This window comes from Xenopus laevis, chromosome 4S (assembly GCF_017654675.1).
Source record: "Xenopus laevis strain J_2021 chromosome 4S, Xenopus_laevis_v10.1, whole genome shotgun sequence".
Classification (NCBI taxonomy): domain Eukaryota; kingdom Metazoa; phylum Chordata; class Amphibia; order Anura; family Pipidae; genus Xenopus; species Xenopus laevis.
Genome location: NC_054378.1, coordinates 19,916,168 through 20,045,906, shown reverse-complemented (window position 1 = coordinate 20,045,906; position 129,739 = coordinate 19,916,168). Strand labels below are relative to the sequence as shown.

General features: G+C 43.1%; 3 protein-coding genes, 1 long non-coding RNA gene and 1 other non-coding gene across 7 annotated transcripts; 1 reads left to right on the top strand and 4 right to left on the bottom strand.

Moving 5' to 3' along the window:
• Positions 1-9,512: 9,512 nt before the first annotated feature.
• irag1.S (inositol 1,4,5-triphosphate receptor associated 1S homeolog) lies at positions 9,513-53,532 on the bottom strand. Of its 2 annotated transcripts, XM_041561004.1 has the most exons (21): positions 53,129-53,532; positions 46,920-47,018; positions 35,009-35,177; positions 31,886-31,992; positions 30,954-31,021; positions 29,178-29,351; positions 28,872-28,946; positions 26,029-26,081; positions 25,226-25,795; positions 21,108-21,186; positions 19,717-19,840; positions 19,355-19,385; positions 18,179-18,319; positions 17,344-17,475; positions 17,109-17,250; positions 16,710-16,759; positions 16,305-16,412; positions 15,709-15,773; positions 13,129-13,248; positions 10,522-10,647; positions 9,513-10,198 (listed from the first exon to the last, which is right to left on the bottom strand). In XM_041561004.1, exons 3-21 carry the CDS (start codon positions 35,069-35,071, stop codon positions 9,958-9,960), a joined length of 2,469 nt encoding a protein of 822 aa, XP_041416938.1. In that variant the 5' UTR covers positions 35,072-35,177; positions 46,920-47,018; positions 53,129-53,532; the 3' UTR covers positions 9,513-9,957. The 2 variants fall into 2 exon arrangements, with proteins under 2 accessions (XP_041416938.1, XP_041416937.1); XM_041561003.1 differs by lacking the exon at positions 46,920-47,018.
• Positions 53,533-68,664: 15,132 nt separating this feature from the next.
• On the bottom strand, positions 68,665-70,897 carry LOC121393192. The gene is made up of 3 exons (XR_005960824.1): positions 70,765-70,897; positions 69,356-69,494; positions 68,665-69,127 (listed from the first exon to the last, which is right to left on the bottom strand). It is a non-coding gene; the product is annotated as an uncharacterized LOC121393192 (long non-coding RNA).
• Positions 70,898-70,946: 49 nt separating this feature from the next.
• On the top strand, positions 70,947-80,880 carry ctr9.S (CTR9 homolog, Paf1/RNA polymerase II complex component S homeolog; the record flags this gene model as incomplete). Its single annotated transcript, NM_001092977.1, is given in 25 exon segments — positions 70,947-71,015; positions 72,204-72,302; positions 72,457-72,696; positions 72,798-72,915; positions 72,999-73,088; positions 73,318-73,466; positions 73,579-73,686; positions 73,778-73,885; positions 73,982-74,218; positions 74,317-74,406; positions 74,489-74,617; positions 74,699-74,882; positions 74,977-75,065; positions 75,148-75,333; positions 75,597-75,684; positions 75,981-76,129; positions 76,239-76,355; positions 76,720-76,865; positions 77,013-77,084; positions 77,214-77,349; positions 77,911-78,057; positions 78,807-78,976; positions 79,105-79,186; positions 79,428-79,543; positions 80,043-80,880. Coding segments are annotated over 25 exon segments (3,474 nt in total). The 3' UTR covers positions 80,422-80,880.
• Positions 80,881-103,186: 22,306 nt separating this feature from the next.
• On the bottom strand, positions 103,187-120,423 carry eif4g2.S (eukaryotic translation initiation factor 4 gamma, 2 S homeolog). 2 transcript variants are annotated; one of them, XM_018259272.2, is made up of 23 exons: positions 120,209-120,423; positions 117,085-117,205; positions 116,490-116,552; positions 113,389-113,628; positions 112,924-113,082; positions 112,582-112,684; positions 111,686-111,817; positions 111,460-111,526; positions 111,224-111,375; positions 110,658-110,768; positions 110,445-110,528; positions 110,238-110,336; positions 109,999-110,140; positions 109,696-109,856; positions 108,814-108,915; positions 108,411-108,521; positions 108,227-108,331; positions 106,691-106,906; positions 106,247-106,505; positions 105,952-106,156; positions 105,463-105,671; positions 104,959-105,080; positions 103,187-104,000 (listed from the first exon to the last, which is right to left on the bottom strand). In XM_018259272.2, exons 4-23 carry the CDS (start codon positions 113,466-113,468, stop codon positions 103,935-103,937), a joined length of 2,685 nt encoding a protein of 894 aa, XP_018114761.1. In that variant the 5' UTR covers positions 113,469-113,628; positions 116,490-116,552; positions 117,085-117,205; positions 120,209-120,423; the 3' UTR covers positions 103,187-103,934.
• On the bottom strand, positions 108,593-108,779 carry LOC121393466. The gene has a single exon (XR_005961086.1). It is a non-coding gene; the product is annotated as a small nucleolar RNA SNORD97 (small nucleolar RNA).
• Positions 120,424-129,739: the final 9,316 nt, after the last annotated feature.

Below are 129,739 nucleotides of genomic sequence, written 5' to 3'. Positions count from 1 at the left end.
AAAAAAAAAATATATATATATATATATATATATATATAGCTGCCATTTGATCAAATTGCGGCAGAATTTTTATAACAATTTTATTTGCAATCTAATTTTTCAAATAGTACAAACCTTGCCTCTTAAATCCCACCAACCAATCCTGGTCTGTAAAGTATTAACCAAGCTTATAAATCACGGAAGGTCACAAGACATAAAACAGAGTCTATTTATTCTCATACTCAAGTAAATGGCATTGTACAGTACAAGACAAGTACTGGCTGTGCAAATTTTTAACATATCTAAGAATTTACAAGAAAAGAAGTGACCACAAACTAAACATGTCAGTGCAGTGCACAAAAAATAAAATAAACTGATATAACAGTGTATCATTGAAAATACAATAAATATTTTGTATCACAGATTTTTTTTCTTCATAAAACTAATTTAAACTAGTTTAAAGTGACATTCATTTAGAAAAAAATACAGATGTAAAAAACATTTAATCATATTTGGAAATATACAAAACTTGCAAAGAGTTGACCGCTGTATCTGGACAAACCACAGAACTTTGTAAATGTATGAAATTAGTTTAAATAACGTTATTTTCATATTCATTCTGCCCGTTTTTGGATCTGAAATTATATCTGGATGCAGGATTATAGACAGTACAAGACTAGTACAGACTAGATGTAGTTTTGTTGATGTCAGTGCTGGTCACTGAAGTTGGACAGTTAATGGGCCATAGTTTATATAGATTGTTAGGCACCATAGTACAACAGTTGTTGTGGGGATAGTTGGTACAGTGACACAATATAGGGACAGTAGGACAAGTATATAGTAGGACAGGATCAGACACAGTTGAGGAAGATGGAGACAGTAGGACACTGTAACGGGCCCGAAGGCACAGTAATAGTGTAGACCAAAGAGGAGACCAGACCAGGTTCGAGGTACAAGAGGGTTTATCCAAAGAATCGTCAAAATACAGGCAAATAGGTCAGACCAGGCAGAAGACAAGCAGAATCGAAGAACAGGCAGAAGTCGGTACACAAGAATCAAAATAGACAATAACACCCAGGAACTCTGTAGCAGGAACCTATAGTTGGGCAAGGACTGGAAGGGAAAGTATGTTTAAATAGTCTCTGGGTTGGCGCCAAATTTTGACGCGCTTGCGTCAGACGCAGACGCCAGCGTCCTCACGCTGACGTCTCGACGCCGGCGTCCGTTCCGTCGCCGACGACCAATCCTGGAGTGGGAAGAAGGTGAGGTCATAGACCTGTGCCCAGCAGGAGCCATGTGGTGAGGCAGGTGGTCGCCATCTTGGACGCCATCTTGAAGACCTGAGGTAGATTCCATTACAGTACTCCCCTCCTTAGGGGGGGCCCCAGGAGCTGGGGAAGAAGAAGAAGAAGAAAAAGACACAGCAGGCTTAAGGAGAGAGACATGGAAGGCATTCGGGATCCGCATCTCTGGAGGGAGTTGAAGACGAACCGCCACCGGATTGATGATTTCACTGACAGGAAAGGGACCGATGAATCTGGGACCAAGCTTTGGGGTAGGAATCTTCAGGCGGATGTTACGAGTGGAAAGCCAAACTTTGTCACCAGGAGCATAGGGTGGAGCGGAAATCCTCTTCTTGTCGGCAAACCTCTTCTGGACCAGGGAGCTCTTCTGCAGATTAGAGGCAACAGCAGCCCAAATAGCCATCATGTGGGCAGCCTGATCGTTGGCGGCAGGAACATTGGTGAGGAGAAGATCCTGAGGGAACGCCAATGGATTCTGACCATAGACACAGAAGAAAGGGGACTGATGCGAGGAAGAATGCAAAGCGTTGTTATGGGCGAACTCAGCCCAGGGAAGGAGATCCGACCAGTCGTCTTGGCACAGGGAAACATGGCAGCGAAGAAACTGTTCCAAAGCCTGGTTCACTCTCTCAGCGGCTCCATTGGACTGTGGGTGATAGGCAGAAGAAAATTGCAAAGAAATGTTGAGAGCTTTGCACAAGGATCTCCAGAATCTAGACACGAATTGTGAGCCACGGTCAGAGACGATCTCGGCAGGAAACCCATGGAGACGAAAAATATGTTGGATGAAAAGCTTGGAAAGTTCAGGAGCAGAGGGAAGTTTGCAGAGGGGAATGAAATGAGCCATTTTGCTGAACCTGTCAACGACAACCCAGATAACAGTGTGACTGGAGGAGACAGGCAGATCCACAATAAAATCCATGGCAAGATGAGTCCAAGGACGAGATGGAATGGGTAATGGAAGAAGGAGTCCTTTGGGAGGAGAATGTCCAGACTTGGAAATGGCACAGATGGTACAAGAAGAAACAAAGTCTTTGACATCCTTTCTCATGGATGGCCACCACACCAGGCGAGAAAGGAGTTCGGTAGTCTTCTCCACTCCGGGATGGCCGGCCTGTTTGGAACTGTGTGCCTGGGATAGGATAGACTGGCGACAATCAGGTGGAACAAAGGCAACCCCTAGAGGAATATTGTCAGGAGCAGAAGCTTGAGCGGAAAGGATTTGCGAAGCCAAGGAGGGAAATAGGGCAGCGACGATTTTGGAGGAAGGCACAATGGGTTCAGGATCTTCGGAGCAGGGAACTTCAGGAACAAAACTTCTTGACAAAGCATCAGCCTTTCTATTTCTAGAGCCAGGACGAAAGGTGATGACGAAGTTAAAACGGGAGAAGAACAGTGACCATCTGGCTTGTCGAGGATTCAAACGTTTGAGGGACTGGATAAATTCAAGGTTCTTATGGTCTGTAAAGATGGTCATGGGAATGGAGGATCCCTCCAGTAAATGTCTCCACTCCTCCAGGGCGAGTTTCACTGCCAATAACTCACGATTCCCCACATCGTAGTTCTGCTCGGAGGAGGAAAATTTCTTAGAGAAGAATGCACAGGGATGTAATTTCCCATCCAAGGATGATCTCTGTGACAAGACAGCTCCAACTCCCACATCTGAGGCGTCGACTTCGAGGAAGAAGGGAAGAAGAAGTTCGGGGTGTCTGAGAATAGGTGCAGAAGAAAAGGCAGTTTTCAAGGATTCAAAGGCTTCCAAGGCTAGAGGAGGCCAGTGCTGTGGTTTACCCCCTTTGCGGATAAGGGCCAGGATAGGAGAGATCTTGGAAGAGAAACCTTTAATAAATTGTCTGTAATAGTTGGCAAAGCCAATAAATCTCTGGATAGCCTTGACACTTGTGGGGAGGGGCCAATCAAGAATTGCTGAAACCTTGGCTGGATCCATCTTGAAACCCTGCTGGGAGATGATGTACCCAAGAAAAGGGATGGAGGACACTTCAAACGAACACTTTTCCAATTTAGCGAAGAGATTATTCTTTCTTAGGCGAAGAAGAACTTCCTTCACTTGGGAGCGATGCTCGTGGAGATTTTTGGAAAAGACAAGAATGTCATCCAGATAGACGACAACACTTTGCCCCAACAGATCTCTGAATATATCATTTACGAACTCTTGGAAGACCGCGGGGGCATTACATAGTCCAAACGGCATGACTAGATATTCATAATGCCCGTCTCGGGTATTGAAGGCGGTCTTCCATTCGTCCCCTTCACGAACTCTAATGAGGTTATAGGCACCCCGAAGATCCAGCTTAGTGAAGATCTTGGCCCCTCTTAACTGATCGAAGAGTTCGGAGATTAGGGGGAGAGGGTAACGGTTTTTAATGGTGATTTTGTTTAACCCCCTATAGTCGATGCATGGTCGCAGACCTCCGTCCTTCTTTTCGACAAAGAAAAATCCAGCACCAGCAGGGGAGGAAGAAGGGCGGATGAAGCCTCTTTGGAGATTCTCCTGAATGTAGGTCTTCATGGCAGCCGTCTCAGAAGGGGAAAGAGGATAGGTGCGACCCCGGGGAGGCATGGAACCAGGAAGAAGTTCGACCGGACAGTCATAGGGTCGATGAGGAGGAAGGGTCTCTGCAGAGCCCTTATTGAAGACATCAGCAAAATCTTGATAGACGGATGGAAGGGACAACTTGGAAGAAACAGAAGAAACCTTCATAAGGGGTACAGCAGGCAAACAGTTCCGTTGGCAATAGGGGCTCCAGCGGGAGACTTGAGAGGAGGACCAGTCAATGACTGGATTATGGGTGCACAACCAGGGAAGCCCCAAAACGAGTGGAGTTGAAGGGCAATCGATGAGTAGAAAGGCCAATCTCTCCAGATGCATGGTGCCCACTCTAAGAGAAAGTTCAGCGGTGGTTTGAGAAATAATGGCCGAAGACAGAGGGCGGTCATCAATAGCCAACACCCGCAGAGGAGAGGCCAAGGGTTGTAGGGGAACCGCATGACGAGCAGCAAAAACTCTGTCCATGAAATTTCCGGCAGCACCAGAGTCCAGGAAAGCTTGCACTGGGATCTTCTGGGAACCGAATTGGATCTGTGCTGGAAGAAGGAAGCGTTGAGTAGAGGGTTGGGGAGAATGACAAACACCACCCAGATAGGTCTCCCCAAACCTACCTAGGTGCTAGCGTTTCCCGGCTTCACAGGACACTCATGGGCGAAGTGCGATTTGCCCCCACAATACAGGCATAGGCCGGCAGCCCTTCTCCGTAGCTTCTCCTGTTCGGAAAGACGAGCCCGTCCGATCTGCATGGGTTCCTCAGTAGATGGAGCAGAGGAAGCAGAAGCCGGATTGAAAAGTAGGGGTCTCTGGAAGCGAGGAGCCAGGGTGGATTGGAACCGGGGATACTTCTTCGAACGCTCTCTGTCGAGCTCGAGTTGAAATTCCCTCTGCCGGGTGTCAACCTTTATAGCCAGCGCCACCAGATCCTCCCACCGAGAAGGAATTTCCCGGGAGACCAAGTCGTTTTTGATCCGCATGGCTAGGCCGTTGTAGAAGGCGGCATGGTACCCATCATTGTTCCAGGTGGTCTCCGCAACTAGGGTGCGGAACTCAATAGCGTACTCTGGAACAGAGCGAGTGCCTTGCTGGATCTGGAACAGGCGAGCAGAGGATGCCATAGCTCGACCAGGGGCATCAAAGACGACCCGAAGTTCACGGATGAAGGCACTGGCGTTGTCAATCAAAGGGTCCCCCTTCTCCCACAGAGGTGATGCCCACTCCAAAGCCTTCCCCTGCAGGTGAGTAATCATGTACCCCACTTTAGCTCGTTCGGATACAAACTGACCTGGCAGCAGGGCGAACTGGATCTCGCACTGGTTGATGAAACCTCTGCATGCATCAGGATCGCCGCTGTAGAGGGGAGGCGCAGGAATGCGAGGTTCCGAAGGCTGAAGTGGGCTTGCAGCAACGGCAACAGGGACCGGGGCCACAGGTGACAATGCCGACAACTTGTCCAGAATAGCTTCAAGAGCCTGACCGAAGTGTGACTGCTGGGCTTCGTATGACTGCATGCGGGAAGCCAGACCGCGGATAGCGCCACCGACATCAGGTGGAGCTGGAGTCTCCTCCGAAGGGTCCATGGCCCAACTATACTGTAACGGGCCCGAAGGCACAGTAATAGTGTAGACCAAAGAGGAGACCAGACCAGGTTCGAGGTACAAGAGGGTTTATCCAAAGAATCGTCAAAATACAGGCAAATAGGTCAGACCAGGCAGAAGACAAGCAGAATCGAAGAACAGGCAGAAGTCGGTACACAAGAATCAAAATAGACAATAACACCCAGGAACTCTGTAGCAGGAACCTATAGTTGGGCAAGGACTGGAAGGGAAAGTACGTTTAAAGTCTCTGGGTTGGCGCCAAATTTTGACGCGCTTGCGTCAGACGCAGACGCCAGCGTCCTCACGCTGATGTCTCGACGCCGGCGCCCGATTCTGACGCCGGCGTCCGTTCCGTCGCCGACGACCAATCCTGGAGTGGGAAGAAGGTGAGGTCATAGACCTGTGCCCAGCAGGAGCCATGTGGTGAGGCAGGTGGTCGCCATCTTGGACGCCATCTTGAAGACCTGAGGTAGATTCCATTACAGACACGATGGATATAGTAGGGCAAAATGGGCACAGTAAGACAAGATGGGAGACAGATATGGAGACAGTAATACAAGATGGAGATAGTAGGGCAAGATGGGGATAGTAAGACAAGATAAGAGACAGTTGAGGAAGATGGAGACAGTAGGACAAGATGGAGACAGTAGGACAAGATGGACACAGTAATACACAGCAAGATGGGGATAGTAAGACAAGATAAGAGACAGATGAGGAAGATGGAGATAGTAGGGCAAGATGGGGACAGTAGGGCAAGATAGAAGACAGTTGAGGAAGATGAAGACAGTAGGACAAGATGGAGACAGCAGGACAAGATCGTAAAGGGTGGACAGTGTGTAGTAGGACAGGATGGAGATAGTCGAGCAAGAAAACAGCAGGTCAAGAAGCAAATGTAGGAAAAGTTGGAGTAGTGTAGAGTAAGATGATGAAAGTAGGGCAGTGTGGAAACAGTAGGGCAAGATGAAGACATTCAAAGATGGAGATAGAGATGAATACAGTCAAGGAAGAGGGAAACTGTCAGGCAAGATAAAGACAGTAGGAGAAGAGGGAGATATTCAGGTAAGGTGAAGATAGCTGATCAATATGGTAACAATAGGACAACATGAAAACAATATTTTGTATTGACTAGGCTTACAGACTTGACTCATGTAACTTCATAATCCTTTTAAATTACATTTCTGTTCTTAATATCATAAAGGGAATACTAAGGGGCTCTGAAATTTCCTGAAATCCGAAAAATTCGTGATTTTTTGTGTTATAATAGGCTTTAAAAAAAATCACAAATTTTTCTGAATTTATTAAACCCTGAGGGCTAAAAAGCCCAAATATAAAAACACAGCATCTCAAACCTGTCGAGGTTGCATAAAAGTCAATGGGAACAGTTTTGGTTGTGTCTGGGGTTTCGGGCAATTTCAGGGTTTTCTGAGCTTTCGGGTGAAAACTCCCGAAAAAATCGTGAAAATCTAAGCTTTTCCTGCAAAGGTAATTTTCAGGAAAATGTAATAATAAATAAGCGTTAAAAACCTGATCGAGTTAGATCGGAGTTTGTAGCAGCCAATATTGAGATTAATTCAGACCTTGATAAATAACCCCCTAAGTGTTATTATCAGTATCTTGAAGATGGAAGTGATCTAAGTAGCTTTGCCATTGCACCTTAATCTTAATTATTATATAAGATTGGTCTTGTTATTCATCTTTGTCTTTAATAAGAGTTAAAATTCTTTGTTGTCAGATGGGTCGATGACCTTGCTCTTGAAAAGCATGGCTTTATATTAGGGTGATTTCCTACCCATCCAATGGAAGGGGAATTACAAATAACCTAAGAATATCATGGTCTTCATTGTGCGTAAATAACCACCCCTTTATAAGCCATGCCTTTCTACTGGCACCATGTCTCTATGATATCTAGATTTGTCTGAAAACTTCTCAGCCATAAAAGGTTTAAAGCTGATGGGTTTGTAGAACTAAACTGAAAGTTATTTTAGTATCATCTCATGTAAAAAGTCAGTTCTTTCTAATCCTCTCTTGGTGGGAATGGAAATAAGGTCTTGGGATGTTTGCTTCCACAAAACAGGACGTAGAAGTTGATAAGGAAGGAATCTTAGTGAAATGATTTGGTAATGGGAAAAAAATGGAGCTGATTATATTTACAGTCTGGGTAGGCTGAGTTCAGAATAGTTTGTGCGAAATTTAGGTTTGAAACAACTGTGCCACTTGTGCAATACAATAAGGCAGAACACACCGGTGCAAAGTTTAGTAGCATAGATTTCCCTTATCAGTTGATCAAAGAATCTCTTCAGTGTACAATTAAAGGGTGGAATTCATTGATTTCAATGCACTGTACAGAGGGATAGCTTGCAAGGTACAACTTAAAACTACTTGATATCTACTAATGGGCTTCGATGAAAGATTTCTTGTAACCCTCATCCCAGACAAAGCCTTATCATAGACACCATCCTCACAGCATTACACCTCAAATGTCAAGCTTAATGTTGCACTTACACTAGGCCCTCTAAATGCTCTGTGCACTTGCTCACATACGCTAATCCCACCATGGGAGGATATTAATGACACATTAGTGTTGACAATGAGAGGGCACTTTGTATAAAACAAAATTAATTTTAGAAAATTTGAATAAAACATACCGACACTGGGGCAGAATCACTAAAGGGTGAAGTGACTAACGCTGGTGAAAATTCGCCAGCGTGACGTCATTTCGGCACTTCGCCAATTTACTAACGGTAGCTGGCGTAAATTCGCTGGCGTAATTTCGCCAAGGAGATAGTTTCTGGCGCAACTTCGAACTCTAATGCCAGCGAATTTACGGTCTGGCAAAAGAGCGTTACTACGCAAATTCACTAAGTTTTTGATTTTACTGACCCTTACCTTTATCGCCAGACTTGCCTTTGCCACTTCAGACCAGGCAAAGTGCAATAGAGTAGATAGGAGTTCCTCAAAAAAAAGTCCCAAAAAACACTGGCATTTTTTCCTATTTAAAGGGTGATAGACTGAAAAAGATCGTAAATTTATTTTTCGGGTATCCTCCTTCCCCCCTACATTTGCTAACATATGGCACCTAAACTATACTGTGGGCGCATGTGTAGGGCATTATAACAACTAGCCTTGTGTAGTGTAATGTATTTGCTGCAGCATATATGGCCATTGTACTTTAGCTGCACGCCGTATGCTAATTAGCCAACGCTAGCGTAACTTCGAACTGCTGAGCGTAATTTCGCCAGTGTTCGGTATCCTGTGCGCAACTTCGGATCTTCGTGAATTAGCGTTGTCCAGGCTAGTTTACACCTGGCGAAGTGTTGCGATGTGCACGAAGCCATCGCTGGCGAATTTTCGCCTGTTAGTGAATTTGCCCCACTGTGTCCCAGGGTGGCAATACACAGCAAACATCATGGCCTGTAAAGAAAACCTTGTGCCTTGTGATACTCAGAGTTCCCCGTATAACTCAGCATGTGGCCTTGTGACTTTATATGGTCCCAGAACCCCTCAGTGACTTCTAATACTCTTAGTAGGGAATATATTATGCTTTATGATACATGCATTATACAGAGTTCCCTGTATAACTTACCCTACAGTCTTGTGCCTTTATATGGTCACAGAACCCCTCAGTAACTTCTAATATTCTTATCATTTACAGTAGGGGGTAAATTATCCCTTATAATACAGGAGTGATACTCAGAGTTCCCTGCATAACTCAGCCTGCAGCCTTGTGCCTTTATATGGTCATAGAACCCATCAGTGACTTCTAATATCCTTATCATTTACAGTAGGGGGTACATAATCCCTTATAATACATGAGTGATACTCAGAGTTCCCTGTATAACTTACCCTACAGTCGTGTGCCTTTATATGGTCACAGAACCCCTCAGTAACTTCTAATATTCTTATCATTTACAGTAGGGGGTAAATTATCCCTTATAATACAGGAGTGATACTCAGAGTTCCCTGCATAACTCAGCCTGCAGCCTTGTGCCTTTATATGGTCACAAAACCCTCCAAGGATTCTAATATCCTTTATAATACACAACTGATTCTTGGAGTTCACAAGTATCTTGGGTACAGTAACTTCTTTAATACCACTGCTTTAGATTTTGGGTACATTATATGTGTGTGTCACAGAGTGAACATTCCCTAAATAAAAAGGAAAGTAGGAAAAAAATTTGAAAATTAATATCTGCATCAGAAAGTGGTCAGAAAATTCACATATGAGGCACCAGAAATTTTTCAGACTTGACCGGAATGTATTTTCCAATTGGATGCTGAATGAATGGAATTGTCATTTGGATGGAATGCTTATTCTACAAAAGAAAATACATTAGAGTGGAGACTGTTGACTTCTGTTCTTGGTCATTCCTTTGAGGTTTGCCCTCTGGGCAGTAATCCAGTCCATGTGAGGCACCAGGAATCCTCGGCTTGACTGGATGCACATGTACTATATAGTATTCCCTGCACAATTCAGTGTATATGCACTTTTCCATCCTACTACCTCCATCTTTCACTGCCGCTGCTGCTTATGGGGTAGTCCTGAAGTCCACCAGGAATATCTCTGAGAGGCCGAACATGATGCTTTCCCATGGTGGCCAGCTGGTAGCTCCGAGCAGGAAGTCAAAGAGTTGTAGATGCTTAACAAGACTGCGAGGAGGACTATCCCAGCAGCCACAATAGAGAGGACATTCCAATGAGTCAGTAACTTGGGATACAGCATTTGTATATAATCAAAGCACTCTTCAATCTTACTGTAAAATAAAACCGGAAAACATTTATATACTAGTAGATTCCTGGCTCACTGTGTGAAAATATTTGGAAAAAGGAAATGGTACAGATTTACATCAGTCTAATCGCCCATGGAAATTGGGAAGCCGTTGACTATGTTCTTATATTTTGGGGTACTACATAGGAGAAAATAACTGCTAGACCCACAAGGCCCATTTGAGACTTTGTTCTATGTTGAGATGTATCTCAATGTCCCAGGACTTTCAGTTATGTTGGTAAACACCCTCTATTCAAAGCAGCACCCCATAAGATTTCTATCTTTTACTTAGTTGCCACAGATTCTCACCTGCTTTTGAGCTTTATTTCCTCCTTTGCTTCATCTTCACACTCAGCTGTAACCTCACTTGCTTTCTCCTCTTCTTCCTCCTTAAATATAGCTATTCCTTGCATCTTTTTTAAACCTTCTTGATACCTTTAGAAACAATCAAACAACCAACACGTCAAGGCCTATATCTCCATTCCATGGATGCAAAACGATGTCCCAATGGTTCCAGTTATTACATACAGATGATGAGTCCAGTGAAACTCTCCATGGCCGTGTTTAGTTAAAGAGACATTGTGGCTTGAAATCATGGAATAATTATTATTGTTGCTAAAATGTATATATTTTGGAACTCTAAGCCTGATGGCACACTGGACCTGCTCTTCTGTGGATGACTCATCTGCAAATGCTTTCACGCTGGCAATAACATAAATCAATGGTAGGAAAACATATGCCTCACTTCATTTTTTGAAGTTTCCTCAAGAGAAAACCTTGGGCCGATTTCAGAAAGCCAAAGTGACTCATGGGCTTTTACAGAGGGCTCAGAATTATAGGAAGATGTCTAATACACTTATATATATGCTTAAAAAGAAAAAGAGAGCGCACAAGGGAAAACTCCCATAGTGTATCACCAATGGTAGTAGTTGCAAGGTTTCAAAATCCTTTTACCACTTAGCAGGGAATGTGAGTAGTGTGTATCAGGTAAGGGTTCACCACAGTGCTCCCCCTCCCGCCTCTATACTCACAAGTACAATGTTGAGAGTCGCTTTTCAAAATAGCGTTTCTGCAATGGCAACTCATTCAGTCAGTGTGTGAGAAAACAATATGCAATACAATTATTAAAGCTTTTAATATTGTATAAATAGTTAAAACAAATATCTACTCACAAAGTGGATAAAAGTACAAGCAATAGAGATATCAAAGGAGAAGACGCTGACTGCTCCTAACTTCCAACGCATTTCAAGAGGCTCCGCCTTCTTCATCAGGGAATAGGAATGTCAGCGTATGCAGCGTCTTTAAAACACATACCGTTGATATAAATTTACCCTGGCAACCAATAAATAAAAAAGGCCTATTAACGTGTACTTGTTTGCTTTGCTTAGAAATCTATATGGACTAAACGTGCATTAGGTATACGGATAGGGGAGCATGTGAGAAAAATCAGGAACCACATGTTAAAACACAGTGTACCCCTACATTTTGTTGAACATCATGCTGGTGATCCAAGGGCCTGGTCTTTGTGGGACTTGAGCATATTCCCCATAAGGGGGAGACCGTTTCCTACTACTGCGGAAGCAGAAAACATTTTGGATTTTTAAGTTAGGGAGTTTAGTACCTGGCAGTCTTAATAGGGAAATAGAATAATAAACACTGATAGGTGATAATTTGTAGTAGAATTCTCAGGTCTCAAAATAAAAACTCGCCAGTTTGTAGAAGGGGTCCAGGTGCACCACCCTGAACCTTCAGCTGAGGAAGCGGATAACCGTATACTGAAATAAAAATACTTATTAATTTACAAGTCTGCCTGTAAGATTAGTCTTTGGAAGTGTCTGCTAATTTTTTCAATATGGTCTTAATAGGGAACTTGATTTAGCTGCTTTTAATATTTTAAAAATATTTAAAAAAAATGTTAATTAGGTAAGCCTGCAAATACACCTTTTTTTGTCGGTTGCTAGGTATAGCCCCTAGCAACCAAGTGCACTTAATAGTTACGTTTATTTAATTTTATTTTGCTAGTATTCATTCTTTATTGTTAGATAGCAACAATACATACCGGTATGTCTTTCTTACTAACACTTTTAATTGAGTTATTACTGCACTAATAATACACTCATAATGTTTGCTAAGATAGCTCCCTAGCAAACAAGTACACTTTAATAGGCCTTTTTTATACTCGTTGATTTTCTAATGATGGAGAGCTTTTACGCTGAGTTCACATTCAATTTGATTTATTTTTTATATCTTTGTGTCACTTTGTGTTTATAGAGCATTTGCGGCGGTTGCTGGAATAAGTTCCTAGCAACCACTTGTATCTTTATGAACTTGTCAGCTTTCATTGTTATAGATATATATATATATATATTTACTGGTTGCTGGGGTAAATTTATCGCAACAGTATGTGTTTTAAAGACGCTGCATGCACTGACACTCCTATTCCCTGATGAAGAAGGCGGAGCCCTCCCACCCTCTTCCCGTCCCGCATCCTGCTTCTGTCCGCCCACATCCTGCCTCTGACCCACCCCTGCACCGACTCCGCCCACTCCAACCTGATTGTGTCCCGGGTAAGAGAGCTACTGGGGAGGAGGTTTTTTTTTTATTAGCTATAAAGGAAGCAGACCCCACAGTCCGAGCCCCCCTGTTCCCCAGGCCCCCATGCAAATGCGGGGTCTGCTTCCTCTATAGTTGCGCTGGAATTCAGGGAAACCTCATGGGGATTCCTCCGCTATAAGGAAAGAATCTCCCATAAAAAAAAATCCAATTAGTGCCAGACCCCAACACAATTTAGAATAGACTCAAACGCTGATATAATAATCAAGCTGCTTGTAACCTATTCTGAAATACCATTAATACCTATAATCCCCCCCACACACACAGTCTACTGGAGAAAGTTTGTAGATTAGACATTTGTACCCCTTGTTGTAAGCCTCCTCTTCAATCTTTGCCTTCATTTCTGGCCTGATTTCATCCTGTTCATTCCGACCTGGAACCCCCACTGGTGCCTCACATTCTGTCTCTGAGCTTATCTTTGCACTATTCATTTGGAAAGAAAGGTTTGTAAAGCATAATGTGTCTATAAATACAAATATACAGGGAAGGAATGTTCTGTGGGAAACAATATGGCAGCTCGTACCCAAATGTATAATTGCAAATGTCCTGTATTTACATTAGGCTCTTAAATAATCACATATTCATTGGGTAGTTTTGAAACAACAGCTAAAGGATATCTCTGTGCCATGTCTTACATGTTTGAAAGGCAACAAATCCATTCATTATATGAATCTGAAGAAACAAGGAAGGGTTTTCTGCTTCCAGACAAAGCAGAATGTTGAGAATTTACAGTGCAGGGGGTGGGTGTAGAGTTAAGAAATGGCCAACTGTTCAGAAAACAAAGAAAATGTAAAGTGCACAAGGGCCAAGGGACAAAGTAACTGACTTCATGGTCTGTTTGGGAAATTCTGAGCTTTGATTTATATCTCTAATGTAATGTTTTTTTCTGAGTTTAAGCTATCGATTTATTACTAAATCAGGGGAAATTAATTAGGTTTGGTTACCTAATGTGTGACTCCCCCCACTGTTACATGAATTAGTGGCAGAGGTGGCTCAGCCTATAGGTCTATTTTTGTTAGATTTGGAAAATATACATAAAAGCCCAGTTTGAAGGTCAATTAGATGAGATTTGTGATGAACATTTATTGTCCTATATATTATGGGATACACCAAGGCTTGGATATATATATATTGCTATGAATTAAAAAGATCATCACTGAAGGCCAGTTACTATATGATGAAATTTGGGGCAAGTTCTTATTTATACCCTGGGTACCCCTGGAAATATATCAGTGTGATGTTACCCAATTTTTATGGGCATGGGAGCCCAGCCTGAAGACCTGTAAATGCTTATTTGTGCCCTGGTACCCCTGGAATTATAGCAGGGTGACTGTTACCCCAATGTTTCTATATATCTGTAACCTTGTTATGAGCTAAGGGAGCCCAACCTGAAGGCCAGTTAGGGGGATATTTGGGGTGAGTGCTTATTTGTGCCCTTGGTAGAATTGAAGAGCTATCTTTTCTAAAAAAACACAAATTCCAGAGCAAATTGCGAAACGCGCGTCAGTCTGCTATTTCTCATCAGTTTATACAATTTTAGATAAAACCTTAGGGGGGTTCTTTTTAACAAACTAAAACTCTTGATAGTGATCTGGGCGCTTCCTTCAGCCCTGATTAAGGAGATTCCTATCTGTATTCTTGTTAACTGTTTTCACTATAAGTGCTCTGGAATTTGTGTTTTTTTTGAAAAGATAGCTCTTCAATTCAGTTAGTTAAAATAAAATTTTAGACCACAGTCCCAGAAGTACTGACTTCTTTTCTCTTATACAAAAAATTCAAACACTGACAGAAGTCAGATCCCTTCTTTTCTAATCAACTTTACATATCTGACGATAGATCATTCCTTTTAATTGAACAGCTAATTGATATTAAGACCAGGCAAGATCCATCACCAATGTGAATCACAAGAAGATGCATCCAGTGTTGAAACCCCAATTTTATTTTAATGCCACTCCTTGCATTTCAGCTGCTGTGGAGCAACGTATAAGCCCTTATTTCTGTGATGACAGAACCTAAATATGTGTTAGTTCAGTGGAATTCCATAGGAATCAGAAGTCCTTCTCCTTGCTGAGTGACATTCCTAACCTTAATACTGATGACCCCTTGAGCTGCTAAATGATTTACTGCTCAGAATTCAATACTCTATTCAAGCCTGACAGCAAACGGCCTGTGCCGTTTTGCCTTAGTTTTTCACATCCTCTTTACAAGTTCCCTGTTATTTTCCCATGTCAGCAAGTTAATTCCCTTAAAGTAAATAGAATTTCCTGAAAAGATGATAAAAGCTTTAAGAGCAGGACCCAGTATATGGAAGCAGTGGGCGTTTATTTCCAGTGTGATAGACATCCTTTGTCTCCATGGAAATATTCATCAGAACCTGCCATTGAATAATGGGTGGAGTCCTTTTTCTTTCCATAAAGGAGAAATACACCCTACTGAATGTGTTTCCTTAGATCCAATCATCTCAACTTCCTACCATAAATTCAAGGCTGGTCCCAATGCAACTTAATGTGGGTATCAAGTCAGTTTTAAATGAATTCCACTTTGCCAGATGTCTACATCTATCTAAACTAAGTCAGCTCTACATATAAAAGTACAATGATCAAGTTGGGTGAATTCACTTATGGGCATGCAGAGTGCCTCAAGAACACCTTGGATCTTAGTTGGCTTGTCCAGACAGAAAACCTGGTCTTCCCCTGCCACTAGCGCCTATAAAGGGCATTGGCATACCAGGATCCTATATATCCTCTTTTCTTTTAAAGTTCTGGCCATTGGTAGGTCAACTTTATTTGGTCATCTATGTGGCCAAATCAGATGTCTATCACTTCAAACTCATTGAGAGCCTGTTTTGTGTTGCATAAGCAAGAATAACACAAGAAATCTTACTTTTCTATCAGAGGAGACTGCATAGGGGGGATGGGTGAGCTGCTTCTCCCACTAGATGACTCTGTCTGAAAAAAAAATTGTAATTTTAGGTTAGAGACATGTTTGTGTTCATGGCAAACTCCTGGGAAATCACTGTTGAGAAGTCCACAGTTAATGTCAAAAAGGGCAAGTACAGTATATGGGGGGGTAACAGATTTAATGTTGGTAGGTAACACTGGGGCCCAAGCAGAAATGCCTCCCACTCCCATGCAAGCTAGGCTATCTCTGACCCCAGAAATACTTTTCCCCCAAACCATGTCAGACCAGATAGAAGGATAGAAGAGAAATAGAAAGAAACCCCAAAAAGTGGTCATGCTCTTGGTTGCCTTTTCCAAAAACTCTGGATAAGATGATTTGTGGGACCCTTTATGTACACTTTGTACTAAGGATGGAAGACTCCCTTCCTTCTGTGGTATGAGATATCAAAGTTATGACACAGTAATCCATACCCATGTTTTATAAACAGCCCCATCAGGTATCCACATCAAGGAAGTTTAATCAGAAAGGTTGAAGGTAGATAAAGGAATAAACATGGTGTCAGTGCTGTGTTTACTCACAAGGGATGGCATAGTGGGTAAAGGAGATGTGCTCGGTGACTGCCCAGGGATATTCAGTAAATTGAATTTGGGGACCACAGCCACACTGACCCTTCTACGTGGCATGTTCTAGGACACAATAAAAAGAATCTCAGATTAGTGAAACAGATACAACTGCAATACAAAAAATCCGGTTTGCCAAAGTCCTCAGCTTGAAGGTGGAGGATCATCAGTCTACCAAGAATATACACTTTCTCCGCATGCTGTATCATATTAAATTATGTTGAGAAAATACTCATCCATCAAGTTCAACCTTCTTTTCCAAATGAAAAAATTGTATACACTCATTTTATTTTCAAAGTGAATTAATTCTATAGTAGTAATAAATGATTCTGGCGTGATACACCACAGGGTAAGATAACATACCTTGCCGATTGTTAGTGACATGGATCTTGATGAACGTGGTACCCCATCATCTGTAATATATACATCATGAGTCACTATGACAAATATATATATATATATATATATGCATAGAATGGACCAGCACACCGTTTTCTTCAATCAAACGTGTTTATTCAATACACACTGTGCATCCAACGTTTCGGCCCGCATGCGGGCCGAAACGTTGGATGCACAGTGTGTATTGAATAAACACGTTTGATTGAAGAAAACGGTGTGCTGGTCCATTCTATGCATATATAAAGACTTTGACCGAGCACCCGGCCTGGAGAAAAAAGTGGACAGAGTGCAGGTGTTTGTACTATAATATATATATATATATATATATATATATATACACAAGTATACATCAAGCATCTTTACCGGAGCCGCTGGAATTCCTACTGGAGTTCTGATTGGCCAGTTTTTTGTATTCCATCAGCTCGGCATGATCTTTCTCATACGTCCTCTTCAGGTTCTCAACATACTGCATCATGACTTCTGTGGCCTTAGACATGCGTTTTTCCTGTGGGATTGTGGGAGATTAAGAATAGCATGCCTTGTTGTTGGCTATACATATGTGTAACCGCCAAAGATACTGACCTAGAAAAGCACTCACCTGCCGAACAGCTCCAACCATTTCTGCCCTACTTGAGAGCCTGTTGGTCAAGCAGTGTAGGACTGCAATGTCTTCCAGCAGCCTCTGGTATGCCTCCCTGTGCTCGCTGTTTTGCCAGATGGAAACTGAAGACTGAATGGAAAGTCAGACAGATGGTCATCTAAAAGGGACACATGCACCCAATCACCTCTAGACTATTCAAAGCTAGAGCAAGCCACAAGATTGTAAATGTCATATTTTTAGAAAAATATCTTTTTGGTGGGCACCATTCAAAGCTTATGATCATTGTTCATTCACAGTGGACTCTAGTGGTTCTACTGTTCTAGTGGTTCTACAGGCCACCAGATAGGGGATTCAGAATGGTAATCTGGGAGACCAAATCAGTCATTGTGAAGGGTAAAGACAAAGTCCTAACATCTTTTGTATGTTTCCTTCTCTATGAATGCAGATAATTTTGCACCACCATTTAAACTCATTTACAAGGGCCAAAACTTTGGCACCAATACTGTGTGTATTATTCCATCCCCCCACCCCCTCCGTTAGCTCAACTCACCATGATAGTTGCTTTAAAGTTCTCTATTTCCTTCTCTATTTTGTAAATGTCTAATTTTTAAAAAAAAATATCTTTTTGGTGGGCACCATTATAAGAATGGTAATCTGGGAGACCAAATCAGTGATTGTGAAGGGTAAAGCCAAAGTCCTAACATTTGTGGTATGTTTCCTTCTCTATGAATGCAGACAGTTTTGCACCACCATTCAAACTCATTTACAAGGGCCAAAACTTTGGCACCGATACTGTGTTTTATTCAGCCCCCCTTCCGTGAGCTCAACTCACCATGATAGTTGCTTTAAAGTTTTCTATTTCCTTCTCATTGTTTTCCTCTGTCAGGTTCCGCTCCCTCTCAGCTTGGTTCAACCTGGATTCTAGGGTGTAGCTGTCATTCCGAAATGCCAGTGAGAGCTGAACAAATACATTCTGGAAAAATGACACAAGGATATTAAAACAGATCGGCCAAGTGGCAGAACTTTCAAAGGGGCTTCTTCCCATTTTTAATACAGATGCAAAGGGAAGTTAGTAAGTTTCAATGGTAAGCATCAGAGCTGTACCATCACCCACCCTTGGAAAGTGTCAAATCCGTACTTGAATGGTTAATAAAGCTGCAAAAAGGATTGGGGAACCTAAGTTACAGGGCTGCTGCACAGCCTTAAAATATAGGATCACTTTGGCAACGAAGATCCTTTCTTTTAAAATTGTCTGTTGAGAGCAACTGTACATAAAGTGTTTTCTACACAGGTTTGCCAAAGAGATGATATTTGGACAATCTCCTTCTGCTCAGACCACACCTGGTTCTGCCAACACAACAACCTGTGCTCCTTAGTTGGTATACGTGCCACCTTCTGTTGACTTTATTGCCTGGCACAGTTAGTAGAGGTGGTTTAAAGATTGAAAATGTTGTACTGTATTGTTTTTGCCAAATAGAAATCTAATTGAATTCAGTGGAAGGTAGCCAGTGTATTTTCTAGACAGTAATGCCCAAGACATGTTAACCTAACTAGACTTTGGATGATTTTAGGTCAGTTCCCTTTTACCCAGACTCCACATGGTTCTAGCCACACCAAGCCCCATGCTCCTCCACTTGTTGTATAAATATGGATGATTACAGAACAACTGATAGAGAGAGAGAGAGCAACAGAGGGTAGCTTCTGTGGGATGACATTTGACTGCCATAGATATGCTGTGCAACTGACATGGAACAATAAATGGCGCAATGCTTTGTTGGCCTTTAATTACCCTTTGTTCAGACGGGCACCATGGACAGTACCTTTTCCATGTGTGCAACTGTGCTCCCTCAAAACCTGTAAAAGACACCTGCTCTTTATACACTTACCGTGTTTCCCTTATTTAACTTATGTTTCTTATATTTTTGGTAGTTACCTGCTTGCATTTACGTCAGTATGTTTGTGAATTTACTTGAGAGTGCGTATGATTTTGCATATTTGCGTGTCTCACCTCTACTTCCTTTTCAGTCAGTGGCGGGGCACTGCAACGAAGAACAGAGTCAGTACAGAGAGGTAGAAGTAACACAAGGTAAGGAAACGTTATTGCTTAGTCATATCCATTTGAGCATCGAGTCACTGGATCGGGCATCCCCATGAGGCTTAGTAAATTAATACTAGCAGCTGAGGTGTTATGGGAGAGGGTGGCCAGTGAAATTTAAGGAAAATCAAAATGCTGCTGCCAGGCCCAAGGGGGTCCATCACAATAACATTCCTAATTTCAATATTTTTTCATATTCAGGACTGATTTCTCCAATTCTCTATTACCCCATGGGTATTCTCTGTAACTCCCCCCTAGTGGCCTTCAGTCTGTACCTGTTGGACAAACACCGATTCACGCGTAGCTTCCGTAAGAGAATATCCGGGATACTGGGCATAACATCCGACTCCCCCTTGGCTTCTTCTACATCATCCGACAGGGAAGGAACTGGAGATGGACCTTATAATATATATATAACAAAAACATTATATTTAGCTAAGATGTAATACAATCCCTTTAACCCCCAAAAATCCACCTAAAATGAACCATTTCTGTGCTGCGGAGTGCAGGGAAATAAGAGAGAGAACTGCGGGGCTCAGTATGGGTCTGAACTTTTTGAGATAGCAACCACAGCAGGACGTGAGTAACTAACAGACAAGAATAATCCAAGCCGGGAGTCTATAGGGAACTTATCAACTGGCTCAGACCTATAACACATGAGTAGGGTCACACAAAATAAGGAAAGGGGGAACTGAACTGTATTGCTTAAATATTCACACAATAAACGTCTGGAATGTGTAGATGAAGATGTTAAGGGGATTGATTATTATTAACAAGTATTTATAGAACACCAACATATTGTGCATCGCTGTAAAGTAAATCGCATGAATTACATTCATAGAACATATGGAGTGAAATATATCACGCCCGATGCCAGTACAAAAAGCGTGGAAGGGCCTGTACAAAAGAGCTTACAATCTAAAGGGAAGGGAATAAGACACAAGGTGTGGGCAAGATCAGAATTAAGTGGGTGAGAGATACTGTATAGTATGTGGTTTTGCATTTGGTAGTTAAGCAGAGTGAGGGTAGACTTCTCTAAACAAATTTGTTTTAAGAGATCTTTTGAAAGCAGAAAAGTTGGCAGAAAGTCGGACCAACCGTGGCCGAGAATTCCAGAGGAGGGGTGCAGCCCTTGCAAAGTCTTGAATGTGTGTGAGGAGAAAATGAGAGAAGAGTTGAGTAGCAGGCCAGTAGAGGAGCGTAGTAAGGGGTTGGGTGAGTGTATAGAGATGAGTCCAGAGATGTAGGGTGAGTTATGAAATGCTTTGAATGTCAGGGTCATTAATTTGAATTTTATTCTGAAAGGTGGCGGAAGCCAGTGGCATGGCAGAGGAGGAGCAGTTGCTTAGGTTTATGAACCTTGCAGCAGTTTTCATTATTGACTGGAGCGGTGACAGTCTTTGGGGGGGGGAAGACTAATTAAAAGATTGATATTGGGCTGATCCGATTGGATCATAGAGCTGGCCTATGGAGACCTGTTGGACAAGGACCTCATAAATGTGCCAATGCAGTCCTCAAACCATAGATTTTTTAAACCTCATTCACAGAAATAACAGACAAAACATTCCACCCTTTCCTCTGAGTTTAAGCTGCATCCCCACGGACAGGCCCCTTCTGTTCCTGTACCTGAACCCTAACAACATATCTGACACCTTCCATACTGCACCTCTTTCCTGTTCGGCTGCCTCGCTCAGATCTGGGAGTTTCTGTCCTGTCAGATTCTGACTCCTCATCAACTTGTGTTCCTGCAAAGGAGAGGAAAAGTAAATGCCGACTCCTTTGTGTGTGTACAGTATGCCTGTGTATATGTGTGTAGAACTACTAGGAACTTCCATATTGCACTTGTAGGATTTAGAAGGAGAAATGTTGATAAGTTCTAAAGAGTTATAATTGTTCCTAATTCAAGGTCTCAGGAGCTCATCAAAGTGTCTCAAGGCTATTGAAATAAAATCAATAGCAGTTGTGTAAAAGAGTCCCCAACAGCCAGAAATATCCTTAAATAAATAATATACAAATTATATATACAAAAAAACACCATGCCATAGCACCCTGATTAAAACAACTTAAAAACAAGCAACACTGCATGTATGAGGAGGGATCCCTCTATTCAAATACTTAACCCCATCCACTGATTCCGTGAATTGTGTGTGGGAATCAAGACGTAACCTTGTTCAATGCTATATATACTTTATCTGCGTGTAAGGCAGAAAATTAGGTAAGCCTGAACGGTGTTGAAGTGTATATGAATACTTAAATGACTGCTGGAATGTACGTTTCGGTGAACTAGGTCACCCCTGACGATCCTGGTCACCATCGGCTTTTGGGGCCCCGGAACTTTCTGCGGCAGGACCAGCAGGGAACCAGAACACGTCAAGGATTAGTGAAGTACAGGCAAGTAAGAGGCATGGTCATAGTTAGAGCAAGGCAGAAGCTAAGACAGACGACAAGGATCAAAGACAGTAACCAGACAAGAGTCAAAACCGGAACAGCATAAACAAGAAGGATAAAGCAGGATGGAGGTCAAAGGGCAGGCAGAAGCCATAATCATACACAGGAACAACGCTTAAGCAGGATCTGAGTACACAGAAGCCAGCTTGGGCAAGGAGAGGAAAGGGAAGAAGCTATTTAAAGGGCTAGGAGCCAATGGGAGAAGAGCAGACTTGACAGACAGGAAAGGGAACCAATTGACTCATAGAACAGTTAATTAGTGTCCAATTGGATGCAGGCACAAGCCCCTATTTGGAACAATGTTTCAGACGCGCATGCGTCGGACACAAACGAGCTGGATGCGTATTCGCCGACTTGGCTTTACTGACACAGGATTAATGATGCTCTTGATAATAAAAGGACCAATAAAGCAAGGCCCTAATTTAGGTGATGGTTGTTTGAGTCTAATGTTCTTTGTGGACAACCACACAGAGACCCCTACTTTGAAGGAAGGAGCAGGACAACATTTATCTGCAGCAGTCTTTTGATGAAGAGAAGCTTTTAGTAAGGCTTAACGTAACTAGGACCAAATGTTCTTGTACCAAAGACTCCACGGCATGAACCTCCATTCGAATGAGAGTAGATGGAAGGGCTGGAGGATGTTGGCCATAAACACAAAAGAAAGGAGAACAGTCCAAGGAATCATGCTTAAGAAAATTTCTGACCATTTGTCCTGATTGGAAGAAATAAAACAATGTAAAAACTGTTCCGAAGACTGATTGGTTCTCTCTGTTAAGCCATTGCTTTGAGGATGCTATGCAGAAGAAAAATTTTGTTGGATTCCTAACAATTTGCAGAAAGCTCAGAAAAATTTTGACACAAACTGAACACCACGGTCTGACACATTGGAAGAAGGAAACCCATGTAACTGAAAACAATCGCAGAAGGCAACTTTTTAAATGGAACAAAATGAGCCATCTTTGAAAACCTGTCCACCACAACGAGAATGGTAGTCATATCTGAAGATTTAGGTAAGTTCCTAATGAAGACCATGGCAATATCCATCCAGGGCTGATTGGGGACAGGAAGGGGATAAAGAAGCGCATCAGGGAAGAGCTTGAGGAACCTTCTGCTGGGCATAAGTAATGCAGGAAGAGACAAACTGGCTCTAAAAATGGCTCTACCATCAACAGCCTGAGCAGCAAGAGTGAACAGTAAAGGAAGTAGCGGTAGGCCATTAGTCTTAGCAAAATTCTGATCTATTAAGTTTCCTGCTGCTCCCGAGTCCACAAAGGCTTGGCACAAGAAACATCTGGCTTAATAGATAAGGGTAATAGGTACCAGTCTGGGAAAGATGCACCTGTTGAGCCTCCTGAGTCTCCAAACGCTGTACGAGAGCCTCCAGAATAGATTCAAGGGATGTCGTCAGCATCAACAACAAGGAATCCCAGGGAGACTGCTGGAACATACCTTTCGGTGAACTAGGTCACCCCTGACGATCCTGGTCTTTTTTGGGCCCCGGAACTTTCTGCGGCAGGACCAGCAGGGAACCGGAACAAGTCAAGGATTAGGAAGAGGCACGGTTGTAGTTAGAGCCAGGCAGAAGTCAAGACAGGCGGCAAGGATCAAAGCCAGTAACTAGGCAAGAGTCAAAACCGAAACAGCATAAACAAGAAGCAGGATCGAGGTCAAAGGGCAGGCAAGAGTCATAAACCGAAATCATACACAGGAACAACGCTTAGGCAGGATCTGAGTACACAGAACACACTGGACACATATTTGGCGGATGCGCCGGAAGCACCTTGGGCCTAACCTGCTGGTCAGTTGGGACCGAGCAACCGGCTGGACGGGTTACAAGAATATAGTCTATATCCCAACACTATTGATACTTACAGGCTGCTTTTCTATCTTGCAGCTAACCTCCCAACTCCGTGGATCTTACAGACTGCTTTCTATAAAAGTCCTATGGATCTTTGCAGGCTGCTCTTCTATCCCAGTCTTATGGATCCTTTGTTTTCTGAAGTCATCCGAAGTTTTCTTGTGATGCAACTTCCTATGACTCCAGAAAACTAATCGCTCCGATTGCCATCCCGCCAGCGCTTTACATTCTAGCCAGCGGGGAGGCAGTTAGGGGAGATTAGTCACCCGAAGAAGAATCAATTTGTCGCTGGCCGACTGATCTTCCCCAGTAGCTTTGTGTGCCCCTGCCCTAAGAGCCTGCTCTCTTTATCTGAACTCTGTGGATACTTACAGACAACTCTTATCTTACATTGACCTCTATGGATCCCAACAGGTGTGTCTCTATATCCCAACTACAGGGAACATTACAGACTGCTCTTTATCCCAGCCATATGGATCATTACAGACTGCCCTTTTTATCCTAACTTTATTGATCCTAACAGATGAATGTCTTTATCCCAATGTTACGAATCCGTACATATTGTTTTTCTATCGCCACCCTATGGATCCTTACACAATGATGGGCTCTCCCCAATTAGTACATTTCAGCATTTAGAATAAATATATATAAATATATTTTTTTTAATTTCTTTTGAGATTTCTTGAAAGTTTGCTCATATTCCCTCACAGGATTACTGTCCCAGCACTTTGGTTTCTTGCTCTGTCGGGATTGTGCAATCTGTGCAATGAATCACCCGGGCTTGTTATTATCAGCTCAGGAAGGAAAGGTTTCAGGAGCCAGAGATTCTCCTGACATTATATTTGCTGTGGAATCTGACACATCAGTTTATCTGTGTGTTCCTGTTTAAACAACCATGTACCCCACAGCTCCTCATTTCATATTCCTTCTGACAAACATCTCTCCCTTAAAGGGCCATGCTAACTTGTGTGGCTAAAGTTTTGTTATTACTGTTTTCCTTCCACCCCTCTTGCAGTCTGCGTACCCCAGTCATTGAGCCTAGGAACAAGATGCCATTTATAATGCCAAACCAGAGACCCGCTGACCCAAAAATAAAGATAAATAAATTAAAATTTTGCAAGGCAGACAGAAGGGTTATTTACAAACCCATGGGGTGCAAAAGGGTGCCCTTTAGTGCTCCTTTACACAGCAGTTTTACCCCCAGGGGTTACTGCTCTTTGCCAGAGGCCTACGTACGTTCTTCCACCCACCTCTCTTGGATTTAATGCTGTCTTTGTGAATGATGAGAGAGTGTCCCTGGTTTCATTGACCACTGGGTGTCACTAATGAATTAAGAATTTTGTGCCGGGTATTTCAAGCATTCCTTTTAGTACAAGCTGGCTAGGAAAGACTTGATTTATTGCTATGGGCAACTGCACCGGTTCAATTTAGTCACATGGCAGATAAAACAATCAATACGGACCAATACTAGCACTCACTTCTCTGAGCATAGTCAGCTTTTGAAGTCGAACCGGCTGGACGTGAAAGTCTTTAAACCCCACAAACTTGGGCAGTTTGTTGTTGCATTTGTCATGTAGTTTCTCAAGGAAGTCTTTTTCATTCTCCGGAATCCCCGCATGTGTTTTGTCCCTCTCTGCTGGTGCTAAACTGTCCCAGGAAAGTGCCCTCAAGAGAGGAGGGCGACTGCTGCGGTCTCCGGGCTCTGGTCTAGAAAGAAATTTAGGGTCTGGCTGATCTGTCGATAATCCCTTAATGTTTATCCCTGGATTAGTGGCCCCGGGGCCTTGCATCACTTCCCCCAAGGAGACCATCTCTTTGGTTTTCTTTAGAATGGATTTCCCAGGCTCATTCTCATTGTTACTGAGGAACTGTTTGCAGCTGTCAGTTCCACCAGTTTTGTGCCCGTTGGACATGTGCTTCAGAGGGTCGAAGTTCTCCTTCTGTTCAGAGAGAGTTTCTTTCATAGGTGGGGAGTGCGGTGAGAGCCTTCCTTGGGACACCTTCCTCTGGTCATTCTGCTTCCGATCGGCTAATCCCTTTGTGGCACTCTGGAAAAAACCAAGAACACCATTATACATGGTATAGCAATAGCAATCATACAACTGTACCACCTCTTGTGCATGAAGGCATCTGAGTTAGGGCTCAGGCATTTGTGGATCGAATGCTTCAGAATCAATGAGAGCTTAAAAGGGATATAAACCCCAAAACTAAAATGGTAAATACCTCCCTAATATTCATTATATCCATTAATGACTGTAAAAAAAAAATTAATTACATTTACCTGAGCTATAGGTGTAGGCCCAGCAAATACAGGAGGGCATGCTTCAGGGGAACCTGTATTCAAACACATGAAAAAAAACATACATTTTAGCTCTGCTTGATTTGACATGTTCCATAAAAACCTTACCTTAGACTTTAAATCCCTGCGTACACCAACATCAGTGGGTTAAGCAATACTGGGAGCAGTGGTCCAGCAACATCCTGGTTGCATATACACAATACACCTTCTCCCCAGCTCTCTAGGGCCAGTGACCCAATTAAAATCAGTCCCTTCTCCAGCAGAGCTTACAATCTAATGTCCCTATCACATTTCCATCAGTCCCTTCTCCAACAGAGTTTACACTCTAATGTCCCTATCACATTCCCATCAGTTCGTTCCCCAGCAGAGCTTACAATCTAATGTCCCTATTACATTTCCATCAGTCCCTTCTCCAGCAGAGCTTACAATCTAATGTACCTATCACATTCCCATCAGTCCCTTCTCCAACAGAGCTTACAATCTAATGTCCCTATCACATTCCCATCCGTTCCTTCTCCAGTAAAGCTTACAATCTAATGTCGATATCACATTCCCATCAGTCAGTTCTCCAGCAGAGCTTACAATCTAATGTCCATATCACATTCCCATCAGTCCCTTTTTCAGCAACGCTTACAATCTAATGTGCCTATCATATTCCCATCAGTCCCTTCTCCAGCAGAGCTTACAATCTAATGTCCCTATCACATTCCCATCAGTCCTTTTCCCAGCAGAGCTTAAAATCTAATGTCCCTATTACATTTCCATTGGTCCCTTCTCCAGCAGAGCTTGCAATCTAAATTCCTATCACATTCCCATCAGTCCGTTCCCCAGCAGAGTTGACAATCTAATGTTATAATCACATTCATATTCACATACCAATGAAGTTGCCTGTATTTATTTGGAGTGTCAGAGAAAACCAAGCAGTTCTCAATCAGACATGGGGAACATACACACTCTTTGCACATGGTGCCCTGGATGTAATCAAACTTCGGCCAAGGATTATAAGCGCCAAAGGAAATACCTGGCCTGGTTACCTGTTCAACCCACACACCCACTCATCCCCCCTTCCTGCTGCTCAGTCCTCACAGGCTGGGGCAGTTCAATTACAGCCCTTTAAAAGAACAGTAACACCAGGAAATGAAAAAGATGGCAAAATACAGTAGAGCTGATAGTGGCAGCACAATACAGGGATGTACATATAAAGGATACAAATATCTGCTCAGATGATCATTATCATTATGTGTGTGTATCACTGGTCCTATATAACAACATTTAGAGACCAAATAGGCGGTCTCATTTGTATCTCATGCAGTTGAAATTCGTTAAAATTAAATGTCATCCTCCGTCCAGTGTTTGTATTCAGAGCAGGTAATTCCACATCTCTTAAGTTCTGGTTCTCCCCTCTCCATGTAACTCAGCACCTCGCCTGGCTGGGCTGGATACCTAATATAGTCACAGTTGTCTGCCTTTAATTTTTTTGGCTCCGGACAACTGTAATTCTGCACAATTATGCGGAAAAAGAAATCCGTGTATGGCAACGTTTCGCCCCGGCAGATTCCACATCAAGAACAATGTATTATTTTATCTGAACTAGAATTAGTTTAGAATTTCAGCAAATCATGGAGTGAAGGGCCCGTGTATACAGAACTGTTTCCTTGACAATGTGCAAAATACACAAACATATCTTCGTGCATCAGGAAGGTGCAAGATCACCATTCATATAGCCGTCGTAGATAAGGTCCACATACTTCAGTTCCTCGATAACAATCAGCTGGATTATATTTGCTTTAGAGGACACTTGGCGTTCCTCCATCTGCATATTTCAGCTGATAAGGCATTATACCACTCTGTGCCTATTGTCATTGACACGTGATTTTATGCTTAACACTCAAATGTGAATTTTCTGGCCAAAAATTATAGCTTCATCTGCAATATCACGATAGCCCTATAGTCTAACCAACCATTTTATCAAAATCCCCTGCCAGCACCATGGCTCTCTTCTCTTACCCTTGACCACTGCAGGAGTCTTAATGCTGACCATACTGTTCAATAGCATTGGAGTGTGTACCTGTCCAATCACAGCTGTCACTTTCAGCATTATGATAGTACCATCTACATTAGTTACCACCTTATGGATGCTCTTCTTCTGAGGAAGCTAAGCAAGCAGATAAGGGAGAAACCAAGGGAGATCGGCATACAGGGAAAATGTGGAAGGAAACACAAAATAACTAAAAGAGGGAAGGAATGAATAAAAAAGGATAAGGAATGAGAGACATAAGGAGATGGGAACGGGTGTTAGGAAGCAGAGAGACAAACAGAGAGGAGAAATATAGAAGGGGAGAGAAGAGGGAGCATGTGGTAGACTAAGGCCAAACAGTTGGGGGGAGAAAAAGAAAGGAAAGGAGAGGGGGTAATAGACAGAGGGAGAAAAGGAAAAGGGGATTAGGGAGTAGAGAGACAAATTGAGAGGAGAAATATAGAAGGTGAGAGTAAAGGGAGGATAGTGAGAGTTAGGCCAAACAGTTGGGGAAGAAAAGAGAGAGCGAGAGGGACAGTAGAAGAGGAGAGGGGTAAGGGAGAATAGAGACTAATGAGGAGAAGGTTAGAAACATAGAAGCTGAGAGAATAAATGGAAAGCCCAAACAGTTGTGGACAACAGAAAATAGGGAAAAGGATGCAAAAAAGTGAAAAATGAAGGACAGAAGAATGCAAATAAGAGAAAACTTATAACAGATGATGGGGAGAGAGAAGGGAGGAATACTGGTGGGTACCAAAATCTTCTGACACACAGTAAACTTAAAACTGCTATTAAATAAGAAGAATACCTGGAGGCAGCGGAAAAGTGAATAAATGATTCTGTGGCACGGGGGAAACCTTTGGGCTTGGGGATGGAGAAAGTGCTAAAATGAAAATGTAAAACAGGTTAGAATCACAACATTAAATTCATAGTCCTGTATTTAGCTGTGGGAACCCATGAATTAGATATACACAGGGTAAGACCAGACTGAAGCCAAGCAAGGAATTAGAACGACTATATAGCTAGACCAACAGCACTAGACGAGTTGGATGGCACTGACTCAAATGCTAGTAACTAGTACCTGCCAGAGAGTATTGTTAGTCAGAGTGGGTACCTGTTGGAGAGTCGGAGATGCTGCATCTGGACTTTCTTCCTCTCCGTGTCAGGAATCTCTCACTGACTTTCTTTGCTTCTTCCAACAATTCCAGGTTCTTCTTTTTGTCTTCTTCTGAGATCCTGACATTGGGCAAGTTATCATGCACCAGGTCGATCGCATGCCCTTTATTATCTAAAGGAGAGATAACAGTGTTAAGGACTTGTTCTACTGACCAAGGGGACAGCAGAGCTTACACACTTGAAGTCATTGGCAGCATGGACATTTAAAGGGATACTGTCATGGGAAAACATGTTTTTTTTTTCAAAATGCATCAGTTAATAGTGCTATTCTGTTTCTCAAAAGAGAAAACTGATTTTTTATATTTAATATCAGTTTCCCAGGTGCCCCCCCTGCTGTACTGCAAGTTGGAGTGATATCACCCCCTCACTTCCCCCAGCAGCCTCAACAACAGAACAATGGGAAGTTAACCAGAAAACAGCCCCCTGATTCAAGATAACAGTTCCCTGGTAGATATAAGAAAAGCACTCAATAGTAAAATCCAGGTCCCACTACGACTCCTTCAGTTACATTGAGTAGGAAAAACAACAGCCTGCCAGCAACCAGTTCCATCTTAAAGTGCTGGCTTTTTCTGAAAGCACATGGCTAGGCAAAATGGCCTGATATGGCTGCCTACACACCAATATTACAAATAAAAAAAAATACACTTGTTGGTTCATGAGTGAAATCTTACATGGTAGAGTGAATTATTTGCAGTATACAGTGTAATTAAGAAATAAAACTACCCCATAAAATTCATGACAGAATCCGTTTAAGGTTGGAGCTGTGAGCTGCGGTGCCCTTAACAAATACCAAATTATTTAAAGAATTATCATGTAACATTTACCAACACCAAGCGTTTTGCCCAAACAATTTGTTGTTGAGTTACGCTGGCCTGTGGAGCACAAGGAATATCTGCTCTTTAAACAACTGGCTCCCTGTTTTGGTGACTAAGATCCTGCTCCATAAACAACCTGAAGTGTTTTCTATCTAGATCCAAAGCCAAATAGTTTGGGATTGTGCAGCCTCTATTTATCATGAGCAGCTGTGTATAGTGACTCCGTTTGAATGGCTGCAGGATTTGATGTAGTAATTCTGAGAGTTCTAGGTATTTGGATAGGAGAGCAGCCAGTGGTTGCTACAGCTGGAGCAAACCTTGTTACCTTTATGATATTACCCTCTGAAAGCTCTATATTCAGCCGAAATGGAGTCCGCCAATATATTCAGCATAAAACCACTCGCCATCAGTTTTACATATAATATTCTTTCATCCAAAAATCTTACTGTTCATGCATATTAGCACCCTCCATACCTTAGACTTTGTAATGTCTATGGTAGGAATGAGAATGTTGCATGCCAGCAGAGTTTGAGCTACAAGAGGGTGAGCTACAAGTAAACAATCCTACAAGTTTTACACTTTCCTTATCCTTTTAAATATAAGAACGCTGTATGCTCCCTTGGAAATCCATGGCCAGGGTAATAGGACTCATCACATATGGTCATGGAGCTTCTTGGCAAGTTCAGTCAGATCAACATGACTTTAGTATAGGCGAGCAATGGGAATACCCAACCTTATCCTTAGTCGATGAATGGGGCTCTTGGAGCAGTTGTTGATGTTAGGCTGAGAGAGCAATGAAAGCAATGAATAAGGGAGAAGTTATAGGATGGGATAGTAGGTACCTCTCCATATAGGGGGGTATATACAGGATATTCCTTGTGTATTGTTACACTTCTTACCTACAGATATTAGGTTGTTGTTTGAAGAAGTGGAGGATCTTGACTGGCGACTTGTTCTCCCCTGGGGGCTGTAGAAAGAAAGGCTGGGTTAAAAGAGTAACTGAAATATATACAGTATACTCTTGTGATAATTAATATTAAGGTTAAAATATGTTGGGCATTCCATAGTAAGTAAAATCATGTGACCTATTCAGGTGTGTGTCTTCCTTAACCTTGGCACCAGCCCAGGGTACTTTCTTCAAGAGCATCGCCCCCCTGTGTTGGATCCAATTTCTCATGTATCCCATGTACCCATTGGGCAGCCACATGTGCACTATAGTCCGCTGCTAAAAAGTACTGTACTGTGTGTACAGTTGTTTAGTTAGGAAGGTACTCCACGCTGGAGTCATTTTTATGGAAGACGCAAACTGGTCCAGGCCACAAGGTAAGTGATTTCAGGGTGCCCAAACATATTCGGCCTAAGTGTTCAACTGCTTTACTTCTGTAATATAAAAATATCATGCTTTCTAGGTTTATAGTGATGTGTAAATGTCACTGCTATTGAAAGCAAAATATGCCTGACTGTTTACATTTTCTGCACAGCTGGTTGTGACTTCTGCAGGTGTAAAGCCATCAAGATGCTGCAACATAGAATGTCCTGCTGGCAACACCAGGGGTTACATACTGTAGATATTTCTACTGGGTACCTGCTACATGTATGTCAGTTTAAAACAATGCTGGCCAGATTCAATTTTTGTGAGATTGCTCCACTGCGTATTGTCAGTAAACAGCAAAGATCAAAGAGAACCCCAGAACCAATGAATCTACCGTAGCGGTACTACGGTACTTAAGGTTAAGTTTTATGAACAATAGCAGGCAAGAGGTTAATTCCAGCTCACCCTTTAAAGGCCACAATGATTAGAAAAACAGATATATAAATGGTTGCTATGTACCTGTGTCTGTCGAGGCAATTCTTCTCTTGCGTTTCATCAAGAGGGTTTGCAGACTGCGGCACGATAATGGCAGGGGTAATGCGTGCTCTGTCAGTTGTAGATGTGCCCTAATAACCATATTAACATAAATATCATGGTGGCTGCACAGTTAGAGGAGGCGTGTGCATGAGAACTGCAGAACATCTGTTAATCTACATTGACATCAGTGTGGCATTTAATCTCTTAATAGGAAGGAACAAACTGAAGCAAATGAAATACAGACATTAGATCTTATGGAAAATGTAGCAGCTCCTCTCAACTTGTAATTTGCAAGTGCTGGAACCAGTGTTGTATTTAGGGGGTCCAAGCAGGGGCACATACCTACAAATCTCCCTATTTTGATAAGGACAGACAGGGAGAGATGGTGCTTATAGTAGCAGTGGGATAACAGTCTCTGGGAAGGGAGTGTGACTGTGGGATAGCAGGTATAGTAGGGAGAGATGGTGCCTATAGTAACAGTGGGATAATAGTCTCTGGGAAGGGAGTGTGACTGTGGGATAGCAGGTATAGTAGGGAGAGATGGTGCCTATAGTAACAGTGGGATAATAGTCTCTGGGAAGGGAGTGTGACTGTGGGATAGCAGGTATAGTAGGGAGAGATGGTGCCTATAGTAACAGTGGGATAATAGTCTCTGGGAAGGGAGTGTGACTGTGGGATAGCAGGTATAGTAGGGAGAGATGGTTTCTATAGTAACAGTGGGATAATAGTCTCTGGGAAGGGACTGTGACTGTGGGATAGCAGATATAGTAGGGAGAGATGGTGCCTATAGTAGCAGTGGGATAACAGTCTCTGGGAAGGGAGTGTGACTGTGGGATAGCAGGTATAGTAGGGAGAGATGGTGCCTATAGTAACAGTGGGATAATAGTCTCTGGGAAGGGAGTGTGACTGTGGAATAGCAGGTATAGTAGGGAGAGATGGTTTCTATAGTAACAGTGGGATAATAGTCTCTGGGAAGGGACTGTGACTGTGGGATAGCAGATATAGTAGGGAGAGCTGGTGCCTATAGTAACAGTGGGATAATAGTCTCTGGGAAGGGAGTGTGACTGTGGGATAGCAGGTATAGTAGGGAGAGATGGTGCCTATAATAACAATTGGATAATAGTCTCTGGGAAGGGAGTGTGGCTGTGGGATAGCAGGTATAGTAGGGAGAGATGGTGCCTATAGTAACCACGGGCTAATAGTTTCTGGGTAGGGACTGTGACTGTGGGATAGCAGGTATAGTAGGGAGAGATGGTGCCTATAGTATTAGTGGGATAAAATTCTTTGGGAAGGGAGTATGACTGAGGGATACTAAAGACATCCTGTAAATGACAAATATAGGCAGGAGGTATATATACAGTATACAGAATATACATATATAAAAAATAATTTATTTGTAATAAAGCTCATAAATTACATTATGAGTAATTATCATTCTCGGATGATTTGGGCTGCCTTTACTGTGGGAGATTATATTACTGATGGCAGCGTCTTTTTTTATTTAACCCTGCATTATCCAGCCAGAAATGTGAAGCAATGCAGTTAAATTTCTCCCCCCCCCCCAAACTGGTGCTGCTGTTTATACCAGGCCAGGAAAAGAGCCATTATCACATGGTGACCCTGACAGATGGAGTACGTGATGGTACATATCTGGCTTTAGAGCTTTCTCTGAGCTACACCAGGAAAACAATGGGATGTTATGAGCTGTGAAGTGCAATCCCTGCGTCCGGCTCAGCCTGAGAGTAAAAGGTTTCCAAATGGAATTTCCAGTTCTGTTATGCGGAGAGAAGCAGAGGAATGGAAGCTTAGTCTCCTCCATGTCCCCTACAGATATATTAAATCCAGATTTGTGGATAAACACTGCAATATTTACACATTCCTATGTTAACGCCACACACTGTTTGTCCCAGAACTTTTTCCCTGAGAAATTTTTATAGAAAAAAATCAATTTGAAATATTAGAAAACATACAGTTCTACCTTTGAGCTTCAGATATGTATAGCATATAGAATAATAACAAAAGAATATTTTCATTTGACACGTGACCCCACTCTGTGTCTTTTCAGATCTTTCCAGCTAAACAAGGGTCAGGATCTGATTTCTTGGGTTCAGCTCCACAGTTTGCATATACTTGGGTTGTCAGGACTTGGTGCATTTATTCTGGTTGGCTTTGGTTATGTATTGCATCTCGATGCTTAAGAGCTATTTGGGCAAGTACTATGCTCCATTCATTCCAGGTGGGAATTGTTATGCCCCTCTACAAGGTGAATATCCCTATAGTAAATGACATAGAGACTTTATCTCAAGGCACGGCCTTTCTTTATGATAAACCCTCAGAGACCTTCCATTTTGGAGGCTGCCATCATCTGATTTCTGGCCCAAGGAGGGCATCCAACTGAGAATGATGCTACAGATGGGTTGTGGACACTTATTCAAATGACTTACTCAAATGAGCTATCATTTTGGCCAGTCTGGGCATTTCAATGATAAACTGGCTAGAGTTGGGGTTTTCTTGAAGAACTGATTCATCTAACAATCCAAATTGACCACTGTCAAGTTTCATGCGCTATATTCTATGCTCCTTGTCAAACTATTTCTTCTTCTTGTTCATATGCCCAATCTTAACCTATGCAGCTTGGACTGATTCAAGCAAGTTTAAGCCCTGAGGAGCATACTGTGCTTCAACTGTCCGACTTCTGACAACCTGCGTTGTCCATTCAGATGGTAAGCCTGCTCCTTATAAGCTTAGGGATGGGGTTGAGTTGCCTTTTTGCTAAGCCACTCCCCAGATCTCGGCCTGAACGTATATAGATGAGAACTTGAAGAAAGGTTTTATTAAGCCATCTACATCACCGGCTGGTGTTGGATCTTCTTTGTGAAAAAATAGAGCACTCTTGTTTTGATTATCGAGAATCAAAATAGGATTACTTTCAAGAATCACACTACTTCATTGATTCTCGAACTATTTCTAGACTTTGCTCAGCTAATTACACATACACAGGCACATAAACACACATACAGGCCACAAGCATCCCATAAAAATACCAAAGCCATTACCCAGTACTCAAAAGGACACAAAGGTTTCATTTAGGAATGTGATACTGACCGTCACCAGCCCAGGGTAGGGTGGCTTCTGGGCATCTGCTGGATTCTTCTTGTCTCCAGGCATGGTGAGTGATGGGCAACAGGATGGTCCCTGTGACTGACCATGAGCCCCGGCAGAAGCAGGTTGGCACTGCAGGAGTTAGGAGTCCAAAGGCTATCATCTGCTAGTCCTACCAATAAACACAAATCACATTCACTGGAAATGCACCCACACCAGAATCTGATGAGGAGCAGAGAGAGGATTAAGGTTCTCTGAGAAAAAAACTTTTTTTTTCTAGTATGTTTTAATACAGTATATGGAGCTTTCACTGTGGGAATTGTTATATAACTAGCAGGAGCCGATATGAGTCATGTACCAGAGGAAAAATCCTTACACCAGTAAGATTCTCCTGTGTTGTATATGTATATGTGTGTGTATGTCCCTCTATATACAGTATACATATGCCTGTGTGTAAATGTATTTGAGGGCATGTTTGTGTAACATATTAAACCTTCCTCATCAGTTCATTGTGTTGCTTTTTAGTGGCCAAGAATGATGGAACCTTGTACTGTAGTACCCCTCTAAAGCAATTCTGCTCTTTTGGAGTTATGCTGGCATGAAAGGAGTTTATACAGGCTGGAAAATGAAGGGGTATAAAGGTATAAGAGGCAGAAAAGGGGAATAGGTAATAGAGGGAAACAGAATAAGGGAAAGGGGGTTAGGGAGTAGAAAGACAAATGAAGAAGAGAAATATAGAAGGAGATAGAAGAGGGAGGATGGGGAAGAGTAAGGCCAAACAGTTGGGGAAGAATAGAAAAGGATAGGGGTTGAGAGACAGAAGGAGAGAGGAGAAAGGAAAGGGGGTTAGGGAGTAGCGTACGGTTGCCACCTGGCTGGTAAAAATGATGGCTGATCCCAATGTTATTAATTGGGAAAAAAGATAAATATAAAGGAAGGCTGGTATTTTTTTTTCCAGAAAAGGTGGCAACCATAGAATAGAGAGACAAATAAAGAGGATAGATATAGAAGGGGAGTGAAGAGGGAGGATGGGGGAGAGTAAGGCCAAACAGTTGGGGGGGGGAGGAAAGGGGATGCGATACAAAAAGAGAGAGGATAAGGGAAAGGGGATGAGGTAGAAGAGAGACAAATGGGGGAGAGGAGAAATATAGAAGGGGAGAGAAGAAGGAGGATGGGGGAGAGTACGCCCAAACAGATGGGGGAGAAAAAGAAGTAGAGGGGATAAAAGAGAAAGAGAGAAGGGAAAGGGGGTTAGGGAGTAGAGAGACAAATGGGGAGGAGAAATATAGAAGGGGAGAGAAGAGGGAGGATGGGGAGAGTAAGGCCAAACAGATGGGGGAGAAAGGGAAGGAGAGGGGATAATAGACAGAAGGAGAGAAGGGAAAGGGTGATTAGGGAGTAGAGAGACAAATGGGGAGGAAAAATAAAGAAGGGAAGAGAAGAGGGAGGATGGGGGAGAGTAAGGCCAAACAGTTAGGGGGAAAAAGAAAAGTAGAGGGGATGAGATACAGAAAGAGACAGGAGAAGGGAAAGGCGATGAGGGAGTAGAGAGACAAATGGGGGAGAGAAATATAGAAGGGGAGAGAAGAGGGAGGATGGGTTGAGTAAGGCCAAACAGTTGGGGAGAAGAAGAGGAAAGCAAATGATTAAGATAAACATAAAAAGGAGAAGGGGAAAGAAAGAAGATGAATACACTAAAGTAAAACCATTTTGCAAATATTTACATGTCACAATAGCACTGCTATGACACAAGGAACTTCAAAGCAGGTTCCTTACTGTTCCTCCTGCATAATGTGTGTGTGCTAATAATAATGACAGTATTCATTAATCCACATATACCGCAGCTGAACACTCAGTGTCCTTGAGGAAAAGGAAAAACAAAGCGCAGCTGTGACATGGGTTTCCCACACGACACACAGTGCGAACAAGTCTTATAATGTTTTGTCGGGGGGTTGTTATCATAAACTGGGCTTATCAAGATAATAGCCTAAACCCTCGACCGGGGTCTGCAGGCTGATACTGATGTGGATAAAATGCACTTGTTTGTGTCATTAAAGTTCTCTGTACTGTCCCCTAGCAAATGCGACTCTGTGGCCAGTGGCCCATAAATGGAAAAAGTATCTGGAAATGTTTTTCTTAAAGGAGAACTAAAGCCTAAGCCCAAGGCAACCACAGGCCTTTAGCAGGGAAGATCTGTGTCTTCAAAGATGCCCCAGTAGCTCCCCATCTTCTTTTCTGCTGATTCACTGCACATGCTCTGTGCTGCTTTCACTTACTGAGCTTAGGGACCGACTCACAATATACAGTACATAAAGAATAGAAATGTCACAATATAAGGCTGATTAGTAATTAACACAGATAATTACAACATGGCAGCACAGAAACCAGTGCAATTAGCATCAGACTGTAATAACCAGCCATGTATGCATGCATCGGCTTATATTACAGACCAACCTTATTTTCTGCTGGATAATTTGCAACCACCCCTAAGCTTAGCTTCTCAACAGCTGCTCAGAGCCCACTGAGCATGTGACTGTAACTGACACTTTCCAAAATGGTGACCCCCTGTGACAAGTTTGAAATCCTGGATCATTGCTGCTATTGAGATGCGAAAATTTTAGGCTGGTGCAATAAGTTCATTATATAAAATATGGCATTTTCAGCCATATTCAGTTTTAGGGTTTAGTTCTCCTTTAATTACTATTGTCTTTAAATTTGCTATACTGCTGCAAAAACACATTAAAGGGAACAAGTACAATTACATCTGTATATATCTACATTCATGCATAGACTTCTATATTATTTTCATTAGATATATACAGCTTAATGTGTGCCTGGAACATTCCTTCTCTGTATATTTGTATTTATACATATTTGAAGGAGGTGCCATATTGATTCCCTTAGACAGTACAATATAAGGGTATAGCTTATTGTGTGCCTAGAACATTCTTTCTCTGTGTATTTGTATTTATACATATGGGTAGGAGGTGCCATATTGATTCCTTTAGACAGTACAGTATGAGGGTATAGCTTATTGTGTGCCCAGAACATTCCTTCTCTGTATATTTGTATTTACACATATAGGAGGAGGTGTCATGTTGATTCCCTTAGGCAGTACAGTATGAGGGTATAGCTTATTATGTGCCCAGAACATTCCTTCTCTGTATATTTATATTTATTCATTTGGGAGGAAGGAGGTGCCATATTGATTCCCTTAGACCAGTGATCCCCAACCAGTAGCTCGCGAGCAGCATGTTGCTCTCCAAACCCTTGGATGTTGCTCTCTGTGTCCTCAAAGCAGATTCTTATTTTTGAATTCCAGGCTTGGAAGCAAGTTTTAATTGCATAAAAACTAAGTATAGTACCAGGTAAAGCCTCTTGTAGCCTGCCAGTCCACATAGGGGCAACCAAATAGCCAATCACAGCCCTTATTTGGCACCCCAAGGGACTATTTTATGCTTGTGTTGCTCTCCAACTCTTTTTACATTTGAATGTGGCTCACGGGTAAAAAAAGTTTGGGGACCCCTGCCTTAGACAGTACAGTATGAAGGTATAGCTTATTGTGTGCCTAGAACATTCTTTCTCTGTGTATTTGTATTTATACATATGGGTAGGAGGTGCCATATTGATTCCTTTAGACAGTACAGTATGAGGGTATAGCTTATTGTGTGCCCAGAACATTCCTTCTCTGTATATTTGTATTTACACATATAGGAGGAGGTGTCATGTTGATTCCCTTAGGCAGTACAGTATGAGGGTATAGCTTATTATGTGCCCAGAACATTCCTTCTCTGTATATTTATATTTATTCATTTGGGAGGAAGGAGGTGCCATATTGATTCCCTTAGACAGTACAGTATGAGGGTATAGCTTATTGTGTGCCCAGAACATTCCTTCTCTGTATATTTGTATTTATACATATGGAGGAGGGAGATGCCATATTGATTCCCTTAGACTGTACAGTATGAGGGTATATCTTATTGTGTGCCCAGAACATTCCTTCTCTGTATATTTGTATTTATACATATGGGAGGAGGTGCCATATTGCTTTCCTTAGTTGGAATATGAAAAATAATCTGAACCCTGACCCTCAAATTTGAATCTGCATTTAGGGTCACAGGTGTCACTAAAATAAAAATAAAAAAACGACATGTGACAAAATAAAAGTCCCGTGCTTAGTAGCTCGATTGTTCCCAGCTGCATACTAGCACTGATCCACTGATTCATTTTAAGGTCAACTTCCTCATTAAATGAGACAAACTTGTAAAAATAAACAAAGTCCCTGAATAACACCCAAAATCAACATTTAGCGAGAAGACATTTTTAGCATTCATTCTATCCAATCACTTGAAGGCCAGGGAGCAGGAGATTGTGATGGCATTGAGCTCACTGTGTCTCGTTTCTGGGATTGTGAAGTTGCTATAAAAAGAGAAATTGCAAAACTGAGGGAGCATTCCTAGTCTGTGCTGATCTCTACTGTTGATTTATCAATCTTTATGATTCTTGAAAAGCAGAATTGAGACAGATCCTTGCTCTGATGGTCACACACTGCCAATTCATCAAATGCTGGAAGTTTCATTGATTTGTTTTGTTTGGGAGATTTGTTGTTCTTGCAATAACTAGGCAGGAAATCCCACTTATTAATGGCCCATGAGAAAATTTTAGGCTCAGGGCCACAAACCATTCTCCTCTGCTTTTCCCTCCAATAGGCTTTTCTCTTCCCTTCTTCCTTAATCATCTTATCCTTCCGTGTCTAACACTTCAACTTCGTATTTCTCTATTCAACCCCCATTCACCCAACTATAAGGCCATATTTTCCCCATCCTCCCTCTTCTCTCCCCTTCCATTTGTCTGTCTACTCCCTAACCCCCTTTCCCTTCTCTCCTTCTGTCTCCCATCCCCTCTCCTTTCCTTTTCTCCCCAACTGTTTGACCTCACTCTCCCCCATCCTCCCTCTTCTCTCCCCTTCTATATTTCTTCTCCCCCTTTTGTCTCTCTACTCCCTAACCCCCTTTCCCTTCTCTCCTTCTGTCTCTCATCCCCTTTCCTTTTCTCCCCCAACTGTTTGGCCTTACTCTCCCCCATTTGTCTCTCTACTCATTAACCCCCTTTCCCTTCTCACCTTCTGTATTTATTCCCTTTTCCTTTCCTTTTTTCCTCCAACTGTTTGGCCTTACTCTCCCCCATCCTCCCCCCTTCTCTCACCTTCTATATTTCTTCTCTGCCCCCATTTGTCTCTCTACTCCCCCCTTCTATATCAAGTTATATGTTTATCACAAAGCTGTTAGACAAATGGGGGCTTAATCAGGGATGTTCCATCTGCAGCCCTTTCTTTATTTTTTCACTTCAAAGACCAACTTCATCATATGAATTTTCTGGTTGCACATGTGACTACTCAGAAGGAAAAAAAATGAATTATGGAAAAAAATAATGTCTTGCTCCAATCTTATTTTATTGTGACAAAAATGTGAGGTCTTTTTGCAGACACTCAGTGTTGGAATTTCTCAGTTTTACTTGGCCTTTGTCCAGCACTGTCCTACAGATAATTTTTTGATACACGCTGGGCGTGTACATTTCTGGAGATTAACAATGCAACTGCTAAATTCATATGCAAATCAACATTTTTTTTTTACCACAATACAACTCTCAAAGAATCAACTACAACTATGAGCCACTTCAGAATTCAGAATATTTGTAGCAAATAGAACATTATTGATTTTTTTTCTAATCTTGACAAAAAGAATGAAGAATCCCTCAGATAGGAAATACTGAGTTCTACCAAGTCTAGAGAAGGGAACAAATTGCAAAGAAACTCTCATCCAAATTTCATACAAAGATCTGCTGGAACATTTAAACATTCAAACAAAAATAGGCATTTTTTATAAAGTGTTGTCCTCTATTATCCAGTTGGTCAACTGGACCCCCTGGGTGGTGGGCCCTGCCAACAAGTAAATTGGGTTCCCAGTGGAGGGGAACCCTGAGTTTTGACTTAACTTGGGAGTGGTGGGGTGATCATGGTTCCCCTGCCTCCTATTGGGAACCTAATTTACTTGTTGGCAGGTCCCACAAGCCCAGCCTTCATGGGTCACCCCACCCTTAGGCCCATTGCCTGTTTGCAATTGGGTGGGGCCATGGGTGGGATGATATATCCCTGGGTGACAGCCCTTGGTGGGCACCAAGCACCCCAGTCTGACACTGTGAAAACAAGATCCACAAAAGCCCTGTCAACTCCCCACAAGGCCATCTCCTGTTGTGACCTACAAATCACTCTTTTTCATCTGGGGCCACAGGGCTTTGGACTATAGTACCCCCTGTTCCCCCCCAATGGCAGCCCTACTGGTACCAATATAAAACAGATCTTCCTCTAGGTTTAGAGGCTGGAGGTGTCTAATGTTACTTTTTAAGGGGTGAAGTAACTCTCAATTACAGCAACAGAGATGTTAAAGAGGTGGGCAGATGGCATTGCAATATAGGGGGCAACATACAACCCCCAGGTATATAAGTATGGCCTGATGACATATCCTCACCCAGATCAGCAGGGCCCAAATATTCCTTTTATTATTTGAATAGACATTTTGGGTGGTAACAAACCACTTTAATCATGTCATTGGCCGACTGCAAGCTATTAGGACAAGCCTTAAAGAAAGAAGGCAAAGTCACGAGTGTGGGGGGGAACATTTGCTATTTCTGAGATCCTGCTCTGCCTGCCACAAAGATGTTTTATGTTTCAGGGAAACCTCAGGACATTGCTGGGAAAAGCAGCCCATGTTCCTTGCCCTTCCATCCTTGTTCTTTGTGAAGCAGTGTGTACGGCAGCCGCATCCTGTCTTGGAGAAAGCAAGCCTCCCCAAACCAAAGGATCAGCCATGGGAGGGAACCCAGGACCTTTGTTTTTTTTTTTTTTTTTTTGCAACAACATGCACTTGTTAGAAAAATACTTACTATAAATTAATTATATATGGGCCATATTGAGAGCATAAGCCATTGGTCTGGGACCTATATTGGTGAGGAGTGGCCAAAGTGGTTCCTGGAGATACTGTTCCTTTAATTTGGGCCAGATAGATAGCTAGATAGATATGAGTGAGTTTACCCGATGTGTTGGTAACTGTGAGTATGTTTAGTTTTGTCTCTCAGTGAGCAGAGTGTTTATATTGCCTGGCTGCTCCCAGTATTATATATCTGTATATCTGTTATTTCCGACTTTCCGCAGCTTCACTTTCTTACAGCTCTGGAGCCATGAGTTTGAATTATAATGTGAGAGAGAAGTTCGCATGAGCTTAATCAGCTCCTGTCTCTATGCTCTTTTGGCTGACATAGCTGTCTCTAAGCTCTTTTGGCTGGGGCAGCCGTCTCTATGCTCTTTTGGCTGGGGCAGCTGTCTCTGTGGTTACGCCTCTAGGTAGACTGTTGTCACCCACTATCAGTAATATGCCATATCATAACTTACCTCACATTATTGAAAAGCATAGAATTGTCGCTAAAAGTCTTTAGAGGCAATGGAGCAGGGAAGCCTTCAGGGTTGGGGCTTGGGCAGAATGGGGCAGGATTTGGGCAGAACGGGACATTGTTTGGACAGAATGGGCAGGGTTTGGGCAGAACAGGAAAGTGTTTGGGCAGAATGGCATAGGGTTTGGGCAGAACGGGACAGAGTTTGGGCAGAATGACACAGGGTTTGGGCAGTATGGGGCAGGACTTGGTCAGAATGTGACAGGGTTTGGGCAGAAGGGGGCAGGACTTGAGCATAATGGGGAAGGGTTTGGGAAGAACGGCTAAGGTTTTAGGCAGAATGGACAGGGTTTGGGTAAAAAATGGGGCAGGGCTGTAGCCAGGTAGATGGAGATCTAGTTCCAGAAAAATCTGTTATCCCAGACTTGTAGAGTTAATAGGGTGGTTCATCTTCCAACACTTTTTTCAGACAGTTTACCAGAAATAAAGACTTTTTTTGATTTCTTTACATTTTTTTTCATTTTTTCTCAGTTTTACCAAAATCTAAGTTTAAAGGATAAGTAGACCTTTAAAATAATTGAATGTAAAATTAATGAGTGTGCTATTCTAAGTACTTTTGTAATTTACGTTCATTATTAATTTTCTTTTAATTCCAAGATATTAAGGGATACATGTACTGTTAATATGAATGAATTTTGTTCCAACAGTTTCTGACTATTCTGACGACCAAGTAGTCAAGGAAGCTTATAGCTTATTTCCCCTGGGATAATGCAGTAATGGCATATGGGGAAAAAAGCAGTAAGGCAGTAAAGGGCAATTCATCATATTATAATGCTTTTTAATTCACATATACATGGCCCTTGAGTACAGAGCATTAGTTATGTTTATGCAGAGCTATAATGGTATAACATCCATCTCACCCACCAGATACAAATCTGACTCCCCCAGACAGCTTCCGGGATCAGGAAGGGCTCTGCTTAAAGGAACAGTCACCCTAATCATCTGCATAAATTCTCTGACAAGTGATCTTTGATTTATTAGTATCTGCCAAGGAAATCTGAGGCTCAATATATAATTGCAACACGACTTTAAATAGAAATAGCAATAATCCCTCCCCAATGCCCAAGCAAGGGTAACTACTAACAGCATAGGGGGGGGGGTTACTGTACAATCACACAGCCTCTCGCTTCTCTTCAGTAGGGCCACAGGCACATCCGGGTTGTGTGTGTCGGACATGGCTGAATATATTTCTAAATTTAGGAAGAACATATTTTTCAAAGACCAAAACCTATTTTTGGGCACAGATCGCTAATTCTGGCAATGTTTTTAGGTTACTATAGTAACTGCATCAACTCAGCCGCTGCGCTTGTCAATCACTTTCTGCATGGATTATAAGGAATTTCTGCTTTTGAGAGGAAAACCTGAATCAGAATAAGTTATGTAATGGACAGAGGAATTATCTAATGGCACAAAATAGTTGGTCAATCGGCCAAAATGCACATTCTGATCTATATTTATATGTGTTTTTTCTGCTTTTCACTAATGATCCTATTTATGTAAAGCTGAACTAGGAAAATGTTTTTATGGCAGATTTATAACAGGGTTACGGATATATAGAAATATTGGCATAACAGTCACTCTGCTATAGTTCCAGGGGAACCCAGGGCACAAATAAGAACTCACCGATCTCCCCCTAACTGGCCTTCAGTCTGGGCCCCCTTATCTCATAACAAGGTTACAGATATATAGAAACATTGGGGTAACAGTCACCCTGCTATAGTTCCAGGCAGGGCCGGAACTATGGGTAGGCAGAAGAGGCACGTTGCCTAGGGTGCCCGGCCGACATGGCCCGGCACTGGTTCCAGGGGTACCCAGGGCACAAATAAGGACTCACCCCTAATCTCCCCCTAACCTGGCCTTCAGGCTGGGCCCCCTTAGCTCATAACAAGGTTACAGATATATAGAAACATTGGGGTAACAGTCACCCTGCAATAGTTTCAGGGGTACCCAGGGCACAAATAAGCACTCACCCCTAATATCCCCCTAACTTGGCCTTCAGGCTGGGTCCCCTTAGCTCATAACAAGGTTACAGATATAGAAACATTGGGATAACAGTGACCCTGCTAAAGTTCCATGGGTACCTTTAAAGTTAACTTGGCCTTTAATCCTGATAAAGCTTTCAGATCTAATACAGATCTCACCTGTGGGAAGGAAAAGGCACAAGCCTATTGCTCAATAATTTGTCATCCCAAAATGGGATGTTTGGATGTATTCCAAAAGGGGAAATACCTAAATATACAAGTGCAAATTTCCTTGGGCCTCAGATCATCCACGCTTGTGTTATGGTTATACGTCAACTTTGTATATAGACCATGGGAACGCGATTTGATTTTACACCAACAAAACAGCAGTGTAGCAGGAAATGTCACATCTTGGGAAACATGGATTTTAAAAGGAAAAGATTTTAAAAGGTTTTGGGGTTTTTTTTGTATGACAATTATTCAACATTTGTTAAACTCTTTTGGTGTTTGCAACCTAAAAGAGTTCATACATCCAAAACAGTCAATGTAGCCAAAAGAGCTCATATGCTGAAAATAATTAATATATCCAAATTAATTCATGCACCCAAATATACCCAAAAGAGTTCATGCACTGTATGTAAAAAAGAATTAAAAAATGTAAGAGTTCATACCAAACGTAATTTACAAAGAATTCATATATCCATAAAGGTTCATATACCCAAAAGAGTTCATGCATCCAAAATAAGTTGAATACCCAAAATAATATATCCAAAAATGTCATATATCCAAGACTTCATTTACCCAAAATAATTAATATATCCCAAAAATGTCATACACCCTTAAGAGTTCATATATCCAAGAATTAATATACTGAAGAATTAAAATATTCAAAAGTTCAAATAGCCATAAAAATTCATATGCCTAAAAGAATTCACATTCTTTTAGGCAGTGCTGTCCAACTTCTGTGGTATTGAGGGACGGAATTTTTCTGGCCTACATGGTGGAGGGCCGATAATGGAAGCCTGTGTTGACCACTCCCTGTTTTTAAACCACACCCACTTTAAACCACACCCATGTTACCACAAGATCATATCCACAACAAATGGTTGGTGCTCACTGCAGGGATATCACTTATCACTCATATGTGAAAAAAGTTGTCATATTAAAACATACCCTTGAATCCATATGCCTTCTCTTCCCCTTGGATAAAACAGCACCCCCAGCACATGATTAAACACCTTAGGGGCCCCTTAACAATAATTTATTTTGAAATACTAACAAACCCCCAGAACAAATACCAGGCTTATGTTCCACAGGCAGAGTATGTCACACAAGGGATGCATATGGAAGGCAGAGACAGGGAAACCTATCAGGACCACTCTAATATGTACTACATACAATGACACAGTGCTGGTGCCTCATTAGCATTTTGTAACAGGTGAACAATGTGGGCAGTTTCAGTCTGGTATCAGGTGTGAACAGTACAGGGCTTTAGGATGTAAACAAGAGGTGCCACAAGTGTGAACAATGCAGTGGGATCACGGGTGTGAACAATACAGGGGATTAGTCTGAATTTGAGGTTTAAACAATGCAGGGGCCAGTTACTCTCTGTAGTGATACCATTTAAAGCTTTCACATGGTAAGCAAACACAGCAGGTAGGCGGGGTTGCGGCCCGTGGGTCGTCAGTTGGACAGCCCTGCTTTTAGGTATGAAGAATTCAAACTGATATATCATATAAGAGTATATATAAGAGTTGAGTTCAAATACCCAAAAGAGTTCATGAAGCTAAAAGAATCCATATTCCTCAAAAAAGTTTGTATACCCAAAATAATTAATATAAAGAGTAAATATATTAAATAGTTCATATACACACATCATTCATATCACATCTTAGTGAAAGGATTTCAAAGAAGGAGCTGCCATATTGTTTATAGTACAGTATGAGGGTGTAGCTTATTGTGTGCCCAGATGTCACCATCGGCACCGTAAATTCAGAACCAATGCTAAGCACCCTGTTCTCAGCTCTTTCTTAAACCTTTAACAGCCACCTTTCACCTCAGGAGGAGCCCTCGGCTAATCGGATGCCGCCAGGTCTTATTAAGAGAGGTGCCAAGTAACAGGTTCTGAACGAGCAAAGGGGCACGAAGGGAATGCAAAGTCTTTTGGGCAGAAGGTCACGGTACAAGGCGTAGACAGAAATCGTAGTCAGATCAGGCCGGGTCCAGGCAGGCAGAGTACAAATGGAGTCGGGCAGGCAAGGGTCAAACCAGGAGATCAATCAGAAGGGATACAGAATAAGCAGAGTCGGTTACCATGCAAGGTGGAGGTGGAATTGGTTCCTGAGATGATCAGCCCTTATAACACAAACAGGAACCCAAGAATTCTCCTCAGGGCCGTAGCCCTTCCATTCCGTAACCCTTCCATTGTACAAGATATTGCAACTTACCCCGCACAAGGCGAGAGTCAAGGATTTCTTGGATTACAAATTCAGGTTGACCCTCCACCAACACTGGGGGAGGAAAGCATTGTGGCTGGACCTGTGAGGCTGGTTTCAAAAGAGAAACATGAAAAGAATTAGAGATTTTGAAATTATCAGGTAGTTTGAGACGAACAGAAGAAGGATTGATTATCTCAGTAATGGGATAAGGACCAATAAACCTGGGCCCCAACTTGAGTGAGGGAACCTTAAGTTTGATGTTTTTGGTGGATAACATACTGATTCTCCTACCTGATATTTGGGTGCCTCTCTACGAGATCAATCAGCTGCCCTCTTTTGAGCGGCCGTAGCTGCAGAAAGAGAGTCGTGCACCCCAGACTAAATCTTGGCAAATTGTTTGACCGAGGATATGGCGGATAATGAACCAGAAAAGGAGAATGCTTTGAGATGTAAATCATTAACAATAAAAAAGGGAGATTGACCAGTAGAAGTATGAGTTGCATTACTGTAAGCAAATTCTGCCCAGGGTAATAGTTCAGCCCATGAGGATTGGTTGTCAGACACATAACACCTTAAGAATTGTTCAAGGGACTGATTAACCCTTTCAGTTTGACCATTGGTTTGAGGGTGGTATGCGGTAGAGAAAGACAAATCAATCCCAACCAAAGAGCAGATTGCTTTCCAAAATTTAGAAATAAACTGTACCCCTCTATCAGAAACAATATTGACCGGAAAACCATGTAACTTGAAAATATTAGAAATAAATAACTCAGCCAAAGTCTTAGCAGATGGGAGGTGTGGGAAGGAAATTAAATGACTCATTTTGCTGAACCTACCACTACCACCCAAATCACTGTTTTCCCATGAGCTGAAGGGAGGTCAACGATAAAATCCATAGACAGATGGGACCAGGGTCTGTCAGCAATAGGTAATGGCCTTAGCAATCCCTGTAATTCAACTTTGGCTCCCGCACACCCTCTGCTAATTAGTAGAGTGATACCTGGTGCACAAAGGTAGAGGATCGGCCGCCTCACAAACAGTCTTAGCAGAAAGAATCCCAAGGCACACAGGGTCAATGCAAGCAAGCTGCCTTGCGTGTTTATTGTGAACATTTTCGCAATAAACACGCAAGGCAGCTTGCTTGCATTGACCCTGTGTGCCTTGGGATTCTTTCTGCTTAGCAATCCCTGTGACAGGTTCCTAGAAGACTTTGACCTCTGACAGACAGGGCAAGAATTGACAACATTTTTGACATCTTGTTTAAAAGAAGACCACCACACATACACTCACTAGGTTCAGACAGGTTAGATTCAAAACTCCTAGAGAGTGCATCTGCTTTAGTGTTTTTGGAACCAGCCCTGTATGTGAGAGAGAAATTAAACCGGGTAAAAAATAAAGCCCATCTAGCCTGCCTAGGATTCAACTGCTTAGCAGACTCGATGCAAAACAAGTTTTTGTGGTCAGTAAAGACCGTTATAGTATGTTTAGCCCCCTCCAACAAGTGTCGCCATTCCTCAAAGGCCCAATTCTCTATTTCCAATGTCATAATTGGCCTCGGCAGTAGAAAATTTCCTAGAGAAGAATGCACAAGGATGCACCTTGTTGGTTATCGGATGCCTTTGAGAAAGGACCGTCCCTGCCCCAACTTCTGAGGCATCTACCTCAACAATAAAAGGAAGCGTGGTATCAGGGTGACGGAGAATGGGAGCAGACACTAATTCTTTTTTGAGAAATTCAAAAGCTTGAATAGCCTCGGGAGGCCACATACTTGGATCTGCACCCTTTTTGGTTAGATCAGTGATTGGAGACACCACTAAAGACAAGTTTTTGATGAATTTACGATAGTAATTAGCCTAAGAACCTTTGGGTTGCACATAAAGAAAGAGGCTGAGCCCAATCCAGTACGGCCTTAACCTTCCCATGATCCATTTCTAGACCCTTACTGGAGATATTGAACCCCAAAAATTGAACAGAAGAAACCTTAATGTGCATTTCTCAAGCTTTGCAAATAAATTGTTCTTCCTTAACCCGAACAACACCTCCATATGTTTTTGATGGTCACTCAAGTTAGAGGAAAAAATTAGAATATCGTCAAGATATACCACTATGAATAACCCCAGCAGATCCCGGGAGATGTCTTTGACAAATTCCTGGAACACTCCGGGGGCATTGCAAAGACCGAAAGGCATAACTAAATATTCGTAGTGGCCATCCCTGGTGTTAAAGGCCGTTTTCCACTCACCCCCTTCCCTGATACGAATGAGGTTATATGCACCTCTAAGGTCAAGTTTGGAATAGATATTAGCATTATTGACCTGATCAAATAGTTCAGAAATCAGTGGAAGGGGATAGCGGTTTTTGATGGTAATTTTATTAAGGCCCCTATAAGCGATACATGGGCGAAGACCTTCATCCTTCTTGCCCACGAAAAAGAACCAAGCACCAGCAGGAGAACTAGAGGGCCTAATGAAACCTCTTTCAAGGTTTTCTTTCATGTACTCTTTCTTTGCTTGGGCTTCAGGCAAAGAAAGAGGATATGTTCTCCCTCTAGGGGGAGTAGACCAAGGAATGAGGAATTAGACAGTCATAATGCCTATGTGGGGGTAAAGTTTCTGTGGATTTTTTAGAAAATACGTCAGAGAAATCAGCATAAGCCTCGGGTAAACCCTCTAGGGATGTGACTGCCACCAATTGAGGAACACTGATGCAAGAGCCCTTACATTTTTAAACCCATTGAAGAATTTCCCCAGTCAATATGTGTGTTCTGTACCTCTAACCAAGGTAAACCTAAAATGAGAGGAGAAGAAGAACCTTCGATAACAAAGAAAGATAACTCTTCAGAGTGCAGGTTGTTAGTGCACATGGACAAGGCCACCGTTTTCCTGGTTACCAGACCTGACCCTAAAGGGCTTTTGTCAACGGCTAAGATTCTCATGGGAGGATTTAAAGGAATTAGAGGAATATTAGACCTTACTGCGAAGGCAGCATCCACAAAATTTGCCGCCGCCCCAGAATCCACAAAAGTGGAAACCTTAACTGAGCCCATAGACCAGGTTAAATTAACAGGCACCATGATCCTAGAGGAAAATTGGGGAGAGGAAACTTCTTGACCCAAATGGAGCTTCCCTTCTCCATTTAGGCTTTGAAGTTTCCCGACCTCTTAGGACACTGGTTAAGAAAATTACCCTTTTCCCCACAGTAAATACACAGATCCTGAGACTGCCTCTGGACCTTTTCCTCAGGAGTTAGATGAGTTATGCACAATTGCATGGTTTCCTCCTGAGGTAATTTACAAATCGCGGTATTGGCAGATGAGGCACGATCCGGGTCATCGTAAAGTATCGCCATGGTGTTAAAGAAGGTTTCAAGGGAAAAACGGGCAGGGTCAGAGGAGGATAATCTTAGGGCCCAAATTTGAAGGTCATCCTGTAATCGGGTCATTACAAACCTCACTTTTTCCTTCCCAGTAGTTAAGGAGTGGGGGGGAAAACTCAGGTATAGTTTGCATGCCTCCTGAGAGACAAAAAAATTGGTTCTATCCCCACTAAATTATTCAGGGAAAGAAATTTTGGGTTCTTGGGGTTTATGAATATTACCCATCACGGCATGAGAACCCACTTGGACAGCAACAGGAGGTGAAACTACTTGACTGGACGTCTGTTGCGGAGTATTCAGTCTGTGAGGTTATGAAAGCCTTGCATCAGATAGTCTTGCTTCCACTCTTGATCCTGCATGAGCTGTAGCAGAGTAGTGAGGAGTGCTTCAGTAGTAGAAGGAGCAACGGCAGCATTACCTTTGTCTTCTATTCGGGCCCGTTATTATGTCACAGTTGGCACCCTGAATTCAGAACCAATGCTAAGCACCCTGTTCTTGCTTCCGCCTTTAACAGCCGCCTTTCACCTTGGGAGGAGCCCTCGGCTAATCGGATGCCTCCAGGTCTTATTAAGAGAGGTGCCAAGAGAAAGGTTCTGAGCGAGCAAAGGGGCACAACGGGAATGCAGAAGGTCATGGTACAAGGCGTAGACAGAAATCGTAGTCAGATCAGGCCGGGGCAGGCAGAGTACAAACAGAGTCAGGCAGGCAAGGGTCAAACCAGGAGATCAATCAGAAGGGATACAGAATAAGCGGAGTCGGTTACCAGGCAAGGGTCAGGATACAGAGGTCTGAATTTTCCAAAAACAGGCAGGGGTCACAAAAAGAATCAGATCACAGAAGCTATACAGCACAGAGGCACCATGAAACTAACAACGAACAAATCCTATAACGGGCAACTAAGAAATCCAACCTCTTTAAATACGTTCAAATTTTGCATCATTGCGCACTAGAGCATGCGCCTGTAAATAGAAGAAATGTGCGCCGCGCGTGCCCTAAGTAACCGGCATTTGGGACGAAGAGGAGCGGCATGGCGGGCGTCCCAGCCGCACCGCTAGGCCACCAGGGAGGTGAGTTGTTACACCAGAACATTCCTTCTCTGTATATTTGTATTTATACTTATTTGAAGGAGGTGCCATATTGATTGAATTAAGGAAAAGAGACAGGAGCGCTCCAACCCCCCGCCGTATGTTCAATTCTATATATTGGAATCCTTTTCTGTCTAGCGGTTATTTTTACGTTCATAAAGACTTGCTCACCGCTGTTCTAAAGTGGTTCGGGTGCACTTGCCCCGAACCCTCCTCTTTAAACTCTCCAATACAATAAGTAGTGGGTCACTCACCGCTCCTGTTCGGTGGCCCGGGTGCTGCTCCCCGAACCCTCAGCATGGGGGAGACATCAAGACTATTTTTTACTATATTTTACCGCTGTCTGGAGTCCTGTTGAGTGCGTGCCAAATTGCCGATTTCCAAGTCTTGGTGCCATATTGATTCCCTTAGACAGTACAATATGAGGGTATAGCTTATTGTGTGCCCAGAACATTCGTTCTCTGTATATTTGTATTTATACATATGGGAGGAGGTGCCATATTGATTCCCTTAGACAGTACAATATGAGGGTATAGCTTATTGTGTGCCCAGAACATTCCTTCTCTGTATATTTGTATTTATACATATGGGAAGGAGGTGCCATATTGATTCCCTTAGACAGTACAATATGAGGGTATAGCTTATTGTGTGCCCAGAACATTCCTTCTCTGTATATTTGTATTAATACATATGGGAGAAGGGAGGTGCCATATTGATTTCCTTAGACAGTACAGTATGAGGATATAGCTTATTGTGTGCCCAGAGAATTCCTTCTCTGTATATTTGTATTTATACATATGGGAGGAGGAATGTGCTATATTGACAGTACATTAGACAGTACAGTATGAGGGTAAAGCTTATAAATATAAGGAAGGTTCTGTACACACTGCCTATATATTGTACTGTTTATGGAAAGGGGTAATTAAGGTGAAATTTATGGAAGTGACCCCCATGAAAGAAAGATAGCCAGATAAAATTGCAGTGGGTGGTGGTTTTGTGTGTCTGTCGCTGGATGAATCACACAAAATTGTGTCCCCATCAATCTAAAGCCACTAACAGATATTGGTACAGGTATGGGGCCTGTTATCCAGAATGCTCGGGACCTGGGGCTTTCCGGAAAATGGATCTTTCCGTAATTTAGATCTTCATACCTTAATAGACATACCTAGTAGAAAATCATGTAAACATTAAATAAACCCAATAGGCTGGTTTTGCCTCCAATAAGGATTAATTATATCTTAGTTGGGATCAAGTACAAGCTCCTGTTTTATTATTACTAAGAAAAAGGAAATCATTTTTAAGAATTTCGTTTATTTGGATAAAAGGGTGTCTATGGGAGAATGAATTTCCGTAATACAGATCTTTCTGGATAGCGGGTTTCTGGATAAGGGATCTTATACCTGTATTAAAATTGGCTCTCTTTTGGGTTCGGATATAATTACCCCTGCAATTAGCCTGGCTGCTCCAATGGCACAATAGTTGCACTGCTTTTTACATAGTCCCCCACCAATGGCTACAGCTGCTGCAGAAATTCTTCTTGCAACTCAAACTAATCTGCACCATTAGTTTGCCCCACAAGTCCATTGTCAATGGGTAAAAGTCTGGGGCAGTATATCCAGTAATGGATATATACTATATATACTTTAAAGTGTTATAGCCTGTTGCACAGATGCCTGCTAATTGATAGCACCAGCTAGAGTGTAAGCTATTTGGGTCAGTTCAGCATTAAGCATAGTGTATGAAACATTTGTCCCTTACCTGTATCTCATCGCTGAATGGGGCAAAAGACACCCACCCCCCTCCAAATGCTGCAGCCGATTCCGAGGGATCCGTTATGTGCATTGATTTATACCCAGTGATGGATCCAGGGAGAAAACTCAGCCAGAACTGATTCACTCCATCTTTAAACCGAGATTAAAAGTAACGTCTGTGCCTGGAAATTCAGTTTATTCTTAGTTATGCAAATTCCCAACCAAAAAGCTAAAAGTATTCTTTCCCCCGAAGAGGCCTCCCTCCCTTTTACTCTGGGGAGCTTTTACCATTTAAGGTCAATGTTACATCTGCTCCCAAAGCCAAAGCCTCTTGTATCCTCCGACTGTCTCACACTCAGCTCCTCGCAAAATAAATTTCCCATCATTCCCTTCTCTTCTTTACAGGGAGCTACGCTGCCTCAATGGCTGCCGTGTCCACAACATTGAGCCCAATTGCATTACATTACATGCATAGTAGCTCAGGTTGAAAAAAAGCCACCAGCCAAGTTTAAGCCATTGCTAGTGGGCACCGACCCTTCCTTAAAGCTGTCTCTTGTATCTGCCATTACCAGCACATCAGTTCTAATGTAGAGACAACACACAGAAGGAATCAGCAGGGCATCAATGAAAGCTTAAACATTGGGTAGATTCTGGGTGGTAGGAATATTTATAGCATTTGGTGCATTCCAGTGCCAATCAGATCTAGTCTTTCCCTGTACATAAATATCACTGTGTACAGGGTTTAACAAAGTGCTGGGTGGTCAGCAGGCCAGGACTGGCAATCTGTGGGTTCTGGCAAATGCCAGAGGTGCTGCTATAAGGTCCCATTAAGTGGGCAGGTGGGGCTGTTTGGGCCTCTATGTGGGCTGAGTGGGCCTCTGTGTACCTGAAATGCCAGGGCCTAATTTAATTCTCAGTCCAGACCTGGTGGTCAGGGGGGGGCAGATGACCCCACTTATATCAGGCTCACGCAGATCTTCTTGTTCTTGAGAAAAAAAGTCATCAGGGATTGACCCCTCTGCTCCAAATTTGTCTCCTTTTCTTTTTTCAGACCCATTTCCACAGAGTCTCAGGAATTATTGCCAACTGAGCCATTTCAGAATGAACCATTAATTTTAAACAGTGTGAAAGCCTTTTCCATGATCCTATTCAGTGACAAGGACATGGCCCAGTCCTTATCCAAGGCCATTTCTTTGCTGTTTGACAAGTGTGTCCAATGTGTTAGATACAGTACATTAGTGCGGCAAACACAGGCATCTCTATTTGCGGGGGAACCTGTGGCAAAGCCAATTAGTCTCAGTCTTGCCCTACCGTCTCCATCTTGCCCTACAGTCACCATTGTGTCCACCTTGTGCTTCTGGCTTCTTCCTGTTCTACTGTCTCCGTCTTGCCCTGTTGTTACCATCCTCTCCTACCGTCTCCATCTTGCGCTACTGCCTCTATCTTGCCCTACTGTCTCCATCTTCCCCTACCATCTCCATCCTGTCCTACTCTCTACATCTTGTCCTACTATCTCTATCTTGTTTAACTGTCTCCATTTTGCTCTACTGTCTCCATCTTGTCCTAGTCTCTCCATCTTGTCCTACTGTCTCTATATTGCCATATTGCTGGCATCTTGGACTATTGTCTATATCTTGTCCCACTGTCTCCATTTTGCCTTACTGTTTTCATCATGTCCTACTGTCTCCATCTTGCCCTACCATCTCAATTCTGTCCTACTGTCTCCATCTTGCCCAACTGTCTCTGTGTTGCCGTACTCCTCCATCTTTTCCCTTTTGTCTAATCTTGTCTCACTGTCGCCATCTTGCTCTGCTATCTCCCTCTTTCACTATTTCTTCATCTTGCCCTACAGTCTCCATCATATCCTTCTGTCTCAATCTTGCCTTACTGTCTCCATCATATCCTACTGTCTCCACCTTTCTCTATAGTCTCCATCTTGTTCTTTTGTCTCCCTCTTGCACTACGGTCTCTTTTGGGGCAAAGTTAGTAGGGCTCCCCCTCAGGGGGGCCAATTAATAGCCCAATATTACTGAGGCCCTCTGGGCAGTGGGACCTGCCTATATGTAGAATTGCAATTAAATAAAAGAAAAGCCCCGTCCATGATCATGACCCCAATTTTCCACCACTGATGATCCATTATGTCCACCCCCCTTAAACCTGGTGTACATTCTCCCTGTGTCTTTGTGGTTTATTGACCACTGTTAAAATTGCCCCTAGGGCCCTAGTGGTGCTGGTTCTGGGAGTTATAACCCATAATAACACTCTCTCATCTTCTGTTTATTTAATTGTAGTTTGTTACAAACAATCTCTCTTCTCTCACAGAAGGATCATAAACTCCGCAATATCACGAGAAACATCTTTAAACAATCTGTTCCCTTACAGCCCATCTTCCCGGGTTCTGCTGGAACAACGAAAGGTGCAATTAGCGGTTTTACAAGGAGTATTTAAATAAGCAATCGCAGCAATGATTCCTTTTATATCCTCGTATTGTTTTAAGATCTCACTTGCACTGTACAAGCACCATTACTGCCACAATGTACGGGAATCCGTCTGTTTCTCTCTCTCTCTCTCTCTCGCTATATTCTTATATATTTCTCTTCATTCTATAGTTGTTCTAAACTCTGATAAAGTGTCTTCACTCTGTTAAAGGGTCACTAAAAATGTTATTCCTTTTTTTATGTGCTTGACAGAAATATAAAAAGGTGAACACCTCTATGTAACTATGATGAAAAGCCAGCAGATTAAAAAAAAACTGTTTATGGGTTTAAGAATATGTAAAACTGTTTAATGCAATGAAAACCTTTCCTTGAAATTAAATGGTTGGTTACAGAGAGAAATCAGGCTTCCCAGAGATATATTTGGCGCTAATCACACCCTAATGAGAAGGAAGATGTCAAAGAAATCAGTTGGAATTCTCCTGTAAAGGCCAAGTTCATTTATCGCCTTCTAGTTATCAAACTCCCACACAATTAGTGTCCCCCACATGATTCAAAATTGTACATGGTTTCACTCCTAATTGTACAACCACTGACAGGCCCTTAAACACTTAAAAAAATATTTTGGGGCTTCAATGTGCAGTCTGTGATAGTGGCCCCCAAAATCTATGCTGTTGTACATGTGTCAGTTCTTACAAGAACCAATTCTCCCAGGGTAAAGAAAAAAATTTCAGGAAGTATCTCCGTTGCCACAGGGTGCAGGAGCCCCCCAGGAGGTATCTCAGTTGTCACAGGGTGCAGAAGCTCCTCGGGAGGTATCTCAGTTGCCTCAGGGTGCAGGAGCTCATCAAGAGGTATCACAATTTTTTACAGGGTGCAGGAGATCCTTAGGAGATATCTCGGTTGCCCTTAGGGTGCACGAGCTCCTCATGAGGTACCTCAGTTGCCTCAGGGTTCAGGAGCCCCTCAGGAAGTATCTCAGTTGCCCCAGGGTGCAGGAGCTACTCAGGCGGTATATCAGTTGCCCCATGGTGCAGGAGCTCCTCAGGATGTATCTCAGTTGCTCCAGGGTGCAGGAGCTCCTGAGTAGGTATCTCAGTTGCCTAGGGTGCAACAGCTCTTCAGAAGGTATCTCAGTTGCCCCAGGGTGAAACAGCTCGTCAGGAGATATCTCAGTTGCCTCAGGGTGCAACAGTTCCTCAGGAGGTATCTCAGTTTCCCCCAGATGCAGAAGCTCCTCAAGAGTATGATCCCCTGTGTCTGTGTGAGCTTTTCCTCCCACACTCCACATACACACAGGCAGGTATATTGGCTCCTGATAAATATGCCCCTACTGTGCGTAATTTCGATAGAGACCTATGGTTAGGGATAGGGATTGTAAACGCTTCTGGGGCAGGGGCTGGTGTGAATGATTTAAAATCTCTACAAAGCTTGGATCTATTTAAACACCAGTAAATAAATATATAATTGATTTGCCCCAGAGTGCATGAGAACTTCTTTAGAGGTATCTTAATTGCCCCATAGCACAGGAGCACTCATGTGGGGGTACCTCAGCCTAGGGTGCAGAAACACACCTTAGAAGACTGAAAGTTTGCTTAAGAGAACAAATATGGAGCAACCCCAGGTGCAGTGGGCACTGCAAATCTGCTTTTGCCATTCAATTTTCCTACACTTTGGAGCTTTTTGCAGCTTCCCTGGTTGCAGTAAATGAGCTCTAGTATCTCCTTCATGATTTCCTAGTTCTTCTATTTCTATCTGCTGATTAACGAGTATTTGTTTTATGGTTCTGGGCTATTTTCCCTTTCCCTCAACAAACGTTCTAAATCAGGCGAGATCGCACGAAACCACCCGTATCCCTGTAAACAACAGACACTCCAATGCATGGGATACAAATGTCCCAGCGAGGATTAACTCATTACGAGCATGGGACATCATATTTCAAACAGCCCACAATGTCAGGGGTCACTGTTACAAATTTAGTATGGCCTCTACTTGTGTGACATCCCCTCCAGATCCAGATGTAAGCTCCAGAAACACAACTGCTTGTGAGCACAGGATACACACAGGGTACACAGTAAGAGTCTCACCATGGATTGTAAGGGCAAGTTCAAGGGGAACTAAAAACAGTCAAGTTTACAGTATGGATCACATACAGATTAGGTCATTTATGCACTGCCCTTTCAACCTCCAACCCCATTGCCTTTAATTAGCAGCTACTCCTCCCCCGCTAACATGTATGTGGTCCATGTCTTTGTCTGTTACATTTCTTATTGATTGGTTTTTCTACATATTGCTTTATATTGTAATTTTTCCCATCCCCCATTTTTTGTTTGTCTTTTCCTACTCTTGCTTATGCAGCCGACATTTTTCCTTCATAAGCCTTAAAAAAATAGCAGAAAATTAAAGGGATATATCAGTGCTGAGGATAATTTTGGATGCTTTTGTTAAAATCCACTGGAAAGTTTATTGATCCATGCACTGATCTGCAGATGCTGTCATTCAAGTGCCTCAAACATTTAAAAGACCAAGGTTCTGATGGTATAGATGCCTTCAGAGTCAGACCAAGGTTCCTGTGGTCTAGATAGTTTCTAGTCTCATAGTTTAGATGCCCCAGATATTGATGATTTAGATGTCTTCTCCAGAGCCAGACTAAGGTTTTGATGTTCTAGATTTTGCAAAAATCACACCAAGTTTATGAAGGTTTAGATGTCCCCAGACCCAGACCAAAGTTACAATGGTTTACATGTCCTCAGAGCCAGACCAAGTTCAAATGGTTTACAAGTCAGTGCCAGAGCTAGACCAAGGTTTTGATGGTTTAGATGGCCGCAGAGTCAAACCAAGTTTTTGATGATCCAACAATCCTCAGAGCCAAATATGCTGATGGTTTATATGTTGCCTGAGCCAGAACAGGTTTCTGATGGTTTAGATGTCTGCAGAACCAGACCTGGTTTCTCATGGTTAAGATGTCCCTAGAGCCAAACCAAAGTTGCAATGGTCTAAATGTCATCTGAGCCAGACCAGATGATTTTGATAGTCCTCAGAGCCAGACCATTGTTCCAGAGAGGTAACTAGCCGGGCCTGCCCCCCTCCGTATGGCCGGAAACGGCCGCAGAACAGAGTGGCGCGCGAGCTGCCGGGGGGCCCTGAGGGGGTGCGGGCCCTGGCCCAATCTCACCCCCTGCTCCCCCAGTAGTTACGCCACTGCATTGTTCTAATGGTCTACAAGTTTCCACACTCAGACTAAGTTTCTGATAGTTGCCAGAGCAAAACCAAGGTTTTGATAGTTCAGATGGCCCCATAATCAAACCAAGTTTCTGATGGTCTAAATGTCATCAGAGCCAAATAAATGTTCTGGTGGTTTAAATGTCACCTGAGCCAGACCAAAATTCTAATTGTTTAGATGTCCCCAGAGTCAGACCAAGGTTCTGATGGTTTATATGTCACCAGAGACAGACCAAGTTTTGATAGTATAGAATTGGATGGTTTAGATGTCTCCAGAGTTGTAGTTTGTTTCAGAGTTAAATGACACATAAAATATTTTATCAGAGCAACAATTCTCCTGCAAGAAACAAATTGTGAAAAAAACTCTTGTAATTGTAGAGGGAAAACTACATAATTGTTTTTGGAACCAACATAACAATCAAGAAACACAATAAAATACAATTTCATGCATATACATGTGATTTATTGGATATGGTTCTGCCAGTAAATGGAGAAAAAATAGCCTTTTGTGCAATGTTGCATAATGATAGTATTTGTGAAGGCTAAGAATGTTAGGATGGGGTGTCAAGACACACTTTTAATGGTGGGGATTAATATGTTAGGGATGTAGTGAGGCTGTTAATTGGGGGGCTGTAGAGTGTATTGAGGCGTAGATCCCCAGAACAACCAATCAGAAATATGATTCTGGCCATAGAGATAAACTAACACTAGTTAAATTGGAGTTGTCCAATTTACCCAGACAAATCAGGTTCATCTGATCATCTGACTCCCCTGGGCCAACAATGAGATCATAGTGTGGGTCATAGATTGGGTCAGTAGGCCCCCTGCACAGGGCAATTAGCAGCCAATCAACATCTTTCCCCCTACCCCCCATATGGCTATCTTTACCCTAGTTGACCAATCAGATGTGATTTTTTTCTGAGATACAATTACCCATAAAGGGCACATGGGACATTTGGGGAATGGATGCTTGCAGACACCAGGAAGTTATTTTGGATTTGTGAAGAAAAGAGACAATTCCATTGGTTAGGCTGTGTTCCAGTTGTTGGCAAGTGAATATTCAGAAATGAGATGTTCCATTTAGAATGGTAGGAACCCTGCAGGCTCTGAACCAGCGCACTGCATATATACACACTGCCGAGTGTATGTTGATGTGAAGGAGACGTCTGCATTAAACACCTCTCCCTAGCACACGCTAGATTATCCCATCCATTCCAAGCTGGCATTTGTTATTACATTCCCAGCTGTCATACACAGGAAAAAGATGATCTGCCACCGATGCAATAGATAGTGTATTCACAGAGAGCAAGTAGCTGGAAAGGTTTTCTTATGTGGCCATTGTAGTAACTTTGATATGGGTAAAGAGGGAGGTCCATTACATAACAAAGGAATAGTAGAAACAAATTCTTGTTCCTGTTCCAGTGGTAAAGGAGACACAGGCTGTTTACTTCACAATTCTTTGGGACCCAAAAGTTCGGCCAGATTTCAGGCTCTTCAAATAGTGTAGATTAAAGGCTACAGTAAATTTCAAGCAGATTTTTGGAACAAGATGATTTGGGGGATTGATTCCTGGACAGGTTAATATCTGATTTCTTTTTGGGTACACCCAAACATAATGACCCAACTATAGACATTGTGGCCATGGCCACCAGGCAGAATTCCATGGTAGAGACTCAACCCTTTGGCCAAAACACTATGCTCCAGAACTGCAGGAGAGGTCTTTGTTGTAAGCCCCTTACCATTGCAATGGTGGTGGAGTTTTGGAGATCTAGAAAAGACAGAGAGCAAGTGATCATGGGCTGTCTTATAGCCCAGAAGGGCCTGGTTATCTGTGTTTCTGGGGAGCTGAAGAAGAAACTAATCATGTTGGGGTGCAGGTCTCTGCTTCATCAAGGCCTGGTGTATCAACCAGATCTCTGCCAGTTACCATTACTGACTAAATGGAACCAGGGACAATATTTTGGCTCCAGTAGCACTTTCAAAAGGGTGGGGGCTGAACATTTAGTGTGGTTCCAGGATTTGCATATTTGCCTGTGTATGACCAAAATGAGGGCCTGTTGGGCAATATCTCGCCGGATCAGGTAGGCTTCAAAATTCCTCTGTTGTTGTTGATGCTACCCTTTCCCAGAGAGTCTTCCTAGGGTTCCGTGGGGAGACAAATACAGTCTTGTCCGGTTTTCTGTATGAAAGTAGAGGATCTTTAGGGGCACGGGCAGCTTTCTACTGGTGCTATGTTTTTATTGCCCCATTCCTGGCAGCGATGATCAAACCAGTGCATCATATGGATGGACTTTTACAAGAGTCTGGTTCATGTTTCCCTGATTGTACTACCTGATTCCCAATAAAATACCCACGCTCATCTTTGCTCTTCCAGGAAAGGAAGCTTCAAAGTCTCTTCTGCCTTGTGTCTTGCATTTGTTTATACCCCGTCTGTGCTTACCCCTCACTGTGACTCCCAGTGGAGCAATGTTTGGATTCAGCTATAGAGCGGGAGGTTTCTGGTCTAAACCAACTTGGACTAAATCAGCCTCATAGAGATATACAGCCTTATCTATCAGTTCCATTCGAATATTGAGCCATGCTTTGAATCAGATACGTATAGGAAAGGACCTGGGTGGGTTAGAGATAAAGTGGCCCCTGGATAAAGTATATTAGAGAACTCAGGGTCAATCAATGTCCTTGGGAGAGTGGGAGGGAGACAGCTCAATACTTCACTTCAAAACGTCCCCAGAAATGCACCTCTGCTGCCTTCCCATAGATAATATATATTTGTCCTCTGTATATACGGATTTTTATATGAGTCACTCTTCCCTGTAACTGAGAGAGGGAAACCTCTTGAGCTCTGCCTGTTGGACATCACATGGTTTGTATGGGGACACGCAGGGTCAGGGCCGCCATCAGAAAGCACAGGGCCCCCATATGGCAAGAATATCTGGGGCCTGCCCCCCCTCTACACCACAGTAAAAAAAGCCACACAAACATGGGAGCTAAAAAACCAAGGCCTCTCATCCCCTTACGAGTTAATAAAAACTTCACTGGTGTCCACCCCCCACAAGTTAAAAAAAAACATTGGTGGCCAGGAATCCTCCCCACAAGGTAAAAAAAGGTAAAAAAACCCAAAAACATTGGTGGCCACACCCCCTTAAAGTTAAACAAAATATTGGTGGTCAGAGGCCCCATAGAATATTTTAAATAAACATGGTGGCCATGGCCTAAAAAATAATATATTGATGGCCAGGGGTTTAATAAAATAAAAAAACTTACCGTAGGTTCTTCTTCCTTGTCTTTGGTGGTGGCAGTTTCTTCTATTTCCTTCATCTCCTTTTGTGGCTTTGAGTCTTTTCGTGGCTTCAGATCTTCAGGATTTTAGGTCTTTGGGTTCAGATAGATCAGCTCTTCTGGGTGATGCCAAAACAGCCAGTAAGAATAAATACAGTAATGGAGGTAAATATAAACATAGAAGTGAAAGTCATAATGAAGACATTAGGGAGGGTGTTTTGAAGGGACAGAGTCCTCAGCCGCGTTTTAGTACAGTCTACACCAAAGATGCTTACTTTATACAACGGAGCATCCGTAAACATTGGGGTGTGTTATTACAAGATCCAATCTTAAAACAGTCTTTGGACCAATCCCCCTCCTTTGTTTTTAGTAAGGGTAAATACTTAGCATCCCGTTTATCGCCTAGTTTATACATACCTCCCAACATTTTGGAAGTAAAAAGAGGGACAAAATTTTTTTTTCCGCATGTAGCGCAGCAATTTGTTGACCACACCCCTTTCTGTGGCCACACCCCCTAATTACCATGTTTGTTTTACAAAATTTGGCAGGTTATGAAAGTTTGGAAATATTTCTCCTTATCTAAACTGTGTTTTTGTGTCTCAAAATTGTATCTTATTTGCACCTGTTAGCTGTTCTGGGCTCTCTGCTAAAAGCCAATTAAGTGAGAAACTTTGTTTCTTTTTCTGGCTGTTCAGTGCAGAGAAAAGAGGGACTTTCCAGTACAAATGAGGGACTGCGGGTTGAGCTGTCAAAAGAGGGACTGTCCCTCCGAAAAAGGGACAGTTGGGAGGTATGGTTTATATAGATCTAAAGGGACTAACCCTGAACCGGTTTGGTTAAGGTATAAAGGCACATAGAAGTGTGGCCGTAATAGGTGTTAAGCTTGTGCTGTTGTTAATGTTTCTACTACTTTCTCAAGCACATATACAGGGGAGACTTTTGGCATAAAACAATATTTCAATTGCTGTTCCAAGGGAATTATTGTAGGTGTACTGGATGTATCATCTTAAAACATTAGATATAAACGGTGGATTGAATCGTGAATGTGAACTGACATGTTTTTATTAATTCTATACACCTTATGAAGTAGCTGGTAGAATACGTGTACGTTTAAAATAAAATAAAATAAATATATGATTATGCAACGGTATATAAGCCCCTTTTGGGATTTTTGTTATGAATTGATTTCTTGTATTAACTGATGTACTAATGATAATTATATTTATATTGAGATATATATAACTAACTATCTATATTAATCATATATATATATTTTTTAGCCGGTTCGCCCCTCTGCTCTCTCTACTTACTATTTGTCCCTTTGATAATTATGTCCATGAATGCATTGTGAATTAGTTGATTTACTATTAGAAAAGATAGACTTTTTCGCTAATAAGATATGTCAATTGTATGGTAACTTGAGAGATGTGTGATACTGTAATAGGATATTATAAAAATATGGTTAATATGATTAAAAACCCCTTTCTTATGTTTCATAGCCAGTACTCATAAGCTTCTAAGTGTTCTGATGAACAGCAATGTAAGGGTTAATGTTTTTAAATGGGGGTGTGGTGTTACCTTTTTTAAATGCTCACCTGGACAGGCTAAGCATAGCTTTTGAGAAAGTGGCTCAGTCCACGAAACGCGTCAAGCGTGCTGTTGGGACATAGAACCTGCTTAACTTTTTAATGAAGACTCAATAAAATATGGATTTTAACTACTGCTGGTGCTCCGTGTTCTACAAATTCATTTGAAAGCCTGTACGTGCCGGGAGCGTTCGTTTGCACGTGAAAGCACAGCAGGACAATTACCTACAAGATCAGGATGCTCCCGTATTCTTTCTCTCTGCCTTTAGGTTTAGCTGTCAAGGGGGCACGGCTAATTTGGAAAGGGAAGCACAGTGGGACCACCTTTTAGACTTGGGATCAGTTTAAATGTACTCCCCTTGATGGCTGCCCTGTCCAGTGTGCTATCATTAGCCCATACCACCAAATAACCAATGTATGCATGCATATAATATACTAGAGATATTAGAAGTCAACTTCAGAAGTGACCTCTCTGACTTGCAGCCTTGTGCCTTTATATGGTCACAGAACCCCTCAGTGACTTCTAATATCCTTATCATTTACAGTAGGGGGTACATTATCCCTTATAATACAAGTGATACTCAGAGTTCCTTGTATAACTCAGCCTGCAGCCTTGTGTCTTTATATGGTCATAGAACCCCTCAGTGACTTCTAATATCCTTATCATTTACAGTAGGGGGTACATTATCCCTTATAATACATGAGTGATACTCAGAGTTCCCTGTATAACTCAGCCTACAGCCTTGTGTCTTTATATGGTCATAGAACCCCTCAGTGACTTCTAATATCCTTATCATTTACAGTAGGGGGTACATTATCCCTTATAATACATGAGTGATACTCAGAGTTCCCTGTATAACTCAGCCTACAGCCTTGTGCCTTTATATGATCACAGAACCCCTCAGAGACTTCTAATATCCTTATCATTTACAGTAGGGGGTACATTATCTCTTATAATACATGAGTGATACTTAGAGTTCCCTGTATAACTCAGCCTGCAGCCTTGTGCCTTTATATGGTCACAGAACCCCTCAGTGACTTCTAATATCCTTATCATTTACAGTAGGGGGTACTTTATCCTTTATAATACACGAGTGGTGCTCAGAGTTCCCTGTATAACTTAGCCTGCAGCCGTGTACCTTTATTTGGTCATTGAACCCCTTGATGACTTCTAATATCCTTATCATTTACAGTAGGGGGTACATTATCCCTTATAATACATGAGTGATACTCAGAGTTCCCTGTATAACTCAGCCTGCAGTCTTGTGCCTTTATATGATCACAGAACCCCTCAGTGACTTCTAAAATCCTTATCATTTACAGTAGGGGGTACTTTATCCTTTATAATACACGAGTGGTACTCAGAGTACCCTGTATAACTTAGCCTGCAGCCGTGTACCTTTATTTGGTCATTGAACCCCTCGGTGACTTCTAATATCCTTATTATTTACAGTAGGGGTACATTAAAATACATGAGTGATCCCTGTATAACTCAACCTGCAGCCTTGTGTCTTTATATATGGTCACAGAACCCCTCAGTGACTTCTAATATCATTATCATTTACAGTAGGGGGTACATTATGCCTTATAATACATAAGTGATATTCAGAGTTCCATTTTCAAATCCAGATTTTGAATTGCTGGAAAACTTTCTACAGCTTGACCACAAGCTATAACTTGACTTCTGCCTTATTCTGTCTCATCAACTACAGATACAAAACTGCTGTGTTTCAACTCCTTATTCTTTATCCTGTATAGTGATCTGTTGAGAAGTTCACTGGTAAAACGCCAGGCCGGCAACATATGCTGAGCTCTAAAAAATGGGAAAAACCATTACACTTAATAAAAATTCATGTCTCCCATATATCGAGTCTCTTGCTGCTTTCCCTTTCCTGTGCTGCCCCCTAGTGTTGTATTATGTTCAGTTCAAGCTGAATCCACTGTAATGAAGCAGAGTAACAAATCATTGTGCCAGATGCTGAACTTGGATATGTGAATAGCCCACATGCCAATGTAAAAGGAAATACTAGTTAAATGAACATACATAACCGTCCCTCTTGGCATTATGAAATTGGGGCGCTGCTGCATGACCCCTTTATGTGGGGGCCAAAGAGGGACAGACATATCACTTGCACTGAAAGCACACTTATAAAGATCCGAAAATTTTTATTTCTGGTTAAAAAAAGAACAGAAATGTGTCTCAGGAAGTTACCCGGGTGGTAATTGGCCATAGATAGTAAAGTGCTGCCTGAGACAAGAGACGAGCACATATTGGGCACATCGGTGCTCTACTGAGAAATTCAGCAGGAATTGGCACTGAATTTATCTTGCTGCCAACCCAGCCGTATGTTGCCTTGTTTAAAGGAGAAGGAAAGTCATCGTACACTTGGGGGTGCCAAATGTTATGCGGATGTATTTACACCCCAGGCCGGTGCTCCTATCAGCAGAAAACTGCTTTACTTTATTTGTCCCAATTACTATAAATAAAAAAAATTAAGTGGAATGTATAAAGTGCTTAGTGCTTAACATACGTGCAAAAATTAAATACTCAATTAATTGCTAACACACAAATTAATCCATCTTTAGCAACTTCAATCCCCTGCGGGGAATGCAATATGTGTGAAAAAATACTCAAAATATCCTCCTTTACTGATAGATTCGGCAAAAGACATGAAGTCAATAATTATATCAACTGTAAATCAAAGGGGGGTAATATACTGCTTGGAATGCCCTTGTAATAAAAGATATATAGGAATGACAACACAAATGGTCAAAATACGGATACAGCAACATTGCAGCTCCATGCGAAATGCTGGGAAAATTAAGAAAAATTATATAACCCTTTCGACTGTAGCATGGCATTTTAAACAATACCACAATATGAACCCAGCGAACTTAAAATTTTGGGCTATTGAGAAAATTGACCTGGGAATAAGAAATGGTAATCTTGAACAAGAACTGATAAAACAGGAGTCATTGGATCTTTAAAATGCATACTGTCTCTCCCCATGGGATAAATGAAAATATACTATACAATGCTTTTCTTTAATAAGCTAATTGAATTCTCTATATATACAAAATTTCCGATGCTCAAACCCTATATAACTTTCCTTCTTCATAACAATCTTTTTAAGTATTCATTATACTTTACATAAATCCCTTGATGTCTAAATCCAAACATAACTTCCCCTGTTTATAATAATTCCTCCACTTAATATAGGTCACAAAACAATTGCCCATATTAAATACGTTGAGATTAGGTCAAAATACATGTGGTTTTATATTTATTAAGCTCAAATAACAATACAGAATATTTTCCCTTAGAAGAGGAGGTCAGATCCGAAGCTGGTAACTCCCCTAATAGATAACGTAGGAGAGAGCTGTAGTGCTGGTGCTGTAGTAATAAGACTACAAACTAATTGTAGGTTTAATGCAGCAAAGAGATCCCTTCCAAGTATAGCAGTACCCTTATTCACAATGTAAAAGTCACATTTTGCAGTATTTGATTCAAATTGTACAGTCGCTGGCAAGCAACCAAGCACAGGGATTGGATCCTTTAAGTAACTGACCAGTTTCAGGGCAGGTGCAACAAGCGGATCTTTTGCAAAGTATTTCAAGAAAATATCCTTTGGTAGTATAGAAACAGCTGAACTGTATCAAGCATCAGGTTAATGGAGTGTCCCTTGTCAGCAGAAGCAGTACTGACACTGACATTTAAACTTGTCTGGAATAAATGTACCAGCTTTATCCACATTTAATACTGTGACATTAGTAGTAGTGACTTCATGAACATCTTTAGCAGAACTACTGCAGATCTTAGCAAAATGTCCTACTTTTGTGCATTTGGGGCACCGTTTAGCTTTTGCAGGACATGTAACATGATTTGCAGTGTGTTGTGTTGAACCACAGAGAAAGCAGTATTTTCTATTTGTATTTGCTGTATGGTTTTGCAGTGTAGGTGAATCCCTTTCCTTAGCACTGTATTTTGCCTGTGACTGTGCATTATTAGGCCACAGTGTTGAATTCACAATCTGTACATTCCCAGCATTTCCCTGACTGAGAGTTTTAGCCTCTGCCACTGCTTTTTCAATTTGGCTAGCAACTGTAATAGCCTTTGCGAGGGTTAAATCCTGCTGTAGGATCAGTCTCTCTCTAATGTGAGGTGAGTTTGTTTTTTCCACTATTTGGTCTCTTAGCATTTCATCTGTTAGATTCCCAAAGTCACAGGTAACAACCAGCTCTCTCAAAGCTGCTACAAATTGTTCTGTGGATTCGCCATTACTTTGTCCACGTTGGCGGAATTTATATCTTTCTGCAGCCACATTTACTCTTGGCACGAAAAAGTTCTTTATAGCAGTAAGAGCAGTTTCATAAGTCTCATCAGGTAATGGTAATGTATAGAATATACGCTGTCCCTTTGCTCCCAGGCAGTGAATAAGTAAAGCAGGCTTTCTAGCAGCAAAAATCTCCCCTTGGTCAGCAGCAATAATGTAATTTTCAAACATACGGATCCAAGCAGTAAAAGGTATGGTAGGCTCACCAGGGTTTGGGAGAAAAACTGCAGGCTGCTTCAGAGATTTGTTATGTTTTGGGTAGCCAAGGATGAGTAGAGTATAACAGTGCTTTATTAGCAGACTCATGCAGGCATTATACAACAGTAACTTTTAAGCTGTACAGAAAGTCCTGTGTATGCACAGTGACACCCGCAGGCCATTTGTATAAACACCACACACCGCCAAGTGTATGATGCCTTTCCTTCACCTTTAACCCCCAGTCATCTGAACAGGATACCTCCCAGCATTTTGGAAATAGAAAGCGGGACATAAAGATTTGCCGCACTCTGCGCTGCGATATTTTTTACCACGCCCATTTTTGTGGCCACACCCCCTACATACCATGTTCATTTTACAAAATTTGGCAGCTTATGAAAGTCTGAACACATTTCTGTGGTTTTAATGTGTTATTACAGTTTTGCTAATGAACATGAATGGCCCTTTAAGCTGCAAGTCACTGTTTCCCCAAGAGACCTGCTTATCGTAAATAGTTACAATTGTTTCTTTGCTTATCTTAAATTGTTACAATTGTTTTTTTGCTTATCAAATTGTAAGAAATGTATCTACGTGCACCTGCAAAGTATTCTGAGCTCTCTGCCAAAAGCCAATTAAGTTAGAAACTGTGTATCTTTTTCTGGCTGTTCAGTGCAGGAGATCAAAGAGAAAGTCAGGACATTTCAGTAACAATCCGGGACTGCGGGTTCAGCTGTCAAAATCGGGACTGTCCTGTGAGGAATGGCCCACTGCCTGGTGTCACTTTAGTTGTGACTTATTTGTGCCACGGAAAAGCATTTGAATCATTATCCAAAATTCACCGAAGACGTGGAACAGAGTGGGCACAAGTTGTGGGACAGGGACCGTCCTGAGCTGAAAGAGGGGCAGTCCAGGAGGAGCAAGGAAGCACCCAGGTGACTTTGGGTCATCGTAGCACCTACAGAGGTAATGGTTTGGATGAACACTCAAAGAAAACTGCGGCTCTATTCAAAAATGAAACAATTGCTGACTATAGAAAAACAATGCACTAAATTAAATATAAAGCAGCAAGTAAAGTTCATCCTATAAAAGGCTTGACCTGGGTGTAGATACCCTAGATCTGTCACTCACAGGCACAGTATACTTGGCAAATAAATCAGGCATATTGAAAGGAATTCGCACTCACCGATGACAAAAGGTGGCCCGGGTGCATCGACCTGAAACCAGTAGCTTGAGGTGAGGAGTGTGGGCTCATTCCACTTTCAATGGTTTGGATGAAGCAACGGACAAGTCCTGATACCCTCGGATGGGCAGTTTATTAAGTCCTATAAAGTAGAAAAGCTGTGAAAATGTTAATTACCCCAAAGGGCAGGGCAGCCATCAGGGGGGAACAGGGGGGAGAGTTGTAGGGGGCCCCGAGGGTAAGGGGGGGCCTCGGCCACGCCACACTTACTTGATTAGCCAAGCCCCCCATCTTTCTGAGAGCTGCTGACTTCGGGAAGGCATGGACGTTTAAGGGGCCCTGGCCACCAATTTTCTCATGTGGGGTCCTAGCCACCAATATTTTTTAATGGGGGGGCCCTGGCCACAAATGTTTTTTATGGGGGGCCCTGACCACCAATATCTTTTTATTTTTTATTAACATGTGGAAACCCTAGCCACCAATATTTTTTTTGTTTTTTTACTGTGTGGTTGGGAGGGCGGACCTGTAGGTGGGGCTTGCGGTGGGCACAGCCCAGGGGGCCCAGGAAATTTTGTCATGGGGGGCCCTGCGATATCTGATGGAGGTCCTGCCAAAGGGGAAGTTTAGGTGTAAGTAGAGGATCCAGGCTGGGGGGAGGTGCAGGTGTCAGAGTGGTTGCATGGAAGGTTGTTAATACCATCAGCAAACTCACAAACTGTGGCCAGAAACCAGTTCTAGGTCATTGGGTGGTAGGGTTGCCACCTTTTCTGGAAAAAAATACAAGCCTTCCTATATATTCTATATATTTTTTTCCCTATTAATAACATTGGGGATCAGCCATCATTTTTACCAGCCAGGCCTGTAAAATACCGGTCAGGTGGCAACCCTATTAGGGGGTGCAGGTGACCCCACCAGTGAATGAAATAGATGTGAGAGCAGGTAATAGGGCATTAGTTGGGGGGACCAGAGGACATCACTCATAGGGAGCAGTTCATTTGTGTTGTCCCTAGAGGATCAGAGGGAGGTCGGCCCAGGGGTGGAGAAAGAATCAGCAATTGGTTTTCATTTTTTTTTATTTTTTTTTATTATTTGTGGGTTTTGAGTTATTTGGCTTTTTATTCAGCAACTCTCCAGTTTGCAATTTCAGCAGTCTGGTTGCTAGGGTCCAAATTACCCTAGCAGCTAGGTTCACCCCATCTGAGGGTCAGTGACTCCCATTTGAAAGCTAGGAAGAGTCAGAAAAAAGGCAAATAATTAAAAAAAAACTATAAAAAAAACAAAACAATGAAGACCAATTGAATAATTGCTTACAATTAGCCATTCTATAACATACTAAAAGTGAACTTTACGGTGAACCCCTGCATAAATGTAGCATTTAGCGATGTAGCCATCACGTTCACGTTTAAATTGACCTGAATGCTCCACTGGTAGGATAGTCTTGCCTTGCCCACCAAAGAAATGGCGCCGCGGGCCACACTTGCCGACTGATGGTCTGCTAAAGGAAGCCTGCCAGGGCGGATGTGACGACGGGAGATTCGTTTCCGGGCTACGAGAAGATTGACCCTGCCGAGGCTCCGTTCTTCACTGCTGGACTCGCGCAGTTCTTGGTGGTGGAAGGATGTCGCGCGGCTCAATAGAGATCCCTCTCCGGGACACGGATGAGGTAAGTGTGAGCGGATCCGTCATGCGGCGCCTGCCCTCGTCTTCCCCATAAGTCTTTTTATCTATGGAGTGTAACAACAACAATAATAATACTGTTGCGAATGATCAGTTTTTTCCCTTCCCTGTATAGTTGTGATTATCCAGTGTCTCCCATCTGCCCCTGACTCCTCCTATCCACCAACTGCCCTCTACTTGCTGTGTATTCCCTGTTCTACCCCTCTCTCTCCTACTCTCACCCCTGCTCCTATCTTCCTCATGGCTGTGCTAGTTCTGCCCCTCTCTTACCTCAGCTCTCATTCCAGGGTTGCCCCTTGGCTAACTGGCACCTGATTCCAGGGTTGCCCCTTGGCTAACTAGCGCTTGATTCCAGGGCCGCCCCTTGGCTAACTGGCGCCTGATTCCAGGGTTACCCCTTGGCTAACTAGCTCTTGATTCCAGGGCCGCCCCTTGGCTTACTAGCGCCTGATTCCAGGGTTGCCCCTTGGCTAACTGGCAGCTGATTCCAGGGTTGCCCCTTGGCTAACTGGCGCCTGATTCCAGGGTTGCCCCATGGCTAACTAGCGCTTGATTCCAGGGCCACCCCTTGGCTTACTAGCGCCTGATTCCAGGGTTGCCACTTGGCTAACTGGCAGCTGATTCCAGGATTGCCCCTTGGCTAACTGGCGCCTGATTCCAGGGTTGCCCCTTGGCTAACTGGCTCCTGATTCCAGGGGATGCCCCTTGGCTAACTGGCGCCTGATTCCAGGGGATGCCCCTTGGCTAACTGGCGCCTGATTCCAGGACCGCCCCTTGGCTAACTGGCGCCTGATTCCAGGACCGCCCCTTGGCTAACTGGCGCCTGATTCCAGGGCCGCCCCTTGGCTAACTGGCGCCTGATTGCAGGGCCGCCCCTTGGCTAACTGGAGCCTGATTCCAGGGCCGCCCCTTGGCTAACTGGAGCCTGATTCCAGGGCCGCCCCTTGGCTAACTGGCGCCACACAATGGTTCTGCTCTGCCTTCAGGCTCTTCATCTTCAATCCTCAACAGGGCCATCGGGCATTTCTTGTGCTTCCCTATGACTGTCAGGCTCCCAATTGCCACGCTTCGCTGGGATATTAGGCTTCTGTTCCACCGGACTACTGTTATCCTCCAGATGCCCCTCCCATTTGCCAACCCACAACTAACCAATTAATGTACATTTGTTATTCAGGTCATTGAACTTGACTTTGATCAGTTACCGGAGGGGGATGAAGTGATCAGTATATTGAAGCAGGAGCACACGCAGCTGCACATATGGATTGCATTAGCGGTAAGTACCTATGACCAGCCCGCGTATGGCACCACATTATTTAGTACCGCAGTGGCAGCAGCAGTTGGTCGTATCTGGATAGTGAATGTGAAGCTGCAGTTGCACAGACAGTCATTGTATTAAATACCCCTGTGCACTATGTTGCCCCCTGCAGCTGGAGTATTTCAAGCAGGGCAAGACAGAAGATTTTGTGAAGCTGCTGGAAGCGGCTCGTATCGATGGCAACTTAGACTACCGGGACCACGAAAAAGACCAGATGACTTGCCTGGATACGTTGGCCGCTTATTATGTGCAGCAGGCGAGGAAGGAGAAGAACAAGGACAACAAGAAGGAGCTAATCACCCAGGCCACCCTGCTGTACACTATGGCTGATAAAATCATCATGTACGACCAGGTATATACCCACTCCTTTTGTACTACAAATCCCAGCATCCTTTGCCCGCCACAACATGTGTCCAGGATCATGGTGGTGTTAATGGTACTGTGTTTCTGTAGAACCACCTGTTGGGACGAGCCTGCTTCTGCCTACTGGAGGGTGACAAGATGGACCAGGCTGATGCCCAGTTTCACTTTGTGTTGAACCAGTCTCCTAATAATATCCCAGCTCTACTCGGTGAGATAGCGCAGGAGGCGTGTCCTACTGTAACTCTAAGCCCCTCCCCTCATTGTAATGTTAATATTATTGTGTTTCCATAGGCAAAGCCTGTATCTCGTTCAACAAGAAAGACTACAGGGGAGCCCTCGCCTACTATAAGAAAGCCCTTAGGACCAACCCAGGCTGCCCTGGTACGTAGGCATTTCACTTTGCACTGATGCATTATGGGGGGAATTTAATTCTTGAGAATTTGTTTTTATTCCGGGACGTGGAGGCTGTGCCCCGTGTCTCTGAATCCTCCGCCTTCTCCGTGTGATCTAATGGGCATCTGACTGATCCCTGCAAGTCATTCCTGAGTGGGGGGGGGGTACGCGGAATCAAATGCACTCACCTGTTAATGTTCCCTCCCGTTGCGTACAGCTGGAGTGCGGCTTGGCATGGGCCATTGTTTTGTAAAGCTCAACAAGCTGGATAAAGCCCGTCTGGCGTTTGGACGGGCGCTGGATCTGAACCCAACATGTGTCGGGGCCTTGGTCGGTTTGGCTGTACTGGAACTCAACAACAAAGAGGTAATTGGGAATGTCCCAAATTTATGGGGGAAAGTAGAAATGAACGGACCCCAAGCACTGACTGTGCCAGTTTAGAAATAACTGATAGGATTATCCTTCGGACTCCCTATAGGCCGATTCCATCAAAAACGGAGTCCAGTTGCTCTCCAAGGCTTACACCATCGACCCCAGCAACCCCATGGTCCTCAATCATTTGGCCAACCACTTTTTCTTCAAGAAGGTGAGAAACTGAAGGGGGAACCCTGCTGCCGTGTAGAAACCCGGCTGTTTCAGTCTGGCCTGTGTATGTGCTAATGGCGTGTCTCCTGCAGGATTACAGCAAAGTGCAGCACTTGGCTCTCCATGCGTTTCACAACACAGAGGTGGAAGCCATGCAGGCAGAGAGCTGCTACCAGCTGGCCAGGTCGTTCCATGTGCAGGTGAGTTGTCAGTCTGTGGGCACTTTAAATGGGATTAATCCACAATGGTAAGGCTGAGCTCCATGGTACTTGATCGACGTTTCTACCCTTATTCAGGAGGACTACGACCAGGCATTCCAGTATTATTACCAGGCCACACAGTTTGCTGCAGCCTCCTTCGTGCTGCCTTTTTTCGGCTTGGGGCAAATGTACATTTACAGAGGAGACAAGGAGAATGCATCCCAGTGCTTCGAGAAGGTTCTCAAGGCCTACCCTAACAACTACGAGACAATGAAGATCCTGGGGTCGCTCTATGCAGCCTCCGACGACCAAGAGAAGCGTGATATCGCCAAGGTGAGGGGGTTGTCTGGATCCTGCAGGGCCTTAAAGGTTATTAAGTATTATTACCAGACAATCCTGTATCCTATACTAATGCCCCTGCTTTGTCACAGAGTCACCTGAAGAAGGTCACAGAGCAGTACCCAGATGATGTGGAAGCCTGGATCGAATTGGCTCAGATCTTGGAACAGACAGACATTCAGGTACCCATGTTCCTTGTGCTGGAATCCTCTCATTGTTGCTCTGTTCATCTGGATCAATGACGTTTGCGTTTCCTCCATGCAGAACGCCCTGTCGGCTTATGGAACAGCCACACGGATCCTGCAAGAGAAAGTCCAAGCAGACGTTCCACCGGAGATTCTGAATAACGTGGGTGCCCTCCACTTCCGCCTGGGGAATCTGGGAGAGGCAAAGGTAACTGCGAGTGGGTAGCTACGAGACATGTGACCCATAGATAACACGTGCACTTACTATCTTTGTTTGCTTCCCTCGCAGAAATACTTTTTGGCTTCACTGGATCGAGCAAAGGCGGAAGCCGAACACGACGAACATTACTACAACTCCATCTCAGTCACCACCTCCTATAACCTGGCCCGGCTGTACGAGGGTCTCTGCGAGTTTCACGAGTCGGAGAAATTGTACAAGAATATTCTGCGAGAGCACCCCAACTACGTGGATTGTAAGTGTTCTGCCAGTGCTCACACGGCCTGACTTAACTGCCCAACCAATAGGCAATGAGCCTATCTCACCTGTGCTCCATTTGTTTTTTACAGGTTACTTGCGTCTGGGAGCCATGGCCAGAGACAAAGGGAATTTCTATGAGGCTTCTGATTGGTTTAAAGAAGCCCTGCAGATTAATCAAGTGAGACTCCTCTGCTTGGATTTCTAAATGTGGGATGGGTATATAAAGAGGATAATTTAATACATTTTTCTTTTAACTTTAGGATCATCCGGATGCCTGGTCCTTGATCGGGAACCTTCACTTGGCAAAACAGGAATGGGGGCCGGGACAGAAGAAGTTTGAGCGCATTCTAAAGCAGCCGTCGACTCAGAACGATACCTACTCCATGTTGGCTCTTGGCAACGTCTGGTTGCAGACATTACACCAGCCCACCAGAGACCGGGAGAAGGTACTAATAGTGGCACTTATGTTCTTTGTCTTGAGAGATATGAGTGTGGAGATGTTATTTCCTATAGGTATAAAGAAGAAGAAGAAGAATAGGTAGTGTTCCTCAGGCTTTCAATAGGAAGTATCTCACCAACTGGAGAGTTGGTTAGAGAGTAGGACCTCTCTGCTGTTACCACTCATGCGAGAGCGCGGTTCCTTTGTATTAGGCAAGGTGGGGAGGGTCATTTGGGAGCTGGAGTGTGACTGAGTGTTTGTGTCCCACAGGAAAAGCGTCACCAGGACAGAGCGCTGGCCATTTATAAACAAGTGCTGAGAAACGACTCCAAGAACCTGTTTGCAGCCAACGGCATCGGTAAGTGCCTAGGAGCCTCCTGAAAGTCACCCTTACTTAGAAGCAAGGCCATGGGACCCCAAGCGTGTTCATTGTTACCCACAGCTCAGACGTTCTAATCAGAGTTACTGTTACTGCAGGGGGTCAAAGGACACAAAACTGAGATTTTCCAGTCTCCATTGTTTAACAAATGCATGGGATCTGCCCATTAATGAAAGCATTATATTATCCTATCATACCCCAGAATCAATAGGCCGCTGCATGTTTTCCTTCCAAGCTTGGGTGAAGATACTTATGGTGACTTGCGTTTATTTAAGGGGCTGTCCTGGCACACAAGGGGTATGTCCGAGAAGCCCGTGATGTATTTGCCCAAGTCCGAGAAGCCACTGCCGACATCAGCGACGTTTGGTTGAACCTGGCACATATCTATGTGGAGCAGAAACAGTATATCAGCGCCGTGCAAATGGTAGGTGGGATAATACCCAGAATCCCCAGCTGTGAGGGGAGCACTAGAAGCAGGGGTAGGTGGGATATTACCCAGAATCCTTGCAGCTAATCCTATTCATTTCCTACAGTATGAGAATTGCCTGCGGAAGTTTTACAAGCACCAGAACACGGAGGTGCTGCTGTACTTGGCCCGGGCTCTGTTTAAATGTGGAAAGTTGCAGGAGTGCAAACAGATTCTGCTCAAGGTAATGTATCATATAAATGATTGACCTGATGGCAGCTTACAGGGGGGAGGGGCAATAGGTCTGTGACTCAAGTAGTGGTGGGGCTAGAGCATGCTGATGGTAGTTTATAGGGGCAGGGGGTGGAGTCTGTGGGATTAGAACACTCAGATGAAATGTAACAGTGGTGGGAGGGTCAGGGAGTCTGTAATGCAAGCAGTGGGTAGAATGATGATGGAAGTTTACAGGGGGAGAGGCCGGTTGTATGTAACTGAGCAACTTGAACAGATAATTCACCCTATGCTTCAGTGTCTGAATTTGCTATTTAATGAGCATTTAGAACTAGAGACTTTATGGGCTCACTTCTCTACCTTGTGTGTCCTTGTAGGCTCGGCACGTGGCCCCCAACGATACTGTTCTGATGTTTAACGTGGCCCTGGTGCTCCAGAGACTCGCGACTTTAGTTTTAAAGGACGAGAAGAGCAACCTGAAGGCGGTACTGAATGCCGTGAAAGAGTTGGAGCTGGCGCACAGGTGAGAGGAGGTGGCAGTTGGGATGTGACACTCTTTCTCTTTTGCCTTGGGATGCAGTGTATGATGCACTGGCTGAAATGTAATGTTCTCCTTATTACGTGCAACTCCCACTAGAGGATATTTTCAGTTCATACATTATTTTTATAGATATTTTAACTACCTGAGCAAAGTTGGAGATAAGATGAGGTTCGATTTGGCCCTTGCCACGTCAGAAGCCAGGTGAGCCCTCCTTTCCATCGTCCTAGTCTGTGTGTCTGTACGTTTGCCCCTGTATGGGCAATACATCTACATGTGCCCCTCATATTAAAGGTGCTCCTGTTAAGCTGCTGTCTCCCCCCCACCCCCCAGGCAGTGCTCTGATCTGCTGAGCCAGGCCCAATACCACGTGGCACGGGCCCGTAAGCAGGACGAGGAGGAGAAAGAGATGCGCACCAAGCAAGAACAGGAGAAGGAAGTCTTACGGCAGAAGCTTCTAAAGGAACAGGTGTGTGAATGGGGCCTTAAAGGAGAACTAAACCCTAAAAATCTAAATGGATAGAAATACCACATTTTATATAGTGAACAAACTGAACCAGACTGTTCAGCATCGCTATAGTAGCAATGATCCGGGCCGATTATGGTTTCTGTGCTGCCATGTAGTTATCTGTATTTATTACTAATCAGCCTTATATTGTGACATTTCTATTCTATGTGTACTGTATATTGTGAGTGGGTCCCTAAGCTCAGTAAGTGACAGCAGCACAGAGCATGTGCAGTGAATCAGCAGAAAAGAAGATCGGGAGCTACTGGGGCATCTTTGGGGACACAGATTTTCCCTGTGGCTGTGATTGCCTTGGGCTGGTACAGTAGCCCAAAACATGATGTACAAAATTACTACCTACTTCTTTAGTTAAGAGCATGGGCGGCAACATTGAGGGTGATGTGGGGGGGGGGTAGATAGGCAGCCTACTGGTATCTATGGCAATATCTTATCAGCATGGAAGGTTTGATATGGGCACGTGGCACTGGTGCACCTCATAGACTTTGTCCCTTGTCTGTCCCCCAGGAAGAGAAGCATCTGAGAGAAATTGAGGAGCAGAAGAAGCTGCTGGAGCAGAGAGCTCAGTACTTGGAGAAGACCAGGAACTTGTTGTCCTTCACCGGAGAGATGGAAACTCCCAAGGAGAAGAAGCAACGAGGAGGCGGAGGAAGGGTACGGAACCTTTACACTTTATTACCCTACCCTGGGGATTGAGTGCTGAGTTTATGGGGTTAATAGACCTGTATGTCTAAAATTAAGGATTTGTCCCTAGGGATGGACTGCATCCACTTTTTGGGATTTGGCTGAAACCCTGAATCCTTTGTGAATTATCCACCCGAGTAATATGCAAATCAGGGGCGGTAAAGGAAAACATGGACATGGACAAAAGTCACATGATTTCCCTCACAATCCCTAATTTACATATGCAGATTCGGCCAGGCACAAGGATTCAGCTGAATCCCGAATGGAATCCTGGATTAGGTGCATCCCTACTTGTCCCATACAAATGCTGCTGAACTACTCGGGTATTGGTAGGGTGCCCTTTACACTCCTTGTTTGGCCTCGTTCTGAACAGCCCCATAAGGGAGTGAAATAATAATACCCCCCATTGTTTAATTAGCCTACATTTTAGCCCCATCCCATGCTGTGGATCTGTATTAAAGCATCTATGTGCTGTTGGCCTTTCCGGGGCAAGCTGTGCAGACTCACTTAGACTTGATTCGTGGTCTTGGTTTCATTTCAGGTTGTTTTTATTGGTCACGTGCCTTGCTTGAGTTTCGGGGGCCCCAACTAAGGGGAAATACTGTCAAATGAACCCCAAAGACACCCAAACACTAAGAGGAAACAAAGAATAAGAAGTGATTGCAGTGAAATGGTTCTAGTTCTGTGACCCTTAGGAAACATCTCTTTCTCTGTTACAGAGATCCAAAAAGAACGGGGAGTTTGAAGAGTTTGTCAACGATGACTCAGACGAGGAACTGGCACCCAGGAAGAAGAAGAGAAAGAAGGGCGGCAGCAGCAGCGGGGAACAAGGGGAAGGAGGAGACGAGGGAGAAGGAGGAGAGAAGAAGAAAAAGAAGAGGAGGAAGAGGTATTTCTATTGTTTACACCACTGTTGCATAGAAAGAGTTAATTATTAGATGGGTCTCCCCGTGAATGTAGCGAATCAATATCTGTCAAGTTTCGGACACCTTCACAATCTCTTACTGCCCCCCTCAGGCCACAAAAAGCAGCCGGATCAGACGATGATGAAGAGCAAACTCCGCAGTCAAAAAAACGGCAGCCGAAAAAGAAAGAAAAGGTACTTGTTAAGTATTAAGGTACTTGTGGTGCATTAATCTGGCAATGTAGGCATTGCATTGTATTACCCAGCATGCTTAGTGGAAAGGGGGGCTGTAAAGGCTTTGGGTTGTCTATTAGGCTTACAGGCATTCTGTAGGTGCCATGTGCTAAGGTGCCAGACTGGAAAGGTTACTTGCCTCCTGCCCTGGGCAGATTTGGTTCAGAGGAGGCAGAACTGATTTATTTCTGTTCCTTTTCAGCCGGCCAAACTGGAGCGCACCCCGCCTTCCATGAAAGGCAAGATCAAATCGAAGGCCATTATATCCTCCAGCGAAGACGACTCGGATGAAGATAAACTCAAGATTGCGGATGAAGGGTAAGTCTTGTTTCATGCAACAGCACCCCAAGTGGTTAAATTCCCAGAACCCCCGTTGGCTAAATTCCCAGAACCCCTGTTGGCTAAATTCCCAGAACCCCCGTTGGCTAAATTGCCAGAAACCCCGTTGGCTAAATTGCCAGAAACCCCGTTGGCTAAATTGCCAGAAACCCCGTTGGCTAAATTGCCAGAAACCCCGTTGGCTAAATTGCCAGAAACCCCGTTGGCTAAATTGCCAGAAACCCCGTTGGCTAAATTGCCAGAAACCCGTTGGCTAAATTGCCAGAAACCCCGTTGGCTAAATTGCCAGAAACCCCGTTGGCTAAATTCCCAGAAACCCCGTTGGCTAAACTCCTAGCCTCCCAGTGGCTGAATTCCCTGCCCCCCCCCCCCAGTGGTGGAATTCCCTGCCCACTCTCCACCAGTGGCTAAATTCCACCCCCCCCCCCCCGTGGGACAGATCCATTCCCACATCTAATTGTTTTATCCTTGGCTCCAGCCACGCCAGAGACAGCGACTCCGACGACGGCCCAAGAAAATCCCAGAAGCGTGTGATTTCCGACAGCGACTCCGACAACGGGAACAAGTCAGGAAGTGACGCCGGGAGCCCCCAGAAGTCTCAGCGGTCGGATGAAGATTCTGATAACGCCTTTGCCAGAAAAAGGAGACGTCAGATTTCTGGTTCTGACAACGATTCGGCCCAATCCAGGAGAAGCTCTGGTGGGTCTGACAATGAATCTCGAGCTGCATCCAACAGTGCAGAGTCAGAGAGGGGGTCGGACAGGGGCTCAGACAATGAGGGCTCGGAGAGAGCGTCTGGCAACCAATCAGAACAAGAGGTGGAGAAGTCAGAGCGCGGCTCAGATGAGAGTGACTGAATGTGGCCCCTCGGGTCCCCAAGTACTTTTCTCTGTAAATACTTATTTTCCCTTTATGTACGAGTAGAACCAGAACAAACGTTACAATTGCGACATGATAAAATACGTTTCTTTTTCTGCTCTTTCTTATTTTCAAGACAAAGTTAAATGTAAATCATGTGATATGTCATGTGACATTAAGGGACTGTTGTGGCCTCATCATATTCTCATCAGTAATTATGGGGTAACTACTAAATTAGGTCCCCAAACTGATCACCTGGCCCCTGGGTGTTGGGCCCTGCCAGCAAGTAAAATGGAGCCCTAATGGTAAAATGCCATTCCCATGGATGGCCCCACCACAGCAGGTGCCCCTGACTGCTGAACCCCCTACGCCCCCACCCCCCCCCAATAGTGGTGCCGGCTGTAGAGACTTTGACATAATTTTTCACTTTTTGTTTAAATAAAATTGTCTTCCTTGTTCCCTGTTTTCATTGGTTTCTTTTGTTTGTGAAATGATAATTCTGCAGCTCTGATTGGCAAAAAGGGTTTCTACACACAGGTTACATGTACATACTGACTGATACAGGAGTCCTGCACAGCAGAGCTTACAATCTAAAAAGAGGAAGGGGTGTGAGAAAAAAGGTGGGAGGATGGGCAAGATCAGGGGACATTTCTATTCACATTGGAGACAAACATCACCGGTGATGTTCCCCATAGCAACCAATGAGGTCTTTGCGAGGCTAGAGGGTAGGGGTATAAAGTGCATAGAGCAGGAATGCCAGGCTAGAGAAGGGCAGGGAAATAGTGATGCCAGGCTAGAGGAGGGTAGGGGTATAGTGTATATGGAAGGAATGCCAGGCTAGAAAAGGGCAGGTGTATAGAGAAGTAATGCCAGGCTAGAGAAGGGCAGATGTATAGAGAAGTAATGCCAGGCTAGAGAAGGGCAGGTGTATAAAGTGTATAGAGAAGTAATGCCAGGCTAGAGAAGGGCAGGGGTATAAAGTGTATAGAGAAGGAATGCCAGGCTAGAGAAGGGCATAGAGATAGTGTATATGGAAGTAATCACAGGCTAGAGGAGGCCAGGAGTATAAAGTGCATAGAAAAGTAATGCCAGGCTAGAGGATGGCAGGGGTATCAAGTACATAGAGAAGGAATGCCAGACTAGAGAAGGGCATGGAGATAGTGTATATGGAAGAAAAGGAGATTTTGTGTACTCACCGTTAAATCTCTTTCTCTTTAGTCGCTTGGGGGACACAGGGACAGTGGGGGTATAGCTGGAACCACTAGGAGGCAGGACACAATAAAAAAAAATAGAAACTTGACCCCTCCTCCTCCTGCTATACCCCTCCTCTGTAGGCAGAGACACTCAGTTCGTACCAAAGGAGAAACAGGAGGTTATTAATAATCAACAGAAAATCTGATAACTAATTACAAGAAGAACAGAGTCAACCAAGTCTGAAGCCAAGAGAAGGCCTCTATCCAGGGAGGGAAGCCCTGTGTCCCCCAAGCGACTGAAGAGAAAGAGATTTAACGGTGAGTACACAAAATCTCCTTTTCTCTAGGTCTGCTTGGGGGACACAGGAACAGTGGGGATGTACCAAAGCTGTCCCCTGAATCTAGGGCGGGAAGTAGAGGCCTACGTGGAACCAGCCACTGCAGCTTGAAGTACCTTCCTGCTGTAGCGGGTGTCAGATGCCACAAGGTGCCAAACTGGTAAAATTTGGCAAAAGTATGGATTGAAGTCCACGTTGCAGCCTTGTTCCGCTGAGGCATGGTTTCGAAAAGCCCTCTGGTGGAATGTGCCCTGATTAAAATGGGTGAACCTGACCCTGTGATGAATAGGATCTCTGGATGGCCTGTTTTATCCATCGGGATATGGTGGTCTAAGTAGCTGGTGTGCCTCTAGGGAAGGACGAACAAGTAGTCCGATAGACGGATGTCCTCGACCCGATGCAGGTAAAACTTGAGGGCGCTAACGGGGTCAAGGATGTGTAGTGCTGCTTCCTTCGCATTGGAAAGGGATGGGCAGAAGGTAGGAATCGTAATTTCCTGGTTGAGGTGGAAAGTGGAAACCACCTTGGGAAGAAAAGAGGGAGAAGTATGAAGTACTGCCCTGTCGTTGTGGAAGGTCAACAGAGGAGACCTACAGGAAAGGGCAGAGATCTCAGCTACTCTCCATGCTGAGGCAATAGCCAGCAGAAAAAACTGTTTTCCATGTGAGCCACTGAAGTGGAATAGAATCCATGGGTTTAAAGGGAGCGTGTTGCAGGGCACGTAGGACTAGGGTTAAGTCCCAATTTGGCACTGGTGAAAGTACCAGGCGCTTTATGTGGGCAATTCCCTGAAGAAAAACCTAACATCTGGGAACAAGGCGAGAGGTCTTTGGAACAGGATGGAAGTGCTGAAAACTGAGATTTCAGTGATTCGAGGGACATGTCAAGGGACAGTCCCTCCTGTATAAGGCCAGAAGGAGTGGAGTGGAAAACTTCAGTGAATAGAAACCATTACATTGGCACCACCAATGGTAAGTGAACCAGACCCGATGGTACGTCTTGGCGGAGACCGGTTTGCGGGCTGCACGCATGGTAGAATGACAGTGTCAGAGAACCCCTTCCGTCTCAGGATCGCGGTTTCAGTAGCCACGCAATCAAATTAAGGTTGGAAGGACAGTGGTGAAGGATTGGACCCTGAGAGAGAAGGTCCAGGATGAGAGGCCAAGGTTCCTCTACTGAGAGATGTACTAGATCCGAGACCCAGGATCGACGGGGCCATGTTGGAGCTATGAGGATGAGAGTAATGAGTTCTCTCTGAAGCTTCTTGATCTTTCTTGGAATGAACGCAAGATGGAAGTCCCAGGGAGAGGTGAGGGCGTCTGCCGCCAGAGGGTCCCTGGACCTTGCAAAGAAGAGAGGAACTTTATGATTGTGATGTGATCGACCTCTGGAGTCCCCCATCTTTGAGTGATCTTGTGGAAGATGTTGTCCTTTACAGGCCACACGCAGGGATCTAGGGATTGTCTGCTGAGATAATCTGCTTCCCAGTTTAAGAGACCTGGAATGAAGATGGCTGACAGGCGAGTCGGATTGCCCGTATCTCAAGAAGGTTGATGTGAAGACATTGTTCCGATAGAGACCAGCGACCCTGCGCTGACCGACCCTCTGCACTGCTCATATACTGATGCACTGCTCCCCAACCGGAGAGGCTTGCATCTGTGGTGAGCAGTCACCATTGTGGATCCCCTAGGGGTCTGCCCCTGGTCAGGTGACTGGTTTGCATCAACCAGAGAAGAGAGACTCGAGTCCGGCGGGATAAACGAAATTCCAGGAAAAGGGATTTGTGCCTCCAGGCCGCAAGAATATTCCACTGAAGCTCCCTGAGGTGACGCTGGGTGAAGGGAACTGATTCTATCATGAAAACCATGACTCCCAACACCTTCATGTAGAATCTCGCGGTGTGGGACTTCGAAAGGAGAGACCTCACGAGGGTCCGTAGATGCTGGACCTTATAACTGGGACAGTTTGTGTCTGGGTGTTGAACTGCATCCAGAGGAAGACCATGGATTGGCTTGGGGTTAACGAGGACTTGTCCAGGTTGATGAACCAACCAAACTCCTGTAATCGAACCATGGTGAAGTGCAACGCCTGCTGGGCCACTGCAAATGAAGGTGCCTTGATCAGGAGATCGTCCAGATAAGGAGATATGGAGATCCCCCTGGTGCGGATTAGAGCAGTGGCCACCGACATGATCTTGGTAAAGACACGAGGGGCCGAATTCAGGCCAAGGGGAAGGTCCGTGAGTTGGAAGTAGCGATTTTGGAAGGCAAATCGCAAGAATCTCTGATGGGGACAGAAAATTGGGGCTGCGATGACAGACCTGAGTGATTCCAACTTGAACCTTCGCGGTCGAATGAAAGTATGGAGTTCCTTGAGGTCCAGGATTGGCCGAACAGATCCATCCTTCTTGGGAACTACAAACAAGTTTGAGTAATAGCCTCGGAATCTCTCCTCAGTCGGAAAAGGGATGATGACCTCTGAACGGATAAGCTTGCCGATCGCGTCGTGCAGCGCCTGAGTCTTTTGATGCCCCTGAGGATATCTGGACATGAAGAACCGGCGGGGTGGGAGAGAAGCGAATTCTAGGTGGTAGCCCTGACTCACACCTTGTGTACCAAGGAGTCTTGAGTCAGATTCTTCAAGGAGTCTGCAAACCTGCAAAGTCTCCCCCCCCCTATGGCTGAGTCACTGAAGGGAAGAAGGGGTGAGTAATGCAGATGTGGGCTTGCGGGACTGCCAGGATGGCCTGGACCTTCCACTGAAGCGTCCTCTGCAGGTGGTGAAGTGTCGTGAGAGACTTTTTTGAAGACAAGTCCGCAGTTTCATCCAGAGAGATCTGCGAACCGATACCAACAAGTCAAGTCGGCTGAAGTTCTGCTAATCACCTGTAGCGCATCGAGGGAGGCTTCACATAGGTAGTCAGCCTCCTTGATTTGCGAGGCCAAATGAGCGAGTTCTTCACAGGAGACCCTTGTGGCAATCGCTCGGCATAAGGCGTCCAACCAAGTTTGGACGGCTCTACTTACCCAAGCCGAGTCTAGAACCGGCCGAAGGGAGGTACCTGAAGCAGAGAAGAGGGAACTTAGAATGCCCTCAAGCTTCTTGTCCATGGAGTCCTTGAAGGAGGCTACATCAGGAACTGGTAAAGCAGTGTCCTTAGATAGTCGAGAGACAGGCGCGTCCACTGAAGGTGGGGAGGTCCACTTTTCCGTTAGATCCTGTGGAAAAGGATATAGTTTGAGAAAACGGCGGTTAGCCTGGAAACATCCCTCTGGCTTGTACCATTCCTGTTGGATAATTTGCTCGAGTTGAGCATGAGAGGGGAAAGGAAGGTGAGGACCTGCTGCAGCGCTTAAACAAGGAGGTACTGCAACTAGGTTCAGGCTCCTTTAAGTGAAGGGTCTCTAATACTGAAATTAGGGAATCAGTGGCCTCAGAGGAGAGTTTGGGGGGATTCCCCTTCCTCTGGGTCGGAACTGTGAGATAGTTCACCATCAGACAGAGCCGGATCCTCCTCGGAGTCAGGCGGCAGGGAAGAAGTAGTGATGGACTCCGCCTCACACTCATCCTCGAAAGGAGAGAGGGCTCTACATTTTGGAGGCTTAGGCCGAGGCTTATCTAGCCACGCTAGCAGTTTATCAAGGGAGAGAGCCAATTTAGGAATGCCGGCGGCAAGCTTAGATGCCCATTCTGGGGGTCCAGGGGGGTGAAGTCCCGGGGCTGGCCTGATGGGTCCCCATGGGAGGCTTGGCTTACCTGAGGACGGAGTTCTGAAGTTTCCGAAACTGCCTCAGGTGGCTTGCACGTGGAACACAGAGGGTCCTTGTGACCAGATGCGGCATTTGGCACAAGCTAAATACTTAACCGATGAAGTAGTTGCTGGCCTGGAAAAAAGGTTATCACCTGTACCTTCAGACATGGTGTACACAAGCTGTTCCTGTAAGAGAGGAATTAAGTTAACAATATATATAATGTAGGTTATATATATAACTGAAAATGCCTCCCCAGGGTACTGCTGGGAGCAAAGCCTTGGAGGAGAGTAAAGCCTGATAAGGCAGTAATTACAAAGCCTGCTGCCCTGTGGCAATAGCTAAAAACCCCACTGTGTCAGAAGTACTGCCCTGTTGTGTTCTTAGAAAAAACAGGGGGGGGGGCTCTCTGTATGTCAGAGGGAGGGAATCAATGCTGGATGGTCAGTGCACAGCACAAGAGACCTGAAGTAATGGATCAGACTACTCAGTGTAGCTGTCCAGCTTCCATGTGAAGGAATTGTAATGAAAAAGAGCAAAATAAATAGTAAAATACTCCTGAATGCAGGAGACGGTCCTAACCTCCTGAGGACACAACGAAACTGGGTGTCTCTGCCTACAGAGGAGGGGTATAGCAGGAGGAGGAGGGGTCAAGTTTCTATTTTTTTATTGTGTCCTGCCTCCTAGTGGTTCCAGCTATACCCCCCCACTGTCCCTGTGTCTCCCAAGCAGACCTAGAGAAATGCCAGGCTAGAGGAGGGCAGGGATATAAAGTGTATAGGGAAGTAATGCCAGGCTAGAGAAGGGCATGGAGATAGTGTATAGGGAAGGAATGCCAGGCTAGAGGAGGGCAGGTGTATAAAGTGCATAGAGAAGTGATGCCAGGCCACAGAAAGACAGAGAGAAACTGTAGGGCAGTGCTGTCCAACTTCTGTGGTACCGAGGGCCAGAATTTTTCTGGCCTATATAATGGAGGGCCGATAATGGAAGCCAGTGTTGACCACTCCCTGTTTTTAAACCACACCCGCTTTAAACCACACCCATGTTACCACAATAACCAAATGGTCGGCACTAACTGCAAGGATATCACTCATCACTTTGTGAAAAAAAAAAAGTTAAAGGGATACTGTCATGGAAAACGGTGTTGTTTTCAAAACGCATCAGTTATTATTGCTGCTCCAGCAGAATTCTGCGCCTAAATCAATTTCTCAAAAGAGCAAACCTATTTTTTTATATTTCATTTTGAAATCTGACATGGGGCTAGACATAGTGTTAGTTTCCCAGCTGCCCCAGTCATGTGACTTGTGCTCTGCTAAACTTCAGTCACTCTTTACTGCTGTACTGTAAGTTGAAGTGAAATCACCCCCCACCAGCAGCCTAACAACAGAACAATGGGAAGGTAACCAGATAGCAGCTCCCTGATACAAGATAACAGCTCCCTGGTAGATCTAAGAACAGCACTCAATAGTAAAATCCAGGTCCCACTGATACACATTGTTACATTGAGTAGGAGAAACAACAGGCTGCCAGAAAGCAGTTCCATCCTAAAGTGCTGGCTCTTTCTGAAAGCACATGACCAAGCAAAATTACCTGAGATGCACCTACACACCAATATTACAACTAAAGAGTATGCCATTTGGCAGCAGAGTATGGCAACATGGGGAGCATAGGGAAGGCAGAACAGAGCAAGAAAATGTAATCATAAGCATGCTGTATAGTTAAAAACTATAGTTTTTATTCCATCATATTAAAGGAGAAGGGAAAGGCTAAAATTAAGTCAGCTTTATCAGAACAGTCTATATAAATACACCAGTAAACCCTCAAAGTAATGTTGCTCTGGGTCCTCTGTCAAAAGAAACACTGCATTTCTTTCCTTCTATTGTGTACACATGGGCTTCTGTATCAGACTTCTTGTTTTCAGCTTGAACCTCCAGGGCTATTGCTTGAGCATGCTCAGTTTGCTCCTCTCTCCCCATCCCCTCCCTGCTGTAATCTGAGCCTAGAGCTATGAGTGAACAGGGAGAGAGCCAATATGGCAGCTGCTATGCTAAAGAAACATAGAGAGCTTCTAGAGCTGTTTACTCCAGTATGGTAAAGCATTCTGCAGAATAAATATAGTCCTATACCTTGCAGTATTGTGGCTTATTTATTGGCAATTACCTGCTTCAGTAGCTTACCTTCTCCTTTAAAATTTTAAAACAACTCCTCATGGAGCCTAACGCGTTTCATGCTTACCCAGCACTTTGTCATAGGCAATCCCAAATGAGACTCTCCTCTCCAAAAATTTATACTCAGTTACACCCAATCCCAATTCAGTACATATATCACATAGATAACCAATTAGGACCTAGTCCATTGGCTAATTCAATTAGAAACCCTTAGTCTCTCCAATACTACATTTTCCATGTTCCGGGGGTTGAACAGGTAAGTACAATTTATACAGTTAAAAGTCATAGTAGAATTTTTTTATTGTAATATCATTATACATAACAATTCACATCAAATATAAAGTTTAATCCCAATGGCAACCGCGTCTGTAAGTAAAAATGGAATATACCTCTCTCCTGTGTAGTTTAGTTAGAATATCTCCTCCCCTTATACTTAACTAACTTGTTCAATTCCTTGTCCAAAAAAATATTTAAGATAACTATTATTGCATTCCGTATAGTGTGAAGTGATATTAGTTTTATTACTGTACTTGTTATTGCTGATCTGATTGACATGTTCTCGGATTCTCTCCTTAAGGGACCCTACACCCCACAAACTGCTTGTTACATTTATTACATGTAATTGGATACACTACTCCTAGATAGTGATGGGCGAATTTGCGCCGTTTCGCCGGAAAATTCGCAAATTTCCCTCGCAAATTTTGCGGGAGTTTTGCGAATTTATTCGCTGGTGGCGAATCGCGCAAAATTTGCCGCAAATTTGCCCCTGGCGAATAAATTCGCCCATCACTACTCCTAGACTATTACAGTTAATATATTGTTTGATACCATATATTTTATTTGTGACAGTTGACCTGAATTCCTGTGAGGTTTTAAGAGCGGCTACTTCCACATTTATAGCACCCTTTAATATTTAGAAAATGAGTCTGTCTGACTTTTTTATTTCTAAATAAGCTCGGTGATAGTAAGTCTCCTAAGGTGTGTGCTCGTCTGGCTACACTTCTCACTCCTTGATTCAATGTCATCTGTATATAGAATTGTTAAAAAAAAATTTAACTACATTAACAATTTGTTTATATTGTCTACTATATTTTGTAATAAACAGTACCTTATTGTTATATTGTGCACTATGTTCCTTCCTTTTTGGGGTCAGCAATAGGTCTCTATCTGTGTTTTCTGCTTTAACATAAGCTTTCTAAGGGGCCGATTCACTAACTTCGAGTGAAGGATTTGAAGTAAAAAAACTTCGAATTTCAAAGTTTTTTTTGGGCTACTTCGACCATCAAATGGGCTACTTCGACCTTCGACTACGACTTCGAATCAAAGGATTCGAAGTAAAAATCGTTCGACTATTCGACCATTCGATAGTCGAAGTACTGTCTCTTTAAAAAAAACTTCGACCCCCCAGTTCGGCATCTAAAAGCTACTGAAGTCAATGTTAGCCTATGGGGAAGGTCCCCATAGGCTTGGCTAACTTTTTTTGATTGAAGGATATTCCTTCGATCGTTGGATTTAAATCCTTCGAATCGTTCGATTCGAAGGATTTTATCGTTCGATCGAAGGAATAATCCTTCGATCGTCGATCGTACTATCTGCCCTAAATCCTTCGACTTCGATATTCGAAGTCGAAGGATTTTAGTTCCTAGTCGAATATCGAGGGTTAATTAACCTCTCTCTCTAAATCTCTCTAAATCGGTCACTGATATCCTCCACTAGAATACTAAACTCTCCAAATGTTAAGCAGTTCCTCCTCAGTTATACCTCCTATTAGGCTCCTCGGATGGCATGAGTGAGCATGCAGTAGAGTGTTACCACTGCACGGTTTACAGTGAATTGTAGAATTAACCTTGTTCTCCTAGGAATTTAATCCCTGTTTATGAAAAATTTCTAAAAATTTCAAGTTCAATTCATTAGTATTGATTGTTTGCACAAACTTCTTAAATTCTTGTCTACTGCCTGTCCAGATCTATAGTAAATCATCTATATAGCGTACATACAGTTTCAAACACTTCCTCCAACCAGCAGTGATGTGGGTTTCCTCCCACCAAACCATGTAGAGGTTGCCGAAGGAAGGAGCGAACTTCGCCCCCATTGTTGTCCCACATTGCTGCAGGTAAAATTGTGTGTCAAATAGGAAATAGTTGGATCCCAAAAGATACCAAATTGCCAAAAGAAGAAAATCTTTCAATTCCTCTGAATAGTCGCTATAGTTATTCAAACTATAACTGATTGCTTCTAAGCCCTTCTCATGGGGAATTGAGGAATAAGTAGAGGTCACATCTAGTGTGGCCACCTGATATTTCTAATTTTCAAAAGTACATCTGTAGTGTCCCATACATAACTATCTAATCTCAATACTAGTGGTTGTAGATGGACCAATTCTGGGGCAGAGGTATAAAGTGCATAGAAAAGTAATGCCAGGCTAGAGAAGGTCAGGGATATACAGTAAATGCATAGAGAAGGAATGACAGGCTAGAAAAGGGCAGGGAGATAGAGTATATAGGGAATGAATGCCATGCTAAAGGAGGGCAGGAGTGTATAGTATAAAGAAGTAATGCCAGGCTAAAGGAGGGCAGGGGTATAAAGTGCATAGAGAAGTAATGCCAGGCTACAGGAGAGCAGGGAAAAAGTGTGACAGGCTAGTGGAGGGCAGTGGGATAGTGAATGTATAGAGATGGAATGCCAGGCTAGAGGAGGGCTTGGGTATATAGTGTAGAGCAGGGATGTCATACTGGTGGCCCACGGGCCACATGAAAGTCTGCTTACCATGTGCTGAAGGAGCATGTGCTGAAGGAGCACCAGCACTGTGTCACTGTATGTAGTACATCTAGTAAATCTATGCTTATACTGTATATACACCCCCTTACCCTCAGACTGGTGTCTTTCAAGTCCAAACTTTAATTTTCTTTGGGAGGGTCCGGCATGAGTGCTGCCCATAGTAACCAGGAAACATAAATTACGGTAAGTATGAAATACATTTTCTGTTTTCCCTGGTTACTATAGCTGCACTCATACCTCTGGATCACTACCTTAGCAACCAGATAGGGTGGGAAATTCACATAAAAAAAACAAGCAAAGCATTATTATTTAGTATTTATTTTGCAGCCTTTACTGCTTCCAATACCTTTTTGCCAAACAAAGCATTATCTGGATAATGATAACATGATAATGTTTCAAAAATGTACTAGCCGAAGACCATGATGTGGACTTGCAAACTTCCTCCAGCTTGACTTCAGCCTGAAATGCCCAAGAAGCACTCAGTGCCCTAGTGGAGTGTGCCTTCACCCCTTTTGGAATTTGACAACCCACCTCTTGATAGGTCATGTGGATACATCTGACTATCCAACCTACTTAATGTTGATACAGAAGCCGCTTGTCCTTTCCCGTTACCCTCTGGGACTACAAACAGTTAGTTTTCCTCTATTCTTTTGATCTTTTCAAATATGTTGAAATACATCTGACTAGAGTGTTCCATACTTCCTATTGTATCGAAGTAGGCTCCGAAAAGAAAACTGGTAAGACTGAGTCATGATATATGTGGAAGCTGGAAACCACCTTGGGAAGATATTCTGGAACCGACCTTAAAACCACCTGATGGGGTTGAATGATTGTGATTCTGCTGATTGCAAATCATTTACCCTCCTTGAAGAGGTTATTGCCATAAGAAAAAGAGTTTTCAGCGTAACATTAATTTCAGATATCTCCTCTATGGTTTCAAAACCATAGAGGAGTAAAACTGTAAGAGCCTGTAAAACTAAAGGCAAATCCCATGTGGTCTAAAATGCATCACTCCTGCCATAAAAGTTTGTTATATTCTTCTCCTTGGACCATTGTACTGTAGTTAAAGCTGAGATCGTGGAGACTTGTAATTTTAGTTTCCTTAACGTCCAATTTCAGCACACTAAAGAGAATTGGTGTCTCTTAACCCAATTGGTAGGACAGTAGGAACAATAAAGTTTTCTCTCCTATAAGGACCCACCCCCCCTCCTCCCCTCATGTTTTTTTCTGTCCTACCTTAGGTAGGATGGTAGGATCGTCATTTTTTTCTTTTTCTTTTTTCCGGCTCCAAGTGAGCTGTGGACGGGTAGGGAGCCAGCGAGTCTGGTGGTCCTTACAGGGGAGTATGGAACGCTGCAGTTTTTTGCCCCTTGTGAGCATTTGCGGAGTTTTTACCGGTAAGTCCGGTACTTCCGCATTCCAGGCACAGAGGACGTAGTCACGCGGTCAGACGTTGTGTGTGACGTCATCACGCGTCTACACGCTGGGACCCCAAAGGAGATGCGCTTGCAATTGTGTTTTGCTGCCTACTGTCATCTGTGCGTGTATGCTGGGTTCTAAAAGCTGTATTTGCCTGGGATAAAGCCTAAGGTATGCTCACGTCCTCTCCTCTCTGTCTTTCTACTAGACATGGATTATTCTTTATGCCACAGTATATACCACAATGTATATGTGTTTATGTTACAGATGTCTAGTCAAGAATCTTCTGGGAAAAGAAAATCTAAGACAAGGCATTTGGTGTGCCGTGTATGTGATGTACCGTTACCAGATAATTATGAGAGAGGACGTTGTGAGGAATGTTTAGCTAAAGCAGATAATGCACCTCAGCAAGAAGAAAGTTCTTTGTCATGGCTCAAAGATTTTCTCCAACAATCTTTTTCAGAGATTAAACAGTCTATTGCACAAAGAGATGAGGAGAAGTCTCCAGGATCCCTGGATGGGGCAGAGTATACAGTAATCGATGAAGTATTTTTTTCTTCGGAGGAGGAAGAAACAGAGATGGCAGTATGCCAGACGGAATCAGTGTCCAAACTAATTAAGGCGGTTAGAACAGCTATTGAGGATCAGGAAGGAAGATCCTTGTGTCCAGAAAAGGAGAAAGGATGGACTCAGAGTAAACAAAGGGTTTTTCCAGTTCATCCGGTAATTAAGGATCTCATTCAATTCGAATGGAAGAATCCGGATAAAGCTCCTGTAATAAGTAAACGATTTAAGACACTGTTCCCAGTCAGTGATGAAGTTAAAGTATGGGAATTACCACCCAAAGTGGATGTTGCCGTTGGAGGCCTATCTAAAAGGGCCACAATTCCTGTGGAGGATGGGTCCGGTCTTAAGGACGTAATGGACCGCAAGGCGGAGTGTTCTCTTAGAAGAATCTATTCCACTTCATCAAATCAGTGCAAGCCTCTTATTGCAGCATCTGAGGTGTCCAGAGCTCTCAGGAACTGGGTAGTCCAGTTGGAAGAGGATATGCAAAGTAAAATCTCTAGAGAGGACATGTTAAAAGAGATGAAGATAATCAAAGTTGCTTCAGAATTTCTATGTGATGCATCAATCGAAGCATTGAAACTTGCATCCAGAAATATGGCGCTAGCAACGACAGCTAGGCGTGCAGTATGGCTAAAACCCTGGAGGGCAGATTCGACCTCTAAGATAAATCTGTGCAACATGGATTTTGAACCAGGGCATTTGTTTGGATCTAAGTTGGATACACTCATGGAAAAACTCTCGGACGAGAAGGGAAAGTCTCTACCACAAGATAGAGATAGACGCAGTAGAAATTTCTTTTTTCGCAGGCAAAGAAGGTCTCCGCCCAGAACTCGTCAGTCAAGGTTCCAAGAGAGCGAAAAGGAGAAAGATAGACCTCAATCATTTAGAGGTCAAGGAAGGGCCAGCGTATGATAGTCGATCTACGACAATTAAACAGATTCATAAGAAAGAAGCATTTTAGGATGGAGTCTATAAGATCAGTCATACAAATCTTGGAAGAGGGGGATTTCTTGGCCACTCTGGATTTAAGAGATGCATATTTGCACCTTCCAATTTTTCCAAAGCACAGAAAGTTTTTAAGAGTGGCAGTGTTTGTCAACAATCAAGTCCGGCATTTTCAGTTTCGTGCCCTCCCCTTTGGAATAACCTCTGCTTCAAGAGTCTTCACAAAGGTAGTGGTAGCTGTAGTAGCGAGTCTCAGAGAAGAGGGGATCCATATTGTCCCGTATTTGGACGATTGGCTGATAAAAGCCAGAACGGCTTCTTTACTAACAGTACACATTCGGAGAACACTCAAAGTCCTAGAGGCTCTAGGCTGGATAGTAAATTTCGAAAAGTCCTCCCTTTTTCCCGCAAGACAAAAACAATTTCTGGGATTTGTTGTAGACACAGAACAGATGTCGATAAGACTGACAGACCAGAGGATTGTAGCCCTTCAGCTACAGATCAGGAAATGGCAATATCGCTCTCCAGTTTCTCTCCGTCAGATGATGAGGGTCTTGGGCCTTATGACAGCATCCATAGAAGCGGTTCCGTGGGCCCGTCTTCACATGAGATTGCTTCAACACGAGATACTATCCAGATAGGATCGGAACATAGCTACACTGGATTCAATGATCTTCATTCCGGAACCAGTATGGCATTCGATGGAGTGGTGGCTTCAGAAGGACAGACTGGAGAGAGGGAGATCAATAAGAGAACACAGTTGGCTCATTGTCACGACGGACGCCTCCAAATTCGGTTGGGGGGCTCATCTGGAATGTCGTACTGTCCAGGGGACCTGGGATCATGTAGAGAGCTCTCTCTCATCAAATTTCAGAGAGTTAAGGGCGGTATTCCTAGCTCTGAAGGCATTCCAGTCACAGATCAGAGGTTTTGCTGTCATAGTCCAGACGGACAACAGTTCAGTAGTAGCCTACCTGAACAGACAGGGTGGCACAAGGTCCAGGATTCTCCTCACAGAGTCTTTAAAGATTCTCGATTGGGCAGAGAGCAATCTTCTGGATATCAAGGCGATCCATATCAGGGGGAAGGACAATTTTCTGGCAGACAGGCTGAGCAGGGGAAAGGTTTGCCCAGGAGAATGGTCATTGAACCAGAAGGTTTTTCAGAAGATTATCCACAGATGGGGTGTACCAGAGGTGGATTTAATGGCAACACGGCACAATGCAAAGACCTACAGTTTTTGCTCCCTGTACAGAGAGGAAAACCCCTGGGTCCTGGATGCATTCTCCATACGGTGGAACTTCAGACTGGCGTATGTTTTTCCTCCCATCCCCCTGATCGGCAGAGTCCTAAAGAAAATCAGAAGAGAACAAGCTTTGGTAATAGCAGTAATACCTTTCTGGCCGAAGAGGAGTTGGTTCTCAGGCCTGATGGAAATGTGTCACGGGGAGTATTGGATCCTTCCGATGAAGAAAGATCTTGGAAGTTGATGGGCCCTTATTAGACAAATTAGGGCTGTCAAAGGAGGTAGTTAACACTTTACTTCAATCAAGAAAACCTTCAACATCAAAGGTATATGCCAGGATTGTAAAAGCTTTTAAGAGATGGTGTGTTTCCCAGAAGCTTTGTTGGTCGGAAACTAACACTAGTCACATTTTAGAATTCCTACAGAAAGGTCTTGAGAACAATCTTAGACCAAATACTCTCAAAGTGCAAGTTTCCGCTTTGTCGGCTTGTCTAGGAATTAGGCTTTCTGGGAATCCTCTCATTAAAAGGTTTATAAAAGCTGCAGGAAAGCTCAGACCAACTGTTTTACAACCCATCCCACAGTGGGACTTAAATGTGGTCCTGGAAGGATTATGTGGTTTTCCATTTGAACCATTGGAGAAAGTAGACTTAAAACATCTGTCTTTCAAGACACTGTTTCTCACAGCAATTACATCAGCCAAGAGAGTCAGTGAGCTTCAGGCGTTATCAGTGAAGGAACCTTATATAAGATTTTTTCAAGATTACGTCTTACTGAGAACAACACCTCATTTCAGACCAAAGGTAGCGTCTTGGTCCAATATAAATCAGGAAATTTGTTTACCTACATTTTTGCCTACACCTTCGACGCCTGAAGAAGTTCGTTTACATTCATTAGATGTGGGAAGAATTCTCAAAGAATATATCAGGAGAACAAAGGAATTTAGAGTATCGGAAAGCTTGTTTATATCCTTTTGTGGAAATAACAAAGGAAAGACAGCTTCAAAATTATCTTTGGCTAGATGGATCAAAGATACCATTCAAACTTGTTACATTGCAGATGATCGTTCACCTCCAATATTTGTAAAGGCGCATTCAACCCGAGCGATGGCTACATCTTGGGCAGAAAAATTCCTGGTTCCTATGGATCAGATATGCAGAGCGGCTTCTTGGTCAAGTCTCCACACTTTCTCTAAGCATTACAGACTAGACATAGAGGCTTCCCAGGAGGCAGCTTTTGGTAGAACCATTCTGCAATCAAACATGAAGAGTTCCTGAATCCCACCCTTTCTTGCTAGATCTCTTTAGTGTGCTGAAATTGGACGTTAAGGAAAGTTGAAATTTCACTTACCGTAATTTCTCTTTCCTTTTCAGTCCAATTGTCAGCACAATTGATCTATCCCTTCCCTATTAAACTATTATGCATTCAGTGTTGATGTGGTTATTGCTTGAAAAGAACATGAGGGGAGGAGGGGGGGGGGGGTCCTTATAGGAGAGAAAACTTTATTGTTCCTACTGTCCTACCAATTGGGTTAAGAGACACCAATTCTCTTTAGTGTGCTGACAATTGGACTGAAAAGGAAAGAGAAATTACGGTAAGTGAAATTTCAACTGTTCTTAAACTCAGACCCTTATCAAATCCCAACTGCAGGAAATCTAGGATCTGGGCCATCGTAGTCTGTTCAGCATTATATCCTCTTGACAATAGCCATTGCCAAAATACCTGCCAGACTCTGTCGTAAATTCTGTTTGTTGAAAATTTTCAGGCCGACATCATAGTCTTTATTACTGAATCTGAAAACCCATCTTTGCTCAATCTGCTCCTCTCAATCTCCAGGCTTTGAGGCACAATTTCCTTGGGTACGGGTGCCTGACTGGCCCCTGCATCAACAGGTCTGTTCTCTGTGGAAGCTGAAAGTGCTTCTTCACTGACATTGACCTTAGTAACGGGTATCAAACTCTCCTCGGCCAGTCTGGAATGATAGCTATCACATTTGCCCTGTCTGCTCTGATTTTCCTCAATATTTGAGGAATTAGAGGTATAGGAGGAAATATGTATAGGAGACCTTCGCTCCATTAATGTTGGAAAACGCTTGGGGACACCGATATGTGGAAAAGAACTTCATCACCTTCCGATTGGTTGGACTTGCCATTAAATCCACCTTCGGCCTGCTCCATCTCTTCACGGAACAGCTGCTAATTATTGCTTGGCCTGAACTATGGAGCAGCTTGTCAATTATAGTGTAAGGAGATAATAAGCCACTTTATTAGTGGGAAATATTATTTTCTGCTCAAGTTTCTTCACAGTTTGGCACAGACTGCAGTGAACTTGGACTCTAGTGTTTTACACCATCATTTTCTCTAGATATTCCTCCTTTCATTTTGTGTGGGCAGTAGTAGGTTGAGCAATGAACTTTTACATTACTGCAAAGGTTATTTAGGGATGTAAACTGAACTGAACTGTGCTGCAAATAGAAAAAGAGAAGTTACAAAAGAAAAGAATAAAAGCAGTAAAAGAAAAAAGAGGAAAAAGACAGTAAAAAGAAAGAAAAAGGAGGGGAAAACGAATAAAATATTTTTAAAAAAGATGAAAACATCAAAAAAGAGGAAATGGATCTGTAAAAAAATTATAAGGAAAACATAAAAAGAAAGAAAGAAATAAGGAAGCAAAATAGAAATAAAAAGACGAGAAAGGAGAAATTGTCTATTTATTCTGAACAACAAAGTAAAAGATAATCTTCAGAATGAATTCTCAAAGTTTTAGCTTACCTTCTTTTGTTAAACAAAATTGTAAGACCTATGAGAAGGGAAATAGAACGAAGACTTCAAACTTCAACTTCTAAGGAACTGTTTGATAAGGAAGGCTCAAATGGTGACTATCTTCTTATTGCATCAGAAGTTGCTAGGTTAATTGACCCTATGATAGAGTCCACTATAGAACTCCAAAAGAAGATTAATCTGATTTCTGAAACACTGGAAGGACACACCAAAAAGATGGTGGAGTTGGAAGATATGGTTTCCTCTGTATTTGATGACTCTATTAGCTCAATTTCTAGAATTGATGTTCTTGAAAAAATGAAAAGAGATATGCAACTCAAGTTAGATGATTTAGAGAGCAAGTTGAGAAGAAATAATCTTTGCTTTGTTGGATTTCCAAAATCTTAAAATCAGATTCTTTACAAAACTTGATCTCTAAGATTATCCCTAAATGCTCGAGGCTCTCTGTGGGAGCGGGTAGTTTCAAGATAGTAAGATTACATAGGATTGGCCCACTTTCTGATTCTCACCGATCCAAATCCCGGAACTGTCATAGTCAAGTTCATTGATAACCCTGAAAAGAATATGGTGTTACAAGCCTATAAAAAGTAAAATGGACTTGAGATTGATGAAAATAAAATTCTGATCTTTCAAGATTATTCTCAATTTCTCTCACAAAAAATTGTCAATTTCCCAGCTGCCCCAAGTCATGTGACTTGTGCTCACATGACATGGGGCAGCTGGGAAATTGACTAAATGTCTAGCCCCATGTCAGATTTCAAAATTGAATATAAAAAAATCGGTTTGCTCTTTTGAGAAATGGATTTCAGTGAAGAATTCTGCTGGAGTAGCACTATTAACTGGTGTGTTTTGGAAAAAAACATGTTTTCTGATGACAGGATCCCTTTAATAAATTGTCAGTTTTTTTTAATTTTATTTAGAGCTAAGATGGAGCACTTAGAAGCTAGAAAGTTTAAGTCCCTTTTGCTTTTACTATTTTTCATAGTGGGAGATGTTACTTAATTTAATCAGCCTTAATATAATTTCCTGGAATGTTAATGGTCTTAATCATTTTACAAAGAGAAATAAGATTTTGAAATCTAGGTAAACTAAAAGCAGATGTAGCGCTTTTACAGGAATCCCATTTAAATTAAACTGATAACAGGAAGCTCTTTAAAGGTTGGATGGCAGCAGTTAAAAAGAAAAATGCAGTTGCAATTCAATTTAGGAAAAATGTAAACGTTAATAATTAATATTAATATTATTAAAGAAAATAGCTGTCATCAGGGTAATACAACCCTTGGAAACTTGTAGTGAGAGGAGAAATTACAGCTTATAAAAAGAGACTTCTGAATTTTTAAAATTAAACAAGTCTTTGACTCATTTTTAAGACTAAAAAACAATCCAGTAGTTGAGATTGATATTGCTGATAAAGAAACACTTTCTAAAGTAAAAGCTTGGAAAGAAATAAGAGAATTTTTTCTAATTCTAATATGAATGCCAAGTTTAATAATTAACCTCAACAACAAAGCTAATAGATTTGTGTCAAACATTATGAAATGTTGGTCCAAGAAAACTCAATTAATAAAACTCAGAGTCGAGAATGGAATTATCACTAATGATCCCTTAAAAGTGGTGGAGATATTTAAGAATTATTTTCAATCTCTTTATTCTCCCTCAGTTTCTAACAGATTTCTGACTTTTTTAAAAAAAAAATACTTCCTTCCCATAGATTTCATATACACAGTTAGAATCTGTAAATCATCTAATTACTATAGAAGAGGTTGTAAAAACAATTAAATGTCTCAAACTTGGTAAAGCAAGTGGTCCTGATGGCTTACCATCTTCTTTTTATGTCCTTTAATACATAAATGGCTCAATTTTTTTTGGAATCTGTTCAATGATATTATGTTTCATGGTAAGAGTAGTACATTCCCACTGGGTTGATATCTAATTTGAGATTAATTCCCAAAGAAAATAGAGATCATACTAATCCGGCTTCTTAAAGACCTATTTCTCTTTTAAACCAAGATATAAAAATGTTATCAAACATATTGCAAATAAAACATTGCAAGCTGCAGCTGAAAAAGTATAGATAAGGCTGATACTTGAACCTTCAGTGAGCCGAGCGCCAGCCCTTTGTCTAAACTCTCTTGAAGGAATAACAATAGGCTACTATTCGTCCCAAGACTGTGGGTCTTTGGCTTTAGATTCACACCAGGATATGAATGTCCTCCATACCCTGTGGTAGATGCGTGCCGAGACAGGCTTTCTGGCCCTTAGTATGGTCTGTATGGCCTTTTTTGGAACTCCTGATCTGGCTAGGATTAGGCTTCAAGTGCCACACCATTAAAGCCAGCCGTGGTGAACTCAGGTGGAGGATCGGTCCCTGAGATAACAGATCCCTTCTGTCTGGAAGGTGGAATAGTGTGTCCACTGATGACAGTAGGGTGCCACTAAAAGTGTTTCTACCCTTTCTTGTCTTATCTTCTTCATTACCCTTGGAAGAAGTGCCAGTGGTGGAAAGACATATGAAACTGCCACAGAACCACCAGTGCGTCCACTGCTAGGGCCAGCGGGTTGTTGCTTCTTGAGATGAACCTCGGAAGCTTGTTGTTGTACCTGGATGCCATTAAGTCTACTTCTGGAGTGCCCCACCTTGCCAGAATCAGTTGAAAAACCTCTGGGTGTAGGCTCCACTCTCCCTGATCTAAGGGCTCTCCGCTGATAAAATCTGCCATCCAATTGTCCACTCCTGGGATATGAACTGCGGAGAGCCGGTACTGTGTTTTCTGCCCACAGAAGAATTCGCTGTGCCTCTGCGAGGGCCGCCTCCTTCTGAGGACACTAAAAGAAAACTGAGGATTGAGGAGGTAGGCGGGGGATGAAGCCCAGAGCAGGAGGAGCCACTTTTAGTGTCCTTTCTCCAAGCAACAGGATCTTCATCCCCATGGTGCCTGCGTCCCCCCAATCTAGGCAAGAGAAAGTCAATATTTCCTGGAAATGATTTAAATATTTCTCATTTAATGTTTCAAGTGCTTTAATGTTTTATTTCTTCTGTGTATTTTTCTTTGCGCTAATTTAACTTTTTATTATATTGTCTATATTGCTCTATGTTTGTTTCAACATTTGTTACTGCATTTTTATCAAGTCAAGCCAAGTCAAGTGGATTTTATTGTCATTTCAGCCATATACAGTAAATACAGTACATAGTAGAAACAAAATGACATTCCTCCAGAACCCCCCGGTGCTATACAACAACTCTAGCACACGGTCTTGCTGGGCAAAGTGGACATTTCAGTTCCTTATGAATATTTTCAGTTCAGTCCTTGGGAGTTGAGATACGTGATGGCTTGTGGAAATAGACTGTTTTGCATTCTGGAAGTCAGCGCTAGAATACTGCGGTATCTTTTTACAGGAGGGTAAAGAGATCATGTGCATGGTGGGTGCTATCCCTGAAAATGCTGGTAGAGTTCTGGAGACAGCGGGTACAGGCCCGGACTGGTAATCTGTCTCTTCGGGCAAATGCCAGAGGGGCTGTTCTACCCACAGCCTGATGAGGTGCGGGGCTTGCTGCACTTGTCTGCATAACCTGTAGGCAACAGAACCGTGGGCCATGTCAAGCATAGATGGATCAGCGGGTGTGGTAAATATCCATAATGGCAGGAAGCGAGACCCCAATGATCTTTTCCACTGTCCTCACCACCTGCTGGAGGATCTTGCGATCTGATACAGAGCAGTTTCCATACCAGGTAGTGATGCAGCTGCATAAAATGCTTTCAATAGACCCTCTGTAGAAGACAGTGAGAATAGGTGGTGGAAGGTAGGCTTTTTTCAGCTTTCTAGAAAGTAGTTATGTAGTAGTAGAAGTTATGCTTCTACATTCAATATTTTGGAATTTTGTTTATGTACTGCTCTATCATTAACTTGTGAAAATAATAAGCACATTGTAAAATGAAATGAGAAGTAATGCCAGGCTAGAGAAGGGCAGGTAGTGTATAGGGAAGGAATGCCAGGCTAGAGGAGGGCAGGGGTATAAAGTGCATAGAAAAGTAATGCCAGGCTAGAGAAGGGCAGGGAGATAGTGTATAAGGAAGGAATGCCCTGATGGCACTGAAAAAATAAAAACAGCTGTGACCAGGCAGTATTGGCAGCTGAAATTGCTCACTAATGCCTTCCCCAAATTTGAGTAAAGTAATGAAAAGACAAAACAGAATCTCATGGAGGAAGAAACGTGAGCTTCTGGATTTAATTTTTTACTTGTAATAAAAACATTTGAAAGGAAATAGGAGACATCAGACAAGAGAGTGGAAACACGAGCTTTTGTCCCGACAATGATGATGATGATGGAAGCTCACTGAACTTCACTGCCAAAAAAAATAGCCAGAAAAAACCTGTGTCTGCACATCAGGAGAGAGGTTTCATGGTTGATAGGGCAGTACATCTTCTAAAGAACTTCTTATGAGTTGAAGGTTTCGTATACAAAACAAGTCATCAGTTATTTCCGGACCCTTGGGGGCCAAGGTCAATAAAGTTCAATGAGAAGAGGAAGGGGTGTGAATAATATTTACGATTCACATACAAATCTCATGTTTTTAGAACTTTCACAAAAAAAAAAAATGGCCTTGATTAGTTTAAAGGGCTACCAACCATAGGAGGAGGTAAGAAGGAACAAAAAGCCACCAGTGTTGAAGATGAATCCTAGCTCTGGTGACCTGGGCTTTGGCTAAATTCTGGGAAGCTTGATTGGCATGGACCGAGTGTAACCAGGATGGAAAGGCTCTGGGAGACAAGGCAATCTAGAAACTGAGCAGATGCATAAGGTTCTCCTACATCTCTAGGTTTAGAAGAATGCATTACAGACCTCATGTAATTTTAGAAATAAAAACACCCAATCGGTGCGATGGAGAACTTTTCATTTTCTGTGGAAATAGTGTGGAGTATCTTTTGGAGAAAAACATTCCTTGGCTGTATAAATTTCCTCATCTTCCCAGGAACCCAGCTGTGAAAGGCAGGAACCTGGGGATGGACAGGCCATATCTGGAAGGAAAGGTGACCACCACCAACACGGAAAACTTAAACCCACCATACAAAGACCAATTAAAATTGTCTAGGACCCTAGTAAACAATAGGGTGGGCCAACGAGTTCTGTATTCTGGCTGCATCAATGGAGGCAGACTATCAGAAACCTCCTTTCTACTGTTTCAATTGCTTGTGTACAAAGTTTGAACGGGGAGATAATAGTCACCTGCAATAAAAATGCAGGACTGCAGCACAACAAATCTCCTTCAAAGGCTTCTCCATCTGAAATAAGTAAAATTGCCAGCAGTAAAACTTATACATTGTGAAGTCGCCCCTGAATTTCCTCCCGAGGCAAGTTCGGAAGAACGAAGCGATGCATTGGCTTTACCATCAGTGATTTCAGTTATTGCTGGTGTAGAGGAATTTTGCGCCAATCCATCACCTGACCCACACCAAAACCATTCATGACCAGAGAACATAGGATTGCTTGAGATCAGCACGCTCCCATAGACACACAGATGCTTGGGACACTCTTGTGGTTGGGGCAAAACCCGTTGCCAGGCAAGGAACCACACACATCAAGTATCACAATGTTTATTGATCGATACAAGTATATAAAATAAGGGCATGAACATGACTCGATAAATTAAGTAGACCTAATTCCAATACTATAATAAGGACCAATTTGATTTCTCACCATTTGTTAACATTTCACACCCACAATACCATGGCGTTTCAGGGCATAGGTCATCTTTTTTTTGCAAGTAAACCACATTTGTTTGAAAAAGACGTGTGCACTCGCCCAGGATCCGAGATATTAAAATCTAGCACGAAAGCCCATGACTAGAGGTAGAAATACAGGCAAATATACTATTACGGCAACAACCATCACTTACAGTTAAAGAGTCTGTAACAACCAAACGGAGAATATTGCAACGACTCTAGTATCTCTACAGTATTCAGTGTTGCTAGATTTTGCTTTATTTTGTCTAACGGCCTAAGGAAAGTGGCGGCCGGGTCAGTCCTTGCAATAGGCCACTCCCATTCCAGGACATATGATGTCACTATTGCATGCTGCCAATATACTGGTCTAAACATGGAAAAAAAAAAAAAAATGCTAAAATATCAGATGGCCGACTAGGATTAAGACGTTAACACTAAAACCTTATGCAGGAGAAATCCTACAGACGTGCCTCTGCATTGAATATTGCGAAAATGTTACAGCGGAATGAATTTTCGCAGTGGTTAGGTCAAAAAAGAAATATATATAACGCAGTTACATCACAGCAACAGTGTTTGCACAATTTTAAGGCTTCCGTTGGGGTTCTTTAGTCTGCTTCTTCCTCAGATTCTTCCTCCTCTGCAGTTTCCAGCCAGGTCAGCCACTGGTTCACCTGCAAGAAGCCAAGAGTTGCATCAAAATGGAGTCATTCTAGGGGGACCCCTGGCCTTTACTCAAATATAAAGTGTTGACAGGCTTGGATGGAGGCTCTATCAGTAAATGCCTCAAGTCTAGAATTTAGAAATAAGGATTTGGCCAGATCCTCCACTAATGATTGCCAAACCAAAGCGGAACCCCATTTTTTGTAGGATTCGGATTCAGGTTGGCCTGAACCCCTGCTGAAAAAGGCCCAGATTCATCCAAATCCTGTATTCAGTGCATCCCTATTTAATAAAGCATACGCTTTGAGGTCACTGGCAGCAACAAAGGGGAAAGGTTGAGACAGAGGTTGATCAGGAGCCAATGGGTTTAGGAATCACTGCTTTTAAGCATACGTAAACCTTAAAAATAAGTGAACGTAAAATTGATGAGTGCTATTCTAAGCACATTTGTAATTTACACTCATTTCCGGGATATTAAGATTAGTGTACAGCTCCACCTGCTGGTCCGTTTCCCACCAGTCTGACCACCAAGTAGTCAAGAAAGTTGTCAGGAGAAAGAAAGAGGCTGCTCTGATGTACTTCTGCTTAGGAAAGATAAGGTTTCTAATTGTATTCCTAAACAGAACATCAGAGCAGACTTTTTTTCTCTTGACAACTTCCTTGACTACTTGGTGGTCAGACTGGTGGGAAACTGACCAGCAGGTGGTGCTGTTGGAACAAAATTCATTCATATCAACAGTAGACAAATCCCTTAATATCCTGGAATTAATGTAATTTACATTAATTTTCTAAGTGTGCTCCGAATAGTACTCATTTACATTTACTTATTTTAAAGGTTTACTTATCCTTTAAGGCTTCAGACTACAACACAGTGCCAACAGCAGCCCTAAACAGCGGCACAAGTGGGTCTTTGAGAAGCCAATAAAAATATCCATTTGTAAGAACATAAGAAATGAAGGGATCTCGTACCTGGAATAAAGCTTTTCCTTTCCCTGGAAACTCTTGTGTAATATCTTCCTTCCATGCCAAAAAGGCTTCTTCCTCGATGATTTCCATGTCATAGAAATGGACAAAGAACCGCAGTAACATGCCTACAATACAAACATGAGCAGTTTATTGAAAGAACCAAGCTCTTCGAAAACATGTCACTGCCATAGGAAACTGGGGAACGAAAATGTGGCATCAGGTGTTTGTGTACCTCTTGTCTGCCATGTTAATTTACATGTGATTAGTCAAGTTGGGGGGGCAACCAGGATGCACCTCGAATCCAATGACACCAGGGCCACTGTAGCTATAAATATTAAAGGGTTCATCAAGCCCTTCCAAGAGATTTATGTAGATTAAACTGTGCAGGGCAAGAGCTAACCGGACAAGGAGTAGGCTTGCTTATTGCCCCAAGAACACTGGACTTACTCTCTGCTTTTAAATTCTGCAAAAAACTGCAGAGAGAAGAGAGATATAGGTGGAGCTTACCTTTTGGAAAGATTTTGCTACAGCAGTGCACCTGGAGTGCATACAGGGCGCTGACTTGCAGATCAACATGGTCGTGTAGAAACTTCTGCATTACTGGCTTGAAAGCAAGCAACAGCTGCTTCTCCTGCTCCAGCTGCTCCTTGGATGGAGCTGCCAACAGGTCAGGTTCTTCCTCTGGGCAAACCTCGTTTGAAATATACTGTAAAAAGCTAAAAAAAAAAAATAATAAAAAGTCCCAAATGAGCACAATAGCAGCTGCACAAATGAAGGAGCAATTAACAGCACAACATGAAATAGTGCCCCTGTAATGACTGAAACAAGAAATTGGGAGTAAAAACCACCTCTAGTTATTAGTTGGCTGTTGAAACCCAATATGTATGTGAGCATGGGGGGCTCATATAATCCAAAGGGTTGGAATATGGCATTTATAGTGGCAGATCATCATAGACCTCTGCAGCATCTAGGAGTAGTTTCCTCTTTGAAACTTACCTGGTCATTAAAATATTCACAAATCCTTTATCTACATGAAGTTTCAGAGAGATGTTATCCTTGATCCACTTATATATGGTCTGAGGAGAGGGATCAATTTCAATCTGTTTCAGCAGCTCTTTCTCCAGCTTCATAAGTGGAAACAAGAAACTCAGTCCCTTTCCTTCCAAGATCTCCAACATCCGGTCCTTGTTCTGATCTATTTCTGGGGAGAAAGAAAAAGACGTGAGCACCCTGCCTCCAGCAAAGCTTAGAGATTACAGTTTTATAGGTTTCAACAAAGTTGGCTCGTTACCTGGTAGCATCTTCTGCATGTTGATCTTGCTCTGCTGGAAGAGCTCAGTTAGCCACTCCCGATCTTTAAGCTTGGCCAATTGCTGAAGGCAGAGCAGGAAGAGAGGAAAGAGGGTACCGTTCTCAAGAGGCTGAGCCAGCTCAGAAAGGCTCACCAGGTCAGCAGTTATGGCACGAGCCGCAAACTGTGCCAGGTAGGATTTCACAAGAGGTATGTCCACCTCAAGCTTAGGGCACTGGTCCAGTATATTCAAGAAAGCCTGGAAGGCAGAATATTACAACAACCGATTAGATTTTGAACAGGGTTAGCTGCAGACCAACTCAGTAAGTCTAGTGAACATGCAAAGGAAAGATTGCCGCAGATATGATCATGCTCTAAACTGGATGTGGAGGACGGTCCCTTGTAGTGAAAGGACCCCCAATAGGTAAATAAACGGACGATCACCTGCATGAAGTGTTCACTGGTGGCCACTCCCTCCTGGCGCAGAACACCAACCAGCTCACTGGCCCTCTCTTTATCCTCATCAGATCTGTCGAGTGATTGGAGGATTATTTTGCTGATCATTTCGGGAATGAAGTGCTTGGGAGCCCTCATTTCTTTCACACTGTTTATGGCATCGGCTGCATTTCCGTTATTCAAGTATTCTGTAACAAATGCTTCCTGGAAAAAAAAAAAAAAAATGTTTGGATTGATTGGAATTTAGTCCATCGTGCACGGCAGACATTTTAGTGATTGTGATCCCCACATATGGAGTGTGTGTGTGTGTGTGTGGGGGGGGGGTGCTAATGAATAGTAATGATGCAGCAACAGGCATGTAGTACTGCATTAAAGGACCAGTGACATTTTAAAAAATTAGTCTGTATACATCAGAGAAAAAAAAAAACGAAAGCATTTCAACTTTAAAATGGCAACGTCTATTACAAAATAACGCGGCGAAACTCTGCTTGTGCTCCTCTTCGGAAAGCGATCGGGTGATCTATCATGCAGCGCTCGATTTCTCCTCCCCGTCTTCCTTACAGGAGATAGCCAGGGCGGAGAAAAGGAGATTTTGTGATACTCACCGTTAAATCTCTTTCTCTCCAGTCGCTTGGGGGACACAGGGACTATAGCTTACACCACTAGGAGGCAGGACACAACAATAAAAAAACATTAACTAATCCCTCCTCCTCCTGCTATACCCCAGCTCCCAGGCGGAGCCAAGCCAGTTTGTACCAAAGCACAGAACAGGAGGTTACGAACCAAAAAACGTGAAGCCTTAAATCTACAGTAGAAAAGAGGGCATTAAGACCATGTCTGAAGTACACGTGAAGGCCTCACCAGGGAGGGAAGCCCTGTGTCCCCCAATCGACTGGAGAGAAAGAGATTTAACGGTGAATATCACAAAATCTCCTTTTCTCCTTGGTCTGCTTGGGGGACACAGGGACTATGGGAACATACCAAAGCTGTCCCAAAAATACGGGCGGGAGGTAGAGGCCTATGTGGAACCAGCCACCGCGGCTTGAAGTACCTTCCTGCCAAAGCGGGTGTCAGATGCCGCAAAGGAATCAAAATCTAATTCCTGAAGGGAGAATATGTCCTAACCTCCTGAGGACACAACGAAAACTGGCTTGGCTCCGCCTGGGAGCTGAGGTATAGCAGGAGGAGGAGGGATTAGTTAATTTTTATTGTTGTGTCCTGCCTCCTAGTGGTGTAAGCTATAGTCCCTGTGTCCCCCAAGCAGACCAAGGAGAAATAAGAGCGCCGCACGATGGATCGTCAACGTATCGCCTTTTCTGAAGAGGAGTGTATGCAGAAATTCAGTAAGTTATACATTCTGTTTTTTTTATTTTATTTATACCAACAAATTTTTTAAATTTTTTTTACTGGTCCTTTAAGGGGAGACTCACTGTGGCCAAGAAGTTTTGACCTGAGAGTTTACATTCCCCTTCATTATATTCTACAGGTCTAGCAGATAAGCTACATGCAATGACTTGTACTCACAGTGAGTTTAATAAGTTCTTCCTTAGAAGGAGGCGGCTTTTTAACACTCTTTGCAGGCTTTTCTTGAATTGGCGGTGGGTTGGTTTTTAGCCCCAGCTGAGGAGTCTGGGAAGCAAGACAGAGACAGTTAACATTTACCAGAGATACAGTTGAACCATAGAACAGGAGTAAATTAATTTCTCACCTGCCCCATGGGTGGTGTTTGAGTGCGAGGCGGAATCATCATTGTCTGAGGCTGGAGCTTTGGCACTTGGCTTTTGTTCATTAGGAAAGACTGAGCAGGTCGCAAGCTGATCTGAAGTAGTGAAGGATTATGTTAGAATGGGGATTTTAAGTCCACATGAAGGTTTTTAATAAGACCAAAGCAAGCCCTCAGATCTCATAATCGTGCTCAGCGGACACTGGTTACTCAGAAAAGGGGCAAGGGGGGCGGAAGAGTAAAGCAATAGAAGGGAACAATTGGGGCAGAATGGGGTGTGGAGGTAGAGAGGGAGGGGGTGAGCAGCCAGCATTTGTCCTCGTAATAACGCGTCTTTTAGTAATCACAGGGCACACAGAAGCACATGTTTAGGTGATTTAGGATATACCTCATCTGCATTTAGTCCTTTCTTGCTAAACCTAGGCGGCATATCCTTAGACTGTCCTTGCTGTGAGAGGAGCCCTTGGCTCTGGTAAAGTTGGCCTTGCCCCTAGGAAAAAAAAAAAGGCTGTGTTAATGTTTGCAAGAAGGCAATGGAAAGCCAAGAAGGCACTTCTCATATGATCCTGCAGGTGTGTAGGAAACCCCAAGAACGACATTTAATCCTTTGTTATCTCCGGTGATGTTCAAAAGTTAACCTGCTAAAGGAGCCAAAATGTCACCAGTTCATGAAAAGAACATGTTGGCACAGAATACAATTGCTGCTTCCGGACAAGTAACTGGATGCAGAGATGAATAAACTGAGGTTTCACTGCCCTGCTAGTTAAAAGGGAACTATCGTGAAAATGAAAATTTAATACAAGCTTCCTTATACTGAAGAAACTTTCTAAATACAATTAAATTCTGCATTGTTTCTGAAATGATAAAGTTAATCTTCATTACTCTCAGCATCTGTTTCTCTTCATTCTGTCTTCATGCAGCGGTTGGGTATCACATGAATGATCCAATATTTGTTATGGGGGGGGGGGCTTCCTTTCCTAGCAGATGTATTAAAGCTCTAACTAGACACCCAACTCCTGAATGAAGACATAATGAGGAGAAAGATGCAGAGAGAGGGATAGTGAAGAAACTTAAATTTCAGAAGCACAACATTTTTAATTTATTGTATTTAAAAAGCCTCACTATTTTTATTTCAGTATGCTGAAGCTTATATCAAATTTTCATTTTTTGCAATAGTTCCCCTTTACATAGGGAGGCTTTTTACCCATCGTCACATTGGGGATAAATGAGAATATAGTCAGATGGAAATAAGTCAAAAGTTGGGAGTTACCTGGCTCTTCATGAAGGGTTTGCTTCCAATTTCAAACTGGGATTGTGTAGGAGGTAGAATGTGGCCTCCATGACCATTGAATAGCTGGCTTGAACGATGGCGTCCCATTGTTGGCGAAAACCTGTCTTGTATAACACCTGGACCAGTACCAATTCCGCTACCTATGGGTACAACATAAAACCAGGATAAACAATTAGACCTGAACCCCAATATCCGAACAAGCCAGTGGCAATATCTCACCGTCTACCCAACAACTAAAAACGTTCGTCAAGTCTTGAATGCCCTTTAATAGGCCACCCATACCTGGCATTTGCCTGAACATATCAGCAAGTCCTCCCAGCGGGTCCCTGTCAAGCTTCATTCTTGGTGGCATAAACGGTCCATCCAAAAAGAAGTCGTTTTTCATTCCTTGAGACATAGGAGCAGGAATAAATACTCCTAGATCCTAAAGAAAAAAAAAAAAAAAAAAAAGCGTTTGTCAGATAAGGGACCCGGTATTAGGCCTATTACAAAGAGGATACAACCAAGGCCCAATGACTTACTTTTACTGCATCGTGGCGGATTTGAGTGATGGTCTTTGGTCCATTGTCATTGAAAGCTTTGCGAGGAGCCCAATGGTTTCCTCGCAACTCCATAGTATCCTTGTTTCAAAGAAAAAAAAAAACAAAAAAAAAAAACACAATTGAAATTGCCTTCAAGCATGGAACATCACTGAATTCCAGATACAAAAGAGTCAAGAGCAGACTTACTTGCAGCAGGAAACGAATCCTTGCTGGCAACTCCTTACTTGTCTTCAAAGCACACATACGGGCAAAGTACTGATCCATCAAGGACTAGAAGAGCAAACACTAGAATTAGTTTCACACAACAGCAGCCCTGCAAGTACTGCTAAATCTACACATAACTAGAGTTACACATTCAGAAGCTTACTCCTCCACAAAGCTTTTGCCAGTGTAACATACCTTGGCTTTTTCATGGTCTAATCTGGGACCCACAGTCCTCATTATCTGACAGAGACACTCCAAATCTTCCCCCATATCCTTAAGTTGTACTCTTTTCTTCTTTTCCAAAAGCTGCAAGAGAAGTTGCATTACATCATGGCAAAGAGATAACTTAGAGCAGCAAGACTGACCCAGAACAGAGGCCCTCATATCTCATAATCAGACTGTCATTGGACACTGAAGACCCACATAAAAAGTGGGGGTTGGGAGAGAGAAGTGGAGTATTGAGGGAAGAAATTAAGAAGTGAAAAGAGAGAAAGCAAGTCTTCAGTATTTGTCCTTGTTTTGTCAGTTTCTAATCACAGGGCAACAGCTGCATTTAAAGTGCAGGTCATAAAGAGATGCAATACATGCATAAGGAAGACCATGTCCTCAATCAAAACAAAGGCAGTCCATTATAAACGAGCACTGTATTAATGCTCAGATGAACATTTTGCCAGGCAGCAAATATACAAATAGGCCCCAGAACCGGACCCAAAAAAAAAAAAAAAAAAAAAAAAAAAAAAATTGTCTTGCTGGGTACTTACTGCTTTGATGCACCTATGAAGGATAGATTCATGTATGAGGTCAAGTTTGCCAAGCTCCCCAATAAATTTGATGTTTCCCAGCATCTTAATCTTAGCGATGGCTCTCTGCTCCTCTTCCTCAGGAAGGAGTGGGCTGTCCCGCTTGTCATATACTACAAAGACGAGGCACAGGTGAGCACATGAAGGCTGCCAACATTTACACAAACGTAAGAGTCGGACAGAGAAGGGGAGATTACCTTCAACATTTCTGGATCTGTTCTCAAATTCATCTTGAAGCTTTGATATTAGGAGGCGTCTAAACGTCTGAAAGACAAACCCCCAGTAAAGATCAGTCCATGTATGGATAACACAAGTGGCACTGAAGCCTGGCAGAAGGAACATGCAGATTTGCACTGCAAGGAAAAACTATCCACTTGAAACAGGGCCCCAAAAAGTGCAGCCAAAACAGAGGAAAGGACTTACTGTGCTTTGCTTCTGCCCTGGTTGACCATCAGCTGATGGACCGTCAAAGTTTGGTGCCTCTTCTGCTAATCGCAGACATAGCTGAGCATAGAGTGAGCTGTACTTGGGCTCTTCAAGGGCTTTGTCTACAATCTGAAACAAAAAAAAAAAAAAAAAAAAAAAAAAAAAAAAAAAAGAAAGTTACACCTAGCTGATGTGGTTTTTTTTCTTGGCAATGCAGAAGTGCATCCAGTGTACCACAAAGACCAATGAGGTTTGAGGTATGGGGTGCCTAGTGAAGTCACCAAGAGAAAGGTGTATTAATGGATAAGTAAACATTTACAATAAGTGAATGTAAAATTGATGAGGGGGCTACTTTAAGCACTTGTCATTTACATTAATTTTTTTTTTAATTCCAAGATATTAAGGGATACATGTACGGTTAATATGAATTAATTGTTCCAACGCCACCTGCTGGTCAGTTTCCCACCAGTCTGAACACCAAGTAGTCAAGGAAGTTGTCAGGAGAATGAAAGAGGCTGCTCTGATGTTCTTCCACTTACGAAAGATGTGAGAAAGGTTTCTAATTTTATTTCTCCTATTCAATGTAACTGGATATGTTGCAGTGGGACCTGGATTTTGTACTACCGAGTGTTGACCAGGCAGCTGTTATCTTGTGCCAGGGAGCTGCTATCTGATTAACGCCCCATTGTTCTGTTGGGCAGCTGGGAAATTGACAAGTCTAGCCCCATGTCACATTTCAAAATAAATTTAAAAAAAAAAACAAAAAAAAAAAAAAACAATCTTGAGAAATTGAATTCAGTGAAGAAGTCTGCTGGAGCAGCACGATTAACAGATGCATTTTGAAGAAAAAGATTTGATGTTCAGGGCAATATGCATGGAAAATGGGTACTTACCAGCAGTATGACTCCTTTAAGGATGAGTTTGGAATCTACACCCACATTGAGGAGCTCAAGGCATAGCTTGTCAAACTTCTCAGGAGCAAGCTTGTTTAAGATGCTAAAGGGGAGAGAAGAATTTTTTTAAAAAAAAAGTTGTATCTGCCAACTGAATCCCAAGAATATCTGCTTTGCTGCACAAGCAATTCCAATAGCAGCTCAGCTTCATTACCCAGGCACATTACACATCAAATGCTATAGCAGGCAAAAGCCAAAATAAGGTTGAAGGCTGCCCCCTTGGTGCACCCAACAGCTAAAGAGCCTGCCATGATTCCTTTCTATTCCTCCGCCATCACTTACCCTCTCACTTTCCTAAAGATTGCATCGTGCCGTTCTTTCTCACTTGAGGAGCTGAGCGCAGTATTTGCGGAGTTGTTTGTGGAGTTGACATCTCGTTTAGTGCTTCGTGAAGGAACCCATCTTTGAACGCCAGGCCCTGGGGTTTTCCCCAGGTACTCGCTGTAAGGGAGAAGAGAAGTCTGTCAAGCAGAGGTTTCTACATCCACAGACATATACAAATGATTCCTATAGTGCTACAGACTCATGCCTCAATCTTAACACAATTTTAATAGAAGAGAAAACAATTTTTCATGAGTTTCCCTTTTAAAAAGGAACTTGGAAAACATTCCAAGAGTAAAAAAATGGCAGCTCTCATGCCAATCTTAATGGAACAATAAAATGAATTTAAAAATGAACTAGGCAGAACATTCCAGCTCAAATTGTGACTTTTCGCGAGACTCCCTCCTCACCATTAAGTATACACACCAGTTTTTCCTCGAGGCTGGGTTACCGTGCGATACAGGCGCACAACCCGCCGAGTCCGCTCCCCCTAGCGAACGCTGCATGCAACTGCAGGACGCCAAGATGTATTCCAGAAATACACCTGAGCGTTAGCAGCTGGGCAGTGGGAGCGTTTGGGCCTCTCAGTCGATCTTCTCTTGGGGGGGGAGGGAAATTGCACCCAATCAAAATCCTGGCAAAACCCAGTAGATCACAGCTTTCAACCTGCCAACAAGCAAATGTGGGACAAAAGGCCGGAATGAGGGATACAAACAGGTGGAAACTAGAGAAAATGCGGACAACAGGGCACCCATTTCTCCCTCCAACCCACTCCCATATTATATACCATGGAGCTGCTCTCAATTAACTCACATCAACCTGGCAGGGTGCAATATAGTTAGCCAAAAGGACATACTGGGCTGTAGAAGTCCTTTGCCAAAAGGTTGAAGATTACTACAGGAGTATATAGATATGGGTAACAAACAACCCTCCAGTTACTGGACAACTCCACTCACCTACAGCCAAAGGGCGTGTTCTGCAAATGCTGCCCACCTTATACAGCAATAGCAGCCAGGACCTCAGCAACAGGTTAATATATTACACCTGGCACATCATTGTTCCAAAAAGCCTTCGCACCTAGTGCTGGGGGATTAGATAACTTACATCTATTTCTATAAATGTTCTACTTTACTATTGGTGAGACCAACTACTCAATGCAGGGTGAGGCTGTGTTTTGCCAGCCCCACTCCAGTACTGAAACTGGCGAGTATACTGGTAATGGAACCCAACCCACAGTATATCAGTTCCTTAAAGGATAAGTCAACCTTTAAAATAAGTGAATGTAAAATTGAAGATTGTAATTTAGTGTTTAGAATCACACACTTATCTTTTCTCTTGGGATTAAAAGAAAATTAGTGAGAGGTTTCTGATTTTATTCCTAAGCATAAGAACATAAAAGAAAAGAGCCCTTTCTTTCTCCCGACAACTACCTTGATTACCTAGTGGTCAGACTGGTGAGAAACTGACCAGTAGGTGGCGCTGTTGGGTGTATATCTATAACAGCACATGTATCCCTTAATATCTTGGAATTAAAAGAAAAAATAAATTACAAAAGTGATTAGAATAGTCGCATCAATTTTACATTCATGTATTTTAAAGGTTTACTTACCCTTTAAATAAACTACATATAATAAATGTCTGCATGAGGATTAATGGGGCAGCTACAAAGAACCCCAGCATTGAAGAAGAACTATCGCAAAAATGAAAATATTATAAAAGATTCATCATACTGGAATAAGACTTGCTAAACATAATATAAGTTCTGCATCGCTTTGGAAATAATCAAGTTTATATTCACTATTCCTCTCTCAGCATCCGTTTCTCTTCATTCTGTCTTCATGCAGCAGTGGTGTCGGATGAATGATTCAATATATCTTATGGGGGGGGACTCACCTTGAGTTCACTCAAATAACGGATTCCAGTACAAACAAATAACAAGCCTTTTGCACACAACCTGCACGTAGAGAGACATGATGCCTGGTGACTAATAAGAGTGAGCTCTGATACATCTAGGCAACAGGAGCCCCCCTATAAGATACGTTGGATCATTCATCGGACACTCAACTGCTGCATGAAGACAGAATGAGGAGAAACAGATGCCAAGAGAGGAATAGTGAATTTAATCTTGATTATTTCAGAAACTATGCAGAAGATTTAATTTATTGTGTTTAGAAAGTTTTACTTTAATATGCTGAAGCGTATACTAAATTTTTATTTTTGCGATAGTTGTCCTTAAAAAAAAAAAAAAAGATGAAATTTAGTCAAATGCCGCATGACAAAGTACGGAAAGAGCCATGATCTACGAGCATGCCATCTGTGTACATTATGAGCCATAGTGCCTGGTGCAGACTTATACGGATACATTATGCACCCTCCCCTCAGAACCCAATAAACCCAACTACAGCTGAAGTCAGGGGGGAGGGGGGTACAGACAAGACCCATGGGCAACAGAGCTTCAAGGGGTTGTTTACATTCAAAACACTTTATGTGGTGAATAATCTGCTTTACTTGAAAGACTTTTCGATTACTTTTTTTGCGATTGTTTCCCCCCCCCATACAGATGTTATAAGTTTCATTTTTAACCTTCATAAAGGGGTTCACCTTTCCAACACTTTTCAGTTCAGTTGGTTTCAGATAGCTCACTAGAAATAAAGACTTTCCATTTTCGATTTGTGACCGTTTTCCTAAAATTGAGGTGTAAAGTTTCATTTTTCACCTTCTAAAGCAGCTCTGGGAAGGAGGGGGAGTTGCCTACCTTGCAACTGTTGTATTCTCTAAATGTAACAATTTAGTTACATTTGTTGTTGCTGCTGAGCAAATCCTGGAGTTTCATTAAAGGCAGGCGTCACAATTGATACAATAGTTGCCAATACTCCAGAGATGCTGCGGAGAAATGTATCCACTAAATATAGCAAATTGTAACAGTTTAGAGTCTGCGCCTGAATTTCTGAGCCCGAGACTGAAACACTGGGGACAGGGACAGTAAACTTAAATTCTGGAAAAAACTGTAAAAATAAAAAATGGAAATCAATTGAAAGGTGTGTTTCTGGAGAACAATTGGGAAAAAAAAAAACTCAATTGAAAAGTGTTTGGAAGGTGAACAACCCCTTTAAGACTGCATGAAGCAGCTGGAGGGGGTCAAAGGCTCTTTTAAACTGTTCTAAATTGTTACATTTTATATTTGGCCCTGCTCAGTAGATTTCCAGGAGTTTCCTTAGAGGCAGAGGTTACATTGGATACAATAACTGCTACATCTCAAACCAGGTCTTTGGAATATTAGTGGAGTGTAACAGTTCTCCTGGATCACTGAGCTGCCAGACAAACACCAGAGATGGGAACATAACACACTGATTCTGGAAAAACAGCCACAAATAGAAGACTTTCTTAACTCCCCTGTCGGAACAAAAGCATCAGGAATTCTAAGCAACTTTCCCCAATATAAGGTCCCGCTTGCAACGAGACAGAAGCCATTTCTATGGCTTGAAAATATGAGATATGGAGTCAGGGTTTCTTAAATGGGCACTTACCTGTTGCCGACAGTCTTGGGATAGTGCTGAGAGGCACCCCTACCTCCTCCACCCGACGAAGCACTGCAAGAGAAAATTTAAAGGTGAACAACCCCTTTAATGTTGCTTAACGGTTAGTATGATGTAGAGAGGGATATTCTGAGTCATTTAGCTTTTTATTCAGCAGCTCTGCAGTTTCAGCCATCTGGTTGCTAGGGTCCAAATAACCCAACAACAATGCATTGATTTGAATGAAACTGGAATATGAATAGGAGAGGCCTGAACAGAAAGACGAGTAATAAAAAGTAGCAACAACAATACATTTGTAGCCTTACAGAGCATTTGTTGTTAGATGGGGTCAGTGACCTACATTTGAAAGCTGTAAAGAGTCAGAAAAAGGCAAATAATTCAAAAATAAATAAAAAAAAAAGGGCAATTGAAAAGTTGTTGAGAATTAGCCATTCTATAACATAATAAAGGTTAACTTGGTGAAGCATCCCTTTAAGTGGGAAAAATCAATACAAACAAGCCTTGCTTGTTAGAATGAAATTCAAGCTGGAATATAATCAGTGACACCCCCAGTTATAAACGCTGTTCTATTGGAGCAGACACTTACCTGAAACGAGAAGCACCCCCCTCTGCAATCGCACTCTCCACTTTGGCGGCTTGATAAAGAATGTCCGGAAAAAAAGAAAAGAAGGTCTATCCTTTGGGCAGGGCGGGGAGGGGGACAAACACTGAAAGACAAAAGGAAGAGAGACCAATTGAAAAGCTGCTCAAGGCAATGAATAACCTACAGCCATTATAAAAGCAGCACCAACAAGCAGGTTAACTGGTCCCCGATTAAACGACCCCACATCTGTAATTGTGCCCTTAGATTGTAAGCGCCACTGTAGCAGGGGGAGAGTCTTTAATAAGAGACTTCATACCAACAGTAAACTGCATTCTTCCCTTGGTAATGAATGGCAAGTTAGGACTAGATACACATTGGCAGAAGCCCCATCAAACAGGGAATCACACGTAGTCATGCAAACAACACAAAGATAGGAGAGAAGAGAGAGATTCCCCAAGATTGACACACTCCAGGGCTTCATAATAAAGTTTACAAAAGAAAATTTATTGTCAACGTTTCGGTCTCCCGTTCTGGGCCTCTCTCAAGATAAATATAAATATATAATGCATACAGAGGCAGCAGATTATAGGCTGAGGCTGTGCTGAAATAATCAATAACACCAAGTGCTTGAAGCACAACAAAAGAGAGGTGGTGTGGGCCCAGCCTAGGGGCTGCTCTTTGTTCCCATCCTCCTTGTTGGGATTTAAGCCATTTTTTTTTTAGAGAACAAAGACCACAATAAAGCCATAAACCAAGCCAGAATGGATACAGAAACTAAGAAACAAGTGGCTGAACATCAGACATTTCTAAGCAGTGATTAACACTGAGTCATCCGAGGATCCAGCCTGTGCAGGTAGTAACAAAGAAGCAGTTGGGCCTACATAGAACTGGGGAATAGAAACTGCTGGATTCTCTTAATCATCCAAGGAACTGTGTTCTTATACCTTTTTAGGGCAAATAACCCCACCACAAGCCTGAAATGAATTTACAGGATCATATAAAAGGAGAAGGCTACGAGTCTGGGTGCAAATGGGCTTGGACACAGGTCAGTACTCAGGACTCCGTAATGAGGGGCTCCAGCAAATACGTGTCAGCCCTGATAAGATATATGGGACTATATGAATCTACACATACTGATACAATTGGGGACCTGGTCATTATCAGTAAAACAAAGATCAGGGATCAGTTGCTATTTAATGGTTAAAAATATAGAATAACTGCCATACCCCCTCTTAAAGGAAGAGAATTTGGTTTCCTCGACTTAAGGCAGTGGTCCCCAACCAGTAGCTCGTGAGCAACATGTTGCTCTCCAACCCCTTGGATGTTGCTCTCAGTGGCCTCAAAGCAGGTGCTTATTTTTGAATTCAAGACTTGAAAGCAAGTTTTGGTTGTGTAAAAAACAGGTGCACTGTCAAAGAAAGCCTCAATGTAGGTTGACAATCCACATAAGGGCTACTAAATGGCCAATCAAAGCCCTTATTTGGCACCCCAAGAACATTTTTCATGCTTGTGTTGCTCCCCAACTCCTTTTACTTCTGAATGTTGCTCACGGGTTCAAAAGGTTGGGGATCCCTGACTTAAGGGCTGGGCAATGTGATGCATCATGGGTAGAGACAAGGTGGGAGAGAGTCTGGATAATAGTTATTGGGATATGAGGCTTGAGCTGCAAAAGTGGAAAGCACTGCTTTATGGGATGGGAGAGAGAGAGAGGGAGGAGAGAGAGAATAGAGAGAATAGAGAGAGAGAAGAGAGATTTTATTATGGACTGGCCAAGAGGAGCCCCCCCAACCTCTATATTATGGGCTGGAGAATGGACTGTAGAAGAATGTATATTATGGGGGTCCAATGAGATGGAAAACATTATGGGCCAAACAGCAGGCATGGATATTATGGGATATTCTATAAACTGTGGCCCAAACAATAACAGCATTAGGAGCAGGGCCATCAACCCCTCCTGAACTAGTCAGTATTTGTATGAAACATGTAGTCCTGCTGGTATATAAACAGGCCCATTTGGGTTAGAAGGGAATTATGGGAAAAGAAGTCAATGAATGGAGCAGATGAAAAGGGCAGTGGCCACTGGGAGCAGATATGAGGCACAATAAGGAGGAGGAGGAATGTTACAATACACGGTAGGTTTCATGTACAGACCTACATAGGATGACAGGGAGTAATATAAAGGAGGATGGCACTTGGGGGGGGGGGGAACAAAAGGATATTATGGGACAGGGATGAATAAGTAGATTTTATTTGATTGCGGGGCCCCCCCAACATACAACCAAATTGAATAAGGGGGATGGGGGATTTTTTTTTTAAATTTAGGACAGAAATTATGGGAGATGGGGTGCCCCCTAGAATGAGGAGATGCTTAATAGGAGATCAAGGCACAGGGGAGATATTGTGGGATAAGTGACAAGGGGTAGGATAACAAAGGGTATTATGGTATAGATCAGATCTGATGGAGAGCCCCACATAGAAAGACAAGGTGCACTATGGGGAGGGGAAACAAATGGTATCACATAAAAAGAAGAATAGGTACATTATGGGGGGGGGATCAGGGGAGATCTTGTGGTGGGAGACAAGGGGTAGGGATAACAAAGGATATTATGGGACATGAGCAGATTTGATAGATTGGCAGGGAAGTCTCAAAACAGAATGAGAAGGTGCATTGGGGAATCAGGGTACAGAGAAGATATCTTGGGGTGGAAGACAAGAGCTAAATATAACAAGAGATTATGAGAAAGGAGCAGATTTAATGGTTTGATTGGCTGGGGGTCCAACATCGAAAGAGGTGCATTATGGGGGAGGGGGTGAAGGTACACGGGAGATATTTTGGGACAAAGGAACAAGTCATTTGTGTACAAGGGGCTCAATGTTCCAGTCCCAGCCAGGGGATAAAACAGCCCTGCCCAATATACACGTCATGAATGTGACCCCAATCCGCCCTCACACCCCCCGCCCTCCACTTACCCCAATCCCCCCGCTCCCAGCACTCCGAGCTGAAGCCCCAATATAGTGTCCCTTTATCCCAATTGTGCCCCTAAGCCCCCTTTCCCCAAACCGCCGCCATTTTCTCAGCCCACAGGCGACGGCCATTTTAGCAAGAGCTGCGGCAGATCCTTCTCACCTTCCCTAAAGGCCCGTCAGTTTTCTCGGTGCTTAGATGGCCGGATCAAAGAGAAAAAAAAAAGATAAAAACCCGCGGAGGGGGCAAAACGGAGAGCGGCCGGACCCTGGTGCGAGGAACTCCGCTGAAGAAGCCGCATAAAAAAAAAAACCCACACTCCTTCCTCTTCCGAGCTCGCTCTCAACAACTGGACTGAACGTAACCAGCCACTGCCTTATACCCACGGACACCGTACCTTGCTAGCACCAGTGTGGGCGTCGTAAAGGAGTAAATAGGATAGTATGCACCAATCAGCGCGCGGTTTTGTGTGATTGATGAGTACAACTTTTGCCTGGAAGCCAATACAAGCGGACAGGGGGCGGGGCTATGGGAGTGAGTTGAGTTGGAGAGTAGCAGAGCCGCAGTGCACCAACGCTATTCGCAGAAGTAGTTAGGCGCAAATATGAGCTTAAGTGTCTGTGTGCGAGGCTGCTGAGCCGGAATTTGCGTAACGGTAATGCAGGGACCGGTAAAAGCTAAATGGAACTTCAGCAACGTTCTATGTACCGGCTTGGGCTTTCTTTATGTTCACAGAGCCCTATAAACGTCTGGGAGGATAGTGGTGTAGAGAGGTTAAGCGCACAGTTTTGGTTGAACTGCTATAAAACAAAGGGAAGCTCGACTGGACGCCATTCCTTTTCTTCTTTGTTTTACTGTGGGCCTTGTATCCTGCCTCAGCCTATAATACTGCCCCACTGAGGGTTTTGATATCCAATAGATACTGCCCCACTGAGGGGTTTAGTATCTACAGATATTGCCCCACTGAGGGGTTACACTGTGATATCCCATAGATACTGCCCCACTGAGGGGTTACACTTTAATATCCCACAGATATTGCCACAATGAGTGGTTTAATATCCCAAAGATACTGCCCCACTGAGGGGTAACACTGTAACGTTTCACAGATACTGCCCCATGAGGGGTCTCTCAAATCCCACAGATACTGCCCCACTTAGGGGTTTAATATCCCACAGATACGGCTCCTCTGAGGGGTTTAATATCCCACAGATACGGACCCTCTGGGTTACACTGTAATATCCCACAGATACGGCCCCTGTGGGATACACTGTAATATCCCACAGATACAGCCCCTCTGAGGGGTTTAATATTCCACAGATACTGCCCCAATGAGGGGTTTAATATCCCACAGATACTGCCCCTCTGAGGGGTTTAATATCCCACAGATACTGCCCCTCTGAGGGGTTTAATATCCCACAGATACTGCCCCAATGAGGGGTTTAATATCCCACAGATACTGCCCCACTGAGGGGTTTAATATCCCACAGATACTGCCCCACTGAGGGGTTTAATATCCCACAGATACTGCCCCTCTGAGGGGTTTAATATCCCACAGATACTGCCCCATTGAGGGGTTTAATATCCCACAGATACTGCCCCTCTGAGGGGTTTAATATCCCACAGATACTGCCCCTCTGAGGGGTTACGCTGTAATATCCACAGATACTGCCCCACTGAGGGGTTTAATATCCCAGAGATACTGCCCCTCTGAGGGGTTACAGGGCAATTGTTGCAGAATGTGAATTAAGAAATCTCAGTCCCTGAGCTCAGATCAGAAGCTGCCAGTCCTGTACAATGCCATGTCCATATAGTGCTCCGCTGTAAGTTGCCGCATTATTATTATTATTATTGTGTTAGTGTCACACAAGGAATGATTGTGTCTCCTATTGTGTCGGTTACAGATCATCATGTGAAGGGGGGTCAACTAAACCCCAAGTTTATTATTCTGCTCGGTGTTTAAAAAAATGTCACACGGGCTATAGCACAAACAGTAGTATGGTATGTTTTGCCCAAGGTGTTAATCACTTACTGCAGTTTCTCCTTCCATCTGTCTGTCCTTATGGTCTCCATAACCAGGCTCCTCCCACTTAAATGATCCTTTTGCAAGTGACCCATTATATCACAATCTGTGACATCTAAACAGACCGAGAGATCCACAGCACCCAACTTTACGTTCATTTGAAAGGGTTCATTTTGATGGACTTTTGTCTTTTTTCAACACAAATTAACAAAAGTTTTACCTGCAATTTATTGGTGGGAGCAAGGGCAAATATGCCACTTTCTGCTCTTTTTCAAAACTTCTGAGTGTGCACTAATACAGGTATGGGATCCATTATCTGGAAAGCCGTTATCCAGAAAGCTCTGAATTTAGGGAATGGCTATCTCCCATAGTAGCTTGTACTTGATCCCAACTAAGATATAATTAATCCTTATTGGAAGCAAAACCAACCCATCGGGTTTATTTAATGTTTAAATGATTTTCTAGTAGAATTTAGGTGTGAAGATCCAAATTACAGAAAGATCAGTTATCTGGAAAACCCCAGGTCCCCAGCATTCTGGATAACGGGTCCTATATCTTTACTTAATAGTCATACTACATAGTACCTTGCCAATAAGCACTAATCCCAAATCTCCCCCTAATTGGCCTTCATATTTGGCCCCTTAGCTCATAACAAGGTTACAGATATATAGAAACATTTGGGTAACAGTCACCCTGCTATAGTTCCAGGGGTACCCAGGGCACAAATAACCTCCCACCCAAATCTCCCCATAACTGGCCTTCAGGCTGGGCCCCTTAGCTCATAACAAGGTTACAGATATATAGAAACATTGAGGTAACAATCACCCTACTATAGTTCCAGGGGTACCCAGGGCACAAATAAGCACTCACCCCAAATCTCCCCCTAACTGGCCTTCAGGCTGGCCCCTTAGGTCATAACAAGGTGACAGATATATAGAGACACACACAGCAGATACCTCACCTATCAGTACGGTCACTGCTCTCTGTATATATATAATATATATATATATATATATATATATATATATATATATATATATATATATATATATATATATATATATATATATATATATATATATATATATATATATATACACATATTGTCCTTCCTTTACTATTTAGGCAGAATTGGTTTAAAAAGAAAGATCCATTTATTCCAATGATTATGTTTCTCACAGACTGTACAGAGAGCAGCCTTGCACCTTGTCTGTGTCCTTACATGACCCCCAGCTCAGTTTGAGCCCATAGGAGTCAGTGGTGTAACGGCAGTGAGTTATCCGCTGGTATATCGTGCTTCAAAAGCCCTGCTCTGTACTCATTCCTCCGGCCACGCGGGGTTAAAGGTTTGTTTTTTTTAGTATGATTAGGGAGTGATAATCTGAGACAATAGGTTTTCATTTTTTATTATTTGTGGTTTATGATTTGTTTAGCTTTTTATTCAGCAGCTCGCCAGTTTGCAATTTCAGCCCTCTGGTTGCTAGGGTCCAAATTCCCTTAGCAACCATGCACTGATTTGAATAAGCGACTGGAATATGAATAGGAGAGGCCTGAATAGAAAGATGAGGAAATAAAATCAGAAGTAACAATTAGGGGGTTATTTAATGCTAAAAACTCGAAAAAGTACAGTTTTTTTTAACTAGAAAATCTGAATTTTTAGTGGATTTTCCCCCAAGGTGGCAAAAAGTCTGAATCTGAAAATCTAGAATCTCAGATCTGCCAAGGTTGTATATAAGTCAATGGGAGAGGTCCCTATCCTATTTGGAAGTTTCTGTGGCGTGCACTGGAATTTGCCTGAAAATCAGACTATTCTGGAAAAAATCTGAAAAATTCAGTTTTCTTATGAAAAAGCCTGAAAAAATCGAGTAATTTGGGAAAAAATCTGAAAACATTTCCTCGATTTTAACGAGTTTTTCTCCGATCCGATTAAATCAAGCTTTTTTATTAATAAACAAGGTGAAAGCGTGGATTCTAGTTTGCTCTGACTTTTTTATTTTAAAAAAATCAGATAAATTCGGATTTCTCTAGTTGGCCCTCCTGTCAGTGCAGGGGGTTTTGTTATCCTTCACCTCTGGAGGCAGGACAGAAACTGTTGATTCTTAGCCCCTCCTCTTGCCAATATGAGCTGGCTCCTCCTTCTCTCCTCAGTTCTTTGTTCTGCTTCAGGAGGTGAAGGACAGTTTTTTTTCTTCTATTTTATTCCTTTCTAGAGTTTTTGTTTTTATTAATTTTCATTAATCCAATCATACCTTAAAGGGGTTATTCACCTTCCAAACAGTTTTTTCAGTTCACTTGTTTTCAGATTGTTCCCCAGTAATAAAGACTTTTTTTCAATTACTTTCCATTATTTATTTTTTACTGTTTTTCCAAGATCTAAGTTTAAAGTTGAATGTCCTTGTCTCTGGTGTTTGAGTCTGGCAGCTCAGTTATTCAGGCTCAGACTCTGAACTGTTACAATTTTGCAACATTTAGTTGATACATTTCTCAGCAGGATGGGGAATATAAGTGCAACTACTGTATCAATTCTAACAGCCGCCTTTAATGAAACCCAGGGATTCTGCTCAGCAGGGACAGATAAGAAATGTATCAACTAAATGTATCAATGTAGAACAGTTTAGAGGTTTAGCGACCCCCTCCTCCCAGAGTTGCTTTAGAAGGTGAAAAATGATACTTTACACTTCAATATTACAAAAACGGTGACACATAGAAAATTGAAAGTAATTGGAAAAAGTCAATATTTCTGGTGATCTATCTGAAAACAACTAGTTGTTTGAAGGTGAGCAGTCCCTTTAAGGGCCGAGCTACAAGGGTCGTAATAGACCCATGAGGACAGCAATAAAGGTAATTTCCCACTCAGGCCATCGTTCTAAAGAGGGCCAAAGGGATCGAGTGGTTGCTTAGCAACGCATGGTGCATGGCTGAAAGCGCGCCAAGGAATCTTTTCACACTCCTTTTTCAAGCGCAATGAAGTCTTCAATCCCCGCCGCATAACCGTGCCTGGTTAAACGGGATGTAAAGGCAAATAAATAAAATCCCCTATTTACTTTCTTTAATGAAAAAGAAATATATCTCCAAGATACTTTAATTAAAAAATGTGTACAATTTTTATAAGAAACCAGACTGTATGCATTGAAATTCCCCCTTCATTTACTTGCTCTGACAGCTGCAGATCAGAAACTTCAGACGGTCCCTAGGGAAACGATCATACTTTTAAATGGGGGAGCCCCCCCCATCTTACTTCCCTGACCTCGAGCAGCTTTGTTTGTTTCCCTATAAAGCAGCCTGCGACTGTGTAGAGATTTGTATCCATAGGCCCAGTCTGCATATTCTGACTATTAATCAGTCTTGCTGTATCGGCTTCTGCCAGATATTATTTGACTTGTGCGTTTTGATAATTTATGATGATCACAAAGCTTAACCTCCCAACTGGAGCCTAGACCTTACTGAGCATGTTCACAGTCTTGGTCTTGCAAAGATATAACAAAGTTACAAGATGGTGACCCCCTGCGGCCAACTTTGAAAACATTAATTATTTGTTTAATTAGGCTTCTGGTGCAGTAAGTTCATGTTTATGTTTAGTAGACAAAATACAGCATTTCTAGCATTATTCTATTTTGGACTTAGAGTTCCTCTTAAAGGAAAGGCAGACGGCAGCATGTAATAGCCATGGCAGCACTGCTAAGAGGATTTCTCTGGCACACAGATCCTAGGAGAAACCACAGGAGATATTTAACACCAGCCAGAGATTAAAGAGACGTTACACTCCAACATACCAGACTAAGGGCTATTCCACACGGGGAGATAGCGACGCGTTTGCGGTCGCGGCGACAAAGCGCCGCGACCGGCGCAGGCGTCAGTTTTGTATGGGCGCCTATGTAAAAACGCCTGTGCTAACCACACGAGGCGATGCGCTTTTCAACAGTCGCCTGAAAAAGCCTGGCGAGGCATTTTCAGGCGACTGTTGAAAAGCGCATCGCCTCGTGTGGTTAGCACAGGCGTTTTTACATAGGCGCCCATACAAAACTGTCGCCTGCGCCGGTCGCGGCGACTGTCGCGGCGCTTTGTCGCCGCGACCGCAAACGCGTCGCTATCTCCCCGTGTGGACTAGCCCTAAGGGTGAGTGCTCAAACATTACTCAACTAAACATGGAGAAGGCTGATTCATTAACTGATCTGAGGGCAGATATACAGGCTGCCAAAAAGGCAAAGAAACCAGATAAATAACCAAAGTGTAAAAACTGCAAACACTCGTTGAGTAAAGGTGGCCATACACGGGCCGATAAAAGCTGCCGACAGACCGCGTCGGCAGCTTATTGGCCCGTGTATGGGGCCCCCCGACAGGCTTCACCGATTGAGATCTGGCCGAAAGTCGGCCAGATCTCGATCGGATGGAACAGAAAATCCCGTCGGATCGCGGCCGCATCTATTCATTGATGCGGTCCCGCGACCCGACCGCCCGTTAAGGCATTGTTAGGATCCGATCGTTGGGCCCTAGGGCCCATGATCGGATCAGCCCGATATTGCCCACCTCAAGGTGGGCATATCGGAGGGAGATCCGCTCGTTTGGCGACATTGCCAAACTAACGGATCTCTCAGTGTATGGGCACCTTTAGTCTGAGAGAAATTCTTGTTCAGACTGTAAGGTCAGCTCAAAAAAAGCAGATGCACAAGGGCCACCCATATTGTCCCCAAAACCTACTTTATCACAATCAATAGAAGGGCCAACTTCAACTCCCAATACAGATGATAGGAGGTCATCCCCATGGCCAATCCTACCAGCACCACCTACACCAGCCACCCCTCAGCCAGGCACAGCTCAATCTTTGCCAATTCCACCCTGGAATCAACCACCCCTACCACAGTTTGGGAATTCTTTCAACGGATAATGAAATCTGTCCAACCATTTCCCACTGGGGCTGTGGGTAAAACGCAGACAGCGAAACATACAAAGAATCGTAAAGCTGCATAACCAGCTGATTCTGAAGAAGGCTTGGCTTCAGACTCGGAGGAGGAGGGTGGTCTTTTTCTGGGTTGGGACACATCTGATCAGTTACAACCCACTACTGATACAGATTCAGAGGACGAACAGAACCTAACTACTAATCCAGAGGTGTCAAAAAGGCTACTTAGGGAGATGATGCGAACACTCGAAATAAAGGATGAGACAGTCGCACTAAAAGCCGACAAACTACTGGGTGTTCAGAAGAAATCCAAATTAACATTCCCAATATTCAATTCGGTTACACAGGCCATTGAAACAGAATGGAACCAACCAGAGAGCCGTATTGCCCTCACTCAAAGATTTTTTAAGACATATGCTATACCAGATGACCACCAAAAGAAGTGGGACACAGCCCCTAGAGTGGACTCGGCGGTGACCCGCCTAGCCAGACACACAGCATTACCAGATGAGGAAGCAGCTTAGACCGCTGCATGGAATTCACATTAAAGAGATCCTACGTCCAAGCAGCCACAATACTGTGAACAGCAGTGGCTTCAGCTGGCATGGCCTGTACAACCAGGCATTGGGCACAAGAGCTAGCTACACATCCACCTTCATCTAGACAAGAGTTACAAACAGAGATAGACAAACTGGTCACCACGTTCACATTCCTGGCGGAGGTGGCCATGGAAGTTAATACTTGCAGCCAAACGCAGCGGCAGACCGCTTGGGATTAGATGGCGCCTGTGAACATGGACAGGATCTGCGCAGAGGGGTGAGTAACAAGTGAGGGGCATTTGCCCAGGCGGATAGGCAAGCCAGGAGGGAAGAGGGAGGGGGCAACACAGGGGAGGGATTTTGCGCCCAGGGAATTTCCTTCTCCTTTAAGACACAATATGAAACTTCCACTCTACTGTTCCAGAAAAAAGGATCCGTGATCACCATTCGTGGATGCCTTAGTCACTCCCTGGAACTTCCAAATGATGTATGCGTTTCCACCCCTGGCCATTCTTCCCAGGGTAATCATGAGGATAAAGCAGAGCAACGCCACCACAATTCTCATAGCCCCAGACTGGCCAAACAGAGTGTGGTAAGTGGACTTAATCCGACTATCTGTATCCAAACCCTGGCAATTGCTGCACCATCCCGACTTGCACACTCAGGGACCGCTCAATCACCCCAACTTGCCACTGCTTCATTTGACGGTGTGGCTCTTGAGACCGGGTGGTGGACCTAACAAGGGTACTCACAGAATGTCATAGACATCTTACTACAAGCACGCAAGCAGTCTACAACGAAGGCATACTACAAGGTATGGAGAATGTTCCTAGCATGGTGCCATCAACAAGGTCTCCACTGGGACAATAGTTCCTCATACATGGTAGTCGAGTTCCTCACAGAGAGCTTCTGCAAAGGTCTAGCTCTACGCAATAGACCTTGCAATAGAAAAGGAGGAGGGGTATGTCTGTATGTTAGGCAGGATTTAAAAGCTCATATAAAGGAGGAGGTTATGTTAGAAAATGAGGGGGCAGAAGTCGTATGGGTGGAGTTCTTCACCAATTGTAAAGAATCCAGCAAATTAATTGTAGGAGTATGCTATAGACCCCCTAATGTAAGTGACGAGGAAGAGACAAAGCTCCTAATGCAAATAGAAAAGGCTGCTAGTTTAGGTAAAGTAATGATAATGGGGGATTTTAATTACCCAGATATTGACTGGAGCAACGGTACTGCTAGATCAGTTAATGGGAACAAGTTTATAAACTTATTGCATGACAATTTTTTAACACAGGTTGTTGAGGAGCCTACCAGAAAAAATGCTATTCTTGATTTAGTGATCTCAAATGACCCAGAACTTATAGCAAATGTGCAAGTCATTGAACCCCTGGGTAATAGTGACCATAATGTTATATCATTTAATGTCTGGTGCAAAAAACAAAAATATACTGGGGCAACAAAAACCATGAATTTTGGAAAAGCTAATTTTAGTGCCTTGAGGGCTGCCCTACAGAGCATTGATTGGGGCATTAGGTTTTCAGCTAAAAACACAGAACAGAAATGGTTGTCCTTTAAAATGATATTAAATCATTACTGTTCTCAATTTATTCCCTTAAGGACTAAACGTAGAAGCTCTAAGAATCATCCTGTGTGGCTTAATACAGAAGTAAAGAAGTTAATGGGAAAAAAGAGAAAGGCATTTAAAAACTACAAACCTGTAGGGACAGAAGCTGCATTTAATGAATATAAACACTGTAATAAATGTTGTAAATCAGCAATCCGGAAGGCTAAGAAAAGAAATGAAGAGTTAATTGCGGTGGAGGTGAAAACTAACCCTAAAAAGTTTTTTCAATATATTAATAGTAAAAAGATGCAGGTTGAGAGTGTTGCTCCATTAAATAATGGTACCGGTATGGTTGTAACAGATACAGATAAGGCAAATGTGTTAAATCAGTTCTTTTCTTCAGTGTATACAATAGAGGAGTCTGGGTTCACAGGCTCACTTTATAACTGCATGAATGGTTCAGCTCAATCTAGTCAGTGGCTGACTCAGGATATGATTCAAAAAGCTTTAATACAAATTAATGTAAACAAGGCTCCAGGGCCTGATGGCATACCCCCCCGGGTTCTAAGAGAGCTTAGTTCAGTTTTAGACCAGCCCTTATTTCTGATTTTCTCAGATTCACTGTCATCTGGTATGGTGCCTATGGATTGGAGAAAAGCTGATGTTATTCCAA

Bases quoted from the DNA above. Each gene is read 5' to 3' on its own strand.
- irag1.S (XM_041561004.1), bottom strand. From the start codon at position 35,071: ATGCCTGGAGACAAGAAGAATCCAGCAGATGCCCAGAAGCCACCCTAC. The intron at 25,796-26,028 runs GTAAATGTAATT...GGTTTTTTCCAG, and splicing joins GGCCTACACCTATAGCTCAG to AGTGCCACAAAGGGATTAGC. The intron at 17,476-18,178 runs GTGAGTTGAGCT...CTTTCCATTCAG, and splicing joins ACTTTAAAGCAACTATCATG to TCTTCAGTTTCCATCTGGCA.
- eif4g2.S (XM_018259272.2), bottom strand. From the start codon at position 113,468: ATGCAGCGTTCGCTAGGGGGAGCGGACTCGGCGGGTTGTGCGCCTGTA. The intron at 110,337-110,444 runs GTAAGTCTGCTC...CTTTGAAACAAG, and splicing joins GGATTCGTTTCCTGCTGCAA to GATACTATGGAGTTGCGAGG. The intron at 104,001-104,958 runs GTACGAGATCCC...GGCTTCTTGCAG, and splicing joins AAGGAAAAGCTTTATTCCAG to GTGAACCAGTGGCTGACCTG.